At 44.4% G+C, this 111,454-nt stretch overlaps 2 protein-coding genes across 3 annotated transcripts; one reads left to right on the forward strand and one right to left on the reverse strand.

Annotated features, from left to right (window-relative positions):
• Positions 1-19,403: 19,403 nt before the first annotated feature.
• On the forward strand, positions 19,404-28,270 carry LOC101840849. Its single transcript, XM_040752809.1, has 5 exons — positions 19,404-20,073; positions 22,351-22,428; positions 22,858-22,992; positions 26,892-26,996; positions 27,666-28,270. The coding sequence occupies exons 1-5, from the start codon at positions 19,872-19,874 to the stop codon at positions 27,902-27,904; spliced, it is 759 nt and encodes a 252-aa protein (XP_040608743.1). The 5' UTR covers positions 19,404-19,871; the 3' UTR covers positions 27,905-28,270.
• Positions 28,271-33,051: 4,781 nt separating this feature from the next.
• Positions 33,052-92,829, reverse strand: LOC101840585 (nuclear autoantigen Sp-100). 2 transcript variants are annotated; one of them, XM_040753148.1, is made up of 23 exons: positions 92,674-92,829; positions 80,994-81,150; positions 78,894-79,062; positions 77,913-77,984; positions 76,036-76,101; positions 74,339-74,428; positions 72,655-72,804; positions 72,314-72,346; positions 70,435-70,578; positions 69,352-69,423; positions 66,220-66,273; positions 63,287-63,340; positions 56,797-56,871; positions 47,802-47,852; positions 45,265-45,369; positions 43,773-43,915; positions 42,311-42,349; positions 42,003-42,041; positions 38,968-39,083; positions 36,963-37,080; positions 36,624-36,695; positions 35,822-35,965; positions 33,052-33,828 (listed from the first exon to the last, which is right to left on the reverse strand). In XM_040753148.1, exons 2-23 carry the CDS (start codon positions 81,147-81,149, stop codon positions 33,736-33,738), a joined length of 2,055 nt encoding a protein of 684 aa, XP_040609082.1. In that variant the 5' UTR covers position 81,150; positions 92,674-92,829; the 3' UTR covers positions 33,052-33,735. The 2 variants fall into 2 exon arrangements, 1 of the variants encoding a protein (XP_040609082.1); XR_005879858.1 differs by lacking the exon at positions 33,052-33,828 and having other exon boundaries at positions 35,825-35,965; positions 36,880-37,080.
• Positions 92,830-111,454: the final 18,625 nt, after the last annotated feature.

Below are 111,454 nucleotides of genomic sequence, written 5' to 3' on the forward strand. Positions count from 1 at the left end.
CTAATCTGGGAGGATCCAGGTTTGGTTCCCAAAACCTATATCAGGCAGTTTACAACTGACTCTGTAACTCTGGTTATAGGAGATCTGATGCCCTCTCTCCTATATGCATGTGATGCATATAAACATATACAGGGACACAATCTCTCTCTCTCTCTCTCTCTCTCTCTCTCTCTCTCTCTCTCTCTCTCTCTCTCTCTCTCTCTCTCTCTCTCTCTCTCTCTCTCATACACACACACACACACACTCACAGATGAAAATAAAAGATAAATCTTAAAACAAAAAGCCCTCATGTGTTGAATGCCCTGCTGCCAGTGTCTACAGCATGGCTGTACATGGCCTATCTTGAAGGGGACTCAGAGAACCCACTCAGGCCTGCTATCTGCACAAGAAGAGGAGTTTAGGGTACAGATGCACACCGAGGGAAGACCACATGAAGATGCAGGGAGAAGGCAGCCATCTGCAAGCCTACCAGAGGCCTGGGGAGAAACACCCTGGCACGTCTGAGTGCTTGTTCTCAGATGTGCAGCCTCCACGAGCAGGGGTGAAGGCATTTCTGTAGATAAGTCTGGCCTGTAGCACTGAGTCAATGCTGCTCCGGTAGCTGTGTCTGTGTCTAGCTCCCTTGAAAGGGCTTTGCCTAGTTTGTTGCATCTGGTCTTAACCACAACCCTCAGAGATATGTGCTCATTTCTCAGATGCAGAAGTAGAGCTCTGGAAAGTGGTGATGAGGGGCCCGGGGAAGGCAAGCACTCGCTCAGAGGGCGAGCGAGGCTGGGGATGGGTGCTGCCAGACTGTCCCTTCTTTATCTGCATCCTGGGGAAGGTCAGACCTGCCCCATACCTGTCTCTTCCCACCCTGCCCCTCAGTAGGCCAAGGCTAGACCCTTCTGCACCCCCAAGGGCCATAGCGTGCCTGTGTCTGTGTAGGGCCTGTGGTCTGATGTCAGGCCTGGTGTTAACCCAGAGCACCAGTCTCTAATTTCAGACACGGAGGCCAATGACCGGAGGGGAGGGGAAGGGGGAGGGGGAGAGGGCGGAGAAAGGCAGCTTTGGGTGGGAAGGGTATGTGAGTGCCTCAGAGCTGTAGTTCTCAGGCTCAGACTTGCAGACCTGCTGGGGAGGCGGAGTGGCTAGAGCAGTGTGTGAGGATTCCTGTGTTCTTCAGCTGCCATGCCCAGTCAGGTCGTGCCCTGGAGTACTTCCTGAGGCCCTGGTCCGTGCGTGCCTTAGTGCGCCCTGGACTCTTCATACGATCCTGCAGCACCCACGGGGGTTAGTCAGTCATGTCACCACTTACAAACGAGGAGACTGAAACTTAGAGTGAGGTGAGGTGGCGGCTCTGCCTGTGCCACCACCTCAGCCACGACCCAACACTGCTCACACCCTGTCCGGTGCTGTCATAGGTTACAGCTGGCTGCACAGTCCCCACAGGCCTGTGCCAGGCAGGGAATGAAGAAGGAAGCTTGGGCGTAAGAGGACAGAAACTGCCAGCCAGTGTGACAAAGATCTAAACCGCCCACGTGGTCTGTAACCCGGCCTGCTCCGCCTCCCCCACCCAGGACCTCAGCCTCAGAACTCAAGTTTGGATTTGTGCTCTTCAAGGTCTGTCACCATCAGCTAGTTTCACAGGGATGCGGAGAGGAGATGGCCAGGGGCTCCAGTCCTCTGCCTCCCTCAGCAGCGGGCTGTAAAATGCCCTGGCCGGTGTACACGGAACAAGCAAAGAGCATTTCTTTGGGGCTGGAATTGCAGGGGCAATGATAGTCAATTGGCTGTCCATCTCCCACTCTTAATTCTTGTGCCCTCCCTACCCTCACCCCCAACCCCCCAGAACTGCAGGGGCCATACACATGCAAGCTCTGTTTCTGTAATCTATCTGGAGGCCTGTTCCTCCTTTACTGAAGTCACCCGTGTGTGTGTGTGTGTGTGTGTGTGTGTGTGAGTGAGAGAGAGAGACAGAGACAGAGAGAGACAGAGAGAGAGAGAGAGAGAGAGAGAGAGAGAGAGAGAGAGAGAGAGAGAGAGAGAGAGAGAGCCCTCTTCTTTCTCAGGCCAGAGGGGCATTAGGTATCTAGAACTGAACATGTTGGCTGAGGTAGGGCTAGAATGGAAACAGGGATGGGGTCCAGAAGCATGGCCTGTGTCTGTTAGGGGACGGCCTCCTGCCTCTGGTCACTGGGCAGCATACTGGAGGATAGTAAGACTGACATGGCATTGGGACAGTTATCTCTGGGATCCAATTTTGATGGGAGACCTGGAGGCATGGTGGGGTGGCACCAGGCTGTGCCTGCTTGGCCAGGATGGAAAAGGCTGCCAATACCCACAAATAGCCCTGCAAAGGATGCGACTGCACATTTACTGTGGCAAGAGGGGTAGGCTTGGCACTGGCCGAAGGAGGATAGCCAGTGTAGGGGCCATCTCTCTCTGTCCTGTTGGGGTTCTTACCTCCTGACCACAAGTTCCACTTTGGAACCAGTTTCTTAGATCTTTTAAAAGAGGCATTAGCGAAACTGCCTTCACTGTTGGATCCCTATTTCCCTAGCCTCCTGTAGCCAAAACACTGCTTGAGTACCCAGCTTCACTTAGCAGAACACTCAATGTCCCGCTTCTCATTTTCTGGGTGATTCTGCAGTCCCAGGAAGCTGATGCGTGCGTTCTAGAAGCTGTTTCTGTCTCCTCCTTGAGAAGGAGGCAATGTGGCCCTTGAGACTCAGGAGCAGCTCAGATGGCTCAGAGCTGGGGTGGCAGGATGCTAGGGTCTGACCTGCCCTCCCCAGGCAAGGGACAGCAGAGGGCGCTGCGGAAAAACACAGCAGGAAATGGTGGGGGGCAGAGGGTCTGGGCAGGAGCCCTCTGTACTCCTCACTGGCATGTGGAGCAGTGGCAGAGATGGGAAGACACAGGGCACAGGGTAGGAACAGGATAGGGCACTTCCTTTTGGTTGAGTCTGAAGAGGACATTGCTGATGGAGGGGCCCTGCAGCCTGTGATGGGCACGGGACACCCAGAAGGAAGCTGGTGGCTGGAGGAGGGAGTTGGTCCAGGAAAGGATCTTTTGTGGGTCGTGTGGCCATCTTATAACCTCAGAAGAAAGACCCACATACTTCAGAGAAGCTCAGAATGGTGGTATCTGGGTAAGGGGCCACGGATTAGTCCTGAAACTAGGCCTCGAGTGCTTAGTGGGCCACAGCCTGAGGCTGGAGAGGTCGCAGGCGGCCATGGAACAATTGGTAGAGCCATAGTACAAAAAGGCCACAGCTAATAGTAATTAGGGGGATGCGCTTGGCCTCTTTTGTGAGCATAAAATGAGATGCTCAAAAATGCTGGCAGCAGGCCTGGCCAGGGCAAGCCACAGTCAACAGCAGCTGTGTTATTACTGCAGAAGCCTAACTTCATCTGGAGCCGCACTGACCGTTTGCAGGGCTGGACCCTGGTGGGCTCCATTTCCTTGCCTGTCTCCAGCTCCAGGACCACCTGATGTAGGGGTGGTAGCCGCTACCCCTACTCCTTGTGCTCCTGCCTTCAGTGGCTTCCCCTCTCTAGAGGACTAAGCTATGTGCCTGCTCTTTTATCTGGACATTTCTATAGGAAGAACTATAGACTCCAGTGCCAACCTGAAGGTCTAGAGGAGTGGCAGGCTACTTGGGACACAGGGAGGCACTCTGCTGAGGAAGGGACCTCAGATCTTCACTGTCCTGGATTTAGGTCCTGGTGTCCTTTCAGCTGCTTTGGGACTCCCTGAGGCACTACAGAGAGTGCTCCAAACCCAAATGTGGAAACGGTGTCCCAGTAACAACCCAGGGAAGGCAAGGGTGAGATTCAAATGGCCACCTGCGAGTCAGAGCCTGCTACTCATCTCCAGAGATGGTGATCACCTGGGCAGTTGCTAATCATATCTCACCCTTCATGACTTCCTGCCCACACAGATCCACTTGATAGCCGGTCCCTTTGGACTCTTCAGGACTTCCTTTCCTGGCCTGCATCGTCTTTAGCCCCTCCCACTGATTACTGCCTTGCCTGTTCCACAGCTGGCTTCCTTCCAAGCCTTTCTCTACAGGGACACCGCAGCTTCCACGATGGCTTTCGGTTACCTTTCAGAAGAGGCTAGCTCTGCAGGGAGGCAAACAGACTCCCCTCCCTGGCTGACAAGATGCCTCCTACATCTTCTCTTTCTCTTAGACAGCTTAGGAAGTGTCCTGGAAACTCTGACCTCTTCATGTAACCTGGCTGGTCTCAGACCCACTCTATAGCCAAAGATGACTCTGAATCTCTGATCTTCCTGTCTCCATTTCTCAAGAGTGAGAATGACGTGTGTGTGTGTGTGTGTGTGTGTGTGTGTGTGTGTGTGTGTGTGTGTGTGTGTGTGTGTGTGTGTGTGACCAAATGCAGTTCAGGTGGTGCTGAGGGTTGAACCAGGGCTTACCAACTAAACCACATTCCCAGTTCCTGAATTTTATTTGTGATGTTCACGCCACCATCTTCCTCCTAGGTTTTCACACTTTAAATGAATATGTCCATTGTAACCAGGGGTTACACCTTTAATCTCAGCACTTAGGAGACAGAAACAGGCAGATCTCTGTGAATTTGAGGCAAACCTGATCTAGATATGAGTTCTAGGTCACTCAGGGTTTCATAGTGAGGTTCTGACTTTATTATTATCATCATCATCATTATTATTGTTAATTATTTGTGTGTGTGTGTGTGTGTGTGTGTGTGTGTGTGTGTGTGTGTGTGTGTGTGTGTATACAACTTCTGGGCCCGGTAGTTTCATTCCCATTCCCATCAAAGAGTCCTTACCATTCCAAATCCCTACACCTGACTTTGAGGAAACAGAGTCCTAGGGGAGGATGTGGTAGAGAGACCAGAAGGCCACAAAACTCCTACTTCCTCCCTCAAGGTGGGACAAGCCTGGACAGTCGCTGATAAGCCTTTTAATATGCAAACGAAGAAGGGGAGATGGTTCAAGGATCATCTGGTATTAAGATGGGGAGGAATGGTTTTTAGAGTTGGAGCAGTCTAGGAGCGAGTAGGGGAGGGCAGAGCTACCGTATGGGAGGCTAGCCTCGGGCATGGACATTTACTTTGCCGAGCCATTGGGGTGGAAAGGGGCCTGTCTTGGCAAACTCTTTTCAGCCTTGCAAATTATGATTATTAATGGAAACAGTGCAGGAACTGTTGGAATATTTCAACACTCACATTCAACGTGCATTTTTACATGTGAGTAATCAGCACATTCATTACCTCAGCTCTCTAACGTTGGTGTTGAGAACATTCAAAACTGTTGCTCTTTTGAAATACCCACTAAAGGTCAGCTGCACATGAATTGGGGGTCAAGGTTCCTTCTTTCCTAATTTGTATTTCTTTCAAGTTCTTTGTCCTCAGGGGCCCTACGGGGTCCCCAATTTCCCAGGGGATTTATCTACCGACCCTCTGTGACACACTGGTTCCTTTCAGTAAGTACTGTGGGTAACTCTGATATATGTCAATAATCTCTAAAAGAAAAATCGTGCCCAAACTGATCTGAGAAAAAACATTTTGTGTCTAATACAATTATTAAACTCTCCAGGGGTGGGGATGGAGATCAGCATTCCTGGCAAAAAGCATAAATAATTTTTCTGATGGAATTTAATGAGATTAAAGGTTATTCTTAGAAACCAGTGCTGGGCCCACCCAACTGCCTGGAAGGAGGAAGCTGGTGGATACGCTTGTGTTTTGAATGCACGGACAGAAAAACATCTTGTCTCCTTTCACAAAGAGAGGCTCCAACACAAAAGCAAACCCTGAAACACACACCATCAAGTAGAAGGCTTACCTGAGACTGCAGTAAGAAATGGATGATGTGGGTCACTTAAATACTCCCTCCAGTGCGCGTGTGAGTGCGTGCATGCGTGCGTGCGTGCGTGCGTGTGTGTGTGTGTGTGTGTGAGAGAGAGAGAGAGAGAGAGAGAGAGAGAGAGAGAGAGAGAGAGAGAGAGAGAGATAAACAGAAACAGACAGAGGCAGAGACAGCGAGACAGAGAGATCTTAAGGGGTAGAAGCTATCTGGACACAATGATAGCGGTCCTTGCTTTCCTGTCTATACATGCAGCAATGCCTGCTGCCCTGCAGGCTGTGAATCAGATGAGCTGGGAATGTACTAGGACAAGCAGACAACCGTTTGCAAGCTTGGGATCACTGTGACACATTACAGGTTTCAGAGGTGATCTGGCCTGTTCCAGGAAAGCTCAGTATGGCTTCAGGGCATATACACTCAAAATTGCCTGCAGAGGTTCGAAGAGATGTTTACATTCTCATGCTTCCAGCAATATTCCTCACAATAGGTAAAGCTTGGGTGCAATCTGTGTCCATCAGCAAGCTGAATGGCTAAGTAAAATGTGGCATATCCGTGGAATACTATTCAGTCATAAAAAGGAGATTGTATCATGTAGGGGGGGATTTTAAGCTTTCCTACTCTTTGAACATCTGATAGTTTGGGACTCTGGAATAAGTCGACAATAGACAAACTGAACAAGAGAAAAAAAGACTTCAATTTCATTCATGTGCATACCAGTCATATAAAACAGAAGACTAAAGGGAGAGAGGGTTGACATTCACATAGTATTCTGCTCTGCAGAAGGAAATAGGGATTTAAGGCTTTGGAGGAGGTGGCAATAGGCTGTGGGAGAATCACGGGGGGGGGGGGGGGGGGAATTGCACAGTGAACAAAGGTTGTCTTGCTAAGCAGATAAGGCCGGGAAGAATAGGTGATGGGCTGCACCAAAGTCTGTCTAGGTGACACATTGACCTTCAGTCTCTTTTATGAGTCATTTTCCTCCAGCCAATGCGCTATCTGAGGAAGGGAGTTACACCGCAGCAGTAAGGAAGGTTCACACATGCCTTTCATCTAACGTAATCCGAGCCTCAGAGCCACTTCTATAGGTACTCACCTGTTGAGCCTTTTGCAGCAAGCCAGCCATGAAAGGACATACACCCTAAAAAGTCCCATGACTTCTACCTATAGGGTGTAACCTGTTATAGTTTCACTTCTGTTGCTGTGACAAAATATTCCGACCTAAAACAACTTAACAAACAACACCAGCAACAACAAAAAGTCAAAAAACTAGGCTGGGCAGAATGGTACAAAGTTTTTTTTATTTTTATTTTTAAATTTAAATTTAAAATTAGAAACAAGGTTGCTTCACATATCAATTCCAGGTCCCTCTCCCTTTCTCTCCCCTCCTCCCACACCCTCCCATGTCCCCAATACCTCCTCCTTTCCCCAGGGAGGGTGAGGCCCTCCATGGGGGTGTCCATACTCTGTCATTTCATCCAGGGCAGGGCTTAGACCCTCCCTCAAGAGTCCAGAGTGAGAGTGCATCTCTCATTGTGGGATGGGCACCCAAAGTCCATTTGTATGTGGCACAAGGTTTTAATCCTGATCCTTAGGAAGCAGAGGCAGGAGGAACTGTGAGTTTGAGGCCAGCCTGGTCTACATAGAGAGTTCTAGGCCCACTAGGGATAGGTAGTGAAACCCTGACTCAAATAAACAAGCTATCAAACATAAAAGCAAGTTAGGGAAGAAAGAATTTATTTGACTCACAGTTCTAGGTTACTATCTATTATTGTGGAGGCATCAGGGCAGGAACTTAAACCATGATATCCACAGTCAAGAACAAAAGGAAAATGGATGCATGCCTCCCTGCTTGCCTTCTTGCTGTTTATCTAGCTGTCTTCTATAGTACATAGTTTAGGACCTCCTGCTTAGGGAATAGTACCGCCCACAATGAGCTGGGGCTTTCTACATCTGTTAACAATCAAGACGATCCCCAACAGACATGCCCATAGGCCAATGTGATCTTGGTAATTCCTTACTTAGGCTCTCTTCTTAGATGACTCTACACTGGGGTGAACTGACATTTAAAACCAACACAGGGCTCCAGTGATGGCTCAGAAGTTAAAAGTGCATACAACAGTGGAAGATGATGATGCACATCTTTAATCCCAGCATTCAGGAAGCAGAGGCAGGTGGATCTCTGTGAGTTCGAGGCCAGTTTGGTATACATAGTGAGTTCCAGAACAGCCAGAGCTACATAATGAACCCTGTTTCTAACAAAACAAGAAACAAACAAAACAATCAACCAGCCAAACAGACAAAATCCACACTGGTCTAACAGAGGATCTGAGTTTGATTTCAGGTACTAACATCAGGTCCAGAAGCTAAGAGAACATACTGTTCTTGCAAAGGACCTTCCTTCTCTTCCTTTTATTTTTGAGGCAGGATCTTGCTATGTAGACCAGGCTAGCCACAAATTCTTTCTTCTACTCTCTGAGTGCACTCACTACCACACCTGTCTAGAAGGTGGGTTGGTTCTATGCTAATCTCCAAGACCGAGTTCCTGGTCACTCTCCAAGATCACTTGTCCCTTTGCATTCCTCTGTTTACTTTGTCCCAGGCTTGAGGTCTCTGACTTACACAGGCTTCCTTCTAGAAATTTCTCTAGTGCCCTCCATCTCAGCCACCTCTGCCATTACCCGACAAAGCCAAGGCCACAGGCACAGGCACAGGCATAACCTAGAAGGGAAGAGGATCTTGTCCTGATCCCTTACTGGTGCTCCTTGATGCTCATACCCCCAGAACAGTCAGGAAGGCAAGCCTTTGCTGGTTATGAGACAGCTCATGGCTGTCAGTTCTGCATGAATGAAGTCCTTTGTCCTGGAGAATTTTCCCATGTCAAACATTCAGTCTGCTGAGCTCTGGGTCAGTGAACAAGGCGATGAGTCTGAATTTTTAAACAACCTTATAAATGCAAGACATCTGTCTGCATGGCAGTCACACAACATCTGTTGCACCGTCCCCAACTTTCAAAAACCTTCCTTAAAAAGACCATTATTTCATATCTTAGATGCTAAAAAACTATGATATATTACAGAAATAAATTCTTGGGAGATGGAAGTGCAGCATAACTACCCCCCACCACTTAACTATTATTAGTAGTTTGGCACATGTTTCTCAGATTTTTACCTCTGAACACAGATATTGCTATTTTCATCATCACCATCTCCACTACTGTATTTGACCTGGCAGAAATGAGGCTATTCTAAAGACAGGCTAGTGTTTCTCAATATGTCAGATTATTGGAAAACTTAACCTCAAGAAGTGGGGACTTGCCGGGCGTTGGTGGCGCATACCTTTAATCCCAGCACTTGGGAGGCAGAGGCAGGCGGATCTCTGTGAGTTCGAGGCCAGCCTGGTCTACAAGAGCTAGTTCCAGGACAGCCTCCAAAGCCACAGAGAAACCCTGTCTCGAAAAACAAACAAACAAAAATATTTATTATTTATTACTATGCAAGTCTGGTTTTGATGTGGGGACTCTTGTATGGTTGTTGGAGGACAACCTTGTGGAGATGGTTGTCTCCTTCCACCTTTATGTGAGTCCTGGGAATCGAACTCAGTCCTCCATGCTTGTGTAGCAAGCACCTTTACCCACTGAGCCATCTCACCAGCCCAGTGAGCTACACTTTAATTAAAACAAATAAAGTGGCTGAGCTGTTGGAAATTAGGTCAGCCACCAACCCCAACTTTATGACCATTGCATTGTGTGAGTTCTCCCCCAAGTACGACTTGCTGGTTCCCGGGGCGTCATGGGAGGAAATGGAGCATTTCAGAGGCAGGAAGTCACAAGAGATATGTGATGAAAATCTGTCTTCTGTTTCAAGATGTGGTAAAACGCCTGCTGCCTCCCATCCCCAGGTATCAGTCAGGAAACTCACTTATGAGTAAAACCAGAACCCTGTGATTGGCTTAGTGACTGGGCAGGCAGGAACATCTCCCTGACTTAGCTCAACTGACTCTGATTCAAACCTTTGCAATCATCCTGTCTTTTCCTGGTGTCTTGGAATTTCTTACGAGATTTATTCATTTTTCTTTTAAATGCATTAGTGTTTGCCTGTATGTATGTGTCCCATGTCCTGTGTGCACATTTGTGTGTTTCCTGCTCTTGGAGGCTAAAAGGAGGGTTGGATTCTTTGGAACTGGAGTTACTGCGCCACCCTGTGGGTACTGGGAACTGAACCCAGGTCCTTTGCAAGAGCCACAAATGCTCTTTCCTGCTAAGCCACCTCTCCCATTCCCTGGTGTCTTGGTTTTGATCTCCTCAAGAAACAGATAACAGTATATGAATCTGACTGCAAAATTTTGGGAAGCAGCCAGGGACATGGCACAGTAGATACAAGCATTTGCCTCCTGACCAGAATTTGATTTCCAGAACCCACACACAAAGCTTATTCAGTGGCCCGCATTTGTAATCCCAGCATTCCTATGAGAGATGTGAAACAGAGACAGGGGAATCAACCAGAAGTTTGAGGGCTGACTAGCTTGCAGAAGCTCAAGCGCCAGCTAGCCTCAAGCACTTGGTGGGGCAGAAATGAGAGAGCCTGTTTTAATAACATGGAAGGTAAGAAATGACCCCTGAAAGTTGTCCTATGGTCTTCATACACCAGGGTGTCATGGCTCATGCACACCTGTACTCATCTAACACATACACAAAAATAACTTCAATAAGATTTATTTACTTTATTTTATGTGTATGTGTGTTTTGCCTGCTTATATCTATATGCACCATGAGTGTGCAGTGCCCACGGAAGCCAGAAGAGGGCATCAGATTCCCCCCCAGGACTGGAGTTATAGAATGCTTGTGAGCCATCATGTGGGTGCTGGGAACCAAACCCGAGTCTCCCACAAGAACAACACTTGCTCTTAGCCACTGAGCAATTTTACCAAGCCCTATAAATAAGTCATTTTAAAGTGAGGAAGTAATAGGGGAAAGGGGATGAGACAATGAAAGGGCATTTTCAGGTCAGAGATCAGAATTATTTTTACAGAGGAGCCAAGGAGCTCAGGTGCTCACAGAAGAACTTCCTGCTCCGCATGGGTTGAGGCATACCTCTGGTTATTTGAAAACTCCAGCACACAGTTTGGGTTGCTTCAGGGTTTAGCATTCTGTCTGATCGTATAAAACCCCACCACAGCGGAGTTGTAGGTATTAACAAACCACAACACTTCCATGCAGGGGTACCACCTGCAGACCCGATCATCACAACATCAGCCAGACCTGGTTAAAATCCTGGCAACATCCTACTTTCCCCAGATTCACTCAGTGATGAAAGGACCCCTTTTAATAACCTCATGGACCACAGGGGATGCCGACTGACTGTCTTTCCTTCTTGCCTGGTGTCTTCTCTTTTGTGCCACTTTTTTTTTTGTTTCTGCAACACGGAAGGAAGGGGTCAAGAGAGGGCAGGTTAGGCTTACAAAAGACTTTTTATCTTTTGTCTTGCTGCATTATAACTTTATTTTATTATTCTCTGGATAGGCAGGTGACCAATTGTGTGATCATTTACTAGGAGATTCGATGCATCTCCAGGAAGTCTGACATTTCTGGGTGTGGTGATCTGAAAAAAAAAAAAACCCTCTCACTGCATGGGTTCAGACGTTTGTGTGCGCTCTCCAGTTTGGAGGTTCCATTTGGGGAGGATTAGAACTACATCCCTGAAGGTAGGTTTTGAAGCTTCAAAGCCACACCATTTCCAGTCCCCTCTTGCTGTTTCCTGCTTGCAGTTAGCGATATGAGCTCTGTTGTTTTTGTATCCTGACCGACTCTGATTGCTGTTTCTCTGCCATGATAGAACTGTATAAAACCCCAAAATAGCTCTTCTATAAGTTGCCTCGCTCATGGTATTTTATCACAGCAGCAAAAAAGTAACTACTACATGTCACGTCTCCAAGATATCTCATATGTAAAGCAAATATCACCAAAGTTCCGAAAGTCAGAGGCTAAAAATGCTTACGGTTCCAAAGGGGGCTGTGCAGTAACAAAGGACTGCCACCAGAGGGCAGGATAGACTTGCAGAAACCCTTGAGAGGGAAGGGGGCACCCAAGTTCTTCGGGAAAGAAGCCGCGGGTTAGATGCAAATTTCACTAAGGTTTTCCCTGGCTTACTTGCTAAAACCCACCCCAGCCCGAGGTCCTAGCTTTCGCCCTACGTCCTGTCCTCTGTGCTTGCCATTGACCGGAATTGACTCCCGCCCAGAGGAAAGCTGCAACATTTCCCGAGGATCCCCAGACCTAAGGTGGATAAACGGGGAAGAGCTGGGGCGGCTAAGGGTGGAGGGAGAGCACGGAAGGGGTGGATGAAGGGAGGCCTCGACTCCCTGAGGTCTCCTTAACCGAGTCTGTGAAATAGACAGCAGACGGGTGGACAATAGGCCTCGGCACCTATTGGAGGAGATGGGAGGGGCTGTAGGAAGAGCCTGCGAGGTGCTTTGGGGGAAAGCGAACAAACGGGAGGATAGGAGGGATGATGGCTTGAGACAGAGTTCCTCGAGGGGGAGCCGACTTGGAGCTTCCTCTCTGGGATGAGTTTGTCTCTCTTCCCTGATGAAATGTCCCGGGAAACACTGCTGTAAGGGAATTCTCTCGTTGCTCAGCTTAAAAGAGTTCTGAAATGGTACACTTGGGGCCGTCAAGTCCTGTACCCTGCAAGGGGGTCAGGGCAGGAACCGTTTACCAACCAGGTCTTTAGTAACAGGCAAGCAGCTCCATCAGGGAGGGAGGGGTACCGGAGGCTAGGAGTCTACTCCCAGAGGGCTGGCTGCTGATTTCCAGTTAGTGCCCCGCCCTGCTCCTCCTCCCGCGGCAGCGGGTGGGGGTGGGGGACTCTGAAGGTGCCACTAGCACCAGTGGCTATAGTTTGGGGTTCAGGAAGACTCTCCAGCAAGTTCTTCCTTCTAGGGGAAGAGCTAAGGGCACTTCCTCTTTGCCCAAGTTTAGTTCCTTGCTTCATTTTCTGCTAAACCTTTAAGTCCCAAGTGTGTTCAGCCCCTGGCTTCCTACCACACTCTGGCACAGAGTTGTGGCCTAATCGAGGGAAGAGGGCAGGGGCCACGGAAATCTTGCTTTTGCCAACAGTCAGAATTATTTTGGAGGCACTGCTTCTTTGTAGACCCTGTAACCCCGCAGGATAGAAAGACAGGCTTTTCTGATTTTTGTCCATGGTCTGCGAGACCTTGGCTGGGCCCCGCTTGGCTCTTCTCCAGCTTGGCTCTTTGTCGACAGACACTACCCCAAACGATTACAGACTGAACACAACCTAGAGAAATCCCAGCAGCCCTGCCCACCATGCACTCCAACTTCTAATCGGTTTTTCTTTCCCCACAACAATGGAAACGACGACCCTCTGAGTCATATAGTACCGGAGGGGTCCCCGAAGAGCCAGAACGATCTTGGAGAGGAATAAAGATGGATGACTCATACTCCCCATCTTTGAAACTTACTTCAAGCTTACAGTTATCTAGGCAGTGGGATTCTGGCATAGGGACTAACAGATGGATTGAAGAGATGGAAGAGAAAACTCAGAGATACATTTGCAGACATAGGTACATTTAATTCACAGCAGGGATGTTAAGACAAGACTAAACGTAAATTTTTAATGTTATTGAATTTCATACATAAGCACTGTATTTATATTATTTCCATTGTTCCCTCTCTCCTGTTTCTCTTACCCCCTTGCAAAGTATTGACCTCTTCTTTCATTATTATTATTGCAGACATATCTCTGCATATGTCTATATCATCCATCCATTCATCTATCTGTCTATCTATCTATCTATCTATCTATCTATCTATCTATCTATCTATCTATCTATGTATCTATCATCTATCTATGTATCTATCTTACAAACGACCGGAATTGACACAGGACACACCAAGACCATGTTCTCAGCACAAAGGAGATTTATTTGCCCCAGAGGGACAAAGAGCAAGGAATAAGAGGCAAAGGGGGGGAGGGGCAAGGGAGATGGGGAAGGGATGTTTACTCCAAAGGACAGAGAACTGCCTCTGATAGAGAGATAGTCAAGATCCCGGCAAATGGCAGTTTATAAAGGGAAAAGGGAAGACCCTATGTTAGGATGAGTTGTGTTTTTTTTGTTTTGTTTTGCTTTTTTTTTTGATTGGGTGTGTTAATTAGGGAAGTCAAAAGGGTTTTTTTGATAGCTGGACCTTGGTGGTCAGTCCCAGGAGGAGGAAGGGGTCAAATGAGGGAAGAGAGCTTGGTGGCTAGCTATAGGAGTATAATCTATGGTTTAGTAAGAAGGGGGTAAGGAGAAGGGCAAGGTCTGCAAGAACCATGTTTACCCTGCTCTGTCTACTAAAGACCTTCTTATGTATGTATTTATGTGAGCATGTATGCATGCACACACAGCCTGCTGAGTCCGCTTAGTGTTGTGCCTATGTGTATGTGTTTAAGACTGACCACTTGGGATCAGGTGACTCGTCCCTGGAGAGGATTGACTCAACCTCTCTCGGCAGCTCTTAATTGCAATTCCTGTGTGACAGAACCTTTCCTGGGGAGATACAGCACACACATTTACTCACCCCAGACAGCGAACCTGTTGTGGGCCTGGTTCATTCAGAGTCACCAGTCTGACTTACTTTTTTTTTCTTTAATTAAGAATGTGGCCAGTACTGATCCAGAGTAAGTCCCTGGTTATTATTAGTCCAAGAATCATAAAGGCAAAACCTATAAAGTTCTAATTTTGGGAGCCATAAACTCATATCCTGTCTGGGTGCACGCAAGGCTTGATTTTCTAAAGGACATGCAGCAGGGGCCTCAGCCGCCAAGCGATTGTTTATACAGAAGCGGAACTCAGCAGTTAGCCTGTTTAGTCTTGTGACCCATTACCTTGTAGGAATAGCTGAGGCAGTGAAATATTTTGCAGCAAGCCAGGCGGTGGTGGTGAATGGTTTTAATCCCAGCACTCAGGAGACAGAGGCAGATGGATCTCTCAGTTTTAGACTAGCTTGCTCTACAGAGCTAGTTCCAGGACAGCTAGGGATACACAGAGAAACCCTGTTTTATTTATTTATTTATTTATTTTTGGTTTTATGAGACAGGGTTTCTCTGTATTGTTTCGGAGGCTATCGGTCCAGCCCGGCCTCGAACTCACAGAGATCCGCCTGCCTCTGCCTCCCGAGTGCTGGGATTAAAGGCGTGCGCCACCACCGCCCGGCTGAAACCCTGTTTTAAAACAAAGCAAAAGCTTTTTTTTTTATTTTCTTAATTAATGGTGGTGGTAGGTACACATATGCTGAGTTGTGAATGTGGGTCAGATGATAATTTACAGGAATCAGTTCTCTTCTTCCACCATGTAGGCTCCAGGGATCAAACTCAGGTTGTCATGTCCATCTCACTGGCCCGCCCCCTGTCTTAGGGTTTCTATTACTGTGAAGAGACACCATGACCATGACAACTCTTATAAAGGAAAACATTTAACTGGGGTGGCGTACAGTTCAGACGGTCAGTCCATTGTCATCACGGCGGGACATGGCAGCGTGCAGGCAGGCATGGGGCTGGAGAAGGAACTGAGAGTTCTGCATCTTGATCCACAGGCAGCCAGGAAGCAACTGTGTTACACTGAGCATAGCCCACCGCCACAGTGACACACTTCCTCCAACAAGGCTACACTTCCTAATAGTGCCGCTCCCTATGAGCCAGTTACATTCAAACTGCCATATCCAGTATTGACTTTGGCCAGTTACATTCAAACTACCATATCCAGTATTGGCTTCTGGCTGATTCTACAGTACTAGATGTACATTCCCTCCTGTGGAACAGGCATCAAGTCCAATCTAAAAGTGCTTAGTTACCCTTTCTGCTAGTTACCTTCCACTGTCAATTTAATTCAGTTCAGAGTTACCTGCCTCACCTGGGGGACTGCCTCCATTTGACTGGAGTGTGGTCATGTCTTGGGGTCATTTTCTTGGTTGCTAAATACTGAAGAAGAGCCCAGCCCACTGTGCGCAGTGCTACCCCTAATCATGTGAGTCTGGGTTGCACTAGAAGGCTGACTGAGCAGTGGGCAGAGGGAGCAAGCCAATCAGCAGCATTCCTCCATGGTTCTTGTTTCAAGCTTCCGTCTTGCTGGAGTTCCTCCTGTCCTGATGGAATTCTTGCTCTGACTTTTCTCAGTGATGTAGTGTGACCTGACAGAGAAACTAAAGAAACCTTTTCCTGCCCTAACTTGCTTTTGGTCATGACATCTATCACAGCAATAGAAAGTCTCTTAACAGACTTTCTACTATCAAACTGGTGGGCTCCTCTAACCTGGCTGGTCATTACTGTTGCACACAGGGTTCAGTGCCAACTGCTGATGACAGTTCTCCCTCGACAACCTGCATAGCTCCTTCACAAGCTGTGAAAGTTAGACAATAGGGAGGAAGCTTCTGCCCAGGTCCAATGTGGATTCTCCATGACCTGTGACCCAAGCTCTTGGTGTTTTCAGGAGGAGGATCTTACCAAATGACAGGATTGGCAATTGCCTTCGTTGTTAATCAGAGGCCTCCCTGATTAACAAGTCATAGGAAGGTACCTCATTGGCCTCGAGACCAATGGCTTCTGGGAGTACCTCATCCACCCAGACAGGGTGCTCTGCTCAAACTTTCATGTTAGTTGAATTTTTTATTAGTTTAACAAGTATTGAGTTCCCTTATTGTTCTTCTCTACGTGGTTTTAGTTGACTCTTTCTACCCTTCGCCTCTCTCCAATTCCCTGCCCCACCTCTCCACTTATGCTTTTCCCCTTCCATATTTAATTCGCAATGTTCCACTATACACAGAGACACCCAGCACACCATAATCTTTTTTCCTCTCTCCTGGTTTCCACACTTTCATGGATACACAGTCACTCCCACATGAAGAAGGGCGTCAGAGGGTTACTTTGCCATTTATTATCAAACAAAATCCATGGACAGTTATCACAAAACAGAACGAAGAATCCAAACTGGGCTCCCAGCTGCTACCTGCCACAGCTGCTCCTGCTTCCTCATTCCAAATGTCACACATCCCAGCCCCTACTCTGCCTGTCTTTGGGTCATGCGCACTCTCTACCCCAGGACCCAAATGCTCCTTTTGATAGGCTAGCATTCCTTTAATATTCCCCATTTTTTTCTAATTAAGAAGGAAAGTTTCTAATCCTTACATAATAAAAACATATACAATAATAGTTGCTATTAAGTATTGTCCAGAAGGAGGAAAAGGTAATAACCTAAACAAATATGAAACTGTATGCAAGAACAATTAAATAAGAAATATATTCTAAATGTCCAGACCATAAATAATTGATAAATTTATAGACACTACTCCAATAGCTGCCCTTTTTTGAAGAATCCAAAGTTTTGTACTTAATATGTCCTTAGCTAAGATTTGGAAGAAATGCCGCTATAACTCATGCAGCACATTGGAGTGCCATATGTAAATGGAGGTGGAGTGTTTCTTTTGTCCTGACCCAAATAAACACGTAAAAGCTTATATTAGTTACAGAATGTTTGGCCTATAGCTCAGGCTTATTACTAATTAGCTCTTACAACTTAAATTAACCCGTTTCTATTAATCTACACTTTGTCACGTGACTTTGTGACTTTACCTGTTCTCTAACACAGCTTGTTCCTCTGGCAGCTGACTCCAATCTCTCTCTCTCTGACTCCGCTCCTCTTTCTCCCTGTATTTTCAGTTTGGCTTTCCTGCCTAGCCTTATTCTGCCTTGCTATAGGCTAAATCAGCTTTATTATCAGCCAATGAGAGCAACGCATATTCACAGCATAGAAAAGGGTTATCCCACAGCACCCACATAAAAGCACACGTATAAACATTAGAAACAAGGATCCAATCTGAATGAGTACATGCAGTGTTTATCTTTCCAAGCCTGAGTTACCTCACTTAATATATTTTCCTTTTCCACCCACTTCCCTGCAAATCCCATAGTTCCATCTTTCCTTACAGCTCAGTAAAATTCAATTGTGTACATCTACTATGTTTTCACTATCCATTCATAAATTTTAAATAGTCTTAAGAAGAAAACAAAGCAAAACAAAGGAGGGTAATGTCGTGCAGCCCATGCTGGCAGAGGAGCTCCTGGTTCCTTTGCCTCAGACTCCCAGGGCAAGGATTACCTATGTGTACTACCCTGCCTGGCTTGGATTTTCATTTAGTGTTACCATTTACCTTTTGATAGATTTTTCTTTATTGGTGATGGCTTTTTTCATTTTTTAAATTTAAATTAGAAACAAGCTTGCTTCACATGTTAATCCCAGCTCCTTCTCCCTCCCCTCCCCCGCTAGGCCCCGAATCCCCCTCCCAATCCCCACTCGGATCCCCAGGGAGATGAGGCCCTCCATAGTGGATCTCCAGAGTCTGTCATTTCATCCAGGGCAGGGCTTAGGCCCTCCCCCTAGAGTCCAGACTGAGAGCATCCCTCATTGTGGGATGGGCACCCAAAGTCAATTTGTATGCGAGGTGATGACTTTTTGTTACTGCTGGAAATTGTTTTTCTATTTTTATTTCAATTTGTTATTTGCTAGTATTTAGAGATGCAATAGATTTTAGCATATTGACATTGAATCCAGATACTGTGCTGAACTTACTAATTATGTCTAATAGTTTGCTTACAAATTATTTTTAGCTTATCTAAGTATATAAACACCAGCAAACAATGGCAGATATAGATTTCTTTTGAAAATTTCTCGCTTCCTTCCTTCCTTCCTCCTCCTCCTCTTCCTCCTCCTCCTCCTTCTTCTTCTTCTCCTTCTCCTCCTTCTCCTTCTCCTTCTCCTTTTTCTTCTCCTTCTTCTTCTTCTTCTTCTTCTTCTTCTTCTTCTTCTTCTTCTTCTTCTTCTTCTTCTTCTTCTTCTTCTCTCTCTCTCTCTCTCTCTCTCTCCTCTTCTCATCTTCCTCCTTCTTTTACTTTTGAGACAGGGTTTCTCTATGCAGCCCTGGGTGTCCTGGAACAGACTCCAGACTCACAGAGAGCTACCTGCCTCTTCCTCCTGAATGCTGTGATTATAGGTGTGCCTCAACACTACCCGGCAAGTTATTTCTTTTTAACGTTTATTTTTTAAATTTATTTTTCTCACCCATTGTATTGGCTTGGCTTTCCAATGCATGTCAAATGGAAATGGTAACAGTGGATACCTTTATCTTGTACTCAGCTTGAGTGGGAAAATATTTAATAGCTTGTCTTCAAGTGTCGTGCTTGCCACAGGGTTTTTTTTTTGTAGACATGCCTACATGCTTCATTAAATTAATCAATTTACTTTCTAATCTTAGTTTTCTAAGAGTTAAAATTGTGAACACATTTTATCAACTGTCTTTTTTGGACCTTTTGGAGTTAACATGTTTTTCACCATTATTTCTGTCAGTGTGATGATACAGTCCTTGATACACACACACACACACACACACACACACACACACACTCTTTCTTCCTTCCTCCCTTCCTTTATAAATGATTTTTTAATTTTTATTTTATGTGCATTGGTGTTTTGCCTGTATATATGTCTGTGTGAGGGTGCTGAATCCCCTGGAGCTAGAGTAGAGACAGTTGTGAGTTGCCATGTGGGTGCTGGGAATTGAACCTGGAGCCTTTGGAAAGTAGATAGTGCTTTTAACTACTCAGCAGTCTCACAGTCCTTGACTGTTAGATGGTAAATAATTCTTGCACTCCTGGGAAAAGTCCTCCTTGTGAACATGTCTGGGTTGGCTCCACTGTTTTGTTGGCATTTCTTAGTCTGTTTCCACAAAAGATATTGACTTGTAACCTTTCATTTTTGTACATCATTTAAAATTTTTGTGTCAAACTTTTCTGTCCTTTTGTTGCCAAGTTGGCAAGTGTTTTTTTTCTTTGTTCCCTGGCAGAATTTACATGAGTTTGGTAGTTTACTTTTGAAACCGTACATCAGAAGTCATTTGGGCCTGGATTTCTTTTGTGAGGGAGGCTGGGAAATGTGCTGTGAATCCTTATGTTTATTTTCTCACCGTGTTCTCTCCTCCCTGCCTTAGCATGCTTGTGGTGATCCAGAAAAAGAAAGGTCTTAATGAGATATTTTTTGATTACTTCAAGGAAAATAAAATAGAGATAGCCCATGCAATCCCCAAGCTGTTTCCTTTCCTAGAAAGCCTCAAGGACCGCTCCTTCATTATTGACAAAATCTATGCAGTAAGTGACATGTACTCATCACTCCCTGGAAAGCCTGCCCCACATTAACCCGTGTTTGGCATCCTGAAAGCCAGGCTTCTCCAGCTGGCTAGTGAACCTGGCATGCTCTTGTGTGGGAAGACCCTTTCATATTTGGTAATTGTCCTGTCATGTAGAGGGTAACAAAACGCTTCTGCTCCTAACTGGAAACCTTCTCTTCCCAGGCAATTGTGGGAGTGTGTGGATGGATGATAAGGCATTGTGGCTGAATTGCAACAGGGCTGGGATGCAGACGGATGGCCTGGCATTTGCTGTGCTTTTAACAGCTGCCCCCCACCTAGCGCCCCCCATGTCATCCCCCTCCATATACACACAAAAGAAAAAAAGAAAGAAATTGTTAAGATCCACTGATGGATAGTGAATAGTGACTTACAATAAAGCAAGATTAAGATAATGAAAGAACTAGAACAATACTGTTTGTCAATTAACGACTTTTAGGAAAACTGAGAGACAGGAATTAGTGGAAGAAAATGGATTGATTTATAATATTGGCCAGAACTCCCCAGCTTTCTGAGAAAGAACTTTTAATCAATCTTCATTCTGCCAAGAGAAAAGTTGGTGTGTGTGTGTATGTATGCATGTGTGTGTACACACACACATGCATACATACATATGATGAAACAGAAGCCAGGAAATATTCATATGCAGATTTAGTGGGGAGCTCAAGTTATGAGAACTGAAACCTAAATCTTCTCTGGACTGGCCACAGGCTGTCAGCATAGGTGTTCCTGGAGAAAATGAAATCCACAGGCCCTTAGGAAAGTATTTCATTAATACATCTACTTGTGTCAGATGAAATTATGTTTTGACACTCTGTTGGACTTTCTCATAGGATTCTTATGAAGCTTGTAGAATAGAAAAGGTAGATAAATGCTGTTTTAAAAAAAAGGCGCTGGGCAGTAGTGGCACAGAGTTAATCCCAGCACTCAGGAGGCAGAGGCAGGCAGATCTGTGAGTTCAAGGCCAGCCTGGTCTACAGAGGATAGCCAGGGCTATACAAAGAAGCTCTGTCTTGAAACTGCAACCCCCCCAAAAGACTTAGTTATTTTATTTCATGTATATGAGTGGTTTTGCTTGCATGACTGTGCATGGTGTGCACACCTGGTACCTACAGAGGTCAGAAGAAGGTGTCAGATCCCCTGCAACTGGAGTTACAGACAGCTGTGAGCCACTATGTGAGTGCTGGGAACTGAACCTGGGCCATTTTAATCTCTGAGCCTCTGCTCCAGCCCCAGTGCAACTTTGTGTCAAGTTACAAATGACATGACTCTGACATCATGAGGATGGGGCTGAGACACTTCTTCCCAGTGCAACTTTGTGTCACGTTACAAATGGCTTGTCTCTGACATCATGAGGATGGGGCTGAGACACTTCTCAGGAACAGCGAGTGTATCTGATGTCACTAGGCATCTGATTAGGTGTCTGAGCGTGAATTCTAGGAGTTCTTTGGTGGAGAGTGGTTAGGGGCTCAGAATTGAGGTTCTGCAACCAGCAGCAATCAAGAAGAAACATTTGGTGACAGCAAATGTGATCAATAAATATGAATCTGAGGCTGTTGTTCAAGAATAGGGAAATACAGACGTAGAGACATCGAGAAGACGTAGTAGAAATACAAGAACAGTGCATGGTTACTTGGAGAGTTAGAAACAAGAAGAAGAACATGGGAATGAGAGACAGAATAGAAAGGACAAAAGACATAAAAAGAAGGTGCCAACTGCTGACAGCTCACTTGCGTTGAGTGTCTGTTTTTGACTGCTGTGGCTTCACCATTCAAGTTGCCACCCAAGATTGGGTGCACAGTTTGTAGGTAAGGACACTGAACTCTGGAGAGATCACACATGTAGTTTTCGTGGACAAGGCATTTAGAACCCAGAGCCTGTGTGGCTACCCAGGCAAATACTGGAAAAGGCAGAAACAGGCAACAAAAGCAGGGAACACATACAGAGAGAAAGATTCTGGAGACAAAGAGTAGCAAGAGCTGAAGTGGCCGAGAATGTCTCTGAACACTCATGAAAAGGCCAGCTGGAGTGTGCCTTGGGGCATCCTATGGCCATCGATATGAAGTCAAGTCGCCACCAGGGCTAGAGTGGCCCAGGGAGGACTCTACTCAGCCAGCTGTGAGCCTTGCACCCTACTCTCGTGACCCGAGTGTGACCTCAAGAATCAGGGGGAACTTCTCATGGCCGGACGGGCTCTGGATTGATGCTTCAAGAGGCCCTTCAGTCCTTGTGTCATGAAGACAGAAGAGAGCCCCTACTTCAACTCCTGAAATAAACATCTAATTTTTGCTCCATAGGCTCTGGTGACAGCTGTTCTCTGGGAAGTCTGACCAGGACACCTTCAGATCCCACCTCATCTGATGGTCTGTTCTGTGCCTGTGTGGTCGCATCCCATTCTGTCACGTGATTTGGGCCATGTGCTTGTATTACTGACTGTCCAGAGTGCTCAGTGTTTGCATATGTCATTTCTCCAAGTTCAGGGCTTAAATTCCAGGGTCTTTATCCTCTGGATTGTCTAGGAGGGTTTCTGTACCTGTCTGTTTAATTGATTAGTGCACTTAACTAAAAAGCTGAAGGTTTATTATTTATTCATGTTTACATGTATATGTATTTTGCTTGCCAGAAACCTATGTAACTGGAGTTAGTTACTGTGTGGGTGCTCAGAACTGAACCCAGGTCCTCTGAAAGAGCAGTCAGCACTCTTAACCCCAGGTCATCTTTCTAGTCCCAAATTTCAGGTTCTTATTCATGATGTCAGAATGTCGTGTTTATAAAAGCACATTGCTGTCCAGGGTCCATCCAATCTGAAAAGAGAAGAAGATCTCCAGAGTCTACATGCGATTTGAGGTCTAAGTACCCAAACACAGACCACTCGATTTTTCATCCGTATGAGTCTCATCGAACCAACTATGAATGTGCCCAATCAGGTGAGACTGGGACAGTCTGGTATCTGCATGGGTGATGGGTGGTGGGTGTCTCCCACATATCCAAGAGCAGCAGTGGTGTCTTTGCTATTCCCCACAGCAGAACGGAACAATGTCCACAGCAAGGAGACAATGACATAAGTAATAGAGTGAGGACAATCATAGAAATAGAGGCTTGGGGACAGTAGTGAAATGAGAAACAGAGACAGTGATCAATGGCCTGGGAAGTCCCTCTGGAGGGGAAGGAAAGACAGAAATGGGGTTGGCCCTAGAAGTCGATGGAGCCAAAATACATCAACACCTCTCTGTGGGAGAAGCTGCAGCACCTGTAGATGGGATCCCGATGGAAGCTGGGAAGAGAGAAAGAGTGGCAAGAGAGGAGAAGAGCTGGGGTCCTCAGAGGGCAGTATTTTCTCCTGAGCTGCAGCTCACTGCAGCTTCAAACACCCAAGGTCAGGATTGTCACACTTCCCCAGCCAAGGTGCCTGGGACCCCTCTTATTTTCTGTTTCTTCAGTTCCGAGTAAACTTAATGCTCTCCAACTCTAAAAGGAGGGAAGGTCAGACAAGACCCCCACCCCCTTCTTACATCTACATGAATGCAAAGGCAAAGGATTGGGTTGACTCACACGTTTAAAAGTTACTTTGATATTTTTATTATTGTCTGTGTGGATAATGTGTGTGTGGGTACATGTGTAGTATAGCACGCGTGTGGAGGTCAGATGACAACTTGCAGGAATTGGTTTTCTTCTCCAGTGGGTCCATACCAGCCGACATCTCACACTGTAGACGACTTGCATGTTAGGTTGTTATGTGGAAGGAGGAGATACTTGCTTTCCCCTCACTCGCCCCTTGCCTCTGTCACACACCTGAGGAGCTAGCTGCTTCCTAAGATATGAGGGAGGCAAGTTCTCTGAGGCCCGGGAGAAGCTAGAAGCCCATCATCTAACACTATAGAGCTTCTTTCTTGCATCACTTTACAGACAGGGTCTTCTCCTTAAATCTGGCCCCTTGTAGCCTCTTACTTGCTGTTGTCTGCTTGCTACTGTCATCCTGCCTGGAGGGAAGGGACAAAGGAGACCCAAGTAGAGGATGAGAGCAACAGAGGATGAGGATAGAAAACACAGACAAATCATCAAGTAGTGAGTTACAGAGGTAACTTTGCTCTTGCTTTCCCAGCTTGGCAGACATTGGTAAGCCTGGGTAGTCTATCCTGGGTAGTTAGTCACTACTGAAGCATGAAAATGTGTGTGGTCCTCAGACTGGCAAGTAGAAAGATCATTGCAGAAGACCTCTAGGAGGAGGAAGGGAGGGTGGGACCCTGTGGGTGAGATAGAACAGGAAGAGGCCTAGCCTTTCCCCAAAGTGTGTGTGTGTGTGCTTCCTGATCACCTCTGTTTCTTAAATATAGGATGTTTTTATGTGTGATGCTGAAACTACTTAGGGTGGGGAAGCTGGAGCCATAACACCCAGACCTTTGACTGACAGCAGCCAGCACTACCCTTCAGTGAGTCTAGACAGCCATGATAGCCCGGCCTGTGAGCAGGATTCAGGGCCAGACATCATCACGGCCACCCTGCTGCACCTGGCTGGGTTGTGATCCTGGCAGCTGCATCTCCTCCAGCCTCTGTGGCTGCTGGGGTGACCCTCATTGCCATAACAACCATTAACTTCTGCGGCTTCTCTGGATGCCCCGCTTCAGTCCAGCTTGAGCGAATGTCATCACAACCTTCCAGCTTAGACAGCTTATTCAGTTGCCAAGGCAACCTCTGCAACCAGCTGCTGGGATGCCCCTGTGGTGTGAGGATGGGTAGCCAGCCTCCCTTCTGACCTGAGGTGGATGTTCCTATAGCCTCCCGGGGTGAGCACAGACCCGCCTTCTCAGCCAGGGATCTCAAATGTAGTGCATCAAACTGAGCATCGCTTCTTCACAAACCCTCCTGCCTCCATCTTCCCCTCCTTCTCTGCCAAAGATCCCTCTTTCCTAAGGTGGATAGATGTCCAGGTCTTCAAGCAGGAAGCCCAGGAGTCCTCTTGAGTCTTTTTCCATCAGCATCCAGGCCCCATCAGTTTTCCCACTGTGTGAACATGACCTGACCTGAATGTATCGAAAGATCTGTCACGTGATAGCGCTATTTCTGTACCTTCAACATTGGACATGCATTTTGGTACCGTGATATTGCTGGAAGGCTTCAGGTCCGGCAAGATGGTGCAGGAGGAAAAGGCATTTGCCACCAAGCCTGACAACCCAAGTTCAATCCTTGGAACTCACATGGTAAAAATTGAGAACTGACTCCTGAAGGTTGCTCTCTGACTTCCACATGCACTCATGTGTGCATACACACACACATACACACACACACACACACACACAGATGTAATACAAAACTAACAAAAGTTGAAAACTGCAAAAACAGTTGTAAGAATTACATTTATGCAGATGGCCCTCTCTCAGTATCCATGGGGAAACAGATTCTCTTCCTGGGTTTTCAAACCTACAGATGCTCAAATCTTTAATGTAACCTACACACATCCTCTTATTTACTTTCAGTCACTTCTAGATTGTCCACGATGTGTAATAGAAATATACTATGAATACTTGCCTTGTTCCTTTGTTTAGGGGATAGTGACAAGAAGTGAATGTGCTCATACTCAGTACAGATGCAAAGTATTTTACCGAGTGTTTCTGATCCATGGTTGGTTGAATCTTTGGATACAGAATTGGAGAATGGGACAGTTGTAAGTTGACAACTTTAAATCTTTTTTGTTTGTTTGTTTTGGTTTTTTGAGTTAGGGTTTCTCTGTAACAACCCTGGCTGTCCTGGAACTTGATCTATAGACCAGGTTAGGCTTGAACTCACAGAGATCCACCTGTCTCTGCCTTTAAAGTGTGGGATTAAAGGCGTGTGCCACCACCACCAGCTTTGTTCTTTTCAAGACAGGGTTTCTCTGTGTAGCCCTGGCTGTCCTGGAACTCACTCTGTAGACCAGGCTGGTTTAAAACTCTATCTCTATCTACCTGCATCTGCCTCCTGAGAGCTGAGGTTAAAAGCATGTACCACCACACCAGGCAGGAGAACTTCAGGTCTTAACAGAGCTAAAATTAAGCTAATTATGTCAGGAATACAAACTTTAGCTGAGATAGTTATTAGTTGGCAAATGATGGTAACAGGGAGAGGGAGAGAGAGAACAGATAAAGATGGTGTCAGAGCAGTGAGAAAGAACTTGAGGACTGAAGAAAGGAAGGTGTACTGTAGGGTGAGATAGAACACAAAGTGGGAAGTTTGTTTCCTTCCTCCTTCCTTCCTTCCTTCCTACCTCCCTCCCTCCCTCCCTCCTTCCTTCCTTCCTTCCTTCTTTCCGTCCTCCCTCCCTCCCCCTCCCTCCCTTCTCTCTTCTTTCCCTCCCTCCCTCCCTCCCTTCTCTCTTCTTTCCCTCCCTCCCTCCCTCCCTCCCTCCCTCTCCCTCCCTCTCTCCCTCCCTTCTCTCCTCTCTCCGTCCCTGCCTCCCTGCCTCCCTCCTTCCCTCCCTCCCTCCCTCTCTCCCTCCCTTCTCTCCTCTCTCCGTCCCTGCCTCCCTGCCTCCCTGCCTCCCTGCCTCCCTCCTTCCCTCCCTCCCTCCCTCCCTCTCTCCCTCCCTTCTCTTCCTTCCTCCTCTTTCTCTTTGAGACCAGGTCTTGTTACACGTAGCCATGTTAGTCTTGACCGCATGATTGACCCTCCTGTCTCAACCTCCCAAGTTCTGCGATAACAGGTGTGAGTCACTATGCCTGGCAAAGCAGTAAAAGTTTAGTGCTGTTCTTCTGCTCCTTAGTCAAGTGTCAGGGGAGGGAGAACAGGGTTGCATGAAGCCTTTTCAAAGGAGTGGATGAGAATGCTTCAATAGCATTCTCTTCTTTTTCAGGGACAAAGCTACACACACATGAAAACTGGACATGGCCTTGTTTTTTGAAACAAGAAAACCCACAGAAGCCAGGGACAATACAGAACCAAGAGGATGAAGTCATTGGTAAGGATAACTTAAGATGCCTGTGGGGATGGGTGACCCATCTAAGTCATAGTGGAGGTAACTGGTTGAGTGTGTGATCAGAGCCATGCTCAGTGGCTCTGGGAGCCCCAGATAGATTCAGGGAGTTGTGGGCTCTGGTACTCTTATCCTGGGAAAGCAGATAGGCAATGGTACAGTTTTAAGAGATCTGGGAGGGAACAGCCACAAGGAAATGTGTTAGACAAGGAAGCCAGGTGTGTGTGGGTAGTGGGGGAGACAAAATAGGCAGAAGCAGAAAGCACTGGAGATTCATGGAGTGAGAGAAGGCAGAGGTAGAAGCCATCAGAAAGGGGGAAAGGACCATAAACAGATTGAGATGTGGCAAGCAGGGCTTTGAGACAAGCAAAGCCAGAGGAGTGTCCCTCAAAGTCAACAGTGAGTAGAACACTGTGGAGGGACCAGCTAAGACAGAGGCATTGCTACCTAAACACTACCCAAGCTTCTGGATCCTTCCTGTGCCTGTGTTCTGGGGTTCCAGTTGAGTCAGCTTTGGGGTCATTCACTGAGGGCTCTAAGGGGTTTGTATTGCTGTGCAGTGGTGTCATTCACTGAGGGTTCTAAGGGGTTTTATATTGCTGTGCAGTGGGGTCATTCACTGAGAGCCCTAAGGGGTTTTGTGTTGCTGTGCAGTGGTCAGCAGTGAGGGCTCAGAATGCAGCGATGAGGATGATGAGCATGAACTCCTGGAACTCTTCACTTTGACACCAAGACACAGGAGGCAGATGGATGAGGTTGGTGAAGACCATGTACCCTCGGCTCCAGAACCCAGAGCTTCTGTCAGGCACTCACACTTCCTGTTTCCTGACTCACCATTCTTGGGGGACATCGAAGAGCTTAACCGTCCATTCTCTGCACCTTACTTTTTCTGACACCTGTGAAGTTATGGAGGGTGTAACGGGGTTCCAGACCTTAGTAAGCCTCCGAGAACTAGCACAACTGACTCCATGATGGAAGTACCATTCAAGCTGTAAACTCAGCATGTGGGCAATGCCACCTGCCAAAATGAAAACAGAGAACTAACCCATCAAAGTCCATAGTTCTGGTAAAGTCTCTAAATGTTCTAACCTTGCTTTTTTTGGCTTCTGTAGTTCTGCTAACTGTTCTTGTTAACTGAAGTATGTCAACCCAGAACATGTTTTTTTTTTGTGCTTAAAAGCTCACCTTGAGGCTACACTGAGATCTGGAACACCTAGTGTAGTCTCTGGTTGGCTAATAAAGATTTATATTTGTTTAAATATGTGTCCAAGTGGTCTTCTGTGGTGGGTACTCCACAACAGAGAGGTCAGGCAATGCTCTCTGACTTTGTTGATGTATAGGTGGTAGAGTAAAAAGAAGATGGAATAGTTACAAGCTTTATTTTGACTTCCCTCTTTCACATAGCCACACCTATCTGAAGCATAATAGAGTATACACTTGGCCTTTATCCAACTTTCTTTGTATAATAGCTCTTAGAATGTCTGAAGTGTTCATTAGCTGACTATACTTGTGAACATCTGAGAGGATCAGGCAGAAAGCCAGTGTAGGCTACAAAGTGATATCGCTAGGAGACTCTGTCTGGCTCAGGTGTTTCCAGGCATGTGGTTCAAAGAATTAAAGAAGCATAATCAAATAGCAAAGCAGAAGGGTATTTTATTCAGAAACAAAGTTTAAGTTCCCAAGACCTCCCTGGGTAACTGACATCCTGGTTGGCACGTTGAGGCATGACTGGTAGGCAAGCTGGCACTTGGGTGAACGAGCCAATGAGAGCAAGAAAAGTACCAATGAGCAATGCTCCTAGGAAAGTCCCTAATCTTTGAATCCTGATTGGTGGGAAAATATAACTGTAACCTCTCACAGATGTTTGTGGTTTTTGCACTTAAACACTTGTCAATGTGAGCATTTGGGGATGTAGTCAGCTTCCAAATCTGTACTGTTGTCCCTGACTGGTCCTCTGTTGTGCTGCCCAGTAACAAAAATCATGCTTTGTGTGACCCCTGTGTCTGCCTCATGTATGTATGTATATATATGTATATACATATAATATATGTATATCTATATCTATATATATGTGTATTTATTCTATTCCTCTAGAGACTTTGACTAATACACTAAGAGAACTTAATAAGACAGCTTTGCTTTCCCTGGATTTGAATGAGTGAGTTTATTAAGTATATATCAAACCAAAGTAAAAGAATAAATAGCAAGTGATAGACAGACAGATTGGCTAGATAGACAGCAAAGCATCATCTAACTGGATGCTCAGTCAGCAGACATAGACTGCAGAAACCCCATTGAGACAGTCATTTGGAGTTCCTCTTAGAGTCTAGGGCAGGGCAGGATTCCTTCAGGTGAGGCTTCCAAGCAAAAGAACAGAGAGCAATAGTGTAGGATATGACGTTTCAGGAATAATTTGATGGATTATGAAAGAAATAAACCTGCTTAACCATCAATAGAGTCAGGGAATGTTCAAGAAAAACTTTGCCTGATGGACCCAAGTTTTGTTTTGTTTTGAAACAAGGTCTTTCTAAATAGCCCTGGCTGTCCTGGAACTCACTCTATAGACCAGACCAGGCTGGCCTTGAGCTCACAGAGATCTGCCTGCCTCTATTCCCTGGCTCCCAGTTCTGGGATTAAAGGTATGTGCCATCACATCTGGCTTTTTCTTGAGATTGACATTTGAGGGTCCCTTTTGAAGGCAAAATATATGTCCCCAGTTGGTTTATATTTCTAGTCTCCCTTGTTTTTTTTTAAACTTTAGATGCTTCCTGAAAAATAAGGTTTAGTCTTGAACAAGTGAACCCAGTTAGTAACTTTATGGGATTTAACAGTCTCCTTTTAAAACTGGTTAAGCTTGGCTGTCTGAATGGCCTGAATGGCAGTTCTTTTGATTATACTTTCCTTTTGGGTGTCTAAGACCATGTAGGTGGCCAAAGATAAATCTTTTTGTTTGTCAAGTCTATTGAGACTCTGTATGTGTTCCTCTTGGGGATTTAGGAATGACCCATTGACTCCCTTAGCTTTCCTCTGTCAGCCCTGTCTCTGCAGGAATGGGTCAGAGCCCTGCTGACCATGTATGTACCTTCCTCTGGAAGCATAGGAAGCACGTCTCGCTCCATTGTTTCTCCTCCCTGTGAAATGTACATGGATCAGAATCCAAGTGCCAGAGACTCCATGGCCTGTCTGATCAAGAGGCCAGGTGACTTAGTAAGGGTCCCTGTCCATGAGACACTGGCCGACCTCGGAGTGTAAGGGTTAAAAATGGCTTTCTTTCTGCACCTCTTATCTTCCCAGAAGGACAGACAGCCTTACCAGTTTCATGATTCTAAATCATGTATAACATTTAGAGAGAGTTTAGACAAACAAACAAACAAAAACTCACGAAAACAAAACATGCCTTGGTTAGGGCTTCCAGTGCTGTGATAAACACCTTGAGCAAAATCGACTTGGGAGGAAAAGTTTTATTTCAGTTTATAGCTTGGAGTCTGTCATTCAGAAAAGTCAGGGCAGGAGTCTGGGAGCTGGAATTGATGTAGAGTCAGAGAGGGATGCTGCTTACCGGCTTGCCTCCATGACTCGATTGCTCAGCCTGCTCTCTTCCAGCACCTGGGGCCATCAGCCCAGGGGTGGTACCACCCACAACAAGCTAGGACTTCCCACATTGCTCATCAATCAAAAACATGCCCGGCAGGCCAGGCTGGTGCTGGCACTCTCTCTGCTGATGCTCTGTCTTTCCAAATAACTCTGGCTCATGTCAAGTGGACATAAAACTAGCCGCCACAAAGCAGTTTTTAAACTAAGTCTTAATTTTGCTAAGACTCGCCTTTCAAAGTGATTAAAAGTCTAACAAAGTTGGAAACACACAAGCAACCATCTTGATTGGACACACAGTTTTGCTGTTCAAACCAGTTATTATAAATGCTGCTATAAGCAGATCAATATCTTCAGGGATTTTAATAACCTGCAATACAAGAGTTGAATCCAAATAACATACATGGCACATTGTAGCAAACTGAAGTTTCATGTCTGTACATGTTGTTTGACTACCAAGCCTTTTGTTGTTGTTAACAAATCTCAAAGTTTCTCACCACTTAGGTGAGATACACACATATCCTTGTATATACTTTTATTCATCAAGGCTCTGTGTAAGCCAACATTATTATTATCAATTGGGTGGTAGAGCTTAGGAGGAAAATAGCCTCAAAATAATTCACAGGTAAAAATGCACAGCAGAACGGGGTTATTCCATGAAATAAACACATTACCTTATAGCCAGTGGGGAATTCCCCCACACCCAATTCAGCCATGCCAGATATCAGAAAGAGACAGCAACAGCAAGCATGCAAAGGCATAGCAGAAGTAAAATGTTTCAGGGTCTGTGGTCTTGGGGGCCTTGCCTACCGAAGAATTATCCACAAGGGGGTTGCCTCCTAGTGAGCCGGTACCCTGAACCTCAATGTCACCTGCTACCCCCTTGACACTGCCACCAGCAATAGACTTAAAGGTATGTTTTATCAGGCTAAAATCCGGCCCTAGGAAAAATGTTTTAACCCAAAGGCATAGCTTTGCTGTGATACCAAGGTATAAATCTGTTCCAGCTGTTTTACAGGTCCTCCAGGTTCCTGGGGAAAGAGTTCTGCTACTGTATCAAGAAATCTGGCCTGGTGGAAACTAATATCAGTCTCTAGAGCTTCTTTTTTGACCCCACCCACCTTCCAGCCTGTATTTTACAGGTCCGCTCTTCCTGCCATACCTGTGCCGAGGCTACCCTGCGGGCGGGGGAGGGGGGGCAGCTGGTGCAGGGACAGGCGTGTCTGGAGGCCCCACGTGTCCACTCACAAAAAGCTCTGTTATCTCTTAACTCCTCCCGACACCTTTACAGGATGGGTGGAGAGACCCCCACCTCCAGGAACAGCAGACATGATGACTCAGGTACTCCTGGATCACAGCATCCCCTGACTTGACACGCCATTCCCCAAGCTCCTGGGACATCAATACGGTACCTACCACCTCCCCAGGCTCAGGCGGGCACCCATGCAGGATAGATGTCTGTGCAGCAACTGGGACCCTCCACCCTCTGGTTTTCCAAACTGTCCCGATGAAGGGCCTATCTGCTCTTCTGCGTTGCTCATTCATCTTTGTCAGTACAACCCGGGCACATCTCCACTCTCTCATGGCTTGTCCCCTTCCTAGGGCTGGTGACAGCAACCATTTTCTTCTCCTAGCAACTTGCCTTCTCCACTTCCTCAAGAAACAGATGCCTGAGGCCTTCAGGATGGCAGTTAGCTGAATGCTTCTCTCCTCCCCCACCGAGCATTAGCCCACTCATTACCGACTTCCCATGCCCACATCATCCTATGCCAGCAGGAAGCAGCCATACTTTAACCAGCACACATATAACCCAAGAAGGATGGAGTGTTCCCTTGAAAGTCCCATCTCAGCCCCCTCATCCCTCTTTAAACTCTGCCCCTCAGAAAGCCTGCCAAGCAATGGCTCCTCCCCCAGAGCCGCTCAAGACATGGAATACAGTGTTTTTAAGCTCCAGTCCATAGACCTGTCATGTCTGCTCCTCCCTCCCCCGCCTCACTTCTGGGGACTCGAGAGTCACCTGAGAGTGCTTTGCTCATCAGACCTGGACTTTAAATTCGGCTTCATCTGGCTTTTTGTGTCGGGGGAGAAACCTACTTCCAGGGACACAGAAATGTTTATCTAGCTACAATGTCACGTATTGACTGTTGCTGATGACATATCCTGCCAGGTCCCCGACAGCAGGCCAGTGTCAATGCCTGAATGCTAACACTGACAGCACCTGGAGTGCTCAGCTCCTGACATGCTCACCTGTAAACCGCAGTTTCAGACATAGAAGACATTTGTTCCGTATTCTAGCAGTCTGAGCAGAGGCCAGGTGTCTGCAGGGTGAATCGTCACTGCATCCGTTGGTGTGGTTACTACTTTCAAAGAGAAATAGCATCTTGTAGAGAGTGTTGGCCCACTAGATTATGTTCTGCACAGTCCTGAGAATCAGCAATGATTGCCATACTTTCAGTTTTGAATGAGTGAGTTTATTAAGTATGTAGCAAGCCAAAGCAAAAGAGTAAATGTAAAAACAACAAAACATCATTAATTGTGTGCTTGAAATATCCAGGGGGAGCTGACCAGGGACGTCATGTAGAGGTGGGGGGAGGGGGTGGCAGAGCTCCCATTGCAATCCAGGGCAGAGCAGAGTTAGCATCTGGTGAGGCTTCCAGGTTGAAGAGTAAACAGGATAAACAAGTGTAATATCTGTTAGAAGTGGTTCACCTTCTACCTGTTCCCAAGGACACTGTTTCCACTTTGGACCTGTTTTGCTGGTTTCTCTGTCCAGCCACTGGGTAAGAGGGGCCAGGTCATCCTTAGAAAAGATACTTTGGAGGACATTTGGAGACAAACATATTTGGGTTAAAATGGGGGAGCAGTATGATCTTGCCTCCAGAGTCATGTCCTCAGTGGGCTCCCTCAGCACCTGACAGTTCACTACTGTGATGTAATTGCAAGTGTTAAGTTTTATTTAGGAAGATAATTGAACAGGAAGGGCAATACTGAGGCAGAAGCAGATGCGTGTCAGAGTGTTGGCATAGAAGGCAGAGTGGACAGTGGACTCTCTGAGCACTGTGCTTGGAGGGATGGGTAGTGGAGAGAATAGAAAGGGCTAAGTTAACAAAACAATGTGGTTACAGGGTTGGAGTTATTTGCTTGCATCTTTGATTGAAAAAATTCTTTTGAAAGTCTTCTCAAATAGCTCTCCTACTGTGACTCCAAGATAGCTGAACTTGTGGTTCTGAAAAAGAAGTAGGAAATCAGCTCTTAATGGAATCAAACCTCTCTCCTCAACGAAGAGGTGGCACAAAGACCCTACGACCCTGAGGTGGTGCCAAGGGAGCAGCATCTTAGCACAAGAGAGCTCATACCAGGAATTCATAGGATGCTGAAAACCTGCAGAGGTTCAAACCAGACAAAATCCCAGCCCTGAGAGGGGGGTAAGCATAGAGTTACACCCTAATCCAAAAGTTATTCACAATTGGTACTTGCTGGGAAAGTGAATATCGTTTTTTTTTTTTTTTTCCAATCAGGAGTGTTACTGGCTATATCAACCTTTCAAGATAGACCCCAAGCCCAGGAGTAGCTGGTCAACATAAACAGACTCCGTGGGGCCTTTTTTTTTCTTTTCGTCTGTCAGTGCTACATTTATTTCTAAAAATTTTTGCCATAAAACAAAATCATGCCTATAATAGTAATCAATAATTTTAGAGACACATTAAGCATCCTAGGAAAATAACTTGGCCCCAATACTATTACTAATGCAAGTATGAGCTGTCCTTAGTCACACAGTGAAAAAGCATCCAGTAATTCATCTTCATTCACTCGACACACTGTGCTTTCTACGCATTCACCTCTTTATGCTAGCATTAAATAAGATCAATTCGAACATTGCTCTCTGGAGAAGGGAAGCTTGCACTTCTTCACTGAGGGGAAATTGCTTTCACTATCTGCCCCATCTTTATGAAGGCATTTCCCTGTCTTCATCAAAATGTCAGCATCCCACTATCCTTGTTTGGCTCCAATTTCTTTTTTTCCCCCAACATATGTTTTTATTTAAATTAGAAACATGAATGTTTCACATGTCAATCCCAGCTCCCTCTCCCGCCCCTCCTCCCTTGTCCCTCCACCAGCCCCCTCCAGCCCCCCACCCAATCCCCATATCATTCCCCAGAGAGGGTGAGGCCCTGGGGGGGGGATCTCCAGAGTTTGTCATTTCATCCAGGGCAGGACCTAGGCCCTTCCCATGGGGGCTTTTTTAATTGTTTTGTTCTGTGTGTGTGTGTGTGTGCATATTTTTTGTGTTGTTTTACTCTCTTTTGTCTTGGTTTGTTTATGTGGATTTTTAGTTTCTTTTGATTTTCATTTTTTGGGGGTGAAGGTATTGGTGTTTCCTTTTTTTTCTTGAGAGGGAGAGAATCTTAAATTGAGTGGACAGGGAGGTGAGGAGGACCTGGGAGAAGGGGGAAGAATATGAAGAAAATATATGACAAACAAAATTCTAAAATAGAAAATTAATTAATTAAAATATATTTACTAGTATTGTTGTTTCTGTTTGTTTGTTTGAGACAGGGTCTCATCGTGTAGCTCCAACTGGCCTAGAACTTGCTTTGTAGACCAGGCTGGCCTTAAATTCACAGAGATCCACCTGCTTCTGGCTTTGGCATTTTTAATATTTTCAAGCATGTGTACTTATGTGTGGGTGTGTGCATGCGAGTGCAGGTTCCTGAGGCGTTGAGAAGAGGGTGTTGAATTCCCTGCAGTTGGAGCTGCAGGTGACTTTCCTGGTGTGTGTGCTGGGAGCCACACTCCACTCCTTCCAAGAGCAGTAAGTGCTCCTAACTGCCCCGCCATCGCTCCAGCCCTGTTGCCAGAACTTTTTGCCCCAGCACTTGGACATTTAGATACTAAGAAAACTGGGGGTTCCGCAATGTGAGACGTCTGGTTTTCTCTCTTTATAGATGAGAAATGCTGGCTGCCTTTAAAATACACTTCTGTTCTCTGCAGCGGTGAGCTGCTCTGTAGCATGTTGCTCTCCATGGGGGAAAATCGGCTACCCAGAAGTGAGCTTCTGGAGGTCCTAAGAGAGTCCCTGCTGCTTTCCCCACCTGCATCATGAATCCCCCCCAGATCTGACTTCTGTGGGCTTGCCCCATGAATAGGACAATTACAGCATCTAGCTGACATGAGGAAAAGTGACTCAACTCAAAGGAAAAGGAAAGAGAGGCTCTTACATTATAAAATATGCTGTGGTTCCGAAAGATGAGGCGCATGTCCTTCACAAAATGTTGTACTGAATGGTATGCCTTCTTGTTGAGCCTGTACTTGATTTTGTTTAGCCACATGTGCTCCTGGAGGTCTGGAAAGTCCTCTTTCCTCTGTTGTGAAAAGCATGGAATTGGGGAGGGGCTGTCAGCATAGTCCCGAGTCGGCCTTCCACACACTCCCATGGTTGTATCTCCTTCCTCTGACTCATCCTAACCCCTGGTACACTGCAACTCAGAAGTGAAGGTTTCGCAATTAGGTTATAAAGGTACAGCCCCCACCTCTGGGGGGGGAGGTGGATGGAATTAGCGCCCCTATTAAGATTCCGGGAAGCTCTCTCCATCTCTTCAGCATATGAGAGAGCAGTCAGCAGTGAGCTGCTTACCTCCCAGAAGACTTGTAATCAGTTGTCATGGCGCACACCTTTAACCCCAGCATGAGGGAGGCAGAGGCAAGTGAATCTCTGTGAGTTTGAGGGCAGCTTGGTCTACAGAGTGAGTTCCGGGCCAGAGAGAGAAACACAGTGAGACCCTGTCTCAAATAATGAAGTAGAAGACCCTCATCAGAACCCAGTCTTTATCTGCTCCTTGGCCTCGGACCTCCAGTCTCCAGAACCATAAGAAACAAGTTTATACTGTGTACACTGCCCCAGTCTATGGTCATTTGCTATACATGGTTCCCTGCACAAAGATACCCATCAACAAGGCGAAGAGAAAGACAACTTGTATGGGAATACGATCACAAGATTTCAGTTTTGTTGTTGCTACTCACTTGCTTTGGTTTGGGGATAAAAAATCTACTCTTTGAATGGCAGTAGATAGTCAAGAGAAGCAGCTCACATTTCTGCAAAAGATGAAAGGCAATTCTAAGTGGAAGGTAACTCAGGGAGAAAAGGCCTCTTAAATCCCAAGAGGCAATGAATGACTCCCAGACCTTTGGCCTCTTTGAGACAAATATGAAATGATGCTACTCTCTGGAGTATGAATTTTAGCATTGGGTCATGAGATCAAAACACATCATGATTTACCTGTGTTTCTGTTCGACACTGTCTGTGAGACCATGTTCCTCTGCCAACCAAAGAGAGGGGCCTCCAACTTCACCTTGACTCACCAGCTGCTCCTCAGGCAACATCTCCCTCCTCAGGACCTCAGATTCCTTATGATGTGCTCGATTTTCTTGGCACCTTAGCTGATCCTTTGTCATGCAGAAGACACAATTCCACAGGCCACTGAGAGGTCAGGCATAAAGTGAGCAAAGACAGTCTGTGAACCAGCCCCCATCCCTGTGGCTGAAAAAGACCTCTGCTCAAGAATGGCAAATGGCTTCCACCTAGCATTCAACTTCAGTCTTCGAGGACACAGCTGGATCTCCATGTCAGTTCACTATGCAAACACAACCACTCCTATCAACAGTGAGTGTGCTGAATGAGGTGGTACCCAAGGAAGTGATGAGTTTCTATTGACCTCAAAACTTGAAGTTTCCATCTGAGTATTGGGAGCTTGACAACAAGCCATGTTTGGTCATAACAGTGAATTTAGTGCCTTAAGCACAGGGGTCTTGAACCTTGATCAGACGGGAGTTACAATTAGGAAACCAGAAAGCAACTCTTGCTTCTCAGCCCTGCTGAGTGAGCATAGCAGAGGCTACAGGCATCTTTTCATCTGACATTGCCAGGTCTGCAGCTAGAATCTGTGTTATGGAAACTTATTGGAAAGGAAATGTATTGATGGTGCCAAATATTTTTCATTTTACCTCACATATTTTATGTCAACTTGAGTCTATGGAAGAAGAAACCTCAATTGGGGAAAATGCCCCAAACAGATTGGCCTGGGGGAAAGCCTATGGTGCATTTTGTTGGTTGATCATTGGCGTGGGAGATCCAGCTCACTGTGGACTGTGCCACCCCTAGATGCTATAAGAAAACAGGTTGAACAAACCTTGGGAAACAGCCAGCAAGCAGCACTCCTCCATGGCCTCTGCATCAGTTCCTGCCTCTAGGTCCCCTACCTTGACTAAGACACCCTAAATTTTATTCATTTCAATGATCCATCTTAATAATGCCATCTTCTCTTTGTCCATTCAGTGTTTTTTTGTTTGTTTGGTTTTTTTTTGAGATGTTCAGGGAGGGTGTTAGGATAAAGCGCACAGAGGATCTTGGCGGATCCCATGGCAGGTGAGGGTGACTGCGGCGGAGGGACAAGCATGCCAGGCAGACAGGGCTTAAGTGAGTTCTATTAGAAAGGGAAGGGCAAGAGGAAAGAGAAAAGAGGTAAAGAGACAGGGAGGACAGAAGAGGGAGGCAGGGAAAATCCTGTCTGCCCCAGAGGAACCACGGGAAAGCAAGGAGGGGTGTTAGGAGCTATGTGGGCAGGGTGAAAGGGCTGATTCACTTTGTGCCTTGTCTAACTGGTCAGAAGAAGAGGTTTCCAATAATCCTCTGATGGTGCCCGGGGAGCAGTGGGTGTTCTTATGACTCCTCCTGTCAGCAGAGGGCAGTGTTCTCTTAGAGGATTTCCAGTAGAGAGCAGTCCCTAGGTCACAGTACTGCACACACCATTCCCAGAAGGCATCCAATCCCTTGACGACCTCTTAGAGTACCACATACAATCTCTGCCAGAGACACAGATAAAGCAAAGGAGTGCTCTGGTGGGGGAGGGTTAGGGGGTGCCGACACAGAATTTCCAGTTCTCATGCTACGCTCAGCAACCCCGTTTGATAGAAAACTGGGTTAGGTTTCTGAAGGCTTGAAACAGCCAAGCATTATCAATTTCGCAATCCCATATTGGGGAAGAGGAATGCATGGTTAACCGACAAACACTACACAGTGCCATCATCCCACGGAGCACATGGGTGAGATGGAGTGACACTTCTTTCAGGTATCACTTTACGTTAATCTTTCTATTAACTATTTCCATTAATCCTCTGTATAGCGCTAGGAAACACCTCTGGATACTTTTGGATCTTGAGACTAAGATCTCAAGACACATCCAACTGGAAACAACAACCCAGCAGTGTGTGTGTGTGTGTGTGTGTGTGTGTGTGTGTGTGTGTGTGTGTGTAGGAGGGAGTGTCCTGAGGAGTAAGGGATGGGTGGGGGCAGGGCTGTCTTACTAACCTCTTGACTTCCACAGGTGGGATGTGACATCTCTTATGATAGAATTTGCTACAAATAGCACATTGGTACAACCTCCGTCGTTGGCCGCACACTGTACACTGTTTTGAATTTTCCAGCTACAAGAAGAAATGTTCCAGAAATCACCAAGAGCAGTGTGACCCCAGAATGCTAGAACATATGGCCTTTGCCTAAGCCAAGACGGCCCCAGAAATCTCCTTACTCCAAAGTATATTTCAAATATTTATTTATTTTATGTGTGTGTTCCTGAGTGTATATACATGCACAATCTATGTGCAGGTCCCTGCAGAGACCAGAAATATCCCCTGGCCTTGATTTGCAGATTGTTATAAGATGCCATGTGGGTGCTGGGAACCAAACCTGGATCCTCTGGGAGAGCAGCCAGTGCTCTTAACTATTTATAAATCTCTCCAGCCCCTCTCCTAAAATATTGAAGACAATTATTGAACCGATTTTAAGAAAAGGCATTCTGATATGAAATAAAGTTCATGGAATTGCTAGGATATGTCATACTAGAAAAATTTGCAAAGTGAAAATAGCAATTCTGACACGGAAATAACACAAACACCATCACAATAGCAACAGTAACAAAAAAAGATCAATTGAAGATAACCTGATAAGTTTATTATTCAGGAAAGCCTAACTCTAAAATATAATGCCTTAATCTGGCTTAATTAATTGCCTAGTTAATTTCATAATAATTATTATTTTTTGAGACAGAGTTTCTCTGTATTGTTTTGGAGCCTGCCCTGGAATTTGCCTTGTAGACCAGGCTGGCCTCGAACTCACAGAGATCCGCCTGGCTCTGCCTCCCAAGTGCTGGGATTAAAGGTACGCGACACCACCTCCCAGCTCTTTTTTTTTTCTTTTTTTGATATGGGGTTCACATAGCCAGGACTAGCTTGGGTTCTGATTCTCCTGACTCTGTTTCCAAAGTGATTTTTCTAATGTTCTAGGAATAGAGGACCACCTAGGGTTGAAGATCTGGTTCTACTATTAGAATGCGGGGGTTCCTTGGGTTCTATCCTGTGCTCTCAATTCATTTCATTTGCCTCAATATTTGCAGTTCCTCCCATGACCACTCCTCTAGTCGTTCAGGTCTGTATTCTGGTTTTGTTTGGAGCCTCCAGCATTCACTCTCTGCTTCTCTAGGGAGATCTTTACGGTTCTGTAACATTGTATCTGCTCCTCTTTTACAATGATCCTCTGACCTCCCATCATGTGCAGCCGGATGAGAACCGGGACTCATCCCTGCCCCTCTCATCTCAGATACCCCATCCCTACACCAGTCACGCTCACCCTAAGTTTCAAGTCTAACCTCATGCTTGTGCTTGTGTAGGGCCCGATGCCATCAGGGTGCAGAATTCTTTACTCATGACATCACCAGCAAAGGAAACCATCTAACAAGTCAGAGCTGAAGTGAATAAAATTGTCATTTGTGGTTTCTTTCTTCACCCAGACATGACAAAAGAACTACACACAATGTTCAAATTCTAGGCTGCAAACATGAGTCTATTTCATTGGATCTCTCTATAGGAACCTTAAATGGCCTATGATGGACATGTTTGGAGGCATCTACCTCCAACAGGGACCAGAGGCAGGGAACCTTGCAAGAGTCCTTGCTTTTTATAATAGCAGGTGAGACTATGTTTGATGAACACTTTTGTCAGGCTGCTGGGTCAAGATTTCTGAGTTATTTATTAAAAACACCCCAAGTGAGTCCTGAGAAAGAGCAGTACACTGGCAAATCTACATAGTGTTCCATTGTCTAGAAGCACCACTTGTGAGCCTGGGGCACAGAGGACAAAGGAAGGAGTCAGATTCCCTGGGGGCTGGAGAGATGGCTCAGCGGTTAAGAGCACTGACTGCTCTTACAGAGGACCTGGGTTCAATTCCCACAGGGCAGCTTACAGATTCCCTGGAATTAGAATTACAGATGGTTGCAAGCCACCATGTGGATGCTAGGTTGAATCTAGGTCCTTGAAAGGGCATCAAGTACTCTTAACCCCTCCCTCTTTTTTGAACAGGAAGTTTGCTCTCTTATTTAGTAATCATCAGTATGTTATAGACTAAAATCACTCATGGAATTAAAAGAAATTCCAGACTTGAGAGTGTAGTTCAATGATACAATGTTCAACCTGGCATGAGTGAGGCCCTAGGTTTGATCCTTAACACTGAGGGAGAAAAACAAAACAAGTATCTCAGATCTTATCACATCTATTTCAATTCACCGAGTCTGGGCTGGAGTGCTGGAATCAAGAAATGGATGCTTAAACATTCTTGGGGGGGGGTTCTAATGTATAGTCATCAGGTGAGAACTCTGCATCCGAAGCAGTGGTCCATGGACCAGGAGCCTCAGCATCTGCCTCAGTCATCCAATGAGGTGTCCATACTCCAGAGATGAGAGATGAATGTCTTGTCTCCAGCAGAGGAACAAAAGAAGTGTCATTGTCTCTAAATCTGGTGGCTTAACAGGTCAGAAGAAGGCATTGGATGTCGTGGGACTGGAGTTAGAGTTAAATAGATGTGAGCTACTATGTGGATGCTGGGCATCAACCTGGTTCTTCTGGAAAAGCAACTAGTGAGCCATCTTTCCAGCCCCTAGTTTTTTAAAAATTACACTTTATTTGTATATGTATATAGACACTCATGTGACTCCCAGAGAGCAAAGGACAAGTTTGGGAACCTATTTTCTCATGACTTCATATGGTTGCTGAGAATTGAACTCGGGTCATCAGGTTTGGCAGCATGCACCTTTAATTCCTAAGCCATATCCCCAGTCCATTGCTTTACTATTTTTAAGATTGTTCCCACCTCAATCTCAAACGTTTTAATGTTAAATGGAACACTGACCTTTTATATTGTGTTTTAAAATATAAGTCACAACAATATCACATTATAAAATCCATTTTATCATAATCAGTGAATTTCACAACTATAACATGACAGAGATGGACAACTAGCAATTTGCAGATGACAGCCTCAGGCATCAGGGCAGAAGGTCACAGAGTAGTTACCTTTTTCCTTGTTCGCTGTCGGTTTGGTGGGTTTCCCTTCTGAAAGATAGAAGAGATCACTCATGTGATGGCTCCCAAGGTTTGTTTTGTTCCCATCTCCGTCTCAAATATTTTGATGCCCAAAGCAGCCCTAGCCCTTATACTGTGTAAACCCACAACTATCCTAGCGCTGTAGAGCAAATTCAAATTTGGTTAAATCCAAATTAGTCAATTTAAAAACTTATAAGGCTACAGAGATGGAAAACAAACAATTTGTAGAGAATAGGCCCAGTCATGATGGCGGGGGGGGGGGGTCTTGGGATAGTTACCTTCCCCCTTTTCCTTGGTGGGTCTGGCAGATATCCATCCTGAAAGATAGAGAGTTGATCATGGGGAGTTGTCTGTTTTCAGTTTGTGAGTTAGGTATTTCTAACTGCCTCCTAGATATTTCTGTCTGGATGTACCACTGTCACATACAAGGTGGCTTCATGGAAATTACCCCCCATGTGCCCCCCAGTGAGTCAAAGGAACATGTAGACCCTGTTTTCTGGCCCAGTGATTTTCACAGTGAGCTCAGACAAGGGATGCCACTCAATGGCTCACAGCTTCCTGACACACTGAGCTCTGGTTTCTCATGCTCTCTCCTCCAGGCAGAAAGTCCCTTTCTATATACTATGACCCAGCTCAGTGAAGATTGTCCCATGACATGGTTTTTAATCTGAAACCCAGAAATAGCCATCCCGCCCCTCAGCTACAGCATTGTTTCCTGCAGACACCTCTCCTCACAGAAGTGACTACAGGTACGGTATGAAGGGGCAGCCTTGCCCTGGCCAGGGCTCACGCGTGTATTCCCCATGACTTTGGATGCAGCGCAGTCGATACTGGATGAGCAAATATTTTTGCTTTTTTTTTGTGAGAATGACACAGGGAAAGGCCATCTGAGATGTGTGACAGAAAGATCAGTGTACCCTAAGTCAAAAGAAATGGTTCAGCTCCCAAGGAAACCAACTTATTTTCCCAGTTCAGGGGCTTAATATAAATGAAGAAAAAAGAACTTATTTCAAAAGTATTTTTCTTTTACTTACTCCTATTTTTTGGGTAGATGGAGTTGAGGAAGATCTCAGTCTATAACTTAAGCTGTTCTGGAATTCACTACAGAGTCTGGACCAGCCTCGAGCTCTGAGCAATCTCCCTGTCGCAGTCTCACAAGTGCTGGGATTAGAGGTTTGGCCCACCACACTCAGCTACTCAAGAGCAAGTGTGAGGCGACTACAGGAAGAAGTCCTGCTGCAACATTCCGTAACTCGGGCATCCACATGGGTGGTTATTTTCAGATATGGAATTGTGTAACATTTTCATCACTGGCACTCAAAGTTTAAATTATATAAATTATAGTTAAATTTAATTTATATTATGTCCATGCTACCATATTTTAAGCAACAAGTTATTGGTAAAGGTCACAGTCTTTTCTCCTCCATCTGAAGGTAGCAAGTTAGTTCATTTTAGAGGACTGAGCTGTAATACAAACCAGCCAAGGTAACACCTGAGTGGCATGCTGGCAACCACTGTTGTCATGGAATCTGGCTAAGAAGAATCGTGGTGGTATTGTGGACACAGACATTCTGCAAACAGCTGGTACCAGTGAGTTATTAAAGTTGAAGCTACATGTCACACTGAAAGAGCTTCTAATCTGTTGCCTTACCCCAGAATATTTGAAGCTTCCTGTCACATAGAAGCTTTTAATCCACCATCTTACCCAGGAACCATGGAAGCTATCTGCCTCCAGAATACCTCTATCAGTTCTTTCAGGGGCCATCCATAGCAACGTATGCTTTGCCTCCAGTTCTTGGAATCTCCGCGGTTTCCTTTGATTTCAAATTTCATGGGAGTAAACCAACGTCCAGTCTCACTCCGTATACTCTTAGCATGGATGCCTGTAAATGTAGAAGGAGACTTTCTCCATCAGTCTTGATCCCACTGGACCAGTTTTCCTCAGCCCACTGGGTCCCACAGCCGCTTAAGAAATAACCACTCAGAGACTTAATGTATATTTTTAATTGCTTGACCATTGGCTTAGGCTTCTTATAGGCTAGCTCTCTCTTAATTATTAACTCATTACTATTAATTTCTGTATCTCCATGTGGCTGTGGCTTACCTAGGTGATTCCTGGCAATCTGCCTCCCTGGTGGCTACATGGCGACTGTCCTTTGTCTTTCTTTCCCTGCCTCTTTGTTTGGAATTCCCACCTAGCTAAATTCTGCCTGTCCATTGACTGAAATGACTTTATTCATCAACCAATAAAAGCAACGTGTGTATGCAGCACACAGAAGGTCCTCCCACACCATGTAAGACTAAGACAAACCGAGGAGTCAGCTAGGAAAACACCTGTTCTTTGTCCATCATCATCCAGGATCTGGGGCTCAGGTTTAGTCTCAGGAGGGTGCATTTCCCTCTCAGTCATCAGGAGTCACACCTTCATCCTGATAGGCAAGGGCAGAGAAGGACGACTCTACCATTACACTTCACACTTTCGCTAAAAGGAATTCATTTATGGATGTACGATATTTGAACACGCACAACCGCAGCTTTGTGTACAGCTCAGAGATAGAGTGTTTGCCTCACATGCACGAGGCCCTGGTTTTAATCCCAGTGCTACAAGGCAGAGTAAGAGAAAGAAAAATATGGAAAATGCCCTCATTCCTGCTGTCTTTCTGGGATTTGGTGCAGAAAAGAACAATCCCAGAAGGCCCGAGACTCTTCTGAGAAATACCATCTGGCATAGTCGGCCTTTGACTGGAGTTTGTGAATATGCCTTTGAGGAGAGCTTCTGTCACTCCCAGAAACCCAAGAGTAACTTCTCCATGCCGAAATTATTTACAAACAGTTCATGTCACACACGAAAACTGCTTTCCTCATGGGTATCATGATTTGGTGTGTGCTCTGTACCTGCATAACTTATTGCTGATAGAAGCCCAGTTCCTGGGCTGGTGCAGCCCCTTGGAAGAAAACCTTTCACTCTTTTGTTGCTGGGGTAATTAATTGCACTTTGTGTGTCCCCACTAGGAGTGTAAGATCAAGGGTCTCTGGGTCCCTGAACCTGTCCTCACACCCCCTTGTCATCGTTAACCTGGCCTCACAACCTGTCACTTAAGTAACGGGCATAACATTCCCTGTATCCTGAGTCCTGCAAACTAGATCTGGGATGAGACACCCCAACACAGGTGCCCGCTCCCCATGTGGTGCCATTGTCCACGTGAAGAGCACAGAAGATCTGGAAACTCACCTTGCTCAAATTTCTCCTTATACAGAGTCCCCTTAGCAGTACCACAGGTCACCGGAAGCTCAGGACAGACAAAATTCACATTGAATTGTCTGCGAATTCTTGGACCTGCAGAGACACATTTCACTTTATTCTAGAACAGTGTACCGCCTTTCCTCCACCCCTTTAGTATCTTGTTTCTCCAACTAAAAATGCATTGGGTTTTCCCATGGATCAGTTACACTTGAAGGTCTTTCCTTTATGAATGATTGGATGCTTAGAGATAATAACACGCTCTGCTCCCAACTTCTGAACTCCTGCTTAGCAACTGGAGCCTTGTGGGGCAGAATCCCAGCTCTCAAACTTGTTGGCCACAGCAGCCACTGTTTAGTGACTTTCCTAGGAATATTTTGAAGAGATAGTTCTCATTATATAATGGCTTTGGAATTTTGTAGATGGGAAAAATAACTCAAATTTTCTTCTGTTGTTGGATGCATCTGTGGTAGACAAGGATGGAAAGGGACACCCAATGAGGTGTCATTGTTCACCTTTCACCTGATTTGCTGTCTTTCTCCTATCCTGAGCTTGCCTGAGGGCTCACCCAGTAGCTCTTGAAGATCCTGCAGATGCTACAGCCCTGCATACCACTTGAGGGATGTTTGAGTCAGAAACAGAAAGCCATGAGGGTGTTCATATTTAAACATCATGGTGCTAACACGGATATCTGATATAAGTCAGATAAAGCATAGATGACACTGGACATGGTGGGAAGCAGGGGTTGATAGGGGTGACAATGAGTTAGCACAGAATGCCTGACACCAGGTATCTGGAGACCCCAAGGTAAATAGTGATGTCATCTCTTAGATAATGAGTTCTGGCAGAGTGCCACTTTTGTGTGGTTCTGTATCAATATGGCCTTGAGGTCTCCTTTACCAGCTTGCCTGTCTGTGTGTGTCTATCTTTTGGCCTATATACCTTCTTTCACTCAGCCTGCCTGCCTGTGTGCCTTCTCATGCCTGGGTGCCTGCTCGTGACTGCCTGCCTAGCAGCCTGGGTGCTGGTGCATAAAGTGTGTCTCATTTGCCTGTAGCTTGTCAAAACCTCTCCAGCCTCCCAGCCTTCCAAGACTATCCTCATCTCCTGGCATCAGAGCACGATTCTCAGAATGTGTGGATCCAATTCCATTGAACCAGAAGCTGAAGGCCTTAAAATGAACTTCCAAAGTAGTGGCTCTGCCTTTCCAGTCAGTTAAGGGATATATCAAGGACATAGGGCTTGGTTTGGGGTGGGGGAGCATCCTACAGTTGCTTCAGAGCAGTCTATCAAAGCAACATTGTCCATGGCTTGTTACTCAGCTTAATTCACCCGAAGCCCTATATCACATCTTTTTGTTTTTAATGTTCATTGGCATTTTTGTATTTCTGCGTGAAGGTATCCTGATCGTGGAGTTACAGGCAGTTATGAGCTGCTATGTGAGTACTGGGAATTGAACCTGGGTCCTCTGGAAGAGCAGTCAATGCTCTTAATTGCTGAGCCCCCTCTCTACCTCCTCTTATGTTACATTTTTACAGTTAAATAGAGTTAGAAATGGATAAATGACAGCGTAGAGGCACACAGGACTTTAGGAATTAGAACACAGGCTTGTATTGCCATCAAGATCCGTGTGTTTCTGTGGCTTTCTATGTGGGCAAGAAAAAGTATGCTAAATATCACATGAGTCACATACTTTATTTCCTCCCTCAAGAACGGTCAGCACGTAGAGACACATGCATGTCTGGATCCCTCCTAAATCAACTAACGAATCAATGGAATGGGAGTTATCAGTAATCTGTCCTGCTGTTGAAATTGACCAATACTGATGATGATCTTAAGATTCGTTAGTGATTTCAACAGCTAATCAAGAAAGCTAGTTGTCACTCACCCACCACACAGAGTACAGAATAAGAACGCCATCAGCATCTGCTGCAGCACTGCTGACAAGCTGTGGGCTACTTTAGGTGCTCACCAGCAAAGGAATAGGTAAAGAAACTGTTTATGTACACAGTGGAATTTCTTTCAGCCATAAAAATAAAGTCAAAATTATGCCATTTGCAGGAAAATGGATACAACTGGAGATGATTATATTAAGGAAACTAAGTGATCCTCAGAAAGACAAAGACATGTTTGCTCTCATCTGTCACTCTTACAAATTCATTCAGAGACACAGAATTATATGTACAGACAACAGGAAAGTAGGAGCAAATTTGTCTAGGAGACACAGGGGACCAAAGGCAATGGGGAGTGGAGGACCATTGGTCCCAGTGGAATATGATCAAAGAACTTACTTGCATAGACATGGCCCATGTAACCCAGTATAATACATTAAAATGAGAAAAAAAACTAGGGCCATGCCTTTAATCCCAACATTAAAAGCAGTGGCAGGTAGATCTCTATGAGTTCAAGGTAAGATTGGTTTACATAGTGAATTCCATGCCAGCCAGGATTGTATAGTGAAACCCTGAGTCAAAAACATTTTTACGATTCTTATTTATTAAGAGTTGATAAATCATATTTTTGTTTACCTCTTTTTCTGCCTCTTTGTGAAGAAGAGTTGATACGTCTCATTGTGTAACCTGAATAAACATCACACAAGACATTTATTTATATCACATTGCAAGCAACATTTGACAAAAACATCATTTAAAACTAAAACAAGAGTCGGGCGGTGGTGGCACACTCCTTTAATCCTAGTACTCAGGAGGCAGAGGCAGGCAGATCTCTGTGAGTTCGAAACCAGCCTAGTCTACAAGAGCTAGTTCCAGGACAGCCTCCAAAGCCACAGAGAAACCCTGTCTGGAAAAACCAAAAACCAAACCAAACCAAATCAAAACTCAAACAAGATATTCCATGATAAAACCAGATTTACACAATACGTATCCACAAATTCAGCCCTATAGAATGTTCTGGAAGGAAAACTCCAACCCAAGAAAGTTAACTACACTCACAAAAACATAGGCAGTAGATAATCTCACTTTACCAAAAGCCAGAAATAGGGGAAAAACTCACACACAATACCACCACCAAAACATGACTCCCAAACAAACAAGAATCAACAATCAATGGTCATTAATATCCCTCAATATCAATGATCTTAACTCACCTATAAAAAGAAACAGGCTAACAGAATGGATATGAAGACAGAATCCATCCTTCTGCTGCATACTAGAAACACACCCCACTTTCAAAGACAGATGTTACCTTGGAGTTAAGGGTTGGGAAAAGATTTTCCAATCAGTTGGACCTAAGAAGCAAGCGGGTATAGCTATCCTACTATCTAACAAATTAGACTTCAAACTAAAATTGACCAAAAGAGATGAATAAGGTCATTTCATATTTATCACAGGAAAAATCCATCAGGATGAAGTCTCAATTCTGAATATCTATACCCCAAATAAAAAGATACCCACATTTGTAAAAGCAACATTACTAAAACTCAAATCACACATTAAATCCCACACACATATAGTGGGAGACTTCAACACTCCACTATCACCACTGGACAGGACTACCAGACAGAAACTTAACAAAGAAACAAAGGAACTAACAGAAGTTATGACCCAATTGGGTTTAAGAGACATCTATAGAACATTCCATCCAAATACAAAAGAATATACCTTCTTCTCAGCGCCATGTGGAACCTTCTCTAACATCAGCTACACACTTGACACTAAAGTAAACCTCAACAGATACAAAAATATTGGAATAAACCCCTGTATCTTATCGGACCACCATGGCTTAAAATTAGAATTCAACAACAACACAAATTGCAGAAACCCCACAAATTCAGGGAAATTGGACAATGCTCAATTGCATCATTCCTGGTAAAGGAAGAAATAAAGAAAGAAATCAAAGACTTCCTAGAAATCAATGAAAATGAAGGCACAACATACCCAAACCTATGAGACACTCTGAAAGCAGTTCTAAGAGGAAAGTTCATAGCACTAAGTGCCCACATGAAGAAACTGGAGAATACCCATACTAGAGAATTAACAGAACACCTTAAAGCTCTAGAACAAAAAGAAGAAAAGTCACCCAGGGGGAGTAGACACTTGAAAACAATCAAATTGAGAGCTGAAATCAATAAAGTAGAAACAAAGAAAACAATACAAATAATCAGTGAAACAAAAAGTTGGTTCATTGAGAAAATCAACAAGATAGTAAAACCTTTATCCAACCTAACCAAAAGGCAGAGAGAGAACATGCAAATTAACAAAATCAGAAATGAAAAGGGGGGGCATAACAACAGACACTGGAGAAATTCAGAGAATCATAAAGTCATACTTTGAAAACCTGTATTCCACAAAATTGGAAAATTTAAAGGAAATGGATGATTTTCTGGATAGATATCACTTACCAAAATTAAATCAAGAACAGATAAACAATTTAAATAGACCTATAACCCCTAAAGAAACAGAAGCAGCCATCAAAAGTCTTCCAACCAAAAAAAGTCCAGGACCAGATGGTTTCAGCACAGAATTTTACCAGAAATTCAAAGAAAAGCTAATACCAATACTTTTCAAATTGTTCCACAAAATAGAAGCAGAAGGATCATGGCCAAACTCTTTTTACGAGGCTACAATTACCTTGGTATCCAAACCACACAAAGACACAACTAAGATAGAGAACTACAGACCGATCTCCTTCATGAACATTGATGCAAAAATACTCAATAAAATACTGGCAAATCAAATCGAAGAACACATCAGAAAAATCATACACTATGATCAAGTAGGCTTCATCCCAGGGATGCAGGGATGGTTCAACAAATGAAAATCCATCAACGTAATCCACCATATAAACAATCTGAAAAAGAAAAACATGATTATCTCACTAGATGCTGAAAAAGCCTTTGACAAAATTCAACACCCTTTCATGATAAAGGTCTTGGAGAGACCAGGGATAACAGGAAAATACCTCAACATAATAAAGGCAATATACAGCAAACCGATAGCCAACATCAAACTAAATGGAGAGAAGCTCAAGGCAATTCCTCTAAAATCAGGAACAAGACAAGGCTGTCCACTCTCTCTATATCTCTTCAATATTGTACTTGAAGTTCTTGCTAGAGCAATAAGACAACAAAAGGAGATCAAGGGAATACAAATTGGAAAGGAAGAAGTAAAGCTTTCATTATTTACAGATGATATGATAGTCTATGTAAGTGACTCAAAGAGTTCTACCAGGGAACTCCTACAGCTGATAAACACCTTTAGCAAAGTGGCAGGATACAAGATTAACTCAAAAAAATTAGTAGCCCTACTATATATAGACAATAAATGTGCTGAGAAAGAAATCAGAGAAATGTCACCCTTTACAATAGCCACAAACACCATAAAATATCTTGAGGTACCTCTAACCAAACAGGTGAAAGACCTGTATGACAAGAATTTTGAGTCATTAAAAAAAGAAATTAAAGAAGATACCAGAAGATGGAAAGATCTCCCATGCTCTTGGATAGGTAGGGTCAACATGGTAAAAATGGCAACCTTACCAAAAAGCAATCTACAGATTCAATGCAATCCCTATCAAAATCCCAGCACAATTCTTCACAGACCTTGAAAGGACAATTCTCAACTTTATATTGAAAAAACAAAAGAACCAGGATAGCCAAAACAACTCTGTACAATAAAGGAACTTCCGGAAGCATTACCATCCCTGACTTCAAGCTCTATTAAAGAGCTGTGGTCATGAAAGCAGCTTGGTATTGGCACAAAAATAGACAGTTAGACCAATGGAATCCAGTTGAAAACCCTAATATGGACCCACACACCTACAAACACCTGATCTTTGACAAGGAAGCTAAAATTATACAATGGAAAAAAGAAAGCATTTTCAACAAATGCTGCTGGTATAACTGGATACTGACATGTAGAAGACTGCAGATAGATCCATATCTATCACTGTGCACAAAACTTAAGTCCAAATGGATCAAAGACCTCAACATAAATCTAGCCATACTGAACCTCTTAGAAGAGAAAATAGGAAGTACCCTTGAACAAATTGGTACAGGAGACCACTTCCTGAACATAACACCAGTAGCACAGACACTGAGATCGACATTAACAAATTGGACCTCCTGAAACTGAGAAGCTTCTGTAAGGCAAAGGACACAGTCATCAAGACGAAACGACATTCCACAGAATGGGAAAAGATATTCACCAACCCCACATCTGACAGAGGGCTGATCTCCAAAACTTACAAAGAACCCAAGAAGCTAGTCTCCAAAACACCAAATAATCCAATTAAAAAGTGGGGTATATAACTAAATAGGGAATTCTCACTAGAGGAATCTAAAATTGCTGAGAGACACTTAAGAAAGTGCTCAACATCCCTATCCATCAGGGAAATGCAAATCAAAACAACGCTGAGATACCATCTTATTCCTGTCAGAATGGCTAAAATCAAAAACACCAGTGACAGTTTATGCTGGAGAGGATGTGGAGAAAGGGGAATTCTCCTCCACTGCTGATGGGAGTGCCAACTTTTACAGCCACTTTGGAAATCAGTATGGAGATTCCTCAGGAAAATGGGAATCAGTCTACCACGAGATCCAGCAATTCCACTCTTAGGCATATACACAAAAGATGCACATTCATACAATAAGGACATCTGTTTAACTATGTTCATAGGAGCATTATTTGTAATAGCCAGAACCTGGAAACAACCTAGATGCCCCTCAACTGAAGAGTGGATAGAGAATGTGTGGTACATTTATACAATGGAGTACTACTCAGTGGAAAAAAAACCTAAAGGAATCTTAAAATTTGCAGGTACTAGAAGAAACCATCCTGAGTGAGGTAACCCAGCCACAAAAAGACAAACATGGAATTACTCATTCATATATGGATTTTAGACATGGAGTAGGGGATTGCCAGCCTACAATCCCTCCACCAGAGAGTCTGGGAAACAGGGAGCACCCTAAGAGAGGTATGCATGGTACCCCCAGAGAAGGGGAACGGGACAGGATCTCCTGAGTGGATTGGAGGGTAGAGGGAGCTGGGAGAGGAGAAGGAGAGAAGAGGAGGGAAGATGAGGACATGGGGGAGCACAAAGGTTGAGTCGGGGGAAGAATAGAGGAGAGCATGATGAGAAATACCATAGTAGAGGTAGCCATTACAGGTTTGAGGAGAGATCCAGCACTAGTGAGATTTCCAGAGATCTACAATGATGACACCAACTGGCAATCTAAGCAATAGTGGAGAGGCTACCATAAATGCCCTTCCCCGATAATGAGATTGATGACCACCTTATATGCCATCCTAGAGTCTTTATCCAGTGGCTGATGGAAGTAGACTCAGACTTTCACAGCTAAACACTGAACTAAACTCCTGGAACCCAGTTGCAGAGAGGAAGGAGTGATGAGCAAAGGGGCCAAGGCTGGACTGGTGAAACCCACAGAAACAGCTGACCTGAACAAAGGGGAGCTCATGGACCCCAGACTCATGGCTGAGAGACCAGCATGGTACTGATCCAGACCCCCTTAATGTGGACGTCAGTGAGGAGGCCTCAGCAATCTATGGGGCCTTGAGTAGTAGATCTATATTTATTCCTGGCATAGGAAAGACTTTGGAAGCCCATTTCACATGGAGGGGTGCTCTCTCAGCCTGGACACAAGGGGGAGGGCCTAGGCACTGCCCTGGATGATATGACAGACTTTGGAGATCCCCCATGGAGGGCTTCACTCTACCTGGGGAGCAGAGGGAGGATGAGGTGGGGGTCGGGGGGCTGGTGTGGGGCGGGGGAGGAGTGGAGAGAGAGGGAGCTGGGATTGACATGTGAAGCAAGCTTGTTTCTAATTTAAATAAAAACAAATGCACAAACAAACAAACTTTCCTGAAATTTGCTTAGTCCTTTCTGAAAAATAAATACCAAAATCCAGATCAGAAGTCAGGAGCATTTCCTATAAAGGCCTAGCCAGGAACTTCCAAGGTCTTGTGGCCCATGGTTTCCTTTGTGATTCCTCAGCTTTTCAGACATATTAGGAAGCATCCATAGATTGCATGTAAATAAAGGGAGTGTTCTAATAAAACTTTATTTACAGATAACCAGCAAGCTAGGTTTTCCCTCTGGGCTGTAGTTTTCTGACTTTTGATCTAGGTTTAATTATAATGGTGATAATTTGCAGAGATTATGTGTCAACTAGCTATGACACACACCAAAAGAAGAAGTCATTTTATGATTAAGACTATAATGGCCAAGTCTGTTTGAATGTTAAAGTTGGGGAATAGAGAAGTCTATTTGTTCCTTCTTAATCTGTGGCCATAACTGGCATCCCAAGGCAATGCCCTAGGTAGTGCAGACCCTGTAATAAAACCTCCATATGCATAGTTAGAAGTGCCCCTTCCTTTGATCAGTTCGTGTCTAGATTGGGCTGGGAAGGAATCTTGCTTAGTGAAATGTAAGGAAGTCTTGGGATCAGTAATAGTTCATTTTCTGGGTCTTGGTCCTAATAGTTACTCAGAGCCTTAAAACAAACAAACAAAAACCCTGTTGAGATATGAATGGCTCCATGAAACATTTATTGATTGATTTTTTTGTTTGTTTTTTCAAGACAGAGTTTCCCTGTGTAGCTTTGGAGCCTGTCCTGGAACCTGCTTTGTAGACCAGGTTGGTCTCCTGCCTCCGCCTCCCGAGTGCTGGGATTAAAGGCATGTGACACTGTTTGATTGATTGATGATTGATTGATTGATACATGGTTTCGCTATGTAACCAAGGTTGGTCTCAAACTTGCAATCCTCCTGCCTCTGCCACTACCACCTCAGTCCTGAGATTTGTAGAGGTGAGCCTCTCGCTCAGCCCATGAGGCATGTATTAATGAGTGACATCCCAAGAACTGGAGTGCTATGCCTCACATTACCCTTAGTGAGCGAAGTAAGGTACCATAGTGATATAAGGAATGAGAGCTTCCTAGACTTGCATAAAAGAAGAATCACCTTGGTTTTTAACCAGGTTTCAAGAAGCAGGAAAATAGGAGGAAACGGACATGTCAAAGACATAGGTAAACCTTTCTCACCACCTCTTGCTTGTCCCCTAGAACAAATTGCTCTTAATTGATCAGTGTCCAAGAATGTGATTGGACCAAGTTTGGTGATAGCTGTGTGGTGCATGGGGATGATAGGCTATCCATACTGGGAAAGTGCTCAATTTGAGACTCCATCATTCAGGATGCTGAAGTCCTAGATATGCCCAGGGAAAACTGCCTATTCCCTTCTTTCTTCCCTCCACACCATGGTAGATGTTCTGTCTTCTCTTTTCATTCATACAAAGTGACCAAGCTGGAGCCTGGCCTTGGCTATAGCCTCACTGTGTTCCACAATAGCCACCGCTGAGCTGTGTGGGTTCTGCTCTCAGTTTCTCTCTGTTTTGACCTTCTTGGACTTGTGGGCTAGCTAGTCTTCCTTTCAATCAAAACCAATAGAAGACAAATAACTTAAAGGCAAAGAAACAAAAAACATTTTACTCTCTCCCAGATCTCATGTGCTAAAGCTCTGGTGGTCTGGCTCCTGCTCCTGCTCCTTCTACACTGCGCTTGGTAAGTAAAATGTCTGGGTGGAAGTGGGACTTAACTATTCTTGGCTCTTCTAGTCATAATAGTCACCTAATGGTACTAAAACTGTAAGCAACCATTTAAAATACTAATTCAGTTACAATTACTACATATATTTAGAATAATTGTTAATAGTACTAATCATTCTAAGAGAGAGAGGTTGTCAGGGTATAAATGTTAGGTTTTCTCTGAGTATCAGCAGGTGTCTGGATGTCTATGAACAATGATCCAAATCCTGGATCAGGGCTCTTGTCTAAGCATGCTGCTCAGAGCATCACAGAGCATAGAAGGGGACATGGAGTGTGGTCCTGCTGGCATCAGCCTTCCCTACTCCAGGTCTCCTGAGAGTCTACATTCCTTTTCTATCATTTTTTGTTGTTGCTGTTTCTTTATTTGTTGAGATAGGTCTCACTTTATAGCCCTGTGGCTTGGGGCTCAGTATATAGCCTAGGAGAGAGGGTACATTTCTCTGAACACAGTTGTCAGACATTTCTTTCAAGTCAAACCAAAGGCTTGGCATGACCAAGACGGGAGACAGGTCTCTGGATAAGTCAGGGACTGAGAGACTATCAGACTCACTTATAAGTCATGTGAAGATGAAGGTTATGGCTACAGGGGGTCAGCGCTGGCTGGTGGTTGGACTGAGAGTCAGCAAGGGAATTTATGAAGAAACACCATTCGAGTAACCTGGAAGGAACTCTGGAGATGGGAACTTGATGGGTGTATTTGGGAGAAAGGCTGCCCAAGGTGATAGCAGTAGGCTCTTGATCTTCTAGAAGGACCATTTGATGTCTTAATTTCAAAGCAATTCAGTCACTACCAACCTTGGACACTGTTTCTGCTATACTAAGTAGGCAATTTATAGCCAGACACGTACATGCATATGCACATATAAACACATATAATGAGATAGCAGGTTGCATGGAGGAAGAGGGAGAAAGGAAAGGAGGTTGAGGGTGAGGCAGGAATGGAGGGAGAAAAGAAGGAAGGGAGTAAGGGAGAATGAACACTTATTTTAGAACACTGATTCAATAATTTGTCATATTTGGGTCAGAGACTGACTAAGGGGAGACTGTGGTTTCAGGAGCAGACTTCTCTCTCCTCTGTGCTCAATTCACTCCTTTACGGCAGTTTTCTGTCCCTGAAAGGGAAGCTCAGGCTAACAGTAGAATCACCTGCAAATTTCACAGGTGACTTGCAATTTAGAGAACACACGCAACGGTGGAAGAAATTGAGGGTCTGAGGAGCTTACTCAGACAGTTGTACAGGTCTTCAGATGGACTACAACAGGACTAGCTGCTCTCCCTATCCTAGTCAGTTACACCCAGGAGCCATGGAAGATGCTCCACAGGTTGGAGAGGCAGCTATCCATGGTGCTAACCATGTTGCATAGGAAGTTATAAACTGTAAAGTCACCCAAAGAGTTACTTAACTTTACAGACAGTCCAACTGAGGCATAAGGGAAGAAGTGACAGACTCAGGTCTGCACAGTGACCTCATGGGGTTGATTCAGAGGAGGGGCAGCTGTATCATTTGTCACTCACAGGTGTTCATTCTGTTTTGTGTTACGGTTATTTCTGCTATTGAAAGTTTAGCAGAGGCTGTAGTGACCTTGTATGACCATAGACACATCAAGTCACTTGTTTGTGGGGCTGTCATCTTTTGTCACTTTCTCCAACATACTTTGAAAACTGACAAAATTGGGTGTATTTCTCAACAGTTATCACAACAAGCAGTCAGAGAAATGAATTTGTTATTGGAAGTACGTAATAAAAAGAATAATTTTTTTTTGGATTTTTTGAGACAGGGTTTCTCTGTATTGCTTTGGAGTTTGTCCTGGGACTCACTCTGTAGACCAGGCTGGACTTGAACTTACAGAGATCCACCTGCTTCTGCCTCCAAGTGCGCCACCAACACCCGGCTAAGAATTAAAATTTAGTATTGAAAATGTATCACATTTAGTTTTTAACCTTTTATGAAGCTTGTGTCCACTGGGATTTTGATGTTCCGAATTAAGTATTTTCCATGACTGTCTTCCTTTTTCTCTGAGAAACAAAAACAAAACCAGATACTTCTAAAAGGTTACAATGTACACAGATTGCTTTTCAGACTTCTCATGTTCCTGTAACTTGTAAAAAGTCTAGTACATAGTAAAAGATATATAGCCCATAGCTTTGTAATTACCGTGTCTTTGTTAATTAACCCGCTGTTCTGGCATTATGTCACCTTGACTCAAGCTAGAGTCAGCAAAGAGGAGCGAGCCTCAATTGAGAAAATGTCCTCATAAGATCAGGTGGCAGCGATGCTGGGTAATGGTGGCGCACGGCTTTAATCCCAGCACTCGGGAGGCAGAGGCAGGCGGATCTCTGTGAGTTCGAGACCAAGCCTGGTCTACAGAGTGAGTTCCAGGACAACAGTCTCCAAAACAATACAGACAAACCCTGTCTCGAAAAACCAAAAAAAAAAAATCAGGTGGTAGACAAGACTGTAGGGCATTTTCTTCGTTAGTGATTGATGTGGGAGGGCCCAGCCCATTGTGGGTGGTGCCATCCCCGGGCAGGTGGTCCTGGGTTCTATGAGAAAGCAGACAGATCAAACTATGTAAGCAGCACCTCTCCATGGCCCCTGCATCAGCCCCTGCCTCCAGCTTCCTGCCTTCACTGCTTTTGATGATGAACCATTATATGGAAGTGTGAGCATAATAAACCTTTTCCTTTCCGAGTTGATGATGAACCATTATATGGAAGTGTGAGCATAATAAACCTTTTCCTTTCTGAGTTGCTGGTGGTCATAGTGCTTCATCACAGCAATGGTAACCCAAACTAAGATTACCCGGGTTTACCCTAAATGTCATTTTCCTGGCCTTGACATTGATTCAGTTAATTTACTCTCATTTTATACAGAAAATAACCTCAGGCAGTTTTGTTTGTCTCGCAAGGGGCACTGTGAAAATAATAATAACGATGAAAATTAACACAAGTGCTGGCTGAGTGCCGGGCAGCCCTATGAGACTGCTATAGTTTGGATTTTAAATGTCTCCAAAGACTTGTGTGCTGGGACCTTGATGTCTAGTTGATGGCATTGCTGAGAGTGGTGGAAACTTTAGGAGGCAGGATGAGTAGAAGTTATGTCTTGAGAAGGGGAGTCTTTGCTGGAGAAATGGCACTGACCTCACCCCAATCTCCACTATGTACTTTCTAGTTTTTTTTTTTTTTTGGTTTTTCGAGACAGGGTTTCTCTGTGGCTTTGGAGGCTGTCCTGGAACTAGCTCTTGTAGACCAGGCTGGCTTCGAACTCACAGAGATCTGCCTGCCTCTGCCTCCCAAGTGCTGGGATTAAAGGCATGTGCCACCAAAGCCCAATATGTACTTTCTAGTTTTAAGATCCATCAGCTCAGGCTTTTCTGGAGCTTACCCATGGCTTCATCTGTGCAAGAACAGAACTTTGAGAGAACCAGGTTTGGAAAGGAACAAATGTGGTTTCTGCTTACTTACTGATCTATCTCAGTGATTTTAATAGGGCACATCCTCCTGCCTCAGTCTCCCAAGAGAGAGTGAGTATGGTAGTTTGAATGTAATTGGCCCCCACAAACTCAGAGGGAGTGTCACTATTACTTATGACCTTGTTGAAGTAGGTGTGGCCATGTTGGAGGAAGCATGTTACTGTGAGGGCAGGCTTTGAGGTTTCCTGTGTTCAAGCTATACCTAGTTCAGACCACTTCCTGTTGCCTATGAGTCAAGATATAGAAATCTCAGCTCCTTCTCCAGCACCATATCTGCCTGCATATCACCATGTCCCTCCATGATGATAATGGATTAAACCTCTGATGAAATCTACCTCTTGGAAGTGTGATCTAGTAAGTAAAGATACAAGTAAAAGGAGGATCACGAGTTTGAGGTCAACCTGGGCTACACAGGCAGGCTTGTCTGAAGGGGAACAAACACACAATACAAGAATTCTCACTGAACTGTTGAGATAATTGTTCATATTTTGTAATTAGCTTAAGATATGAAAAAGGTGAGCTATCTTGGCCATAAACATCATGGATGAGAGGTGTCATAGAAAAATAAATCTATTTATCTATATCTATCTGTCCATCCACCCATCCATCCATCCATCCCCCTTTCTGATCTCAATTTAGGGGCTGTATTTATGTCAATCTTTGTCTTTATCTCTGTTTCCATCATATCTGTTATTTTGCCTCACAGATCACTATCGTAGTAACCAAATGCCAGCGCTTCTGACACTGAACACACCATCATCTCTGCCACCTTTGTCAGTCCCTGTGCTAATTCTGTGCTGCACACCTGCCAGTCTCAGACTATCTATCTCCCCGTTTCCAGTACAACTGAGAGGCACACCTTTCCTATTCTTTCTCCTTACATCACCTGCCAAGTAGTCCCCGACTCTAGCAAGGAACCCAGCTCGGTCTTTTTTGGCTCCCTCAAATTTGTTAAAGACAGAGTCCATGCAGGTATCTTTGTGAATATTTTTGTGTATACATGTTTTGGGGAAAAAGTAAGAAAATGAAGGAAAAGCCCCCTCTCACTGTCATATCACAGGAAAACAAAGATCAAGGCATTATAGTTAACTTCTCCATCATACCTAATAGGCTGCTTCCCTTCTGACTCTCTCCCTGCAGCCGTTTAAGAGGTTTGGATTCATCATATATGATGAAATGATAGATTAAGAGTGGAGGTGAGACCAAGGAATGCCCCAAACATGATCCTGCAGCATGTTTGGCTCTCAAATGAGCTGAGAAAAATACAGGCTCTCAGTGACTATACCTGCATCCAACAGAGGTCCAGTCTTTTCTTTTAGGCCATACCTCATTGTGCTACACTTCCTGCCTGCTCTTCTGCCTCTTCTGTAACAACCCAACTTTCTCATGTCTCCCCTCTCCTGTGTTGTTTTTTGTTAGTGATGCTCAGTTCACTCCTATTCTTTCTCTGTCAATCATTATACAAAATAGTTGCCTCTGTTCCTTCTTTTTGTTGGTCTTATTTCTTCTGTCTTCAACATCCATCCATGCATCCATGCATCCATCCATCCATCAATCCATCCACAGAATGACTACTATGGTTGAACCTCACAGTGAATGATACAACTGGACATCACAGTGACCACTGTAGGTGATCATTACAGTGAAAACTATGACTGACCACATCAATGACTTTGACAGTAACCAGTGTATTGAGCCATCACAGTGAATATTGTAAACTGACCAACACAGAGATCACTATTACTGACCATTACAGTGAACAATACACTGACCACATCAATGATTCCCAAAGTGACCACTATGACCAACAGTCAATGACCACTATACTGACCACATCAATAACCACCAAAGTGACCACTGTGACTGACAATCAGAGACAACTACATTGACCACATCAATGACCACCAAAATGACCACTGTGTCTGACCACCACAGTGAACACTACAACTGACCACCCTAATGACAACCACAGTCTCAGTCTCTCTCTCTCTCTCTCTCTCTCTTTCTCTCTCTCTCTCCCTCTCCCTCTCCACACATGTATGTGCTTATATGTATGTGCATGGAGAGAGAGAGAGCTAGACCTGGCTTGAGCATTTAAAACACTGAGACCCACCTCCCAGTGACATACTTCCTCCAACAAGTCCACTACCACTCCAACACATGAAAAGTATTATATAATATGAATTACATAATGTATATCAAGGATCTGTGTGAGTGCATGTATGCTGGGGGATATACATTCGATTGCATGTTGAGGCCAGGGGACAGCCTTGGGTGACATCCTTGCCTTGGACTTGTCATGTAGGAAAAACTGACTGGTCAGTGAGACCCAAGGATCCTCCCACCATCTCCATCTACTCTGAGTTGGGATCATAAACATATAGCACAGGGTTTTTTGGTTTTATTTTGTTTTAACAAACAAGGCTTTGGAGATCAAATTCAGGACATTGCAGGAATTTTATCAATTGAACCTTGTCCCCAGCCATGTGTGTGTGTGTGTGTGTGTGTGTGTGTGTGTGTGTGTGTGATGTAATGTATGTGTACATGCACAAGGAGGCCAGAAGTTGACTCTAGTGTGTCCCACAACTCTCCACATTATTTATTGAGGCAGGATCTCTCAATGAACCCAGGAATTTGCCTGATTTAGTTAGTTTAGCTAGCCATCTTGTCCAATGGAGCCCATCTCTGCCTTCCATACAGTGGGGTTACAGGTGGGCTGCTATACCTACCTGGCTTTTATATTGTTGATAACAATCTGAACACTAGTTCTCACAGCACTTTAATCCACTGAGCCATCTCTCTATCCCCTTACATTAAAATTTTATTAAATATACTTTCTTGGTTATCTAAGGTTCTGATACAGTCTACTGAATGTTCTGGGTTCCCGATTACCTCTTTGGATTCAGTCCATGGAAACACAGCTTTCTCCCTCCTGTTACACACAATAGCCTTTGCATGTGAAACACATGGGTTGCTAGATCTCACTCTTCCTTTTTTTTTAAAAACCCTTACACATTTATACACTACTTTCCTCTACTCAAAACAGGAATAGCAAGAATTAACCTTCCTGAATCTTAAGGCTGTTATGATCTTGCAAAAAATACATTGAGATAACATAATATAATCTAACTAGGTGACTAAGGGCATCTATCAAAAAACTATGCTAAATTTGGCAATGGTTGGTCTGAAACTTTTATTTGTGTCTGTAATTACAATGTTTGGCTAGTTATATTTTAAGTCTTTTACAATTACAAATGACCCTAGGAACACAGGATCATTGTGTTAGTTGGTATCTTAGTCCATGTTCTATTGCTGTGAAGAGAAACCATGAATGACCATGACAACTTTTATAGTGAAAAACATTTAATTGGGACTGGCTTATGCATTCAGAAGTCTATTGTTATCATGGCAGAAACCATGGCATCACACAGGCAGACATTGTGCTGGAGAAGTATCTGAAAAGTTCTATATCCAGATTAGCGATCAGCAGGAAGAGAACGACTGGGCCTGACTTGAGCATTTGAAACACCAAAGCCCACTCCCCACTGACATACTTCCTCCATTATGGCCACACCCATTCCAATAAGGTCACACCCCCTAATCCTTGTCAATTAGAGAACAACCAAGCATTCAAATATAAGAGTCTAAGGGAGCCATTCCTATTCAAACCACCACAGTAGGCATGACAGTGGGTGTAGAAAAAAAATCATTATTTCACTATTTATTTCTCTAACATCAGCAGTATATAAGTATGTACATTTAGTTGATAGGATTCAGTCTGTTAAAGTCATTTCCTGCTTCCTACACTTTCTAAAATTAAAAAGGAGCTCCCAGGATTGCTGGAGAATACACAGCAGTAATGACACTTAGGATAAAATGCATCTAGTCACAGCGGCTTTAAGTGGCATCCTAATCTTCTACACCTGATCCACTTTACAGGCATTCCTGAGATTTCTCCCCAGCACTCAGGAAGAAGGAAAAGTCCTGAACAGTTCCAGTCTTAGGAACCAATCCAGCAAGAGATTCTTGACTGGAAAAGAGTGTTTGCCACTAAGCATAAGGACCTGAGTTCACATCCCCAGTACTTGTGTAAAAACTGGGTGCAGCAGTGAGCATCTATGATCCCAGAGCCGAGGAGATGCAGACAGGAGGGTCCCTGAAGCCCTCTCACCAACAGCCCTCGCTGTAATAGTGAGTTACAGGTTCAATGAAATGCCCTTGTCTCAAAAAATGAGGTAGAGAGATCAAAGATGATATTTAAAATCAACTCCTGGCCTCTACACACATGCACAGGAACACACACATGCAAACAGCAACCTGTATGAGTGTGTAGGAAGGCCCCAATCCTGCCAACCTGTAGGATGGGCAGGGAGGAACAGTCCTGCTGGCCTGTGAGGGAGAGGGATGGGTAGGATTGGGACAATCCTGCAGCCTATGTGGGAAGGGTAGGACAGCCCTGCAGTCTGCTTGGGAGGCAAAGGGACAATCCTGTCAGCAGGTCAACCTTACCTTCATCTGAGCTGTTGGTTAAATTTGCTCCAGAACTGTCCCCAGTGCTGGGGCAGAGGCCAACTTTGCAATGGGGGTCACTCTGTTCTGTGATCATTTCTAATACCTCACCCTTTCTGAGATTTATTTGTGTACCATCTGCTTCCACTTCTGCTTATTATGGAGTCTTGGGCATTGTGGGAGACAAAAATCTTTAAGATCCCAGGGCCCTAGATCATGTGAAACTAAGTGAATTCTCCACCCAGAATCAACCATTCTCTTTTCTTGGGTGAAAAAGAAGCTTGTACTATTGAATATTTTGAGACCAGTGTGCCACAGCCAATAGCTCAAACTCACCTGTATCAAAAAGCACCATGTGAATCCAGGCTAAGACTTTTTGACTTTTTTTACTAAAGCTTTCATTACAGAGAGAAGTATTTGCTTCATCTAGAATTTTAAATTGTTCTCACCTCTTATCTTTCTTAGTCTTTTTCTGGCGCCTGAGCTCTCAGTATTAGAAGTATCTGGAAAGGAAAAGGAAAAGAAAATCAACAACGTAGAACTATCTTTCCTGTCAGTAGGAAGATAAGGCCTGGGTCCTGGATCTAGTTCTTGTAGACTAGGCTGGCCTCGACAGAGATCCGCCTGCCTCTGCCTCCCAAGTGCTGGATTAAAGGTGTGCGCACCACCGCCCGGCTGGCTCTCCTCATTGCTATTTGCCTTTTACCTGACTCCCCATGTAGGTGCTGTTGTTGCCCATGCCTTCTCACCCCTTCCCCCGAGAGCTGTTAGGACCCGGCTACACCTTCTTTCTAAAAAGGACAAAGACCCACAGTCATTTAGTCCTTACTGCAAATCACCCCACAGTTCAACGTTTAGGAGCGGAGGGGTCCGGTTGTATGTAATAAAAACAATGCTGCTGGTCAATTACAATGATCTCATTAAGCCTCAAATTCATGATGATTTTGAATGAAAAAAAATGAAGCTGTTAGGTATGGTTGAGGAGGTTTATTGTAAATATGAGGAAGAAGCTATGGAATAATCTTTTGTCCACTGTGAAGATGTGTCTTTGCCAAGGCGCCTTCTGACTGGTTTAATAAAAGAGTTTGCTGGCTGGTAGCTAGGCAGGAGGTATATTGGGACAGCCAGACCCAGGATGTTGGGAGGAAGAAGGGCAGAGTCTCAAAAGCTGAAGGAGATACAGAGGGAAGCCGGAGGAACATGCTGTGTGTGAAGAAGGTACAGCCACGTGGCAAAGGGTAAATAAGAAATATGGGTTAATTTAAATGTGAAAAATAGCTGGTAACCAGCTGAGCTACCGGCCCAACTTTTATAAATAATAATAAGCTTCTGAATGGTTATTTGCTGAGATACAGAGAAACTCCGCCTACAGGAAGAGAACAGCCAGAAGCATCTGGAAGGGTCCAGATTGAACCAGGTCATGGGGTGGGGTTGGGAGAGGAGTTGGAGGCAGGGAAATGCAGGAGTGGAGACAAGCAATGGCCAAGAGAGAGCAAGAGACCGGCTGCTCAGAATGGCTGAGCTTATATAGGATCAGCGGCTGGGGGGGAGGAGGGGAGGCAGGGAACCAAGGCCCAGCCCCTCGGGGGGAGGGAGAGGTTTAGTGTAGGGGGCAGGGTGAGAATACTGGGAGGAGCCACAGGTACTAAGTGGGACTTGCCCCCGGTCTCTTTAGACAGTGCAGATTTCTTTTTATTTAAAAAATGTCCAGATGAGAGAATGGTCTCCCAGGTGGCCTGTGGTATGCTGTGCTGTGTGGTCAGAATAAACCACAGCAGAGAGCTTATGCTTTTCCCCAGCTCACTGCTCAGTACTGAGCTCCAGGTTTCTGAAAGAATCCCTTCCTTCCTTCCTTCCTTCCTTCCTTCCTTCCTTCCTTCCTTCCTTCCTTCCTTCCTTCCTTCCTTCCTTCCTTGTTTAGTTTGTTTTCAAGATAGGGTTTCTCTGTGTAGCCCTGGCTGTCCTGGAACTCATTCTGTACACCAGGCTGGCTTCGAACTCACAGAGATCTGCCTGCCTCTGCCTCCAGTGCTGGGATTAAAGGTATGCGCCACCACTGGGTGGCTTACTTTCTGAATTCAGAAGAGTTGTGAACACAGAGCTGAGGTGATGACTCAGATGACACAGTGACTTTCATTCAGGATCCATGTTTAAAAAAAACAACAACAGGTTAATCCCTGCACTCAGGAGGCAGAGGCAGGCAGATCTCTGTGAGTTCGAGGCCAGCCTGGTCTACAAGAGCTAGTTCCAGGACAGCCTCCAAAGCCACAGAGAAACCCTGTCTCGAAAAACCAAAAACCAAACCAAAACAAAACAAACAAATACCCCCCCCCCAGATGATCCAGGCAGTGGTAGCCCACGTCTTTAATCCCAGGCAGAGGCAAGAGGATCTCTGTGAATTTGAGGCAAACCTGGTCTACAAAGTGAGTTCTAGGACATCCAGGGCTGTTACACAGAGAAACTGTCTCAAAAAAAAAAAAAAAAAGAAAGAAAAGAAAAAAGAAAAAAAAAGAAAGCTGGTTATGGTGGCACTTGTAACCCCAGTGCTGGGAAGTTTAAGATGGACAGTTCCCCAGTCCAGCCTGCTTGGTGAGTTCCAGGCCAGTGAGAAACTCTGTCTCATTAATGACCAGTGGTTCACTGACACCTGAAGAATCAACCTAAGGTTCATCTCTCAGCTCTACACACACACACACAGAGACAGAGAGAGACAGAGACAGAGACAGAGACAGACAGAGTGAGTGTGTTATGCTTAGATACTGCAGAAATGTGGGTAGGACACAATGTTGACTGGGGAACAAAGAAAGAAGAAAAATCTAGAAGGTGGAAACTAGGATAAATTTGCAAAGCTCTGAAATGCCAGGGCAAGCAGGTCCCTACCCGTGGAACCCATGTGACGTCTGGGTTACTATTTCATCTCCTCACCTAAGCCTGAAGTTGAGGAAATTCTCACACCATTCTTTTCCTTGCTCCTTTAGGGGTCTGCTGTGGCTTTTGTATTTTGGTCAGTATGTTTTGACAGCATTGCTTTACTCTTGAGGCAATTACGGTGTATGAAATAAAGATGGTGGATTCTCTGTCTCCCTGATGACCACTGAGAACAGGGTCAGGCAACTCTTCCATCTGAAAATCTGTAGAATGTTCATTGAGGGTAAAAAATTGAACTTCTATCAAATATCAAAAGACCTTTACTATTTGAAATCATTAACTTCTTTGGATTCAACCATTACAGTAGTTAGCCTGACCAATAAAGAAGTAAAGGAAGAATTTCCTAAAATTAAAGGCAAATTTGTATTGTATTTTGAAGACTAGGACCTAGAAGAGTGAATCTCTTGTTGAACACACAGTTCAGCTATCTTGAAGAGTCCACATTTTCTCTTACCTCTTTTCATACATGTTTTTCTGAGTGTGGGAGATTTTCTGGAATCCACAGGCTCTGTAGGATAAAAGGGAGAAAAACCATTATTTGTATTTAAAGTGAAGTTCTATGACTCTACATCAAATGACCCCCATGGTCCTAGGACAGTGTGAAAGAATGCTCTTCTTCTGAACCAGACTCCAGAGCCACTGTGTCTTAAGACTGGGACCACCCTGGACTGTTTTTTTCAGTTCTTTACAGGCATAGGTACATGGCTTTTGAGCACTGGAGTTCTAGTTTTTTCATGTATAAATGAGCAATAACCTAGCTACCATGCCTCCCTGCTAAGGCTCTGTGATGACCACACACTACTTTCTTCATTAAATTCCAATAAAAAGCACATGCCAACATCTTAACCATAATTCAGACAGGGATATCTGTAGTTGCTTTAAAAACGATTTATAATAACTTTTTTATTTTAGACATGATTGTTTACATGTATGTGTATCACATGCATGCTTGGTGTCCTTGGAGATCAAAAGGGGATGTGAGCCCTGGAGAGAGAGTCACAGAGGTGAGTAATCTGAGGTGAGCACAGGGAAACCAAACCTGAATTCTCTGCAAAATCAGCAAGTGCTTTTAACTGCTGAGCAATCTCTCCAAGCCTTAACTCAATTTTATCTGCTTAATATGTAAATAGCACAAATTGTTCTTTGTAAACTTTCTAAGTTAATGATGAATAACAGTATTATCAACGGACAGAGGAATCCTATCCTTGTATTCTCTGTGAACTATAAGGCCAAGGCAGAAACTAAATGCACTATTTTAACAATTTAGTATTGCTAGATACAATGTTATGGAGTAAACAGTGTCCTTTTACTAATATATTTTTGCTATATTTAATTTTATCTTTTAATTGGGTTTATCTAGATAAACCATTCTGTGGTGACTTTTGATTTTTCATGCCAGAGTTAAGTGCAAAAAATGGTACCCTAGAGTTGCTGAATCAAGGTTTGTGGAGAATGCTGGGATTACAGTTCAAGACATTACAGTTCAATTTGGACATTCCGTAGTCCAGAAGGTGCAATTCTAACCATTTTAACTGGTAATCCAGTGTCTTGAGCACGTGGCTGCTAAGGCTCCCTTTCCTTCCTTTGATTCTAACATGTCAAGGATATTGATCACTGTACAAAATAGTAGAGTTCTTTGGAATCCCCTGGTTGTGAGCAGGAAACTAATTCAGCAGGAAATTGCCTAATTTTACAAATGCCCCGAAACCTCTTAAAAATCCGGGCCCCCATCCAGACCACATGGGTCTACCTTTCTAAATTACCAAAACAGTGTCAGTCCCCCATAGAGACCCTTTCTCAGAAGGCAAAGTGGATGTCTCTTTAAGAGAAACACCTGATATTGACCTCCTACCTCTACAAGTACACATGGACACATTGACATGATGTTTGTGCACACACACACACACACACACACACACACACACACACACACACACAAGACCTTGAAAATCTTATGTTGAACATTTCTCATTGATCTGATACCTCCCACATTTCTATAAACATAATATTTTCCTTTTGAACCACGGACACATTTAAGAACTTAGGCAGGTGTTGTTTGGTCACACTTACAGGGTGTGTTCATAGCCTAAAACCTGAAACACATTTCTAGTCCTTTTAAAAGACATATGAGCAACTAGAATGAAGTGATTGCTTCAAAGTTTGCTCCTTTGTAAACTTAAGACAAAGAAGCATTTTCATTTTATCTCAGGTCTTGTCCTAGTGTGTTTTCTCTGAGGAAGCACTTTCCTAAAATCGTCTGCATATAGGAAAGGAATTACCAAGGGGCACACTATAGAATATTAAGTCTTCTAACAAACCATATAGGGCTGAGATAATCCAACTTTTTAATTCTCTCTCTCTGTGTGCCCATGCATATGTGTTTCTGTTTGTTTTGACAGAGAGAGACACACAGAGAGAGACAGAATTATGTGCAACCAAGAATGACCTTGAGCTCCTGAACCTCCTGGCTCCACCTCCTGACTTCTGGGATTACAGGCTCATGGCATCACACTCAGAAATCTTCCTATCTCAAAATTTATGAAAGGAATGACTCAGAACCCAGGGTGCCAGTCTAATAATTCACTAGACTTTGGAGAAGACAAAGACACATGTTGTCTTTGATTGGGTTTCTTCAACTAGGAAAAAGTATGTCGATGTCTGTTCTATTTGCTCTTTAAGGGTGGTGTAAAGAAAGAAGTGCATGTTATTTGTAAAGTATTTCAAATAATCATTCCTTGAGTGATGACACCATGAAGAACTGTGTTAGAAACAGCACTTTGGTTTCAGGATGTTCTATCTCAAGAATCTATTTCTGCCTATATAAGGCAGCTGGACAAGATGTCCTTGGACTTTAGGCTAAGTTACTAAGTTACTGCTCAGAGAACATTATGATCTCCCAGTACAGGAGTAGAAAGCTTTCTACTTTCCATAGAAACAATTGGATGAGTCTAACACTTAGTAAGCACGATAATTAGTTTAAAAAACAAACTCACTGAGACTGGCTCAGTAGTTAAAGTGCTTGTTATACAAGCATAAGGGCCTGATTCCAGATCCCCAGAACCCAAGATGTGAAGTCAGACAAGGCAGAATGGGTCTGTAATCCTGGGGTTCATACTGCAGGACAGGAGGCTGAGGCAGAATCCCTGGAAGACTGTGGTCCAGCTAGCCTGGCATAGGCATCAGTGAACAAGAGGCTAAGTCTCAAACAAAGTGGAAGGTAAGAACCAGCACCTGGGATTGTCTTCTGACCTCCATGAACATGCACACCAGTATTTGTACACGTTAACACATGCCTGGGTACACTTCACACAAACACACACACACACACACACACACACCTCTCCATGTTTCTATCATGTTAACAATGGAGGATTATATCTACTAATAGAATCCATTAATTGACAAGCTTAATCCCCAAACTGTCTGCAACAATTTCCCTGCATTTCCCAAAAGATCAAGTAAAATTGAATGCACAGGACAGGGCCCAGGGATCCTTCACACAGAATAGACACAGAACAAAACCCATCCTAAAGCAGTGGCTTGAGATTCAGATGCCCACAGCCTGTCTTGCTCTGGGCTTCCTTACCTGACTGGCAGATGCCAGAGGTGGATTCTTCCGAGCAGTTGATTCCATCATCAGAATCCTCAATGCTGAGGTCTACACAAAGGAAAGAAAGTCCTTAAGTGTCTTAGTGTAGTCAGACTTTCTTTGAACCACCAGCTCCCAAATAATGACACAGAGACTTCTTATTAATTATGAATACTTGGCCTTAGCATAGCACTGAAAACTTAAATTAACCCATTTATGTTAGTCTACATTCTGTCATGTGGCTCATTACCTCTCCTCAGTACAATACATCCAAACTATTCTGCATCTGGCTGATGAATCTCCACCTCTAAGATCCTTCCCAGAGTTCCTAGCTTTGCCTGGAAGTCCTACCCATCCTCTCCTGCCTAGCTTTTGGCCATTCAGCTCTTTATTAAACCAATCAGAAGCTGCCTTCCATAGGTGAAGTAAAAAAGTGACACATTTTCACACAGTATGATCAAACATTCCACAGCATCTTAGGGGTGATAGCAGTGACACCTGGCAGGGAACACCTGAGTGTGAACACTAGGAACAGTTAACTCAAGGCTGTACATCGTTCCTTGCAAGGCTGTGAGCCAACAACCTACACAACTCCATGGAGGTGGTCCCTCAGCCACTGACGGGCACCTTGTCTGCACCCTCACTCTGGTTCTCACTTCCCCACACCCTCACCTGTCCCTGTCCTTCACTCCTATCTGACCCCTGAGCTCTCTTCTCGTCTCTGCCCATCACTCGTCTTCCTCATCTGTACCTGGTGATGGACCTCTTGCTCCTTGGAATGTTTCCCTGTCAGTCTCTTCTCATACATAACTTTGGTTCCCTGATGTTTTTCTCTCTTATTAACCACTACTGCCCTTCTGCCACCTCCACCTGCCTTCTCTTTCTTTAGAAATATATAACTGGCATCAACATTTATTAACTTCATTTCTGTCTTCAATTTTCCCAGTTCCTTCTGCTAAGCTTTGGTTGGGCCTCTTTCCCTCCCTAACTCCCCCGGTTATCTGGCTGCCCTAAGGTCCCTGAGGATATGTCTCAGCCCCTTGCGTGGGAACGTGGAATGATGCTTTCAGTCATCCTTACCTATGACCTCAGATGCCTGATTGTGACTGGTCCTTGGTTTGGTCTCTTCACTGTCCAAGACAAATGATGAATTTTCCTGCTTTATGTCTCCCAGTTTCATGGAACAGGGATAAACTTGGGTTCCCTGGCTTCGTAGCTGTGGTCCTGAATAAAATTACATTGAATGAATTATTTTCAGGGACTGAGGAGACAGTTCAGGCTGTAACAGGTTTGCTGTGCAAGCATGAGGTCCTGAGTTCGATTCCCAGGATCCACATCAAAGTGACACATAAGGTGGCACCCATTTGAAGTCCCTATACTCAGGAGATAGAGACAGGTGGATCCCAGGGCACCACTGGCCAGACAGACTGTATAGACTAGTCATTGAGGTTCAGGCCAAAAAGCACAAATGGAAGATAAAGCACAAGACAACCAGAGGCTGACCTCTGGCCCCTGCACACATGTACATGCAGTCCAGTACACATGTGTATACACAAGTGTACACACACACACACACACACACACAGAATTCTCATTTAACTCTCTAGAAGATCTGTTTGAATGCCATGATTGACCCCCTCCCTCAATTTCACTCCCACCCTGTTCTTCCCTCCCTTCCACCCACTGAATCCTTGGAGAGATTGTTGGTTTTGATATTTCAAAGACCAAAAGTGACCAGGCAAGGCAGGACACACCTGCAATCTCACAATTTGGAAGGCTGAGATAGGAGGAATGTTAAGTTCAAGGGCAGCCTGGGTTACATAGCAAGACCCTGTTTCCAAAAAATAAATGAAGAAAAATTAAAATTTAAGTGTGGCATAATATGCATATATAAAAGTGGGGTTTACATGGTTGCAAAGGAAACTATCACTTGCATCAAAAAAGCAGATGACCGACACCCCAAGGCCTCTGGGTGACACATTATACTGTCCTCATGGACATTCTCAAAGGCAACCAGCATCTCTAGTTTCAGGACCTAGATTAATTTCTCTACTTATGTAACCAATATAAAAGAAATTATGACCATGCTATCTTTTCTCGATTCTCAAATATGTTGAACACTCCCAGATTTATATATGTACGTATGTAGGTATATATAACTAATATGTATGTATTAATATGCTTATGAGACTCTTCTGTATTATTTTTGTTGTTATAGAAATATGCTAACTAATCCACATAGCGGTGATGAATGCCTTTAATCCCAGTGCTTGGGAAGCAGAGGCAGGTTGATCTCTGAGTTTAATGTCGGCCTGATCTACAAAGTGAGTTCCAGAACAGCCAGTGCTACACAGAGAAACCCTGACTCATTTTTCAAATTTAAGAGATTAGAACAAACTGTTTCCCCAAATCACATGGTTTTGAGAAATAACGTAAGTCGAAGAGACAGGGCATAGCAAATGAAGAACCTAAAGAGAGAAGGTGTTGTGGGATGTGGTGTCAGGATAAAGGCAAGGGACAGGGACAGGAGCATGGCAGCCAACCTTCATTTTCACAGGGACAGTGCAGCCCAGTGCCTGGAGCTGCAGAAGGCATTGGACTCTTGGACATTTGAACTGGTTTGCACTTATTTTATTTTTGCTTTGTAGATGAATATTTTCCTCGTAGCAGCTTGTACATTCAGTGCCTGATGAGGTCAGAAAAGGGTGTTGGTGTTGGTGTTGCTGTGGAGAAATGAAGGCCCTGTATTTCCTGAGTGGGATGTAAGTGCCTACAGCCATTAGGAAACAACAGTATAGAGTTTCCTCAAAAACCCTGGAAATGGAAGCATCACGTGATTGATTGGACATTCCCCTCTACTGCGCGTGTCTCAGAGCATTAAAGCCAGCCTGTTAAAGAGGTGCTGCGCTTGTTACAGCGTGGCAGTCTCTACCTACATCAATTATGTGTATATACTCACTGTTACTCTGGTGGACTTCTAGTTCACAGGACTCTGAAGATGGAAAGGCCACAGGTGAGGTCCCACAGAGCCTTGCTCTTTCCCAGTTTCCGTCTTTATTCCTCACCAGCTGCTCATCTCTTGTTCCTACTTCCAGCCCCATCTGCACACATGGCCACCCCACCCTGAAAGGCATTTGTGCTGAAGAAATCTTTGAGGTCGTGCATTTTAAGTATTTTTACCACAAAAATACATGTGCCTAAGTAGTTTTTTGTTTGTTTTTTTCCTTTCTTGTATCAGACCCCAGCCCATTCCTTCGCTCCCACTCAGATCCCTTCATGCTCATATTCAGTCCGTCTTACCCTCTGGCTCAGAGTCTGGGCCTTGACACATGGCTGCTTGGTCCCTTTCCAGTCCATCAGTGTTGTCACCAGTGGTGTCTCTTCTCCCTTGGTCAATCTGTACTTTTCCATAGAGGTCTTCTGAGAGTCCATTTTCACATAAACTTATAACTAAAACAGATTTTGTTTCATAAGGATTTTATTCGCTCATTGCATAAAGATCCACCAGGAAAAGATAAATCCCTCTAAGCCCTGAAGACAGAGACAGACACAGAGACACAGAGGATTGAGAACTGGGGGAGGGACTGAAGGAGCCTAGCAGGTAATTACAGGGAGACTGGGTACTCAGAATCTGGAGCAGGGTTGGCCTGCACGAGGGACTTGGAGCCACTGAGGGGTGGTGGTGCATCTACTGCACACTGAGCCCTGAAATAGGTCTGGAGGAATCCTGGGCTTTGCTTTCTCCATTCTTTATGAGCTTTTGCAAATGGCTCTCTTGTCAGGAATACTGTAGGAAGCTTGCTTGAAAAAGAAGTTGTCAAGGAAGACAGCAGGGGCTAGAGGTCAGAAGTAAGGGTCAGAGGCAAGCATGGACTGTGTAGGGAAGGAGTCCCAGAGCCAACAAATTCACAAGATGCCCCCTCTTCCACAACAAGGAACCTATAGGGCATTCTGTCTACCCAGACCACTTTACTCTACTAACCTCAATGGTATGTGAACAAATAACACAATTTGCAGTACAGTATCATATAATATTTCCTTTGCAGAGAAACATAATTGAAAAGTTAATTATATAACCCTTATCATGGAATGTGCACCTGTGTCTTTTGAGATCATGGGTGTGATTACAGTCCTAGCCACATTTGCATCACAGCCAGTGTCTCTGCTGGGTCATGTGCATTGGTTTCCCATTGTTCAGCCTGTGGCCCATCAGGGCGGTGGGTTGATATTTCTGTATATTGATCCATCCCTGTCGCTAGCTTCATTAGGATGTCATTTCCAGGTAGGTTTGCTCCAAACCACACAGACTCGTGTAGAATTCACCCATTTCTCCTGCATCCCTCCTCCCCACTGCATCCTGGTCCCTCTGCTCATCACTAGCCACAATCCCACCCATTCATTGCTTCTTATTCCCACCCTCTGCACCTTCAGAGGAACAATCTTACATATTGCTATATTTTCAAAGTTCAAATGTTAAACATTTCAAATGTTAAAAAATTTGAATGAAATATTTTAAGATGTATAACAATTATTTCAAAAGTCACTTTGAAAAGATTTTTTTTCTGAGTGTGTGTTTGTGGCTTATTGGTGGCTGGAGAGATGTCATGTCACAGTGGTTAAGAGCACTTGCTGTTCATGTACAAACCTGGGTATGGTTTCTGGAACCCATATGGAGGCTTACAACTGTTTATAACTCCAGTTTCAGGGCATCTGATACCTTCTTCTGGCCTCTGAGGGCACCAGGGACACACATGGTACAAATACATAAATACAGAAAACACACACACACACACACACACACACACACAAAACAAAAACAAGTAAATCTTTGAAAGCATTTTAAAGTAAAGTGTTAACTTTAAGAAATTTCTTCTTAAATGACTTATCCCACATGAAAGCCACACAGTAACCCTACCAAAGTGCCAGAGATGTGTTTCCAAAGACAAGTCATGGAATAAAGAAATAAATCCTATTGCATATATACCATTGTGAATCTGGAGGCTGGAGTATTGATGATTCTCAATTTGATTTTCCTGGGCGAGGGTGGTATCTTTTGTGCCATTCATTCTCCAGCCTGAGGAATAATTGATTTCATTGTGAGTATCCATGATAGATATCCAGAGAGAAGAAAATCCCCTAGTACAATGTGAGAAGCTGAGATTCTGACTCAAATGACACTGATAATTGGATCAGTAACAACAAGAAATGCATACAATGGAGATGAAGTACCAAACACGAGTATGGATGCTTTTCATGATGTCACTTGATGTCCATTGGAGCATGTACCACTGTCACATCCTTTCATAGGGGATGACAGCAGGGCCCAGAGAGGCTAGATAACCTGTCTAGGATCACAGAGGTAGAACTTCATCCCAGACCTTCCTAGTCTGCCAGGATCTTAAAGCACAATTGAATCCAAACACTTAGTTGGATGAAAGATTAGATCCCCTGAAATGTACTTTATATCTTGTGAAAAATGGGATGACACATCATTTTAAAGTTATTGAGAAAATAGACACAAGAATACCTGTATCAATATATCAGCAAAGGAAATTATTATAACTGATGCCTAGAATTTTAGAATATTCTAAATAAGAGATAATTTTAACATTTATCAAATTAAGGAAGGCCAAGGGTTTAATTAAAGTATCAAAGGGAGCCAGGCCATGGTAGTGCATGCCTATAATCCCAGCACTCGGGAGGCAGAGACAGGTGGTTCTCTGAGTTCAAGGCCAGTATGGTCTACAGAGCCAATTCCAGGACAGAGAAGGGTTACACAGAGAAACCTTGTCTCAATAAAACAAAACAAGCAAACAAATAAATAAATACAAAAATAAAACATCAAAGGGTTTTTCCCCCAGTGGTATGTCTTGTCTAGAGGGGGACTCTCAACCTGTTATCTCAGTGAGGGCAAACAGAGGTACCATGTGAGACTTCTAGTTGTGCCGTGATCTTAGGAGCTGAACCCAAAGGCAAAAACACATTACCTCACAGAAGGAACATGGCCATCATAACTTGCTGCCCACCTCTGAACTCAAGATTAGAGCATGCAGACTTTATCCAGTCAGTCAAGCAAGGCATAGGCAGAGAACTGTGACTCCAGGAATGAGGACAAGACACCCAGAAGAGGCAACCATTATAGGCAACCCTGAGGATCAAGACCCTGGGTTTTGAACAATGAACTTGGAGAAACTACAGATGCAGATAGTGTTGTGGCAAAGAATGAGCACCCTCACATGTGTGCTGGGTGGGTTAGTTTCGTTTTGTCAACAAAACAAGATAGGATTGTCTAGGAAGAGGGAGTCAATTGAGAAAAATTGCTCCCTCTAATTGGCCTGTGGTCAAATATATGGGGGTGTTTTCTTGATTAATGATTGACATGGGAGGACCCAGCCCACTGCAGGCAGTGTTACCCTTTTAGGTTGTCCTCAGATATATAAGAAAGCAGGCTAAGCAAGCCACGGGGAGCAAGCCAGTAAGCAGCATTCCTCCATGGTGTCTGCTTCAGTTCCTGCCTCAAGTTCCTGACCTGAAATCCCTTCATGGTGGACTACAAGCTGCAACATAAACTAAACGTTTTCCTCCAAATGGCTTTTGGTTATGGTGTTTCATCACAGCAACAGAAAGTTAACGGGGACTCATGGGATGAGACAGCAATGTTTACAGTCAACAAGAACAGACCATCAGATGAGGACGGATCTGAGGGTGACCAGGTCAGGCTTCCTTGAGAACAGCTGTCACCAGGTCCTAAGGAACAGAAATTAGATGTTTATTTCGGGATTTGAAACAGGATGTTCTCTTTTGACTTTATGATGCAAGAGCTGAAGGGTACCTCGAAGCATCAATCCAGAGCCCATGTGGCCACATCAGCTCCCCGGTTCTTGAGGTCAAACTCGGGTCATGGGTGTAGAGTGCAAGGGTCAGCTCTGGCTGAGAGAAGTCCTGCCTGGGCCACCCTAGCACCAGATGGTGACCTGTCTTCATATTCTTAACTAAAGGATGCTTGCATATGTTCCCAGAGCTCCCCTGCCATGTGGCCTTACCTGAGTTTCTAGCAGTCTTTGGACTATACATCCTTTCACGAAACAGTCTCCCCATACATATGTGAAGGCTCATCCCTGCAGGCCTTATAATGTGAGTCAGTGATAGCCTTAATTTCTTCCCATCCTGGCTATTCCTTTCTGTATTTTCTCCCTTTGTTTTCCCCACTTCTGTTCACGCTTTCCATCAGATTAGCAGTATATGGCCAAGAACACAGTCTCTGCCTCTGGAGTGTCTGAATTCTTGCTGTTTCATTTGATCCTATGAACACCCCACACATCATCTCTCTCAATTTTAGCTTCCTCATCTATAAACTGGGTACCTAAATGATACCAATCCTTGATACCAGCTTGGATAGACCGTAACCAAGAGTAGATGCTAGCCAACGACAAAGACTAGCAGCACAGCTCTCTCTGCTGTTGTCCTTTATTCTTTCTGCTCTCTTTCATTCCTTCCCTCTTCCTTTCTCTGTCTCTCAATGTTCTGCAGCCTGTGGGGACATGGGAAATTCTGATTTATGGCCAGTTGACCAGAAGCAAGTGTCACAGCCTGGAACTTGTACACCAGCATCGGAAGTGTCTCAAGGCACTGAACCCTTTATCTGAATGTAATTACATCGTAAGACCCCCTGCTGTTGTCTGGCGAGTTGGTTGGTGTGGGAAAACCCCACTCACCATACATCTGGTGACAGAGACCAGTGCATGTAAGGGCACAAAACAGGAACGTCTCTCTTACAGAGCGTTTCCTCTTTGATGTCACCATGGACCATACTGCTTTGCCTTTCACAGTTCCATACTGGTCACCTCCTTCAGGGGCTTTTCTAAATTACAATTATTCCCGAGTAGTCAGTCTCTTTCAATGTGGCTTACTGACACTGTGCTCAGGTTCATTCATTATGGGTATCAGGCTGACTGTATGTTGTCATGGTTACTCTGCCAGGGTTCTATATCCCATTAGAGGTTGGTCAGTTTGGATTTCAAGTGCCCCCTCCTTTGAAGATTCATGTATTAGAGGTCTGCCCCTCAGAATGGCTCTAATGCATAATGGCGGTACCTTTAACAGGCAGAGCCTAGTGGAAGCAGGTTAGATCACTGAATGTGTACCCTCGAAGGACACAGGCGCATCCATCCTTTCTTTCCTTGCTTCCAGGTACCACGAAGTGAATAGGCTTGCTTCCCCCATCCATTTATTTGATTTCATGCCCAAACATAGGCCTTACTTAAGTTAATCCATCTGGGCTGAAGTCAGATACCTGGATTCTCAGGTATCCCTTTTGCTTTTGAGAGAGTTTTACTATGTAAAATTGGCTGGCCTCAAACACACAATTCTCTTGCCTCAGAGTTTTGAGTGTCTAGCTTCTCCTGGGTAATTTGTCCCAGCGCAGAAAAGCTAACAATAGACTCACACCAACTCCCTTCCCTGCCTTGTCCATTTCTTCCTCTAGTCACACTCTGCTAATGATCACCTTTATTTCCCATTCTCTGTGGTGATAAGAAACTTTCTCCAGGTGTCGTTACCTTGGTCAAGACTTAACTGGGAGTTCGGGTCTCCTCTGTCACTTCCTTGGGAACACAGTTTGTTCTGTAAGACTGACATGGGAGGGAAAGGGAAGAAAAGGAGGAAACCATTAGAGATCTCTAACAGGGACAAGGGGCAGCATTTCCAAATTACACATAAAGGAAATTCAGTTTGACTTCAGTTACTCCAAGTTCAGTGGGTCCCACATGACAAAGTCTACCCATCATGTCCTGGGACAGAGAAGACTCTCACAAGGGAGACTTTGTGCTTCCCATACAAAGAGGAGACACTCAAGGTCAGGAATAAAAACTTAGAATACACACTATGAGCTGTGTTCCTCTTCCAGGGTTCAAAAGGCAGAGAAGGTATTTGTCAAAACAGAGAAACATGGAAGCAAAACACGGCTTCCAGGCTGTCACAGTGTAAGGAGAAAGAGGGACTTTCCTGGATAGAAGGCTGGGATCTGGCACACACTAAAGGGAAGCTTCAGGATGGGCAAGCTCTACAGATGGGCGGGATGGGGTTGAAGAACTGGCCTGGCTCACACACTGTTGATGTCTATGAGCATGTGGTGCTGAACTAAGGTGGATCCTGCAACCCACAGCTGAGCTGTCACTCAAGGTGGGTGGTGGTCAACCCAATGGGCTGTTCTGTATATCATTATAAGGGCTCCACTGAAGAGACACAGCAGTGCCACCCTACTGGGGCTCAGTGCTCCCCGTCCTCTACAACATAGCCTGATGCTGGTGGGACTCTCATTGTCTTGTCAGTCTAAATCCCCAAACTGGCAGACCTCTGGAGGGTGTCAACTATAGCTACTAGACATAAGTTTTGTGATAATGCATAATATGTTAGCTTTTTAAACTACCATATCCCCAATGGCACTGTGCAATATGTAACACATACTAGATGCTTAATATATGGTTGATGAGAAGTGGGGGGGAAGGTCTGTGATCTAAGGGTGATACTAAACTAATTACCATTTTGAAAGCTTTGGAAAATGAGTTCCAAATCAGGGTATGCTTTCATGTTTTCATCACTGAACAGTAAACCCAGAACCACCATGTCGAGTCTCTTCTCCAGTTCTTCCAGAGCTCTGTAGACCACTCTTTGCAAAGGGACCAGGTTTGCACATGAATCTTGAAAATCCTTTAAAAAATTGGAGAAAATTTAAGTGTATGCTTACAAGTCACAGGAAAGCCCTCAGATCTAGGTTTTTTAAAGTGTACCTTATCCCCTACATACATGTCTTCTAATGAAAATTTTTATATTTGCATGGCTAATTTGGGACATGAGTGAATATTTTTCTTTGAAAATACTCACTAGTGACTTTGAGCTCTCTTCCTCATCTATTTGACATGTAAGAAGGACACTTTTTGTAAGAAAGGAAAACTAGGGTTAAGGATTAACAATGGGGTTGGCGGGATGGCTCAGTGGGTTACGCACTTGCCACCAATCCTGATGATCTGAATTCAGTCACTAGGATTCACAGGGTGAAAGGGGAGAACCACCTAGCAACAAATTGTCCCCTGACTTTCACATGTGCACAGCAGCAGGCTCATACACATATGCCCACACAGTAGAAACACATGCATATACTCAAAAGGAAATGAATAATAAATGCAATATTTTTAAGTGTGGCGGGGCTGGAGATTTGGTTCATAGTTGAGAGCATGTGCTGCTCTTTCAGTTCCCAGCACCCACATTACAACTCACAAACACCTGTAACTCCAGTTCCAAGGAATTTGGTGCTCTTTTCTGGCCAATATGGGCACCAGGCACACAAGTGGTATGTACACATGCATGCAGGCAAAATAATTGTATACATAAAATAAAAATAGGTGCATTCTTCAAAAACAAACAAACAAAAGGTTAACTAACTTGGCAGGTGGACAATGTTGTTCTGTTAAAGGGACAACTCCTGCTCTCCTTCTAGTAGTGACTTAGCCTGTAGGAAATGAGGTGTCCATTCCCTCTGACTGTGAATTCTACTCAAGAACAACATAGTCATAAGGCAAAAAAGAAAAAAAATACTGGAGGGATTGCAATAATGGCTCAGTGGTTGAGTGTATTTGCTGTTCTAGCAGAGGTCCTGGGTTCAATTCCCAGCACCCTCATGGTGGCTCACAATTATCTGTAACTCCAGTCACAGGGATCTGGTGCTCTCTCTTCTGACCTCCAAAGGTACCAAGGATACAGGTAGTGCCTTTGTATACATGCAGACAAAAGACTTGTATGCATATAATAAAAATAGTTTTTAGATAGATTTTTATTTAAATAAAATATACCCACTGAAAATTTTACTAATTCAGTTCAATAAAATAATTCAACAGTATATTAAAATCACGTTTGATTTCTATTTTGTTCATTTCTTTTGTTTAGTTTGAATTGCATGGATTATATTGTGTAAAATGAATAAGACATTGCACATCTATGAAGAATCCTTGTTCTGATCTTCAACAATACTCAACCTGATTCCAGAAGGGACCATGGAACTCCTTTCCCTCAGAAAGAAGCAGGACCATCTCCTGGGATCTCTGCTTCTCCTTTCCATTAACTCCTGGAGAGAACTCTTCTGGAAATATTTACATGATGAGTATCTCTCACAGGAAACCCAGATTTTAAGCCTGAGTCCAGAATCTGATTTGTAACTGATGCATTTATTATTGTAACTAGTATCTCTACAAAGTGCTGTGAAAACTTTGTCAATAATTCTTTGTCAAGAACGAAGTCCCGGGCTGGAGTGATGGCTAAGTGGTTAAGAGCTTGTGTAGCTCTTGGAGAGGAACCAGGTTCCATTCCCAGCTCCCACATCAGATGGCTCACAACTATCTGGAACTCCTGTTCCAGGGAATTTGGAGCTCTTTTCTGGACTCTGTGGGCACCAGCAACTATGTGAACACACACACATACATGAACACCCCCCCACACACACACATAAAGTAAGAAAGGAAATCATTCTTTAAAAATTAAGCCCAACCTTAAAAACCTGACAGTCTTCCAGTTTGGTTCCAAGACATCAAAGTGTAACTCAGTTTGGAACTTGTTTATCAGGCTATGATGTAACAAACTTCACTTACATCATACATTTTATTGGTGATGAGTTCGTTGTCACGGAGGAACTCAAGAAAAGGAAATGGCTTTTTTATTGCAGTTGAAATTGCCACTTTATGTCTTTTGAAGTGCAGGAATATATGTTCAAAGGCAATGTTCTGTGTGTCCTGTTCTGTGGACATCCTGGACGGGAAGGGAAAACCATGGGAAAATGGTCATCAGGACTCTGGGACTACATGCTTGTGGAAAATATACAGTTTTATATATGAAGGAAAGACTATAAAACAATGTTTATGAAAGATACAATTGAAAACAATGCTGGCTGGTTTCCTGAGGTAATAAAGCTCCACTCACATACGAGGATGTATTACTGACGGCATATTTTGTTGCCTAAGAGCAAACCCCTTGATATTGGTGTTAAAAAGACACTAAATTGTTTACAATGTTAAAACTCGGTTTTGCCATATGATTATAGCTCAGGACTGCAGCTGAAAACTAGAGATTGATATATTCCTCCTAATCTTGTTTTCTCTAACATTGGTAAACTGTAACTGGGTAAACTGTATGTTCAGGTTAACATATATGCTCTCAAAGTGAAGCCTAAACAACATTTGTTTAATTCAGATATACCTAACAGGGCATGATCATATGATCCTTCTGAGATCTGAGAATGTGGCATTTAACAAAAAGCTTCTCATGACAGGGAGACATGCCAGTCCCAGGCAGCACCCCTGTCTTTTTCAAAGAAGGATGGTCAAAGAAGAGCTGCCACCTGGAAGCTTGCTTTAAATGTGCCAAAGGAAGCCATGCAGCAAGACGCACTTGTAGACAGCTGCCAAGACTCTGTCCAGACTGAAAGGACAGGACTCGGGAAACTGCCCAGCTTCGCCAAGTCAAAGTCGGCCATTTTCCCCAAATTCCTACCCCACAGGAAGTCTGTCAGTTCTTCTGGACTGAAGACAAGTACTGCTATTGAGACATCTGTCCCTAGAAAACATGGAGAGACCTGGGACAGTGATCCAGGTATCTGGAAAACTGTCTCCCTTCTGCTTAAATCTACCCTTCTCAGAGCTGATGGTGTTTGACAGCTAGGGTACTGTTAACCTTACCAGTTTAACAGCTCTCTCTCCATCACTCCCACCAAGGCTATAACCAGCTTGGTAGCTCATTAGTACATTAGTTAAATTTCCTGTTAAAAGTACAGACAGGTGCCGGGCATTGGTGGCACATGCCTTTAATTCCAGCACTAAGGAGGCAGAGGTAGTTGGATCTTTGTGAATTCCAGGCTAGCCTGGTCTACAGAGTGAGATCCAGGACAGTCTCCAAAGCTATACAGAGAAACCCTGTTTTGAAAAACCAAACAACAACAAAACACCAAAACTAAACAATAAAAACCAGGAAAAAAGGTGCAGACAGGTCTTCCATGTTCACAGGCTTCATGGTACAGGATAAGCAGGTTTCAGAAGTAACCGCAGACGTTCAGTGTTTTAGCATTGATAGATACCGTTTTGATGAACTGGTAGAGCACTGACTACAAACGGTTTTCAGGAGTCCTTACATTTCGGTGGATTTTACTGGTCCCAGCTTTTAGAGACAGGTTAGCATTTGAGAGCATAAAGCACCCTGCAGGCATGCCCCCTCCTCCTCCGCTCACTCAGCTTGTTTTGCTCAGTGAATTTAGACTTAAGGTGTGTTTTATCAGACTGAAGCCAGGCTCTAGGGAAAATGTTCATGCCTTTTAACCCAAAGCCATAGCCTTTTGCTATGACACCAAAGGAACCATCTACTTCAGCTGTTTTTTAGGTACCTGCATGTGCCAAGCTCAACCCACAGGGGGCCCTCCAGATATGCCAGCCCCCCTGCAGGAGTCCCGAGGATACCAACTGGGCAGATACTGGCAGGCTGATTTCACCCACATGCCCACTTATTATCGCCTGATGCTTGTGAACAGTTTTACAAGAGGGATGCACTCCCCACCTCCAGGGGAACAGCAGATGCGATGACTCAGGTACTACCGGATCACATCATCCCTCGGTTTAGCGTGTCATCTCCCCAGGCTCCTGGGACATCAGTGCTGGTACCACCTTTCCAGGCTCAAGCGTGCACCTATCCAGCAACTGGGACCTGGTTTCCAAGATGTCCTAATGAAGGGCGCATCTGCTCTGAGCCTCGCACATGAACACCTTTTCTAGGCCCTACGGCACATCTCCATTCCGTTCTTCCTGGCAGTCTTCCCTCTCCCCATGGCTAGCCCCATTCATAGGGCCGGTGGTAATAATCTATTTTTTTTTTCTCCTAACAACCTGTCTTCTCAGCTCCCCCACGGAACCGAATGCAGGCTAACTGAATGCTTCACTTACCTCCCACTGAGTGTGGGCCCACCGACACCACTCCCTCCTCCCCGTGTTGTCCACTGCCAGCAGGAAGCAGCCAGACTTGAACCTGCATCAGCCCATATACTCAAGGAGTCTGGGATGTTCAGGTGGAAGCTCTGCCCGGCCTCACTCCTCCCATTCCAGACCCTGACCCTGAGAAAGCCCACCAAAGGTCAGCTCCTCCCACTGTGATGCTCAGGCCACGCCTATAGGCTATTTAAGACTTGATACCTTGACTTGCCATGTGGTTTCTCCTCCTGCCCCTCCCAAACCCCACCCAGACTACCCGGGTCATTAAACCTGGACTTTTAATTTGGCCTGATCTGGTTTATTGCACTGGTGAAGAGACTTACTATTAGGGTACACAAACCTTTCAGAGAGAGGTAGAATAAGTAAAACTGTTTGAAAAATAACATTATTTTATATACAGAAAATCCCAAAGATTAAATACACACACATTAGTACTAATTAACAAATTTAGTAAAGTTACAGGATACAAATATCAACATACAAGATGAAACATCTGGAAAATAAATTAAAAGAACTGTTTTTTATTTTTAAAGAAAAATGTGTGTGAGTGTGTGTGTGTGTTAGAGAGAAAGAGAGAGAGAGAGACAGAGAGACAGAGAGAGACAGAGAGAGAGAGACAGAGAGACAGAGACAGAGAGGCTGACTCACTATGTAGCCCATGCTGGCCTGGGATTTACTCTGTAGTCCAGGATGGCCTCAGACTGATGGAAAACCTCCTGTTGGCCTCTCAAGTGCTGGGCCTCTGGGCAGGAACCACCATCTTTAAATTCAGGCAATTTACAACATGTTCTCTGTTCCTAGAGTGTTATAAGAGGTTCATTCATCTAGATGACTTCTAGAGGATGGCACAAGGGTTTTTTTTAATTTTGTTTTGATTTTATAATTTTAGCTGAAAACTTTATACCTCCAAAGAAAATAAGCATAATTTTACAAGCATCGAGACAAAGCATGCCAGAGAGCTGACCCAGGAAGTAAAGGCACCTTATGGATCAGAGGCCCCACAAGGTTGCCCTCTGACCTCCACACACACCACACACACATGCATCATGCACACTCATACACATACACATGTACATCATGCCCACTCATGCATCATGTGCGCACACACACCAATTATAATAAAAACCGTAGCAATAACATGTTTTTAAAAGAATAAAAAGCCTGTCAAGAGAAGAGAGTAAGCTGAGCAGTGTGGCACGTGCCTTTAATCCCAGCTCTTGGCAGAGGCAAGGAGGATCTCTGTGAGTTCGAAGCCAGCCTGGTCTACAGAGCAAGTTTCAGAACAGACAGGGAAACACAAAGAAACTCTGTCTTGAAAACCCAAAATCCAAAACCAAGGTGGGGGGAGAGAGAGAGAGAGAGAGAGAGAGAGAGAGAGAGAGAGAGAGAGAGAGAGAGAGAGAGAGAGAGAGAGAGAGGAGAGGGAGAGGAGAGTAAACATTTGAAACTCCTAGTTAAATCAAGGACATCAAGTTATTAAAAACCACAACAAGGAAGTGATGAAGATCCCAGGAAGTAACAGCAGCTTTTGCACAATGGAATGAAAGCCTGATGGAACTGAGAGTTTATAAAAATTCTCTGTGTGGTCAGGCATGGTGGCACGAGCCTTGCCTCCGCCTCTGGAGTGCTGGGACCAAAGTGGCATGCCAGAACACCAGAGGCAGAGGCAGGTGGATCTCCGAGATCAAGAGCAGCTTGGTCTGCAGAGTGAGTTCTCCTGGATAGTCAGAGATACACACAAGAAAGAACTTGTCTCAAGGATGTTTGCTCAACTCTGTTCATAGCAGCATTATTCGTAATAGCCAGAACCTGGAATCAACCCAGATGCCCCTCAACCGAAGAATGGATAAGGAAAATGTGGTACATTTACACAATGGAGTACTACTCAGCGGAAAAACACAATGAAATCTTGAAATTTGCAAGCAAATGGATGGAACTAGAAAAAGCCATCCTGAGTGAGGTAGCCCAGCCCCAGAAAGACACTCACTCATAAGTAGGTATTAGACATAAAGCAAAGTACAACCAGCCTATAGGCAGCCATAACTTCAGAGAACCTAGGTACCAAAGAGGACCCTAGGGGAGACATACACGGACCCCCTAGAAAGGTGAAAAAAACAAGATCTTCTGAGTAAATTGGGAGAATGGGGGGCAGGGGAGAGGGTGGGAGGGGAGAAGGCAGGAGGGAAGGGGAGTGGGGGAAATTGTATAGCAATATCGCTGGTCCGGATCTGTGCTAAGTCCTCTACACATATGCTGTAGTTGTTTAGCTTGGGGCTTCTATGGGTCTCCTAAAAGTGGGAGTGGGGGTGCCCCTGACTTTTGCTTGCTCATGGGACCTTTTTACTCTTACTGGGTTGCCTTGTCCAGCTCTGATATGAGGATTTGTGCCTAATCTTATTGCATTTTGCTATGCTGTGTTTGGTTGATATCACTGGGAGGGCTGCTCTTTTCTGAAGAGAAATGGAGGAGCAGTGAATCTGGGGAAGAGGAGAGAGGAGGGGCTGGGAGGCATAGAGGAAAGGTACGCTGTGGTCTGTATGCATTATATGAGAGAAGACTAAAAGAAGAAAAGAAAAAAGGACTTTAACAGAAGGGGACCTGGCCAAGGTTCTCAACATCCACATTGGACAACATACAACTGCCTATAACTTCAGCTCCAGGGGATCTGGAGATTTCCTTTGGTCTCTCAAGCACCCATACTCATAAGCATATATGCACACAGACACAGAGTACCCCCCTTCTTCTCTCAACTAAAAACAGAAAAGTAAAAATTTTAATAATAGGCAAGATGCCTATATCAAAAGTCTCTAAAAAGAAAAGAAAAGGTGAATAACCTATGGGCCTTTATGCTTAAAAAAATAGAGAGATTCGTAATCAATCCCAGGAAACACGGCTCAGTATCAGACAGCTGTGAAGGAGGTGTCAGGCTGACTCCACCATCTGTACAGTTTGTCAGTTGCAGACACAGTTAAAGGCTGAGCATCTAGACTTGCCACAGACAGAGGCCTGCAGCTGGAAAACAGACAGCAGGATGCTGTAGGGTTGTAGGGCATGGAATGCAAAATTAGTGAGTTAAGAGGTAAACGGACTATGATGATTTTTCTTCTCAAGAACTTTAATTTTCAATCTGCCTAAAGCAAGAGGGTGTAAACAGGACACAAAACCTTTGAGGTACAGAAAAGAGTTGACTGCCATGTTCCTGAATGTCCCCACCTAAGATCAGAGCAAATCAGAGCTATAGCAGATCATATTGAAACCTTGCAAGTTAATCTTGACCCATTTCAACTTCTGGTTGGCTAAGGTGATAGACACTATTATTGTCCTTGCCTAGCAGAAGAAGAGGACTCTCTAAGTATAACACCTGGAGGACCCATGTGCTTCACACATAATATCAAGAAAAAAAAAGAGCCGATAGGCAAAGGTGCCTGTTGTTGAGCCCCAAGTTCCTACATTATTGCTTTTATTTTATATGCATTTATCTTATGCATATGGTTGTTTTGTCTGCATGGATGTCTGTGCATCACATGCCTTCCTGGTGCCCTTAGAGGTCAGAAAAGGGTGCCAAATCCTGGGAACTGAAATTGTAGACAATTATGAACTACTGTACTGGTGCTGGGAATTAAACCCATGTCATCTGGAAGAGCAGCCTGTGCTCTTAACTGCTGAGCCATCTCTCCAGCTCTCTGATTTCTTGAACTTGATAGGTTTTAAGAGAAGACTGCAAAAACAGAACAACACACTATTGGTGAAGGGGAATCCAGAATACAGAGCAATAGAAAACATCCAACTGATGTATAATAAAAAATTGTGAATGAAAATAATTCAGGAAAGAACATAAGAGACAGTCTGAACATGGAACCTGCCTTGTAACTTCAATCTTGGAGAGGTAAACACTGATACACTTGCATGAAAATGTCAGAATGAAACCAGTTGCTCTCTGTGATAGATAGCTCATTCGTTAAGAGTACTTACTGCTCTTTCAAAGGATCTGAGTTCAATTCCCAGCACCCACATGGAGGCTCACAGTCATCTGTAACTCAAGTGTCAAGGGATCTGACACCTTCTTGTGCCATCCATGGTCACCAAGCGCACATGTGATGCGCTTACATACATGCAGACAAAACATTCACACACAAAATATAATTAATTTTTTCAAAAGAAAAGAAACCTAATACTCTGTAAGACAATGGAATGGAGGAAGGAGGGAGAAAAGGAGAAAGGAGGAAAAATATAGAAATAGAGGGAATAAGAAAGTAATATATAAAGGGCTAGAGAAATGGCTCAGCCATTAAAGGTTAGGCTCATAACCAAAAAGGGAAGAAGGTGATATATGATGAAATAATGACTGGGTATTTTCCAAATGCATAAATGACATCAACTTATAAACTCAGGAAAGTCTACATGGGATTAATAAAATAAACACTAAAAATAAAGACAGATTATAATAAAGATGTAAGAGAAAAATCTCAGGGAGAAAAATCTCACAAGTTGTTTCCAGAACTCAAGCCATAAACTATGAAAAGGGACTTCAATTAGTAACCACTGTTTCCTCTCATTATTGAGAAAAACCTGACACAGGTGGCATGGGCATTAGAAGAACATGTTTAAATCACTGTAGAAGTGAAAACAGCAGGGAGGGTGGGCAGTACTTAATCCTGGCATCGGGAAGCAGGGCAAGCGGATGGATCTCTGAGTTTGAAGCCAGCCTGGTCTTCAGAGCAAGTTCCAGACGAGCCAGAAGGGAAATCCTATCAAAACCAACCAACCAAACAAACAAACACAAAAACAAACAAAAAGCACAAGAGAGGAGACAGAGAAACATGAGACTTAAAAGTCAGATGAATTGAGTCAGGGGCTAGAGAGAAAGCTCAGTGGTTAGTCACTTTTTGCTCTTGCACAGAACCTAGGTTGACTTCCTGACATGGACATAGTGGTTCATAACCACCCGTAACTTCAGTTCCAGGGGATCTGCTGCCGTCTTCTGACATCTACATGGTATAGGACAACAAACGCATATGTGGTACACATAAACACAGGCAAAACACTATATGTGAAGAGTAAGATAAATAAATCTAATTTTAGGAAAACAACTTTATATTTAAAAAAGAAAAAGACCAGCCATTTTTATATTTTCAGAGTCGGACACTTGAGTCTAACTACCTTATAGATATTTGGGACAGAAAAACAGAAACAAAAGCCACACAGGATGGCAGTCTACAGGTGTCCAGTGCTACCACCATCAGAGGCCACATCTGTCTTCACAGTCAACATGAGGAAGGGGCAGGCCCAGGATGGGACTGCTCCTTGGTAAGTTATGCGGTTTCCTGCAGGTTATGTTACCCACAACGGCATTTTGAAGTGTTCTGTGTCGCTGTGGTTTGGGGACAGTATAGGAAGATAAATACAGGGTGTCTCAGTCAGTGTTTCATTGTTCTAAAGAGACACAATGACCACAGTTCTAAACAACAACAAAAAATAGCATTTAATTGTGGCTTGCTTACAGTTTCAGGTTTAACCAGTTGTCATCAGGTCAGAGAGCACCAGAGAGGGAGCTGAGAGTTCTACATCTAGATCTGAGGGTGGCAGGATCCGAGGGAGACTCTGGGCTTGGAATGAACTTCTTGAAACCTCAAAGCCCATCCCCACTGACTACTTTCTCTAACATGGTCACTCCTCCTAATCCTTTCAAATAATGCTACACCCTGGTGACCAAGTATTCAATCTATGAGCCTATGGGGGACCATACTCTTTCAATCCACCATACAGTGCCTTCACTATTTAGGACACACTGTAATAGCACCTCCTGCTTTATGACAGAGGGGCTACCATAGCGAATTTCAGAAAAGAGAGAACCCAGAAACACTATAGGGCCCCTTGGTGATCAATCAATGATGTCTTTGGAAACCAATAGGAATCAAAATAAGACCTCAGATAGGAAACAAAGAACAGCCTCCCAGATTAGATCTTGTGGGAAGTTAAGTGTGGCGTGAGCTGACCAGGTCCAAGAGTAAGCCAGATGGACCGTAAACCACAGCAAGCATATAGCAAATAAAGGACGGTAGACTGGAAGACCCCACCCGGAAGACCAGAAGACATCGGGAAGCTATGCAAAAGTACTTCCTGGAGTTCAAGAACTGGTATAAATGGGGTGAAGATGGGCAGGAAGTTAACAAAGGTGGCCTACAGAAGAGTTTGCAAAAGCATGTTGACAAAAAAGACCCCTCAGGAGATCCATTTTGCCCCTAACCACAGTTTATTTCTTTAAAAATTAGAAATTAATTAGAAATTAGGTAATAGAGAGATTGCTCAGTGGTTAACAGCACTGGCTGCTTTTCCAGAGGATCCAGGTTCAGTTCCAGAACCCAAATGATGACTCACAAGTGTCTGGAACTCCTGGGACCCTAACACCCTCTATAGCTTCCTGGGGTACCAGGCATGGTGTGTTGCATGGGCATACATTCAGGGAAGTGGTCACTTTGACTCAGTAACTCAACCTTTGTTTCCTTTAGACACTAACTAGTGGCATTAAGCAAAATGAATTATATGGCCACTGGTTTTACAGCTGGTTGGTGAAAGTCAACTGTGGTACTGACATAAATGTCCATCAAAGAAGACTGGTTTAAAACTCATGGTAAGGACTGGCAACATGGCTCAGTTAATAAATGAGCTAGTAACCAAGGCAGATGACGTCAGTTGAATCTCTAGAAACCACAAGGTAGAATGAAAGAACCAATTCTTGTTTATTGTCCCATGACTCTGTGACACATGCACAAATAAGTTAACATAAATTATGAATTTTCCGGTTCATACACCAGTCCCTGAATAGTAGATACTTGGTAAAAAAGAATAAAATAAATGTACATGCATTATGGTGAAGACGTCGATAAGGTTCCTATTTATTATATAATCTAAGGCTCAAAACACAGAACAGTATTATAAAATGAAAATATACATTACATACTTATGAAAACAAGTTATGCACAGAAAAGCATAGGAAAAGATAAAGAGGCAGGAGGGATAGGTCAGAAATTAAGAGCACTAGCTGCTCATCCAAAGGACAGGAGTTCAGCTCCCAGCACCCATGTCTGGCAGCTGTCATACAAGTGTCATAACCATACATAACACCAACTACAGGAGATCAGACAGCCTCTCCTGGCCTCCAAAGGCACCTGACTTAATGACTCTCTGTCTGTCACTGTCCCTGTCTCTGTCTCTCTTCCTGTGTCTTTGTCTCACTGTCAGTCTCTGTCTCTCTCCCACACACATGCACATACGCACCAAGGCACACACAAACACTAGCACTCATGTGCCTGTGCATGCACACACACACACACACACACACACACACACACACACACACACACACACACTTTATTCTACATAGGATTTCTCTGTGTAGCACTGGCTGTCCTAGAACTTATTCAGTAGACCAGGATGGCCTCAGAATCAGAGATCTGCCTAACTCTGCCTCCCATATGCTAGGATTAAAATACTGTGCTACAATATCCATATCAAACATATACATATTTCTAAAACTTAATGAATAGAAATACATTCTTATGTGTATAAGGGAAGGATGCCTTAACTTTCCTCTGCATGCTCCTAGAGCCTGTAGACAGGAAAAGAAATGAGACAGAGACAGAGAGAGAGAGACAGAGACAGAAAGAGAGAGACAGAGACAGAGACAGACAGACAGAGAGACAGAGACAGAGACAGACAGAGAGACAGAGACAGACAGACAGAGAGAGACAGAGACAGAGACAGACAGACAGAGAGACAAAGACAGAGACAGACAGAGACAGAGACAGAGACAGACAGAGAAAGAGACAGGGACAGACAGAGACAGACAGACAGAGAGACAGAGGAGACAGAGACAGAGAGAGATACAGAGACAGAGAGAGACAGAGACAGAAAGACACACAGAGACAGAGACAGACACACAGAGAGACAGAGACAGACAGACACACAGAGAGAGAGAGAGAGAGAGAGAGAGAGAGAGAGAGAGAGAGAGAGAGAGAGAGGGAAAATCCAGGCATCATGGTGCACACCTTTAATCCATTACTGGGGAGGCAGAAGCAGGTGGATCTCTGTTGTGAGTCCCAGGCTAGCCTGCTCTACATAACGAGTTTCAGGACAGCCTAGACTACATTAAAAAAAAAAAAAGAATAAGAGAGCCTGCCTAGTATATGTATATGAAGGCTGAACCCAAACTAGGAGCTGTGGGAGTGTGTATGGGGGAGAGTCAAAGAGGTTTTACCCTTTATGTATTTCCACAAGGTGTGACAGCTTATAAACTACATTCTAATATGAAACCAGCTTGGTGGTGCAGGCCAGTCATTCAGAAGATCAAAGCAACAGGATCAAAAGTTCAAGGTCAGCCTGAGATACTTAGCAAACCTTGATTTTAAAATACATAGAGACATATAATCAAGCATAATCAAGGCCCTGGGTTCAACTACAGTACTGGATAATAATGTCTGACTTCCTTTGCAGTGAAGGACACACTGACTTTATTATTTCTGGGTAGCACATCTGAATCACTACGGCTGGAGCAACAGAGGTCTACCATCTCCTTGTCAGAGCTGACATGGGCCTAGAACAGGACACTAAAGTGAAAATAAAATCCTGCAGCTTGCCCTGACCTTTGCTACCAAGGGCCATTCCTCCCTCAGATCAGGAAATGAGAGTGGGAGCTCAGAGCAGGAGTGAGCCTGGGCACAGCTTCCTAGGTGACAAGTCCTGCCTGACAGGTAGGAGACCATGATCGGCAGGGGCAGCTGTTTACCCTGAGCCTCTGCTGTTTGATCTTCTTCCCTGAGGTGACTTAGTGAAAGCAGAGAGAGCAGAGGGGCTGACAATACCCAGGGTTCATGAGAAAACAACAGAACCAAGTCACAGAGGTCCCCAGGAGTCCCTGACAGCTGTGACCAGAGTCTCCTTCTGACAGCTGACAGTGGTGACAATTAAGAAAGTTGTGACTGTGTGTATAATGGCAAGCTGGCCTTGCCCGCAGGTATCTTACTGAGATTTAAAAATGACAGATGTTCTCTGTCTGTCTGTCTGTGTTCTCTGCCTCTCTGTCTCTCTCTGTGTGTCTGTCTCTGTCTCTCTCTGTCACTCTTTGACTCTCTCTCTCTCTCTCTCTCTCTCTCTCTCTCTCTCTCTCTCTCTCTCTCTCTCATCTCTCCTCTCTAACTACAGTTCAGAGCTTCCTCATATCCAAGGGTTTGCCTGACTGAACTCAAGACATGAAATCACCCATGTTGTCAGAGGGCAAAGTTACAGAGGGAGAGAGACCCACCTGGTGCTGAAGCTGCTATTTTCCCTCTTCCAACTCTTGCCAGGGCCTGGGAGGGAGAGCTCTGATCCTGGGTCTCCTCACAGGCTTCCAGACTGAGTGCTCTGGCCCACAGCTGAGAGCAGGAAGTCAGCCTGAGCACCAACTCAGCAGGGAGGGCTCCGCCCTGATGAGGAAAAGAAAACGAAAGTATTTCTTTAATTTCAAGTGTACTGCTATGAGATACTGTCCTTCCTTTCCTTCTTTCCCGAAATGTGTTGGCAAGGAGGAGAAAAGGGGACCTAGTGGATTGCAAGGGGCACACCAATGACAAGCATGGGCACTTCCTGGGAGTGCCTTACCTTTGCAAAGACACAAAAGAAAACCCCAAAGCAACAGCAACAAAAATCCCTCCCATTAAACCCAAACTATTCTCAGGTACCTCTGTGTGTAGGGGAGCAGAGTACACCCAGGGTTGCCTCAATCCTTTTTTTTTTTTTTTTTTTTTTTTTTTTGTCTTGTCCCTGGCTGAGGTGGTTTGGGTGGAGGAGAGACGGGGAGGAAGGAGCAAAAGCTTTGAAGCTATCTCTCAGGCTAGCAGGAGAACCCAGAGCTGGACCCTGACCAAGAGAAGCTTTCCCTCAGACCTGAAGAGAAGTGCAGTTGTGAGGGAGATGCCCCAGCTTGAAAGACACCTGGGGAGAGCATTGTCTCTGAGGAGTTCCCATCCCAGCCTAGAACTCCTCTGAGGGTGGAGGAAGCTGCCACAGTGGCCACCAGGGAGGAAGAACTTGTCCACCTCCTGAGATGTGGGCCTGAGAGAGATGGGCAGACACCTGCAGGGAGTCCTTCTAGGAAGCCCCCAGGGTCATGAGGACACATGAGCTCCCTCTCTCTCCTCCTTCTGGGAAGACTTTCTCTCAGGAGCTTGGAGGACTGGGTGAGCCTGCACCCTGTCAGGTCTCCCAGCGGGCTTCTTGCCTGCACAGACCATGGCTCTATTCTCATCGCTTGGCTCAAATGCACAGGGACAGGCTGGCGTGGGGCTGGAGTGGGCATGGCTGGCAGCAGAGCCTGAGGCCAGGCCTGGGGTTAGAGTTCAGGGCGCCTTTCATGGACTCACGTCTTAGCCAATTCTACTTCTACCAGGAATAGAGCATTCTGACATGATTTTATGTTTTAAAGGATGTGTATGTTTCTGTATGGGTATGTGCACATGAGTGCAGTGGCTGATGATACCAGAAGACAGTGCGGGATCCCTGGAGCTGGAGTTGGAGGCAGTTGTGAGTTGCCAGATGTGGGTGCTGGGAAGCAGACCCAGGTCCTCTGTAAGAGCAGAATGCACTCAACTGCTGAGCCATCCCTAGCCCCAGATGGTATTTGGATCCCCATCCCGTCTCTTCATTTCTCCTGTCTGTCAGATGGTTTAGAACCAAGGCTTGATTGAGTTGGGGCTCTGAGTCCCTAACCCTGTTTAAGCCTAAACCTGTCTCTTTTTTCATGTTCCTTCTACCTGTGAACCAGGTGAGTGCAGAGGCAGGAAGCCCTTGCAATTCTATGATTATGGTGCAATTACCCCCAGGCCTGGTGGAGTTTGGGTAGCAACATTTGTACTCTTAGAGACTGTGCTGAGACTGGGCTAATACACTTAACAGCCAGACATACCTCTGCCTAAACCTCACAGAGTAAGGTAACAGGTGTGAAGCTTTGAATGCCACAGTCTTCGAACTTTGTGAGATGCTGGGGAGATAGGAGAGGAAACATGAGTATTTCTATTGGGAGTGTGAACCAGAAGAGATTTCTAGGCAGACAAGAAGAGGTCAAGGACAAGGGCACACAGGAGGTCCACCTGGCCATCTCCTGAAATCTGAGGACTATCCCTGAGAAACACCTTTGAAGATGCCCAGGGTCCTGATGATGCTCAGAGAAGGCAGGATGCTGGTCCAGGGACTCATGTCCGGGGAGTCCCTTCCTCTAGTCTGCATCATCACCATAGCCCTTCAGTTTAGCTTTTGTGTCGTCAAGTGGACAAGGACAGAGAGTCCAGCTGGGAGACCCAGAGAGTCTGTGCCCATTGATGTCACACATGCCTTTCCTCCACAGTCCCCTACCACTGAGATGGCCATGTGGACACCACACAGCGAGGAAAGACCTGTAGACTTTCCTCCTCCTCTTCTCCTTGTTTTGTTATTATTATTATTTGTCTTTTATTTTATATGCATTGGTATTTTGCCAGCATTTATCCCTCTGTGAGAGTGTCAAATCCACTGAAAGAGGTGTTACAGTCAGTTATGAACTGCCATGTATGTCCTGGTTATTGAACCCTGGGCCTCTGGAAGAGATGTTATTGTTCCTACTCTTTCTGGCCAGAGTAAGCACCAGCTAGATCTACACTACCTCCTAGTGGTTGTTACAAGTAGTAGTCTCCTTCGACCTGGATTCTACTTCCATTGAAGGGAACCAAAAATCCTTTTCTAGATCTGTGGAAACACTTGGGACTGTGGTAGAAGTTCTGAGGTCTAATGTCACGTCTGCTGCGCGGCCTGTGTCCGAGAACGTGCGGAGGGTGTCGGGTATTGAAAACACAGAGACTCGTTCAATGATATAAAGAGAACTTTAAACAGGCTCCAAAAAGGTTCAAGAAAAACTTCCTAAGAAAGGCTCCCACCAGAGAAGCTTCTGCTCTCTCCTCTACCCTGGCTGGTTCTGCTCTGACACCAGAGGTGGATGTGTGTGGGTTTTTGAAGGTGTGGTTAGTCTTTGGACAAGGTCGAGGTCAGGGCGGTTTCTGTGGGAAGGCCTTTCCCAGGAACTTATTGTATCATTTTTAGTAAACATGTTTTTACTAAACATTGTCTTATAGCTGCCTACTCCCAGGCAGAAGGGGAAGTGGGTCTCTGCTCAAGGTCTGGTGTTCCCACAATTCACCCCTTTTTATTTTCAAATGAGGCACTCCTGGCTTAGGTCAAGTAGGGTCACCCTCCCTTTCCCGTCTTTGGGGGACCTTGAACCCCTGTTTTAGGTGGGAGGGTGTCCCGCGCTCTATCTCGCCCGCAAGAATGACGCGGCACACGATCAGGATCCTTCTGCAGTAAGCTTTATTGCTCCTGAGAGGAGGAGCATAAGCTATCACAAAGCAAAGACCCCACGCCCTAACGGGACTCTCCTTATATAGAGAGTTTCTCTCGCCTCGGACGTGGCAGTTAATTACTGGTCCAATTATGTCACCCGAGGTGACGTAAGGCACAGGCACCCCCGGCCTCGTGGGCAGGGAGCTCCTGCTCATGCGCAGCAGGGTTGTCATTGCAACTGTCAGGCGGATGTCAGCGCCATCTCGCCATGGCGTGGTTCCAGGGCAGCGCCCAACAGGAGGGGTCTTCCCCACAGGTTGCCCGTCATCGGAGATACCCCAACCTTAAATCATCTGTAACCAACCTTCATGGCTATCGGGATTGCCATGGGCTAAGCTAAGCAATACTTGGTTACGGATCTCTTGTCTCTGGAACAAGGCACGTTTGAGCTCGGCATAAAGCCAGAATGCCTACCGCCACTGCCACCATTTCCAGGACCCCCATTGACATAGCGCCTCTCCATCACCGTACCCATCACCAGATCTGGGCCATAACATTCTACCAGCCTTCATCTGTTACAAGGGTAACCCGCATGTGATTTACATTCTGTTACAAGGGTAACCCGCATGTGATTTACATTTACAATTTGATAAAGTTTCCAATTGTTTTAAGATCTGCTCAGGAAAGCATTTAGAAAGTGCACTTGCACAGATACATTAGGTACAATCATTGATGTTACACATGTAGCATTACGAAAAATATGAACAATAGTTGTCGCATTAGGACAAGTTGCATTTCTCCAGAAAAATACACTGGCCTAGTCGTGATTCCAGAAACAGGAACCATCAAGTGACCATGTCCTGTTCAAATACTGAAAAGAGGCTTTTGCCACTCATCATAGTCCATACCAATGTCCAAATATTTTAAATGGGTCCTTTTTTCTCTGTTGGCTTTACGATGAAAACTCATGGGTCCGGAAGGTTGATGCAGCAGGTCTGTTGAGAAACTGGAAATCTCAAACTGACTGTTTTCTTTCTTTCTTGGGCTGTAGATTCGATGACATCAAGGGTCAGGAACACTGATTTAGGAGATCTCACTCAAACTGGCTTAGGTAGGCTCCCATGGTCTCAGGTCCAGTTTTTCTCTGCTCCATGCATCTCACTAAATGGTCTGACAGTTGCCGAAGCTTTATTCTTTTCCTGCAAGAAAACACAAACATGCCCTCGACCCCAAATTAGGGTCTTCTCCACTGTCTAGTGTATGGATGTCTCCATTTGACCTGAGCAATGGTTGCTCAAGTTCCATCATGCCAGAATCTGTCCGAAGCTCACTGGCATCCACATTATAAAATTTTTAAATGAGGAGTGTATTATTTGATGAGTCATGTGGGGACTGGGGGCATTATTCCCCCTTTTTTATTTTCTAAAAAAGTTTTCTTTTTTGAACTGTTGAAGCTGGACCATAACAGTAGAAGGATTTGTCTACCCTCCTTGGTTAACTATCTAGGTAAATTGGGCTTACTAAATAACTTTTGAAAATTATTTGAAGTCTGTGAGCAGTCTTTCCCAATCTAACCTGTAGAACTCTCACTAGCTGACAAGGCCTCATTTGCATCTTAAATTTTTTTTGTTAAAACATTAACAGACTGGCTGGATGTTCCTTTTGGCTATATTTAAAGTAATCTAGGTAGCTTCTTAACTATTTTTGAAGGGATTTAAGTATCCTTTTAATCATATTAGCAGTTTACACTCACACATTCACAATCACATTTCATACATACCGGTGTGGCCACACCATACATTCAGAACATACATGCATCTTTCAGTCATCCTTTTTGCCTAGGTCATGATTAGTCTGTTGCAATGAAGCTTCCTTAATTGAAATCTATGTAAAAGAACAACTCCAGCCAATCCTTGAACTAAAAGGGTTAAAAAGTCCTGTATGTTCTTTATCATTCCTCCATTTGAGCTATAGTCATGTGGTACAGCTGTACCTACTCCTTGTAACTCTGTAGATGCAAGGTGGAGAGGCCAGGCTTTTGGCCAAAAGTTTTTAGAGATGACTCACAAAGTAGAATTTAAATGTAAACAAAATTTTTTATTCCATGTACCTTTGTCTTTTTTTTTTCTTTACTTAATACCAGTACCTCTTTACTGTTACCAAAAAAATTTTTTTGAGTCAGGGTTTCTCTGTATTGTTTGAGGCTGTCAGTCCAGCCTGGCCTCGAAGAATAGTACTGGACCGTCCCAAGAGTAGTCCGACCATGCCTGGGGGCAATGGCCCATGCACCCCAGTAGGGAGGGCCTGGATCCCCATTTCCGGTGTTAGGATTGCCCGGGCAGAGGGAGCGAGGTCCAATCCTGAACTCCCCGAGGTGGCTCTAAGGAGGTCTGAGATATGAAGGGGTTGCTCTGGGGGAGAGAATGAGTCCTGCCACTGCCCAGAGCAGGGGTCATTGCCCCGTACACATTGGTTTTGGGGCCCTGGGGCGGGGCCCTCCTCCCGTTTCCCTGATTATTATTAGCAGAAAGGAAATTTCCCTCCCGGTCAGTTTTAGAGTAGCAGTTATTGGCCCAATGATATCCCCTTCGACAACGGGGGGCATAAACCAGGTCTCTTGAGACCCGTAGTACTATTTTGAGGGCACTCTCTACGGAAGTGTCCCTCCCTGCCGCAGCTGAAACATGTTTTTCTCCTTCCCAGAGTAGGTCTTTCTTTCCCCACTTGGGGCCGAATAGCAGCAGCTAACACTTGGCCCTGGATGAAGTTCCCATCAATGTCCCTACAGATCCGGATATAGTCATTTAGACTTTTATTGCGATATGGGCGAAGGGCTTCCTTACAATATTTATTTGCATTTTCAAATGCCATCTGCTTGATGACCGGCATCGCAGGCCCAATGCCCCCAAATATTCTTTCTGCTACCTGACTGAGACGGTCTACGAAGTTTGAAAAGGTTCAGAAGGTCCTTGAAGGATTTTGGACAGATGATCCCCTCCTTCCTTGGAAGGCAATGCTTTCCAAGCCCCTTGGGCCACTGCTGCCACTTGGGCATAGACTGCGATGTCATATTGCATTTGTTGCTGAATGGTGGCGTATTGACCACTCCCGGTAAGCATCTCCACATTTCTCTGGGGCTGTCCGGCCTGTGCATTCCTTTGGGCTGTCTGGCTGCATCTTTCCTGAAACTCACCTCTCCAAATCAAATAATCTCCCCCCCGACAGAGCTGCTCTGCAAAGCTGCTGCCAATCGCCAGGTGTCAAATTAAGAGACGCAAAAGATTCCATTAAGGAAAGTGTAAAGGGAGCCTGTGCTCCATAATTTAAAGTTGCCTCTTTAAGTTGTTTTATATCCTTAAAATTTAAAGGGTTATGATACAGAATGACCTGTCCAGAATTGTTCGGATCTGGAACTTCCATTACTGGGGCCACCACTGGTCAGCATTGGACCCCTCCTCTGGGTCTTCCCTCCAGGTCTGAGAAGGACTGGGTTATCTCATAGGAGGAGTCCCTTTTTTCAGAGTATGGGGAAGGGTTTCTCTCCCTGTCCTGTCTTTCCTTAATTAGAATCTTTTTTAGTTCTTTTTTAAGGGCCGCGATCTCAGCAAGTAACCGTTCCTTTTCAGACTGTGACGAGTCTGAGTCTGAGCTACTTCCATTTTCTAGGTCTGATAGAGAAGGATATAACCGATTCTGACCGGAGTCCTTCTTTTTGGGTCGCGCCCGGAGATGTCTACCCGTTTTTTTGTTGTTACTAAGAGACTCCTCCTCATCCTCACTAACAATGGAGCCTCTAGTTTCACTCACGGCCTCTTCATCATCACTCTCTGCCCCTGAACTCAAGGAGGCTTGAGTCTCAGTCTCTTGTAACTCTAAAAAAGCCTCTTTTGTGTCCTGAACTACCTGGCGGTGACGAACCTTATCTGTCAAAAGTGCTCCCCTCACTAATCTCCATAAGGAGAATGTCGTAGGGGGCAAGGACTCAGATCCCTCTTTTCGTAAAAGTCTATGAAGATCACGGCGAACCTCCTCCCAATCTGGAATATTTAAGCTTCCCCCAGTAATGAACCATGGACTGGCTCGTTCAATCGATTTTAGAAAGCCTTCTAGGGTTTTAGACTTGACTGCAGTCCCATGTTCTTTAAGTAACTTTTTTAGTTGATACTGCAATGATTCTAGCTTCCCGGAACTATTCCCCATAGTTTCTTAACCCCGTCCACTTACCTCGCTTTCACGATCTCGGTGGGACCTCCAATTGTCACGTCTGCTGCGCGGCCTGTGTCCGAGAACGTGCGGAGGGTGTCGGGTATTGAAAACACAGAGACTCGTTCAATGATATAAAGAGAACTTTAAACAGGCTCCAAAAAGGTTCAAGAAAAACTTCCTAAGAAAGGCTCCCACCAGAGAAGCTTCTGCTCTCTCCTCTACCCTGGTTGGTTCTGCTCTGACACCAGAGGTGGATGTGTGTGGATTTTTGAAGGTGTGGTTAGTCTTTGGACAAGGTCGAGGTCAGGGCGGTTTCTGTGGGAAGGCCTTTCCCAGGAACTTATTGTATCATTTTTAGTAAACATGTTTTTACTAAACATTGTCTTACAGCTGCCTACTCCCAGGCAGAAGGGGAAGTGGGTCTCTGCTCAAGGTCTGGTGTTCCCACAGTCTCAGTTATCTTAATAATTGACAATCCATGAGAATAAATGAGCTCTTGGCCTATACAGAGACACATGGTTCATATTGTCAGGGAGGTACTGTAAATCTGGCTCATTCACACCTCCTAGAAAAGCCCATCTTTCTTCCTGGAGACCTACATTTTGCTTGTGAACACCAGCGAGACCCTATCTCACTGGAAGTTGAATCATTGTGTCCCTCACCCTGAAGTCTTGTGGGGTGACCTGGGGTCTCCTCAAACACAGTTCTCACTGAATTGTGATTTAAAACACTTCAGAAGATTAAACAGAATCAAGAACGGATGGAATGAAATTTTAAGAGAAAGAATAGGGCCTGGAGAAGTGTTTCATGTGAGACTATCAGAAAGTACCCAGCACCCCTACTTCATACACTCCAGTCTCCCTTGGGGTGATCTTTACCATCCTCTACATTTAGAGTCCTCATGTCCACACAGCTCTCTCCAAAGAGAATGGAGTGTCCCTCCACCCCGCTGGATTCCCTATGGCTCCCTCATCCATGAACCCTCCTAGTGGATGCTTAACTCATTAAGTATGGTGTTGGGGAAGTCCTGTGTATATGTCAATAAAGTACTGTCTGGCCAATAGGAATCTAGATAGGTGGGGCTAGGAGTCCAGGAGGATTCTGGGAAGGAGAAACACAAGAGAGTCAACATGTAACGCCATGGGGGTAGGAAGCCTGGAACTATTCTCCGGTAAGAGACATACTTAGATTAACAATTATGGGGTAATTACTTAAGTCAGAGCTAGCCAGTAAGAAACAAGCAAGGCTAACAGCTTCATAATTAATACAGCATCTTGTGTGTTATTTGGGGACAACAATGTGGCAGAGCCCAGGCGACCGGCGGGTGATATACCAAAGCGGCTAGCAAGGAAAAAGCTTCTCTTAACAGTATGGAGTCATTCTGAATGAAGGGCATGGGTACCCATGGGAGCTTCTAGGCCAAGTTATAGTGACAACAATCAACAATAGTATCTTTTAACCTTGCCTGCAAGTATCAAGTATTGGAAGTTTACTCCTTACCAGTTGAGTTAATTTGTCATATATAGCCTGAATATACCATCTATCACTCAAATAATATGTAGGGTAAGAGACAGCCTAGGGACAAATTTTAATTTCCCCAATAAACACACAGCAAAATCAATCAGCCCACTTTAACATAAGGCTCTAGGCAATACAAGCCTTTCAAAAGCTTCTCTGGGCAAATGTGTCCATGGGAATGGAATGCATATATATCACTGGTTCAGTCCCATTCTTGGAGATCCAGAGAAGTGGCCCCAGGGAGAGCCAGAATCCATCACTGTCTCATCCTGTGGCTATGACTGATACTCACAGAACTTCAGGAGGAGCTTGTTAATTCCAAGCTCCTAGTCTGTCAGGTATAACTCCTGGGAGGTGAGGTGTACAGAGAAAAGCATATGGCCCCACCTACTTACCCCAAGGCAGCTCTGGAAGGATGCCATGAAGGTCTCCCATATCCCTAGACACCTCACACACAAGTTTCCATTTGCAATATTGGCAGGTTTGTTGGCACAGGAATCTAGAATACTCTGGCCTTGTGTTAATTCATCCAGGTGAAAATAAGACCCCTGCCATAATTGCGGGCCCAGTTTGAAGCAAGCTTTGATGTAATAAGGGCCAGGATCATGGGCTCTGTTTGGGACCATTTCTGTGTTCCCAGAAAATGGCAATGAGGCATCTCCATAAGGTTTTCTCATCACATCCAATCAGGGGAAAGCATACATCCTAATGTATTTATTTCAAGTCTGCATACCTATATGCCACATGAGATCAAGCACATCTGGTGTAGTTGGGTCAAACAAACTTGCTTAGGGGATTAAAACTTGTGGTTGTTATGTTCCATAAACAATAGCCTCTTATATTTCAGGAAGTGTCTGTCCTTGGGCAAGGGTTAGAAGCATTTGACTTTCTTGGATCTCTTTGGCACATTATTTAAAACTGAAAGCTGTCACACTTGCCCAAATCAGCCAACACTTCTTCAACACACAGTTGGGCTTAGAGAGAAGCTGGGATGAAGATTTCAGGAGAGGAAACTCCAGTTTAAGGCAGTCCTGGAAGAGGATGCATGTCAGATAATAGACTGCAGATCAGGAAGTCTGAACAGACACTCCATGGAAAGATCTGGCAGGCACTGTGTGGATAAAAGGGTTCTGCAGTCTGGGGACCTATTCTGAGTCAAGACTGGTTGGGCTGGCAGTTACCTACCAACTCCTACTTAAGCCAGAACTGGGAGACTTTATTACCACAGAGGGAGCATGTGGTTATAATACAATGGCTCTGATTACAAGCAATGTGCTTACAAAGGACAAGGCTTAGCTCTCAGTTCAGATGGAGCTCTGTCTACCTGGACATCACCAGGCCCTTGGCTTTCCCTTTTCTGAAATTTCCCCTTCACTCCCAAAGAACCCTGGTTGTTCTGGGTTTTGTTTGTCCGTGTATTTGTTTCCTTGTTTTGCTTTTTTTTTCCCCATAACTCTGCCCACCAGAAAGCCTCCTACCAAAGTTCAGTCTGCCCTGAACAAGATTGTGGCTGATCTAAAGGTCAGGCAGAAGGAAGCAGAGGTTGATTCTGGGCCAGCTGCCTCACAAGTTCTGACCTCTCTCCAAATCCCTCTGCAGAAGCCTCAGGCTGTTTGGGCTTTTTCATAGAATCCAGAATTGGTACCTGAGTAACAGCCTAGTTGTCAATTGCATCTTCAAAAACACTAAATCAAGCTTCCTTATTCCTCACCAAACAGCAGCATGGGAGTCCTGGCCATTCCCGTATCCAGCATGGATCTGGGAGCATGAGAAGATCCAGACAAAGTCCTCTGAGCTTCTTTACCCACTCAGGGGACAGATGTGCCCCTGCCCAGCAGCATCAGACAGGAAGCCTGCCTTTGAGAGGAGAGGCACAGCTAAGAATCACAGGCCCTGTGCTTACATGCTCCCAGGAATGAACCAGGTTCAGCAACGTAAATAACACGCCTGTGGAAAAGTCATGGGTTGTTGTAGACTTTCAGTTGGAGGTAGTACAGGCCGTCCTGACAGAACTGATGTAGATGTTCTGTGAAAACTGAGAGTTCTTCTTTGCTGAAGGATGTGGAGTGACAGCATCAGATCTGGTCCATGTTTCAGACACTACTTAGTCTTCACTTTCCAAGGGATTCAGGCCACAGCTGAAAGGCCCAGAGTAAATCTGAACATTAGCCTACCTCCCAGACTCTTCTATTGCTTGCCCCTTCTCCCATATTCTCTGCAGAACTGCTGGTTCAGTTGACAAGACCTAAGACAAGACCCCAGCTGTATCAAGAGCTATGTTGAGATAATAAGAAAAACCCCCATTAAGCTTGTACAAATACCTTGTTATGACAAGTTGTATTACTAATTGTAAAATGTTATCACAAGTTCCTGGAATCTGGAATGTACCATCACCCAAGGCTTAACCTCTAATTGTGAAAGTCCCTTCTTGTTTCACACTTGACCCCTGTACTTGGAACTGTTTTCGTTAAAAAGGACACTACTCCCTATGTTCAGAGTCACAGTGTTTGAACCCAACTTACCCATGAGCCCCATCTACCCATGTCCCCAAGTAGTTAGAAGTTCTGGTGCCCTGTGTCTATGGAATAAAGGTGCCATTTCTCATGTATCATTGCCCTCATCCTCAATATTTGATGATTCCCAAACACAACACAGCCTTCCCTCTGTCTCCCGCTGTCTATCCCTGAGCATGTAACTAGACAAGAAATCATAGTCTACCAAGCAGACTAGAGAGCTTGAATTAATAGTTTTTGGGTGCCAGAGTATTGGGAAGCCTCACAGGGTCATCCCCACAGCTGTATTCCATGGGAACAACTAGAGGAGTGGTTCTCAACCTTCCTAATGCTGTGACCCTGTAATACAGTTCCTCATGTTGTGGTGACACACACCATAAAATTATTTCATTATTGCTTCATAGATGTAATTTTGCTACTGATATGAAATTGTAATGTAAAATATCTGATGTGCAGGGTATCTGCTATTTGGCCCTTGTGAAAGGATCACTTGACACCCCCCAACACACACATACAAAGGAATCATGACCCACAGGTTGAGAACCATTGAATTACAGCATCCCCTCTTCTCTGCTTCTGATGTAAAGTGCGTATGTATCCCCAGTACAGCTGATACTGAGGAGTGGGAAATTCAGGCTAAGGGTCCTTCCCAAGAGTCTTTGACCTCTCAGCTTAAAACAAGCAGGTCCTCCAGTAGCTCCAAGGAGCTCACAATCAGCAGAGTAAGTGTAAGCTGGGCTCTGCAACCTTGTAGTACACACTTGAACCCCTGAATAAAGGAAGGATGACTGACAGCTTTAGTCTCCTTCATTGCTGTTGACTGTCCAGTAGGGTGGAGCAGACATCTTCCATTTTAGAACAATGACCAATTTAGCCTCTGCCTCCACAGCACAAGCAATGAAACAGTGATTTCTGTTCCAGCAGATTCAGAGCTTAGCTGCTGGCTCTTCATCCTTCAGACTGGCTTGAAGTTGCCCCATCCCCCACTGGGCAGCATTGGTCCACCCTGGATGTTCCTCAGATTGATTCTATCCCTCAGCCTTGTTTTCCTCAGCTATCCAGCCCCCTATGTACCCATATTCTAGTGGTACCTTTGGGTGAACAACCTCTCCTCCCTTTGGTATATGTGTAGAGGGATCATTGACTGACACATTTCTGTAATCCCAGCTAATTCTACTGTGTTGTGTTTGTGTGTTGGGGAGGGGGTAGTTCCTAGATACTGCAGGGAAGAATTATGGAGAGGGCTTGTTGTTGTTGTTGTTTCTTTGTTTTGTTGTCTTTTTTTTTCAGCATGTAGCTGACCATCAGGCCCTTTAACACGAAATCCCAGGTGTTTCTGGTGTCAATGCCCAGTCATTCCTGGTTCCTGGGCTGTTTGCCATCTCAGCATCTCAGGCTTCCTGCCCATTTTCTGCACCACCATGAATTACAACAGTGATGTCCCCTTTGTCTAATCTATAAAAATGAAGTCTCTCTGGGTGGTAATGAATCGACTCATCTAATGATGCTTGTGCAGATTTTGCTAATTTGTGTTTGTTAGTTTCGTAGATTAGATACAGGGCCAACCATTGTATAAATGTGTGATTACCAGGAACACAACAATCCTATGATGTGCATACATCTAGCATCTTTATGTGGCAGATGTGTCAAGGACAAGGACAAGCAAGTTACCAAGGACACACAGCCAGCCCTAAGGAGGTTTTGCTTTGCCTGTTAGAATAAGCAACTCTTGCTTATGCCACCAAAAATAACTAAAAAGATCTAACTGCAAACAAGATGATAAAAGTAAAAAAGCAGCCGGGCATTGGTGGTGCATGCCTTTAATCCCAGCACTCGGGAGGCAGAGGCAGGCGAATCTCTGTGAGTTCAGAGGCCAGCCTGGTCTACAGAGCAAGTTGCAGAGGAGCCTCCAAAACAATACAGAGAAACCCTGTCTCGAAAAACCAAAAAAAAAAAAAAAGTCAAAAAGCCCTGACATTCATAATGTTGCTCTGTTTACTGGTGACAGTATCCATTATCCATTATTAGATAGAAAACATTGATTAGCACATTTCATTAAGATAGCGTTGACAGAAGTTTCTGTCTCTCTAGTAGCTCCCAAATAAACACATAGAGACTCAGTATTAATTATAAATGCTGGGTTGATAGCTTAGGCTTCTAAGTTACTAGCTTAGTAACTTAGGAAACACACACACACAGTCTGCTTGTATTCTGCTAGACATTATTGCAGTCCTCTCTATTGGTAACTATATGTTCCTCTGTTCCTTTACTAGCTGCCATGTGGCTCATAGCTTGCTACCTCATTTTGTAAATGTCCTACTTCCTCTGGGTCTGGCTGGAGACTCCTCACCTACCCTTTCTTTTCCCAATATCCTTCTTTTTCTTTAGATTTTTTTTACTTTTAAATTTAAATTAGAAACAAGGTTGCTTCACATGTCAATTCCAGGTGCCTCTCCATTTCCCTCCCCTCCTCCCGTGCCCTCCCACCAACCCCCCAATATCCCCTCATTTCCCCAGGGAGGGTCAGGCCATCCATAGGGGTGTCCATAGTCTGTTATTTCATCCAGGACAGGGTCTGAACCCTCCCCCAAGACTTCAGAGTGAGAGTGCATCTCTCATTGTTGGATGGGAGTCCAAAGTCCATTTGTATACCTGGGATAAATACTGATCTACTTCCCAAGGCTCAATAGATTACCTAGGCCTCCTCACTGACGCCCACATTCAAGAGCTAACCCTTGTCAGGTCAGCTGTTTCTGGGTGTTAAACCAGCCCAGTCTTAATCCCTTTGGTCATCAATCCTCCCTCTCTGTCACTGGATTTCTTGAGTTCAGCTCAGTGTTTAGCCGTGGGAGTGTGCCTCTTCCTTCATCAGCCACTGAATGAAGTTTCTGTTTCCCAGACTCTCTGGCCATGGGATTGTAGGCTGGCCCTCCCCAGATCTATGTCTAAAATCCATATATGAGAGTACATACCATGTTTCTCTTTTTGTGACTGGGTTACCTCGCTCAGGATGGTTTCTTCTACTGCCATCCATTTGCCTGCAATTTCAGGATTCCGTTGTCTTTTTTTCTGCTGAATAGTACTCCATTGTGTAAACATACCACATTGTCTCTATCCACTCTTCAGTTGTGGGGCATCTAGGTTGCTTCCAAGTTCTGGCTATTACAAATAATGCTGCTATGAACATAGCGGAACAGATATCCTTGTTGTATTAATGGGCATCTTTTGGATATATGCCTAAGAGTGGAGTTTCCCAGCATCCTTCTAATCTGGCTCTCCTGCCCAATCTCTACCTGCTCAGCTATAGGCCAGTCAGTTATTTATTAACCCGTGAAAGTAATACATATTCATAGTGTACAGAAGGATTACTCCACAGCAAGACAGGGTGTCTTTTACCCCCACTCCCACCCAAACACACATGGCTTACAGCACCTGAATGGTTATCACCAGATTGCCAACCATAGTCGTTTTCCCTTCTCCTCCAGCAGACTCAAGGAGCTGAGCTCCCGGCACTTGACCTTCTGACTGGCTGGAGCTGCCCTTTCCCTCTGCTGGGCAGCAGCTGTCTTCTAAAGCTTGCGCTTCTTAGTCGTAGGAGATGCACAGCAAAAGGGCTGGGAACTGTACAGGGGAGAAGGGGAGATCCTGAGAGCTCCCAAGGCCTGCACCCCTGGATGCTCACCTATATACCATACACTGACTCTTTGTAAGGTTTATCTCTTAACACCCGGACTGCCTGTGACTTACCCAGGTACCAAAATACACAAGATTCTTGCTCATCAGATTCAAAGAACATATAGTTACCAATATAGAGGACTGCAATAATGTCTGGCAGAATACAGGCAGACTCTGTGTGTGTGTGTGTGTGTGTGTGTGTGTGTGTGTTTTCTTTTAAAAATATTTATTTTACGTAATACAACAATTTCCTCTCCCCCGTATCCTTTCTAACTCCCATTCACTCTTCAGAAAACGTAAAGCCTCCCATGGGAATCAAAAAGCATGGTAAAACTAGCTCCTCCCCTCTGCATCAAGGCTGAGCAAGGCATCCCACTATAGGTAAGAGGTTCCAAAAAGCCAGCTTATGCACCAGGGACAGATACTTGTTCCCTCTGCTGGGGGTCCTACAAACAGATCAAGTTGCACAGCTGTCACCCATGTGCAAAGGGCCCAGGTCAGTCCTATACAGGCTTCTTAGCTCTCTGTCTACAGTCCATGAACTCACATGAGTTTGAGTCAGCTGTCCCTTGGGCTCCCCTCCTTGCTGATATAATCCCTCCTCTGTCTCTTCAACAAGATTTCTGGAGCTCAGTTCAGTGCTTGGCTATGGATCTCTGTATCTGCTTCCATCAGTTACTGGATGAAGGTTCTATGATAACAATTAGGGTAGTTACTAATCTGGTTATACAAGAAGGCCAGTTCAGGCACTGTCTCTACTATTACTAGGAGTCTCAGCTGGGGTCATCATTGTGGATACCTGAGAGTTTCCATGGCACCATATGTCTCCTTAACCCTATAATGGCCCCCTCTATCAAGGTATGTCTTGATATGTTGTTCTCCCTTTCCATCCCTCCCCCAACTCAATCATCTCAATCCCTAATGTTTGCATTCACTGTCCCCTCCCCTTTACTCCTCTCCCAGTTTACCCAGGAGATCTCATCTATTTCCCCTTCCCAGGGCAATTCATACATCCCTCTTAGGGTCCTCCTTATTACCTAATTTCTTAGGGATAGTAGCCTGTTTATCCTTTGCTTTATATCTACTAGTCACTTATAAGTGAGTATATACCTTGTTTGTCTTTATTGGTCTGGGTTACCTCACTCAGGATGATTTTTTCTAGTTCCATCATTTGCCTGCCAATTTCATGATGTCATTGTTTTTTATTGTTGAGTAATACTCCATTGTATAAATGTAGCACATTTCCTTTATCGATTCTTTAGTTGAGGGGGAATGTAGGTTGTTTCCAACTTGGCTGTTACAAATAATGCTGCTATGAAAATAATTGAAAAAGTCTCCTTGTGATATGATTGAGTATCCATTGGTTATGTGTTCAAGAGCCATATCACTGGGTCTTGAGGTAGATTTATTCCCAATTTTATGAGATACTGCCATACTGATTTTTAAAGTGGACATTCAAGTTTGCCCTCCCACTAGCAGTGGAGAAGTGTTTCCTTCACTCCACATCTTCTCCAGCGTAAGCTGTCACCGGTGTTTTTGATCGTAGTCATCCTGTCAGGTGTTAGATGGTATCACAGAGTCCTTTTGATATGCATTTCCCTGATGACTAAGAATATTGAGCAATTCCTTAAATGTCTTTCTGCCATTTGAGATTCTTCTGTTGAGAATTCTCTGTTTAGATCTGTACCCCATTTTTAAAATTGGATTATTTTGTATTTTGATGTCTAGTTTCTTGAATTCTTTAAATATTTTGGAGGTCAGCCCTCTGTCAGATGTGGGGTTGGTGAAGATCTTTTCCCATTCTGTAGGTTGCTGTTTTGTCTTATTGACTGTGACTTTTTCCTTACAAAAAATTTCAGCTTCAGAAGGTCCCGTTTATTAATTGTTGATAATAGTGTCTGTGCTACTGGTGTCACATTCAGGAAGTGGCCTCCTTTGCAAATGAGTTCAAGGTTACTTCCCACTTTGTCTTCTGTCAGGTTCAGTGTAACTAGATTTATGTTGAAGTCTTTGACCCACTTGTACTCAAGTTTTGTGCATGTCAATAGATATGCATTTGCATTCTTCTTCATGTCGACATCCAGTTATGCTAGCACCATTTGTTGAAGATGCTTTCTTTTTTTCCCATTGTACAATTTTGGCTTATTTGTCAAAACTCAGGCATAGGTGTGTGGATTAATATCAGGGTCTTTGGTTTGATTCCATTGATCCATGTGTCTGTTTTTATGTTAATACCAAGTTGTTTTTATTACTACAGATCTATAGCAGAGCTTGAAGTCAGGGATGGTGATGTCTCTGGAAGTTCTTTTATTGTACATGACTGTTTTTAGCTATCCTGTGTTTTTTCTTTTTCCGTGTAAAGTTGAGCATTGTTCTTTCAAGGTCTGTGAAGAATTATGCTGGGATTTTGATGGAGATTGCATTGAATCTGCAGATTTCTCTTGGTAGGATTGTCATTTTTACTATGTCAATCCTACCTATTTAAGAGTATGAGAGATCTTTCCATTTTCTGTTATCTTCTATTTCTTTCTTCAAAGACTTAAAGTTATTGTCATACTGGTCTTTCACTTGTTTGGTTAGAGTTACCCCAAAATTTGTGGCTATTATAAAGGATGTTGTTTCTCTGAATTTTTTCCCAGCTTGTATATCATCCGTATATAGGAGAGCTACTTTTTTTTTTTTAGTTAATCTGGTATCCTGTCACATTACTGAAGGTGTTTATCAGCTGTAGAAGTTCTCAGGTAGAATTCTTTGAGGGTCACTTATATATACTATCATATCATCTGCAAATAGTGAAAGTTTAACTTCTCCCTTTCCAATTTGTATCCTCTTGATCTCCTTTTGTTGTCTTATTGTTTTAGCTAGAACTTCAAATACTATATTGAATAGATATGGAGAGAGTGGACAGCCTTGTCTTGTTCCTGATTTTAGTGGAATCACTTCGAATTTCTCTCCATTTAATTTGATGTTGGCTGTTGGCTTACAGCATATTATTTTTATTATGTTTAGGTATGTTCCTTGTATCCCTGATCTCGCCAAGACTTTTATTATGAGGGGTTGTTGGACTTTGTCAAAGGTTTTTCCAGCATCTAATGAGATGACCATGTGGGGTTTTTCACATTTTTATTTTATTATTTTAATTTTAAATAGCTTGTTTCACATGTCAACCCCAGTTCCCTCTCTCTCCTCTCCTCCCGCACCCCGACCATGTGTTTTTTTTTTCTTTCAGTTTGTTTATATGGTGGATTACATTGATGGATTTTGGTATGTTGAACCATACTTACATCTCTGGGGTAAAACCTACTGGGATGATTTTTTTATGTGTCCTTGGATTAAATTTTCCAGTATTTTATTGAGTATTTTTGCATCAATGTTCATGAGAGAGATTGTTCTGTAATTCTCTTCCTTTGTTGAATCTTTGTATGATTTGGGTATCAGGATAACTGTAGCCTCATAAAAAAGTTTGACAATGTTTCTTCTGTTTCTATTGTGTGGAACAACATAAGGAGTGTTGGTATTAGCTCTTCTTTGAAATTCTGGTGGATTTTTGTGCTGAAACCTTCTGGCCCTGAGCTTTTTTGCTTGGGAAATTTTTAGTGACTACTTCTATTTCCTTAGGGGTTATAGATCTATTTAAATTGTTTATCTGGCCTTGATTTAATTTTGGCATATGGTGCCTATCCAGAAAATTTTCCATTTCTTTTAGATTTTCCAATTTTGTGGAGTACAGGTTTTTGAAGTATGACCTAATGAATCTCTGGATTTCTTCAGTGTCTGTTGTTATGTTCATTTTTTTCATTTCTGATTTTGTTAATTTGGATA

This window comes from Mesocricetus auratus, unplaced genomic scaffold, assembly GCF_017639785.1.
Source record: "Mesocricetus auratus isolate SY011 unplaced genomic scaffold, BCM_Maur_2.0 Super-Scaffold_100010, whole genome shotgun sequence".
Lineage (NCBI taxonomy): Eukaryota > Metazoa > Chordata > Mammalia > Rodentia > Cricetidae > Mesocricetus > Mesocricetus auratus.

Coding starts and splice junctions, on each gene's coding strand:
- LOC101840849 (XM_040752809.1), top strand. CDS start 19,872: ATGCTTGTGGTGATCCAGAAAAAGAAAGGTCTTAATGAGATATTTTTT. Junction 22,993..26,891: donor CTATGAATGTGCCCAATCAG/GTGAGACTGGGA, acceptor CTTCTTTTTCAG/GGACAAAGCTACACACACAT. Junction 26,997..27,665: donor CCAAGAGGATGAAGTCATTG/GTAAGGATAACT, acceptor GTTGCTGTGCAG/TGGTCAGCAGTGAGGGCTCA.
- LOC101840585 (XM_040753148.1), bottom strand. CDS start 81,149: ATGTCCACAGAACAGGACACACAGAACATTGCCTTTGAACATATATTC. Junction 69,424..70,434: donor TCAGGCATCTGAGGTCATAG/GTAAGGATGACT, acceptor TCCTTTGTGTAG/ACCTCAGCATTGAGGATTCT. Junction 42,350..43,772: donor CCCTGAAAGAACTGATAGAG/GTATTCTGGAGG, acceptor TCTATCTTTCAG/GATGGATATCTGCCAGACCC.